Source organism: Microtus pennsylvanicus, chromosome 11, assembly GCF_037038515.1.
Source record: "Microtus pennsylvanicus isolate mMicPen1 chromosome 11, mMicPen1.hap1, whole genome shotgun sequence".
Lineage (NCBI taxonomy): Eukaryota > Metazoa > Chordata > Mammalia > Rodentia > Cricetidae > Microtus > Microtus pennsylvanicus.
The window spans coordinates 57,074,447-57,218,625 of NC_134589.1; the positions used below are offsets into that span (position 1 = coordinate 57,074,447).

The following is a 144,179-nucleotide window of genomic DNA, read 5'->3' on the forward strand; positions in this document are numbered from 1 at the left end:
CCATCCCATTTCCCGCTCCCAGGCCTGCGGAGAGCTGCAGTGCTTGCCTGAAGGCATGAAGGAGTGGGACCGGCTGCTGAGACTGGAGTAGGAGGCTAAAAGTCAGCACACTTCATAAATTCAAGCGCCTACAGGACCCGCTTGTTGGCAAATCCCTTCTCTGATCCTGAAGTCAAGGCTGAATACCACCCTTCTGCAGGGACTTTCCAAGAGAAAGCACAGCCCACTCTTGGACAGGAAGGTCCCTGAATGAGCCAGCTCCCCAACTCCCCTTCTCTATTGGAGGCAGCTGTGGGTTCATCCACGCCTTCCCTTGCTAGAATAGAAGCCAGAGACGCACACCGGCAAAAGGATCATCAGTGACCACCACCAGCTCCAGGTTAGGAAGGTATCAGAAAGCCAAGACCTATCCATGCATTGTGGCCACAGCTCAGCCCATAGCAACAGCATTTATTGCCAAATTACCAAATGTTTGAGGGAAAAAAAATCTATTCTTCTCAATTGCTCTTGGCCATAAGGGGGCAGAAAGAGCAGGAAGTTCTGCCTCCTCAGGAGCGGCTGGATCAAGCATTCCATCCCTGGTGTTAACTGGCAATCGGTGCCTGATTTATTGGTGCACATGGCTGTGATAAGGGGCACTGGTGGATGCAAGCTTCCCTGGTGGTGGAGAGCAGTGTACCCACTGGGGCAGCCCAGGGCTATGGAGCAGATGTGTTTCCTGCCCGGCTTATTTCACTCAAGTTCTGTAACCCAAGAGGTCCCTGGTGACACATTCCTCCAACACTTTCGAAACCACATTTCCCAAGAAGGTCTTTCTGAGGTGAAGTAAATGTTAACATGAAACACAGCGAGGGGCCAGGTCAGGCTGTGCTCCTAAGGATTGAAACAATTCACACAGTGCAGCGGACCCCCGCGCGCAAGTCCGCTGACCCCGCAAGGAAAGTGTCGGGCTAAATGAGTCTGCCAGTCCCTTCACACAGCGTGTCTGGAGCAGAGGCAGAGGGAAGCACGCTCCCCACAAGAAAGGCCACACCAGTGGTCAGAGATAGCTCTCAACCCTCTCCAGAAGGATGCTTCAACATCCGGGGTGGTTGATTAGGAGCATCACCAAGATGCTTCACAATTGTTGCACAGCTGATGTGCGATTTTCGTCTGTATGTTGTGAAGATATTTTATTACTATTGGTTAATAAAGAAGCTGCTTTGGCCTATAGCAGGGCAGAATAAAGCCAAGTGGGAAACCCAAACAGACATAGAAAGAGAGAGTAGATGGAGTGAGGGAGACGCCCAGAACATTTATGGGTAAGCCACAGCCTCATGGCAATACACAGATTAATAGAGATGGGCTAATTTAAAATGTAAGAGTTCATTAATAAGAAGCCTGAACCATTGGCCAAACAGTGTTGCAATTAATATAGTTTCTGTGTGATTATTTAGGTCTGGGTGGCTGGGAACAAATGAGCAGTCTTCATTTAAACACACCAGGCCTGATTGTAAGAGCCTTGCACAGGCCTTTCCTGAATCTTTTCAGTTATCTGAATACGATGCCCCCACTGTTTCCATTTCCATCCAATGAAGTCAGTCAGATGTAACACCATCTCCCTTTGAGCCTTTGGAGAATCCGGGTAGCATCTGAGTATCCATCTGTACATGACAGGTCCCAGAAACTGAAACGCAGTAAAGTTAAACCTGCATGGTGAAAGGCACTGCTCTTGTTTGGGATCTAGAAATCATGCCCATTTTCCTTTTCCATTCCCTCAGCCTATTTAATTCCTTTACAGTCTCTGACCTCTGGGTGGGAGTGGTGGGGAGATGACAAAGGTCCCATGGCTAGGCCAGCTTCAGGAGCCTCTAGAGCATGAGGCTGAGAGGATCCTGGGTGCGTGTGGGTATGGGTGTGTGTGTGTGTCTGTGTGTGCATGCAGGAGTGCGTGTATTTATGTGTGTGTGTATATGTGAATGTGTGCATGCAAAATGACACATTCTTCATTCCCTCATCTTCCAAGGGATAACAGAGGAGACACACAAACTCTAAAGGGATACCTGTTGCAGAATACTTGTCTAACTATACAACATGTGGTTAACCATGTTTAAACATTTGTCTAACTATGTAAAGATGTGCTGCATTTGTTTATGTGGTAGAACATTGGTTTAACTATGTAAATATGTATTGCATTTGCTTAATTATATAAATATGTGTTGCTGTTTTACCTTGTCTGTTTATGGCACGTGACTGATCTAATAAAAAACTGAATGGCCAACAGCAAGGGAGAAGGGATAGGTGAGACTTCTGGGCAGGGGGGAGTAAGTAGGGGAGGAATTTAGGCTAAGGGGAGAAAGAAACAATGACAGGGAGACGCCAGGGGCCAGTCAGCCAGACCTGGAGGAAGCAGGAAAGCAGGGCATACAGAATGGAAGAAAGGTAAAAATCCCTGAGGCAAAACATTGATGAAAAGAAACAGCTTAAATTAAGTTAAAAGAGATTGTGGGACAAGGCTAAGCTAAGGCCAAGCATTTATAATGAATAATTAGTCTCTGTATCTTTATTAGGGAGCCGATTGGTGGTCCAAAGAAAATTCCAACAACAGACACCATTGTCCCATACCTCTTATTGTTTACTGCAAAGGCCTCTGGGTAATTCATTCTCCTTAGTGTGAGCACAGTCTTTGTCTAGACAACAGACTACAGCAACAGTCACACCATGAAGCATCCACAAGAAGGCTGAACGTTGTATGACTCCATTTGCCTATCTGAACCTCTCTGGAGACATTCTTTCCTGACTTGGAACAAGCAAGTATATTGGGGAAGTCTGCTTATTAAGGGACTGAGCATGGTCTTTAGAAACTGCATGAAGCCTGTGGTTGCTAAGAAAAGTTTCTCACAGCTGAATTTGTCTCCAATTGACAGCAAGAACTGGGTCCTGAATGCTAAAATACTCAAGGAGAGGTATTCTGCATTTACCTGAATGACCTTAAGAACAGTTTCTGCCAAGGAGAAGACACCAGGAGAAGATACAGCCCAGCCTACTGCAGGTTGGTGAGACCCTATCAGAAGACCTAGGAAGGCTGCCCCTGGATTTACTGACCTGTAGAGACTGTGAGGTAATAAATCTGTGGGAATACTATCTACAGTAGTACATGAAATAAAGACAAACTTCAAACGACAGCAATAACCATTTCTGGACAGTCAGTAAATGCTCCATGCCCTCCAGTACTGTTGTGGGTTGAACTGTATCCCCTATAAGACAGGTCAGAATTCTAATTCCACACATGAAAGTGTGATTTTATTGTTCAATAGGGTCTCCGCAGATGAAATCAAGTTAAGATGATGTGCTGGCTAGTTTTATATCAGTTTGACAGAAGTTATGACCATCTGAAAGAAGGGAGCCTCAGTTGAGAAAATGCCTCCATAAGGTGGGGCTGTAGGGACTTTTCTTAATTGGTGACTGATCTCTGGGCTGGTGGTCTGAGTTCTTTCAGAAAGGATGCTGAGCTAGCCATGAAAAGCAAGCCAGTAAGCAGCACCCCTCCATGGCCTCTACATCAGTGTCTGCCTCCAGGTTCCCGCCTTGTTTGAGTTCCTGCCTGACTTCCTTCAATACTGAACACAGATATGAAAGTTGTAGCTGAATAACCTCCCCCGACCCATACACAAACAAAATTCCTTTGGCCATAGTATGTCATCACAGCAGTAGTAACCCTGACTAAGACAGATGAGGTTATTCTGGGTTAGAATAGTTCCTAAATTCAGTAATGGGAATTGCTAAAGATGGTGAGACTCAGAGGCCGGGGAAGCAGAGACCTTCAGAGGAAAGATGGTCATGTGAAGTCAGAAGCAGGAAAAGGAGTTCCACCGCCATAAGCCAAGGATTCAAGAGACCACAGGAGCCCCTAGGACTTCCTGACTAAAGTTCCCAAACTTGCTCACACTATCTCCTGAACTCCCAAGTTATGAAAGAATAAGTTTACAGTAACCCTATTTGTAGTGTTTTGTTAGAACAACCCTAAGAACTATAAAGTAAGCTTATTGGCCCAAATACTCAACATTCCAAAATCTATGTTCATTGATGTGATGATATTTCAGGGCAGGTTTGGATATGTATTGTGCAGGTGCAAATAAGAGAGCAATGGGGAAAAAAATTAAGAGTGTCTCTGTATATGCATGCCAATCTAAATTTCATCACATAAACAGGTGTTTTGCCAGATGCTAAATGGAAGAAAGAGTATTGCTTTTGTCACAACCCAGGAGCATGATGGTATTCCCTTTTCTCAGGATATTCCCTGCTACCACATAATAACAAATTCTGTCATAAAATGTAGACAATCCAAAGTAAGGAAAAATGGGAGTGACAATAATGAGTCAGATAGAAATCAAGTATCAAGATGAAAATCTTACCCTCAACTCTATCAATGATTGTATTAAATATAAATGATCTAAATATCACAATTCAGATGCAGAGATTTCCTAACCATTCCATATCTAATTACATGATGCCCAAAAAAAGTATTTTAACTCTAAGAGATAGGAGGGCAAAAGAAAGATTTCCCATGTTAACACTAACAAAAATAAGGCTTTCATGCTTATAATTAATAGCATATAATTAATAATCTGATGGAAAAAATATATTTCTGAACAAGTACTATATTGAACAAAGATTATTTTGTGTTAATAAAGAGATCAATTTGCCAAAGAAACACAGAAATCCTGGATGAACCCACTAGAATTTCAAAACACATAAAAATTGGTTAATTTAAAATAATAATGTTATAATATTAATATAATATGACTGTATCATTATGATATAATATATGTAGCATATAATATAACATATTATTTATTTCATATAAGAATAAATGTGAAACTTTTTGAAATATTGAATATGCTCATATCTTGATTACAGTGATAATTTGTTGGGTGTTTGGATGTCTAACAACGTATCAGACTATGCACTTCAAACTTGTTTGGCAGGTCCAATTATATGTTAATACAGCTATTGAACGTATGTTATAACTCAAGGCTAGCAGATGGCTCAGTTGGTAAGACATGCTATACAAACATGAGAAACTGAGTTCAGATCCCTAATACCCACATAAAAAGTCTGTAATTGCAGTGCTAGGGAAACGGAGATGAAGGATCCCTGGACCTGGATGGCCAAATCAGTAAGCTAAGGTTCAATCAGAGACTGTGTCTCAAAAAGGAAGATGGGAAGCAGCTAGAGAAGATACCTGACATTGACCTGTAGCCTTTACAGGTAAGAGCATGTACACACACACACACACACACACACACACACACGGGCGCACACACACACAGCATATTAGAAATCTGTAAGGATTAAAATAAGAAAACTGATTAATAAATTCAAATTGACTTTTACTTGATCCAAAAAAAATTCCTCTATGATTCTCGCAAACTGGAAGGCTGCTAGTTGTAACTGGTTTGCATAAAGACAGGGCCATGATAAGAGCAGAGGTTTGATGAGGCTTCTTGTAAAGACCACAAGGCTAAGGTCAGCACTGAACTGCTCACACCATCCGTACTGTCAGGATCTTCAGGCACCGTAATCTGCAAACAAGTGTCAGAGAGTTTATAGTCACCATCCTCATGTGGTCCAGAAGGCCTTTACCAAGTGAAACAGAAAACACAAGCAAATTGTATTTGTAAGTTTAAACAACACTGAAATGGAAATGTCCAACATAAAATATATTTGCAGACATGTTTCATATCCTTAAATTCTTTATCATAAAAACGTATACTTCAAATAACATAGAGAGAGAAAACATGGTGTAGTGATACAGTTTGAATACTTCATTTGAAATGGGAGTCTCCCACTTAAACTGGAATTATTAATTTGTTGTTTTCATCCATAATTTTTTTATTAGCTTTCTTATGGTGAAATCACATTTTATGCTTTCAGCAGTTTCTAGCTTAAATCTTTGGAGTGAGCAAAGCAACAGAATTGAGACCGTTCTTAGAGAACATGTCTTGAGTGACCCCTTCCCTCCCTGACTCCACCCCACACCTCACCCCTGCCATCAGCTTTCATAGGGAACACTGGAGAGAAGAAATCCTGTCTGCCCTGAGGAAACAGTCAAGGAGTTCTCCATGCATGGGACATTTGGAGAGACTCAAGACATCCACAGACTCAGAGTGCAGAAAAGATACGTTTTTGATAACTCAGACACGGAAAGGCTTTTTTTTCAGGCGCCTTGAAAGGATTTTTGTAAAATATGAATGATCATCAGACAGGACCAGAGACTTGGAGCTTCAGATAGAGAACCTCCTTCCTATAGCACACACCAAAATATTTCTCCTTCAGTAAATAAAAAACAAGTGGCGCCAAATGCACAACCACCACCACGTGTGGTCTCTCAGCTCCCTGTGCTCCTTCTCAGAGGAAAGTAAACTAAACTACACACTTGGATTGACTGAGCCAAACATTAAGGGAAACTGTTAATTTACTTATTTTTATGAATCTTGATGTTTACCAAAAGCCCCCAGGGATTTCAGATTTACATTTGGGAAGTAACAACTTATAACAACAAAAAGATTAAGAAACTAAAACTGCAGCCAAGTAGGGCTGATGTGTAAATTGTCAGTAGTCCAGTCTATAAAGATAGGGCTCATTTAAACCTTCACTCCACAGCATAGAAGCCTTATTTCAGAGCGAGTGTCTTCACCTTGTGGCAATGCCACTAAAGGTGTTCCCTGTAAGATGTGGCCACTGTTAGCATGACTTATTCCGCAGCTTCAGGCCATTCTCCTAAACAGCACCCCAGTTTGATTAACCTCGTTTTTGTAGTTGTTCAGATGAGCCAGCATGATGGAGGTGGGTCTTGTATCTTATCTGTTGCTTTCATTGGTTAACTAATAAAGAAAACTGCTTGGCCTGATAGGACAGAAAATTAGGAAGGCCAAGTAAACAGAACAGAATGCTGGGAGAAAGAAGCCGAGTCAGGCAGTCGCCATGATTCTCCCACTCCAGACAGACGCAGGTTAAGATCTTTCCTGGTAAGCCAGCTCGTGATGCTACATAGAATATTAGAAATGGGTTAGATCAATATATAAGAGCTAGCCAATAAGACGTTAAAACTAATGGGCCAAGCAGTGTTTAAAAGAATACATTTTCGGTGTAATTATTTCGGATCAAGCTAGCCATGCGGGCGGCCGGGTGCCAGAAAGCAGCCCACAGCTCCATCAACACCAGCATCCCAGCTAGCGCATGAATCAGCTCTCCCAGGGCTTCCATTTATTGTTCATTTTCGTTTTCATTGTTTACGTGTGCAGTGTTCATGGGTGTTTGCCTGTGTGCTCATGTATGTATAAACACTTGTGCACTGTGCTCTGTGGATGCATGGGAGCCCAAGACTGACTTTGAAAATCTTCTTCAAGCACTTCCCACCTTATTTTTGGGGTAGGGTCTTCCTGTTGAACCCAGAGCTCACAGAAAGGGCTGGTTTAAGTAGCCAGCTTGCCTAGGAATATTCCCTGTCTCTATCTCCCAGCACTGAAGTTACAGGCAGGCCACCATCCCCACTTAGCTGTGTTCATGTGGGCTCTGGGTATATAAATTCAGGGCTTCACACACTCGATGCTTCTGTGACAAGCACTTTACCACCAAGCCATAGTTTCAGTCTTCAAGAAGCCTTGCAGACATCTACCAGGTGACCATACCCATGCCAGCAACCTAAATTCTAAAACTGGCAGATAGCCGGGCGGTGGTGGCGCATGCCTTTAATCCCAGCACTCGGGAGGCAGAGGCAGGCCGATCTCTGTGAGTTCGAGACCAGCCTGGTCTACAGAGCTAGTTCCAGGACAGGCTCCAAAGCCACAGAGAAACCCTGTCTCGAAAAACCAAAAAAAAAAAAAAAAACAAAAACTACAACTGGCAGATATCATCACCAGGATTCTCCAGGGGATTTGACTGATAAGCATCATCACACCTGCTTACAGTCAGTATGGAAATTATTTCATGATTTCTGTACTATCACAAGACAGTGTCAATCATGAACTCCCCTTACCTGTAATGGATGCTGTAATGGGAACTCCCCCACAGCTTTGAAGTAGGGTGCCTGTACCCGCAGGTCACTCCACCAGGAAACCTTGGTTTGTATTGTCTATTGAACCACTTAACATGGGGATGCTTAGGTGAGCTCATGATTTGATTATGCAAAAGAGAAGAACATAAAACCATGACACACAGATTCTATCGATGTGTGTTACATGTAGAATTATGTATGTTATGCTCTGCCTTCTCCTACAATCCATACATTGAAATCCCACCATTGATGTGATATAGTCAGAGGCGGGCCTTTTTGATGTGCTTAGATAATGGATAAGAGATAAATGCCATTATTAATCAGACCTCTCAGTGCCAGCTAGTCTCCTTGCAATATGGACAAGGCGAGGACACACCTGCTTCTGAATCAAAACTTGTCCTCACTACATAACCAATCTCAGAGCTTTTTTGTAAGCCACATAGTCTCTACCAGCTTGTTATAGAACCACATAGATGAAGATGAGTTTTTAGCAAGCTTTAGCATTTGGGAACTGCCAGTATATATTTGAGCAGTCTGCTCATTTCAAGGTGAAATAATCTCAAGGGGTAATGCAGTTGTCCCAGATTGCATCTTCTCTGCAAAGAGGGCTGGAAGCTCATAAGAAAAACGGGACACACATGTACAGAGCTGAAGTACAGACATGAACACATCATGTACATTATTGCTTGTAGCAATCCTGTGTTGCGGGCACAGTCATCAACCCTTTGTGCACTAGAAACTGAGACACTTGAGGAGATTAAAAGTATCCCCAGACTCTTACAGTTGCAAAGAGATAAAGCCAAAATGAACTAAAATTCAAACTGAAAACCCGTGTTCTTCACTAATACTCTGCAAGGACCATCAGTAAGGAGATTTTATTTTAAATATGGAGATGGAAGGGCCTAAAAAGGATGCCATATTATTTGTGGGCTTTATTGGTGTTTCTAACTCCCTTGACCAGCAGGAGTTGAACACTGTATGGGTCGGCTTCATCTGGCATGGGCAGTTAATGAAATGAGTCATTACGATTCCTCTAGAATCTACAGGAATCTATCCATAGAGTAGGTGGAGGCTGGTGGTGTCTGTGCTGGGTAGTTTTAAGTCAACTTGACACAAGCTAAAGTTATCTGAGAGAAGGAGATCTCAATTAAGATAACTCTTCCAGAAGATCAGGCTGTAGGGCATTTTCTTAATTGCTGGTTGATGGGAGAGGGCCTGGCTCTTTGGGGTGATGTCATCCCTGGTCTGGGTTTTATAAGAAAGCAGGCTCAGCAAGCCATGGAGAGCAAGCCAGTAAGTAACACCCCTCCATGGCTTCTTCATCAGTTCCTGCCTTCACATCCCTGCCCTGTTTGAGCTCCTGTCCTGATTTCCTTTGATGATGAACTGTGATGTGGAAATATTAGTCTCTTACCAACTTGCTTTAGCCATGGTGTTTCATCTTAACAATAGTAATCCTAACTAAAACAGTGGCCCATCACAGTGACCCCTCATTAATTTCCACTAAAGACTCCCTCAACCTATCTTTATCATGTTCCAGTGACCAGCCAGGTGCAAAGAATAAGAATGAGGGAGAGGACCTGGGGTCATCTGATGACCAGGGAGGGTGGGATCAAGAAGGGAGTCAAGGGGGGTGGTAGTGTCTTGCTGGAGTGGAACTGCGTCTTCTTGGAGACAAATGGCAGTGGCTGAACATCTCCTAGAGTCTGACGCTTGGACAGTCCATCTGCATATTTTTGAGGCTGTGAGAGGGTGCAGCAGGTGAAAGAGAGAAACAACACCTCATGTTGTCCTTCAGTTCTTGCTTGGGCTCTGTGTCCTGCATGCATAAGTGTGCATGAACATGAACACGCAATAAATAAATAGATTCTTAAAGAGAGAAGAATCGGGTACAACGTAACTCAGGAATGGACTCTAAATGGGACTGCAGGTAGATGCTCTGGGCGGGGCCTGTGCTGTCTCAGTAATGAATCCTGAATCTTCCTAGACACACCCAAGGTAGAGGACCTGAGATAGACCAAGGGAGAAGACCTGGGAATGGACCATAGTAGAATGTTTCGTTTTTCTTTGAAGACAGTATATAACTTAGGACTTGTGAATTCATATTTCAGGAATTTTCTACTTCACACATTCAGACTATTGTCAGTGGGTACTTGAAACCTTAGCAAATATGAGAATAAAGGAGGGGAGAGGGGGGTGGCCTGGGAAGAGTTCTCTTTTAAACCCCTGTATGCTGTTTGTTCAAATCACAATAAAAATACATTTGTCCTAAACTGAGTCAAGGGAATTGACGCAACTTATGTATGGCTATGTTCTGCTTGTCGCTAGCTGAGCTAGAGAGCCAATCCCTAAGTCGTCAAGCCCTAGAGAGAGGGCTGCAGGGGTAGTCAACGGTGTGAGTGGGTTCAGATGCCAGACTACCATCCACCCTGCTATCCTGCCTTGGTGACTAGCAGGGAGGGACGTTTGGTGGTAGATACTGAGAATGCATTCAAAGAAAGGGGTCTGGACATACATCCCACCCCTAGCATAAAGAGAGAGGTACAGACTGAAACCCAGATATACAGGTGGCATCAGGAACACAGCAGGAGCTTCTTACAGAAAAGGAAAATAAGCCAGTTAGGCATCAACAGCCTCCTTTTGTCCAGAGTGTCCAGGCTGTTCCAGCTACCTGTGCACTCAGACAGCCATGGCCCTGGACGAGCACACCATTGCCACCATATCAGAATATGTGTGTACAAGTCTTTGTGCTCCTTAATGATAGCCTTGATGCAGTAGAGATGCTGGCAGCTGGGTGTGCCTGAGAGAAGCTGCAAAGTACATCCTTTAATTGAAAATCTATAGTGAGAGATTGTGAGACCCAAAGAGAAAAAGGAGAGAGAGATAACACAGTCATGTAACTTACTATAATATATTGCTACAGATGCTCCATTTTATTAAAGAATGCCTTACTGTGTCTAATTTATAAATTGAATTTAGTCACAGGTCTGATTGTATGTTCAAGAACATGTAGTGTTTAAGGAGACTTTTGTCCGGTGCCTTAGGTCCTTGGGGCTTGCACTCCTGAGCTGTGAGAGGTTCATAGATATGTGTAGAAGTCACACACCTTTTGCCCAAGTCACCTTACCCCATGCCAGTGTTGTTAAGCAAATGTCTTCTCGGGCATCAGATCATAATTGGTGCCAGATAGAGCTGGGTTCACGTCTCAGCTGGAGTATTTACTGGGAGACACTGGGTCAAGTTTTAGAACTCTTGAAACTAAATCCAAGTTCTTTGTTGTTTTTGTTTTCTTGTTTTGCTTGAAGCAGAATCTCTTATAGTCCAGGCTAGCCTCAAATTCGCCATGTAGCTGAGGATGACCTGGAACTCCTGATCCTTCTGTGTCTACCTCAAGTTGTTGGGATTATAGGTGTGTGTGTGTGTGTGTGTGTGTGTGTGTGTGTGACTATGCCCTGCAGTTGCAGGTGCTCACCTGGGCTCTGGGAGCACATCTCTCCTGCACAGAGGACCACTGTATAAGAATCTGTACAAACTATGGAAGACGGTAGGGCTTCTCTGGGTATAGCTGCCAAAAGGTTTGGGCCTTGACAGCCCATATACTCATGGGTGACATCTGCCATAAAAAAATGGGATGGGACATGGAGGAATTGGTCTTCAGAACTCATAGGGTTGTGGTTGAAAGACAAACTTCTGAATTGTTTATTGCAGCTTTGGAGTAGGTAGGAGGGTTCCTTGAAGAAATGAGGACCTGACAGGATCTCACATCAGGGTACCTCACATCAAGAAGAGACAAATGTGGTCTCTCGGGAAGGCTGGGCACAGGCGTAGGACTACGGTGTGGAGGTTATATGAGGAAGGTCAAGTGGGTCAGCTTTCCTGGCCATGAAAGATGGGCAAATCAGAACCCATTCTGGTCAAGCCACACAAGCCTCACCAATAGACGGTGAGGAGCATTTCAAGGCAGGGAAAGTGTGGAAGAAGACAAGGGAAACAAACAGCGGAGGGGAAGAGAGTAGCTTGTTTCTGCTATGGAAGCGAAGAGAGACAGAGACACTCACAGCAAAGATCTAGGAAAGCATGGGAGGCCAAGGGAAGGAGAAGCAGGTTCGGGTGCCACTATACAGGACCCAAGAGGGTTACCAAAAGGCCAGGAGAAGGCTGGGAAACAAAATAGCTCTCTCTCTTTATAATCTAGTAGAACTCCATTTGCAAAAGCGAAGCCAGGAAACAAACACTGGTGAGAATACATGAGTAGACCTTCCGCACGCTGCTGACAGGAACGCAAAAACACTGTTATCACCACAGGCAGATGCTTGGAAGGCCTTTAAAAAGTTAGAGTCGGCACATGACCCAGCAAATTCCGTTCATAGCGTGCGCTCAGAAAACCGAAGCCAGACTGTCCAGGAGGTAAAGGTGTGCCATGCTCACGGAAGTCTTTTCCACAGCAGTTAAAGAGTAGAAGCAGCCCTACTGGGTGCTGGTCGATGAATGAACAATGAGATGTGGCCTATATCTCCCTGTGTTTGTTTATGCTGTGAAATATTATTCTTCCTTAAAGAGGAGAGGAATCCCGAAACAAGTTACAGTGTGAATAAGCTTAAAATGGTTGCACTAGGGAAGTAAAGCAGTTACAAAGTGCCGCCTACTACAATACTCTACTTAGACAAGTGTCTGGAGTCGCCATTCATGGAGACGTAAAGTAAAATGGTGGTCACCAGGGACAGGAAGTGGAGAGAGTGGGAAGTTAATGTTTAATGAGTAGCGAGTTTCTGATAGGGGTAAGACTAGAAATGAATGGGAATGATGGTTCTAAGACAACCTTGTCAAAGCAGATAGCACACTGAATTATATACTCAGTGATTAAGACTGTAATTTATGTGTGTGTGTGTGTGTGTGTTAAAATGTTTTGATGGAGTCCAGAAGGGAATTGAGAAAATGCCCACAGAATCAGAGTGAATTTCCACATTTCCAGGCTGATCTAGTTTCTTGGTCAGGAAGTGGTTGTTCCTTCTCTCCCCACCACCTGCCAGGGAACCCTAGATTCAGAAGATACAGGGATTACTGATCTCAGGCAGCAAGCACAGTTCCCATTCCTAAATGACTGCAAATTCGTTGCAGAAAGACCTGCAAAGGTGGTTGTTTCTGGCCTCCTTTTTCTTTGAAAATGGGAAGGGCACAAGAGACAGAAGACTCACTAGGAGCTTGAGAAGTTACAGAAAACAGCAGGTCAAAGCAGCCTGTCTGGACCAGATCAAAGAGAGAAGCCACAGTTAACACAGGAAGGAAGGAGTTTTCTTATTGCTATATTTTACTATTCAAAGTTGGGGGCAGCCTGAAAATTAAAGGGGCAAAATGAATAGATCAGAAGAGCCTCCATTTAAAGTTGTTAGTAAGAACTTCCTTGCTGAGTCTTTCTTGCAAAACTATTTTAGAAACTGGGAAAGAAAGATATAAGATACGATCCCAGAGCTCAAGGCTGGGGTAATATCAGGACATCCCGGAGCAAGGGAAAGAGACACACAGAGGCACATTTCAAAGGCAGTGGCATTTTCTCTTACCCTGCCAAATGTGACTGCTTTGGAGAAAAAAAGAAGTATTTTGTGGCCATATGGCACAAAAAATTTGGTGGCTTTGTGGGTGAAAGGGTAGAGTTGTTGATTCTCCTGAGACAGGCTCTTATTCTCTAGCCTAGGCTGGATTTGAACTTGTGATTATTTCTGCTCTGGTCTCACAAGTTCCAAGATGATAGCTGTGCATTGCAATGCCTGGCATTGGTATCCATGAATAACTGCAAACTTTAGGTATAGTTTCTAGGCACAGACTGATAGACTGAAAAGTGATCCTTTTGTAAAATAGACTCAAAGTAGTCACTGCTGATGCTGACGGAACCATTCACAAATGTCTCCAGGGGCTGGAGTGGCGACTCAGCCATTAAGAGCACTAGCTGCTCTTGTCCAGGACCCTGGTTTGATTACTAACACCCACATGCCCTCTTCTGGCATCCTGGATAGACACATGATGTACATATATGTATGTAGGCAAAACACTCACCCATATAAGATGAAAAATATTCAAAAACAAAGAAACATATAATGTCTCCAGACATGTCTTGGGGATGGACAAGCCCCTGACAGTGGTATTTGGTCATTATTGTTGGTTTGACTCGTATATAAAACATGGAAATTCCACAATACTGATTCTAGTTGACTTCACCGTCGGTGGTGAAGTCAAATATAAATTGTTCATGAGGCACAGAGTTTCATCATTGGGGCAGAAGGGGCTGGAAGCCTGAGACGTCAATAAAAAGAAGACATGGGAGCAGCCATGGCATGCATGCTCAGAATCCTAGTTCTTGCAAGGCCCAGACAGGTGAATCGCTGAATTTTCTGGGCTATCGAGTGAAACTCTATCTCGGGGACAATTTCTCTACCCAAAGAGGTGGAATCAAAACATGATTCTCAGATAATCAGTGGCAGTAGTTACATTGTTCACAAACGTTCTCATCCCTACACCCAAACGGCACACGGGCAGCAATGTTTCTGAAGGAGGTGATGGACTGACAGGGACACACAGATCAGAGCCGGTCCAGCTTCCTAGAAAACACCTCAGAAGCAGCAGCATAGACAAGCGACTTAGTAGTATAACTGACAAAGCAGGTTGGGGGAGGGGGAGAAAATGGAACCAGAACAGAGCAATTAAAAGGGAGATCATAGTCATAATGGGAAGGAACAGGAGGAAAGCAGTTTGGTAAGACACCATATAGCACGAATAATAAAAATCCAGAGCTGGATATTGGGGTTCAACCTGAAGATCAGAATGGCAAAACAGTCAACCACTGGCTCTTACCTCTACCTCAGACTGAAAATCCTGCCTCCACTAATCTTCAGAAAGAGACTGAGCTGAAACCTCTCTCCTCCTGTCTTAGACTCCTCCCGCGTGCTGGGATTAAAGGAGTGTGTGCACCACCAATAGTGTGGCTGCTGGGATTAAAGGTGGAAGCCGCCACTGCCTGGCCTGTATGGCGGACTAGTGTGGCTGTTCTCTATTCTGTTCCTCAGGCAAACAATTCATTAAAATACAAATGAAATACCACTGCAACCCTGAGGGGTAAGCACTGGAGACATGGTGAGGGAACCCGACAGTGGGTACCGTGAGTGCGTGGTGATTTGTAACCTCAGCCGAAATAGATGAGATGAGGCCAGTGGATCATATCATTGTTTTTAATCTGTAATGAAAGGAAAAGACACTCAAACCTTAAGCTGTGTGTGACTGTGCTATCTTATTCTATAGGAAGGTCTAGTATCACCATTATAGAATATTTAGTTGGTCTGTTAGTAACGGAACAACTGATGCGGGATTTAGGGTAAGATCTTATAGCCAGGGATAAAAACGAGGTTTGGTTCTAGGGGTATCAATTGATGTCCTTGATAAAAGACCTTTATTTCTATTGAAAAATTACAGTGAACTTACTAGAAAGCTTCCCTAATTACTACCCTTCTCTGGCTGCTCACTGTTAGAGGCTTAAAATAAAGAACTCCAGGCACCAGTGCTTTATGGGAGGACAGGCAGGAGAGAAAATCCACCAGCAGCCTGGCGGGAGACAACCTTTCAGAGTAGAAAGCCACATTACTGGCTGGATTCCTCCTACTGGTGGTGAGAGGTGAGGTGAGGCACTGGAAGCCGAGTGTCTGTCCTTCTAATAAGAAGGACATTCCCATCTCCGACAGAGAGTGTGCCTCATACTTTGACATTGATTCAATGTCTTCATTTGGGACATTTTCTCATAGTGAAATCTCTTGGGGACAGAAGCACCGGTAGCTTCTAGGCGTTGGCATCAGGCATTCTCATTGCTCTCTGAGCGCTGATGCTGACAGCAGCTGCTCAGAGTGCACTACAAGACTCCCCCCGGGAGCCTGCAACAGACCGTGAACATCATTGAGTATGTGAATTTGGAAAGGCTAGGAAAGCCAGGGACAAATGATCAGTCATACCAACAACATACGGTTGGAGGAGGCACCAGACAACCAGAGGTGGGAGGCAATATGACCCGCCACACAATTCCCAACAAAAGCAAGATTCCAGGGGTGACAAACACTCTAGGCACACTACAAAGTGACCTGGAGAGAGACCTGGGGCACATGAGCCGGAGTGTGACAGTGTGGAGAGTAACAGATTAGCCCCAAACGAGAAATACAGCCTAGTCCTGTGCCACCAAGCAGAGCTAACCAAGGACCAAAACTTCTCATGCCTGATCCTCGAAAGTACTGAGACTATTACATCCAGCCGCGTAAGGAAGGAAAAGGCTCAACAGAATGTGTTCCTCCCCTGACTTCACGTTTTAGTTGACAGTAAAACTAGGGGAGAGTAAGTTGTTGAGTATATGACTATTAGAAGGACACCACCAACTAAGCTAAACTAAACTAAACTAAACTAAACTAAACTAGGAGTGTGGGTTATAACCCAAAACATACTAGTGTTGCTTAATACTTCACAATGGGTTCATATATTAGAAACAATTTCTGTATTTAGTTTTATTTTCTCCCAGCACAGTGAAACTCCACTATGTTATCACTTCACTCAGGATGCTACAAGGTCTCATTATTTCCCCAGATCCATCTTTTGTCAGGTCTTAAAGAGAAGGCCTGCCATCTCAGTGCTCCATTATCTAAGGAAGAAGTCCGTAATTTCCTGTTCAGATTCTCCTCGCACAGGACTAAGGCTGAATACAGATGTGTCTGCATGTTGATGGCATTGTTTCAAGGGCCAAGGATACTAATAGTATCGCTGATGTTTCCCAGAGGGCCTTGAGATGCAGGATGGTGAAGGCCTCTTTTTGTTGATGCTGCAGAATTTGAGTGAATTCTCACAGAGCAGCTTGCATGGGGCTGAGTATCATGACTCTCGCCCTATGTTTAGAGCCATGGCTGCTTTCCCCTGGTTCTACAAAAAGAAAACACAAGGATTTCTGTGCTTGGAGGCAATAGGAATTTCCTGTCTTTGCTGTTACTTAGTAGCCAGAGGACATTGATAACTGTAAGACATCAGTCTGAATTGAGCCATTTAGGTGAAATGGGCTATTTGCTTCTCTCTAGTCACTCTGTTTTTGTTATATAACAAGAAATACTGTCATGGTATTATGGACCCAAATTGAAACTACAGTGTTTGAACTTGAGAATGCCTGTTTCGTTAGGTCATTATTTCCCTCCTGAAGTTTACTGATCCCACTTCATGGAGATGTCCTTCTCTGTCTGTTAGGAGTTGCTCCTGAAACTGCAACAAGGGCCGATTTTGTTCTCTTTAGTATGTCTCTTGACATGTGGATGTCCTCACTACAAGTTCTGACAGAAATGCTGGACTGGTGTTGGAGAGGCTAGTAACCAAGCATCAGTACAAATGTAGCTTTTATTCATAGACACAGAACGGCCTTATGACTGACTGACTTCGTTTTAAGCTGGGAACCTCGGCATGATTGGCATCTTGATTGACACCATTCTTTGTCTTGAAGGTCCATCTGGGTAGTACAGGGTATTTGGTAGCAGTCGAGAGGACAGCCTTTGAGATATCAGTAGCTCTGACCTCTAGGGACACCAAAAAGGGCCGCTCGACATTTCTATGGATGAAAAGTTACCTTTTGTTAAGGACCACACTCTGGAATCTCAACTTCCTCATCTGTAAAGCAAATGCTAATGAGAGTTGAGAGCTGCTGTTTACAGTGTGTGTGTGTGTGTGTGTGTGTGTGTGTGTGTGTGTGTGTGTGCGCGCGCGCACGCGCGCGCACATAGGTGTACACTTGTGGTGCTTCCAGAGACTAGAAGAGGGCATCGGATCACCAGACTTGATTCACAGGTAATTGTGAGTGCCAGAAACTGAGTTCTGGTCCTCTGGCAGAGTGGTAATTGCTCTCAGCTGCTGAAGGGGTAGTCCACTCTCTGACTATAAGACATTGCTACTTCACAGATCCGTTTGTGGGTGACAGCTTTGGTATGGCTCAGCTGGCAGAACAGACGAGGATGCTAAGAGAAACTTGTTCCATTTGCAACTGTAAAATTGGGGGGGGGGAGGCATTTACTGATGCGTCTGTGTTTATAAACCCTCTATTGGAATGCAAGCTGAAGATTTGAGTCACATTGCCACTGAAGTTTATTTTAAAGTTGAAGATCTTACAAACATAAGAAAATTAGAGTGTGGTTAATCCTTGTAGGATAAAAGATATATATTTTCTAGGAGCCTGTTTCTGCCCAGATCTTGGAATAATATCAATGGATCTCAGCTGTTCAGTGATACTCTCATATGCTGCACCCATGGTCCAGAAGCTGAGGGTTCAGCCTGAAGCTGCTGTCCTGGACAATGTTCCAGCCCAAAGGGAAGCGTGGGATGGTGAGCAAGGCTTCACAGAAAACAGCTCAAGGAAGGAGGGCTCACGTTCCACCTGAGATCAAAGCCTATTGTTTGGTGTAGCTAAAGGGATGGCATAAATGGGAGGCCAATTCCATTCACAGCAGGAGTGCGCTCTCCAGGGAAGGCAGAAACCCTTCTGCCGCTCGTCCTCTGTGAAACTGAGAGAACCTCAGTCTTGTTCATTATCCCTTAAACCAAGATTCAAAACTTTAGACCCCTTTAAGGACACTTACAATCTCGAAAGTTTGCCTGGAGGACTCTTTTCATTCGTATCTCAAATCGTATGAACAAAAACATCCGCAAACTTTGACAAAGCAAAATTCAGATCCTTGGCACTCAATTTTGTTCTTTTATTATCTCTTCCATGGGAAAAGAGGAAGGTTACTGAGTGCAGCTGTTAGATACAATTCTGGCTTTGTGCAAGCCGCTTTTGCATAATGACAGGCAGAGAGAGAGAGAGAGGAGTACAAAAGATTCAGAAGCACAAACAGAACAAATTAAAAGGTGAGCAGAGCTTAAAGCGAGTTTCTTGTGGCCGCTGGTGATGACTCACGTTGTCTAAAAACAGACTGCAGTGCTGGATGTTGAGTGCGCCGAGGGGAAGGAGACAAAGTGAAAAAGGGACCTGAGTTTGGGGCTTAATTCCCATAAGTGGGACAGTAACAAATAAACCTGCAGATGACAAAATACACAGAAAGTTAAAAAGCAGTTTTCACTCCCTTTGAACCCGTATTAGTTTTCTTAAGAGACATGGACTTCCGTGACGGAGCACCTACGACAAGCTTAGAGTCATCCAGCACATTGTAAAACAATATTAACTTGATTGGCAGCAGAGGAAAAAAGAATATTATTTTAGTATACTAGAGTATCTGGCCCTTTAAATTTTAGTACATAAAGACAATATGTTGCTGACGGACTAATTAAGAATGCTATATATGTTCAGTGCCTATGTGCTCCTCGCTAAAGCAATTTAATTCCCATTAATGCTAATCTCGTTAATACCCACTCAGAGAGCAAGGCGCACTCTCAATAAACTGTTGATTCATTTGAGCCATTTAGACAGGGGACAGGCAAGAAGGGGTGGGATTCCACCCACAACTGTGCTTCTCTGAATGTTTTCCAATCGTTAATGAACTTTAGGTTATAACTCCTATGAGAAGGAAATGAGGAGGCAGGCAGAGTGACTGAGTGATAGGTCTCTCAGTCTGAAAACTGGGGGAGCCCGAAAGGCTTCCTAACTGGGGTCAGGAATGAGATACTACACAGAAAGGAAGATTTTGCTTTCAAGAACAAGGAAAGTAGCTCTCTGCTACACACGTGGTTGTTTCTGTCCATTTTCCCTCAATAGAAGAATTCAGGAATTTCTCTGCAACTCAGATGACCACCCATGGGTCAGATTTCCTAGGCTCAGCGCTCTTTGATCAGCCAAGAGGCAAGACAGGCTCCCCAGAGAGCTTGTGTCCCCATCTCAGGGACTTCCGTGAATAGAGCTATGTAATGAGGCTGTGTGCCATAGGCCAGCCTGGAACTCAGATTGCAGTAACAAGGCCCCTCTGCCCTGTGGGGTCACTCCAGAGCTTATAAAGCAACAGGTGTCTTAAGCAACCCCCTCTCCCTGTCATAAAATAAAGTCAAAGTGGCAGACAGGATTTTGCTCAGGATCCAGCACCAGGCTTTAGGACAAGTCATTCAACCTCCCTGAGACTCAGTTTCCCTTACCTCTAAAATAGAAAATGATGATCTCCGAAAATGCTCTACAAGCTTCCAGCAGTAGTGTGAGGGTCAAAACTACAATGGAAAACTGCCCTGTGCCCACGTAGAGTATCATTAACTGCGAAGTGACTTAGCAGAAAAAGTGGTACAGGAGAAAGATAGAAAAAGGGAAGGCCAGGTCTCAACTCTATCAGGTTTCTGTACTTCACAGAAGGGAGGTTTACTCTGAGAATTTTCTTAAACAGTTTAGCGGTGACTGGTGCTTATCCTTGCAAAAAAGTGCTCAGAACATAAACAAACTGAAGATGGGAGGGGCTTGGATAAATGAAATCTCTTTTCCTGCTGCGCACAGATTTGATGCTGGTTATTCATGGGAACAGGAGAAAAAAAGTAAACTACTGCAACACATACTTAATACACAAATATTAAAATGTCTTTTCTCTACCGACTGGTAAAAAAATATATTATATTTTGATATTTTTTTTCTTTTTAAATTATATCTGCTATCCATCCCAGCCGAAGTCGCGGCCGGTCATCTGGTAGAACTTGCGGTTGAAGGGCCTGTAAAAGTCACGCAGCTGCCGCAGCACCTCGCGCGCAATGGCGGGGTGCGCACGACCCTTGGTCTTGCCCAGGCAGTGCGGCTTGCCGCTGCCCTCCGCCTTCTTGAGGCACGGGAAACCCTTGGTCTGGTTGAAGTAGAAGTGCTTGTCGGTGATGATGCGCTTGAGGCCCAGGAAATCCTGCACGCGGCGCAGCTCCCCAGCCGGGTCGCTGACCAGCCGCTCCCCGCTCACGAAGAGCATCTGGCCCAGCGGGAAGTGGCGCAGCCAGGGCTCCAGGTGCTTGGCATACAGGCCGATCTGGATAGCGCTCCAGGACGTGTCGATGAGGCCCGCGCTGCGGTTGCGGAACGTCAGGCTCTCGAAGCTGGGGATGTCCGGCCGCTTGGACAGCGTCTGCGTGTAGTCCGAGATGGCCCTGGTCACGGGGTCACGCACCACCACGATGAGCTTGGTGTCCTTGGACATGGCCGAGATGCGCGCTGGTGCCTCCCTAGTCACGAAGTAGCTGGGGGTCTTCTCCATGGTGATCTGTCCCTCCAGGGTTCTGGGCATCAGGTCCCTGTGGGAAGCAGAAAGCATGTTAGAATCTGGAGAGAAAGTAAGCCAAGTCTCCTTCTGGACCCCAAGAACGGGAGAAGCATCCAATCTGAGTTCACATGTTCCGGGCTGGTTGTAGTTGCAGCTCCCGGACTTCCTAAATGCCAACTGGCCTTAACTGCTCTAGATTCCTTGAGCATGGGCCTCGGAACACGCATATTGCTCCTGTCAGACAATTCTTGTGGCAATATATGCACCTCAAGCGGTCAGAAATGTTCCCAACACAGAATAAAGACTCTGTTAGTTATCCATCTATGATACTCGGCACCAGCGCTTTCTGTAGGTGAATTACAACGTCATAATATCAAATGACATTAAAATACCCGATGCCATCCTGTCCATACCTGCCCCAAGTGTAGCTTTGTCCTTTATACACATGCCGATAATTTCTCTCAAAAAGGGTTTCCTCATTAACAAACGAATCCTTTTAAGGACTTATTTTATTTTTTAACTCTGTGTGGTTTTGTACAATTATGTGTGGGTTTGTGCAAATGACGACTGGTACTTCTGGTGACTGGAAGTGGCCCTTGGCTCTCCTGGGGCCGGAGTTAAAGACGACCGTGTGCCTCCTGAGGCTAAACTCTGGTCCTCTGAAAGTGCAGAAGGTGCTCTGAATCTCTTAGCCATCTCAGCCCCTCCTTTGAAGTCGAATATCAAAATGTACAACTGTCTCCCCTTTCAACGATTTACTCTACCCTACTTTTGGTTACTTGTCTCCAACAACAGCCCAAAATGATTGCACGGAAATTTCAGGCCTAAACAATCTGTAATTTTTAAATCGCATGCCGTTCTAAGCAGCACAGTGGAATCTCCCACAGTCCCCTTCTGTCTATCCAGGACACGAATCATTGCTTTGTCCAGCATATCCATTTTGTATATACTACCTGTCCGTTAGTCACTTAATCGAACTGGCTGTTACCTTATCAAAGTCCCTGTGCAACGGAGGCCCCAAAGGCCAAGGACAGTGACAAGAACACCCGTGTACTGCACACAGGAGCACACATAATGCTACAGCTGCATGCAAAGGAACAGGGCATGTGGGGAAAACAAATGGGGGGGCAGCGGTATTAGCCTGGATTTCAGACCCCCACTGGGGCTCTTTGTGGGGCTGGTAAGCCTCATGAGTCCCGAGAAAATGACTTTTATATAACACAAAATGCTTGTCTTCACAGCTCCTCGGGGTTCCTTCCATCTCATTTGTAATGGTTTGAAAAGTCCCGATTGTCCTGGTCTAAATATCTTTATTTCCTTTCTATTCCTTTGGTGTTTGATAGGAGTCCCTTCCATCCAGGACTGATAATGCCTGTGTTGGGGACAGGAAGGAGAACATGGGCACTGGGTGCCTTCCTCTTTCCTGTACGGACACTGACCTGCTCTGCTACTCTACCTTGTCTTGGGTGGATTTGAGACAATTATAATGCTTCTAAAAATCATCTAGTGAGCATTGTGTCTCCATTCTTGGCCACAGTTTGTGTATTCTGTCTTTCTGCATTCCTTCTTGGTCAAACCCCTGCGCCATTTTCTAATTCACTGATTTGCATTTTAGCTTTTTTTTTTAATGTTTTCTTTGTTTTTTTAAGCTGTGCTTTGTTGGTCCCTTCCAAGGGGTTTAACTATATGCTTTTTTTTTTTTAACTTCCAGTCTGTCTTCTTTATTTTTCAGTTGGGACTTGATCAACTTTCTTAAACATCATCATTTTTGTCAGTACCCATCAGTTACACTGAAGAGTTCTGATTTTCCTTTTGAGGCACGTATCACCCATGACTGTTTATTTTTTAATTCTCACGGTGGTTTTGCTTTCACAGTTCTGTAGTATCTATTTTGCGGTTGTACTAAAAAGGATCTGCTCTGTGTTGGGCCCTTCTCTTCGCTGCTGCATTGCTATCTTCCCCACCTACATTATCTGCTAAGTACATATAAAGTGGGAAATGTCAAACGTAAAAGATGAAAATTTGTCAAGTAAGCCTCACGCACGTCATAACTCCTTCAAGAACACATAACGATGGCCAATTTCATTTATGAGCTCCCCCCCACCCCATCTACTCCCTAACCATGCCAACTGGATTGTCTTAAAGCCAACTGGCAGACATGCGCTCAATTACTTCGCAAGTATTTGTGCTCCCATGTGGGTTATTTCTGGCGCACATTCCTTGGCCTTTGCAGTGTCTAGTGCTAACAATGCCTCGGCTCATACAATGGAGTGAGTCTTCCTCCTCTATTTGTTACTTTGGCAATTTTAATCACATGATTTTCCTCTTCTTTGAGGGAGAATGCTAGTTGGATGCTTGATTTATGGTGCTCAGCTCTTATTTTTAATATTTAAAGAATTTTGCAATTTATAAAAGGATATGCCACATTAACCATCTCTTAATCATACCTCAAGGGCTGGGTGTAGGTGAGCACAGAGTGCATGCCACATGACTGAGATGCCCATCACCCTTCCTCACCTGTGTGTGCCAGATTCTCTGAGGAGCCAGACCAACCTGCCTCTGAAACTTACGATGCCCTTGTACAAGCCTGTCTCAAGATGGTGGGATTTCCCAGTGAAAGGAATTTGGTCAAATTTATGAAAAAGTGTTGGGCTCTAAGTAAACACCAAATACTCTGGAGGGGTGAAGGGTGTGCGTTGTCTTAAAGACACAGAGGCAGATCTCTGCCTCTTTGTCTGGACTCTTTGAGTTATAAAGACTTGACTCCACATTTTGCCTTGGATCTTAAAGCGATAGCAGACTGCTCTCTGGAACTCCTGGCTGGCTTGTCTCTGGAAACCCCCAGGGAACCTTCCTCGGAGACTGAAGTTGCAGTCTGTGCTTGGCCAAAACAGACACTCCCAAACCTCAGAAAAAGGAGCCATATTTTAAAAAGCCTATCCCAAATCGGTGCTTGAAGGGAGATAGCCCAAACAGGACTTCCCAAGAGAGCTAGCCTCATCACCTCCTATAACTCATGGGATGGAGAAACCCAACTGGTTTGAGCGGGAGTAGAGATCTGCTGCATCACGGGTAGCAATTCAAGAGCAAGAGTTCTGGAGACTGATAGCACTGCACATGTGTGGTCAGCGCTCTCGACCCATTAGGACACAGAGACGGTAAACTTTCCGCTAAGCACAGTTTACAACGAGTCTTCAGTGTTAAGCACTCAAGAAGGAACAAAGGCTTTGAAAGCTGGATCTAACTATATTGCATCTTTCAACTTAAAGATAACTAAGTGCAGGGGGTGAGTACGCAAAGGGGCTGTGGTTTTGTTTTCATCTTGCTAGACCAAAGGGAATTAAAATAATTTTTGACAGTTTGTCAAGCTGATCTGAAATCAGAAAATTGCGTTTGTGGCTTATCCCTCGTAAAGGCTGCCAGGGCTCAGGGGAGACAACTTAAGCTCAACTTATTCATTTCAACAGAAAAGCCAAGTCTAATGCCTCAGGAATCCGGCCTCTAAAGGACTGTCCACATGATTGCTGCAGAGCTCATAGAAAGCATTCTTCTGAAGGGGGTGATGACCTGTGCCCTGATTCCCAAATGGCAGGAGGGCCCCTCGGTCCAAATAATAGGGCTCCAGATAAAATCGCAAATACCTTGTTTGTCATGACCCCGGAGTATCTAGCATCAGCACAGACATTGAAGGTCATGAGCCGGTCACTGTCTTTGGAGAGACATAAGTTGGCTGGTTGTGCTGTGAGAGATGAGCACATTCTGTAAGCGGATTGGTTATCTCCCACAAGGGGCCATCACGCCAGAAAGAGTTTCGGACATCACGGCACCTTCACTTAGGAGCTGATCCATTACTGGGTGATCTCTATGGGACAATAGTTTATGGCAGAAGAGTTCTAACGACCGGGTGGGTGCTCCCTCTCCACAATGAGCAGGGGACGCACCTGTCTTTGTGGTGGGGCCTCACAGATAGTCTGAGGATGAGGATGCCCCTTGGATTAGGCAACTAACGCTTCACCATTGTCTGCATACAGATACCTCAGTTACCATGAGAACCATCTAGAAAGAGCTGTCCAGGCTGCTCGGCAACTACATTCAGTATGCATCTAATATACACAAGAAGATACAAAAAGGACCTATGTGTTCAGTCATTCCTACCAATTTGGGCCCTTTCTACTGGATTCCTACTACCCTCACACTGTCTTCTTGATCCCTACCTTCCCTATATAATTGCTGACAGCCATCTCTGGAAGTAGCTTCAAATGAATAAATGGATGGATGAATAAATGAACAGATGGATGGATAAACATTCCTTTCCTACTTGTTGTTAATAAGTTGCATTTAATCAATCAACCTCTTGTTATACATAAAAGTCAATTCCATATTGCTTATAGACATAAGCAGGAGGGAAATTTCCAAGAGCAGCTTCGTGATTCAGATGGAGGGAAAATGTATAGACTATGTTGAAGAAATAGATGTAATAGGATGATAAGTTGGAGTAAATGAAAAATAAGGCTTTTTTTTTTCATCAGACAATACTACCAAGTGGGTAAAGAGGCAAGCTCCAGAGTGAGAGAAAATGTTTACAAAATATCTCTCAAGAGCCGTATCTGTAATATAGAAAGGACTCCAAGTCAATAAGTTAAAGAAAAAATAAACCGGTTGAAATAAAATGAGGTTTCCAAGTGTGTGTGAGGATGAGCGATAACTGGCATCTTGCTGGTGGAGAGCAAGCTGACATGATGATTCCAGAGCTGGTTGGCACCATTTACCAGAGTGAGCATGTGTCTCCAGCAACTTCGCACCTCGTGATTTTGTACAGCCGTTCATCCATGTTCACATATTAATGATGGTCCCAAATTCAAGATCCCCAAATGCTCACCAAAACCCAGAAACATCCAACACAGGGCAGTCAGAATGGGTACCTTCACATCTGCCAGTCACACCTGCTTGTGGATGAATCCCACAAACAACACTAATAAACACGGCTGGTCCTGGCAATGCATCTGCTGTATGACTGTTGCAATGGTTTAAATGACACCTCCCTCAGAGTCTTTGGCACTGGATACTTAGTCCTCAGTTGGTGTTCCTGCTTGGGAGTGGGGATGAGATTGGAGGTGTAGCCTTGGTGGAGGAAGTATGTCACTGGGGTGGGGTTTGAGAGTTTAAAAGACCTGCTCCATTTCAAATTTGCTGTCTCTGTTTCCTGATGGTTTGAGATGTGAGCTCTCAGCTGTTTCTGCCACCATGCATAGTACTTGCAGTTATGCTTCCTTTCTGAGAGGGTGGGGCTGGACTCTTATCTATCCCTATGGATCTGTCAGCCACAAATAAACACTTTTTTAATGGCCTTGGGCATGGTGTTTTAGCATAGCAGCAGAAAAGGAGGTAATACAGCTTCCTCCATGAAAAGTTGAGGTCAGAGCTGGGAAGAAGGCTCAGTTGAAGAAGCGCTTTCTGTAGAAGCCTAACAACCTGAGCTCAGATGCCTAGAATATATGTAAAAAGCCAGAGACAGCATGGTGTGTCTGTAATCCTGGCACTGGGGAGGCAGAGACCAGTGGACTCTTGGGGCTTGATGGCCAGCCTATTCAGCCAAATCAGTGGACTCCAAGTTCCGCCAAGTTCAGTGAGAGACCCTGGCTCAAAAGAATGAGGTGGAGAAGCAATTGGAGAAAACAGAGGACACCTAACATCAGCCGATGACTTCCACGGGCATGTGTGTGCCTCCTCCATGACTGTACACATTCTTGCATGCAAATGCGTGCACACACACACACACACACACACATCTGTGAAACACAAAGCAAAATAAAAAACCATTGTATCTGACTAGATGTCCAAAGGGTTGTTGCCCACGGGGAATCAGTGTGGAGAAGGAAGAACAAAAGCTTTTAACGTGATGGAGCACACCTGTCTGGATGTCCCTCACACAGCGCATCCACTTTGTGCAAACTTACAGTGGAGCTGTATCCTCCAATTTGTGTGGTGTTATGTATTTAAGTTAGAATTGAATAAATATTTTACTATGTTTATATAAAATAAATGGCCAGTTTCCCACAAGGCTCCAAGAAAAGCACGTACTTTGTAAAGCCCAAAATAGAACAAAAATCACATTTGCCAAAACAGGCTTATCTCCGATTTGTAGAAATGTAGATGACAGAGGAAAAGGAGTGGGCTTTGGCCACCTAGGCCACCCATGACCACTTTGACTACACTTGAGAAAAGCAAGTTGGCGACAGAGGAGACCAGTATCTACCCTTGCTTCCTGAAAATACGATGCCATGGCTACAAGACGAAGTTCAGAGACCAGGCTTCATTAAAAAGACCAGATCCGGGGAAGTCAGGAGTTCAAGCCCAGACCTTGGGAAGACCCTGGTCAGAAAGTAGACAATAGACACTTAGGAAGTATTCACCACAGACTGAGGCAGATGAATAATTCCTCTGGTCTCACCAGAGCAGCTAAGAATTTAAATTTTAGTTTCAAAAGACAGGGAGGTAATACGGTTTGTCCCAGTGACAGTTGTGATGAATAGGAACAGAATAAAATTCTAGGTCTTTCTCGTGCTAGAGTGCAAGTTCTTTCAGCCCTTCCAAATACCCAGGAGGCAGCAGTGTGACTCCTTCTGTCCGCATCACTGGCCAGCTTGGACACTGTGCCTAAATGTCTCATTATTAAAAGCATCCCATGCCCCCATTCATCTTGGCATGCAAATTGTTTGCCCCTGTGTCTTGAAACAGGAAACAGCCTGTTATCTTGTTTCCTAAAGGCCCTCTTCTACAAGGGAAGCACCGCTAGCTGCAAGGGGAAATCCTCGGTTGCAACACAAGGACGATTTACCTTAAGGGATCGATAAATCTTGCCAATCTGCGTGTGCATACTCTCTGTCTGGGTCTGCAAGCTGAGCCTCCGGCAAAGCGTACACCAGGAAGGACTTTCTTTCTGGATGGCCAATGTCTACAGGGAGTCCCTGGAGATCCCTAACCGTGCGTGTCTGAGAAGGGAGGAAACCACACTGAGTCGGGAGCTGTCAGCTCGCTGTCCCTGGGGCCAAGGCTCACTCGTGCTAATATTTCTTTTCCTGCTGTTGGGATGTGAGACCTCACTCGAAACGTGACTTGTGAAGTTGGAAGGAAAACTCCCTTCTGCTGATGTTTGAGTTGGCCTCTGAGGAGGAAGGAGACTGCTGCTACGAACCAGCTCCCACTCGGAGAAAACGTGTATGGGCCGTTCTAATAATCATACCATCAGCGAGAGAAGTTAAATGATAGACTGAGCGACTGGAATACGATCCGGTGCTGTGGACAGTCAATGCCTTCCCAGACTCTAAATGATCAAAGGACAGGAGGGAAGCGAAATGATTCTGACAGTCCTAGCATTCAGGATTCAACCCGTACCAGGGTTTATTTAAAGAATGTAACTCCAGAGGAGTACAGAAAATCGAGGATTCTTGCTGGGCGATGGTGGCGCAGGCCTTTAATCCCAGCACTCGGGAGGCAGAGGCAGGCAGGATCTCTGTGAGTTCGAGACCAGCCTGGTCTACAGAGCTAGTTCCAGGACAGGCTCCAAAGCCACAGAGAAACCCTATCTCGAAAAACCAAAAAAAAAAAAAAAAAAAAAAAAAAATCGAGGATTCTTTGAGAAGCTTGGGAAAGGCAGAAAATACATCTGTTGTCATAAAATACCAAGGAACCACCCTTAACGGAGAGGACAAGATGTATCTTGGATCCCAAGTATAAAGAGTGACCACGCCTGTAGATGCTGAGAGTCTCCCAGCCAACCCCCTTGATCACGTCTTTGTCAGATGAGCTAAAGCAGCGGTTCTCAACCTGTGGGTCGCACCCTCACAGGGGTCCCATATCAGACGATTACAGTACAATTCATAACAGTAGTAAAATTACAGTTATGGAGTAGCAACAAAATAATTTTCTGGTCAGGGTCACCACAACACGAGGAACTATATCTAAGGGCCGCAGCCTTAGGAAGGTTGAGAACCACTGTTCTACAATTAGACCAGGGACCCACAAGTGTCACTGACCCCCTCTGAACTAAAGTCTCCTTCACCAGGGAACTGGTGTTGTCCTAAGTTTAAGGTGACATTTCCACCTCTGTTTTATGTTGTCCCAAAGCTTGCTCCAAGATGGTGATAGATTCATAAGGACCAAGCACTCCTTTTGGAAACCACGCTGAGGGGTGGAACTATGCGTAGGTCCCTCCACAGAGGGCGGAGGCTGGCTCTGGGTCAAAGCAGTTCCTTACAGGACTCTCTGCCACCTGCAGCTCTTGCTCCTTGCTGTTGCCCTTGGCCCCAGGAAGGATCCACATGGGCAAACTCTAGTGGGTGTGATGGGGTTTGGGAACACGGAGTCTCCCAGGTAAGTGCATAGAAAGAGAAACAGAATAACACAGTTGGGCTTTCTTCCACAGGGGAGGAGAGTGGAGAATGTAGCTTTCAACTTTATTTAGTGGAAGTGCCCAGTGGCAGTAAAAGTTTTAATGGAAAAAAAAGGCGCTTTTATACTCAGCTAAGCTTTATTTCACCTGCAGTAGTATTAAAGTGATGTAATGTTCAGAAGTGCAAAGATTCAGGAAAATTCACACCCGCCTCTGCCTTTGGAAAAAAACTTGCAGGTTCATTTTCGCCAAAGAACTGAACAAGCCAAGTTAAAATGTCTTGAATGAGTCTGTGAATTTCTTGAATCAAGTGTATGTATTAAAAAATAAAGTTAGTAACTTCTAAAATCAGAACAGAATAAAAGTCTTACACAAGCACATTTAATGACGTTAGAAAGGCCACAAGTAGCAGAAATAAAACAGGACATTACATGTTCTCTGGAAGCAATGCTGGAAACTCTCAAGCCCTGAGGGGTATGCATGTTTATGAGCAATAGACAGTCAACAGATAGAGAGACAAACTAAGAGATTACAAATAGACATTGGACATCAGAGATACAGATATAGTAAGGGGGGGAGACGTACATCTTTCAAAGATGGGAAAACTCCCCATGTGCTCTCTTGAGAAGTTCAATGGAATCATAGATCTGGGGTTGGGAGATGTCCCCTGAGCCCTCCAGTGCCTTCCTGTCGCACTCCGTTCCTCAGTTTTTCTGACCCAGCGCTGGCTGAGATCCCAGGTATTTTTATCCTTAGTTCACAGTTCTATCTTACTTTATTTTGCCCTAATTCTAAAACATACCACTCTCATGCTGGTTCCTGAAGAGTAGAATTTGCCATCATGTGCAACAAACATACGCTAACACAAGATAACTCTAAATAAAACACAGTCCAGCCACAGAGGGGGAAATTCCCTAAAGGACTTGGAACCAGGAAGACTCTGTTAAACGTGGGTCCTCCTTAAAGGAAGAAAACACTTTCTTCAGCTTCAGGTGCTTTGACTGTGTCTTAGGTCCACTACTTAGGAAAGGGAAGGAAAGTTTTAATGAAAGCATGGAAACCATGGGCCCAGGGCAGATGAGCTCTTGGGTCCTCTGTGATTGCCTCATCAGGTCGCCATCTGAGCTCACCCTGGCTCCTGACAGGAGTTCCATAAAATATGAGCTTGAGAACTACCATTGGAGCTGTGTCACTGTGGGCAGGGGCTTCAGCCAGGCTCTGTCTCAGTCTGGAGTTATTCAGGCCTGTGCATGTGTGCAGCTGGAGATAAGGCCGACCCTGCTTCCCTGACTTGGCAAGCAATGTGCAAAGCTTGTGGGGAGAAGAACCTATGAGGACACAAGCAGGGAAAATCTGAAATGGCAGGGAATCCCTTTGCTGCATTTTGGCAATGGTGGGCTTTGGTTCCTTCATTCCAGCCCCTTCTGCTCCCTCCGCTTTTTCTTCTTCTTCCTGTGTCTTGGTCCTAGACACAGAGTAGGAACAAAATCAAAGGTCTTCTTAAGTTTGAGACAGAAAAAGAGCTGGAAGCTACAATGGTAGCAGTAGCTGGAGGCCTGGACACCCTGGATGCTCCTTTTACATTTATCTTCAGCATCCTGGGTGTCTCTCTATTCTCCTGATTTTCAAGCAATAGAAAACAATACTAATGTAATATTGAAACATACCAAAAATAATTGCAGACATCACAAGCCTCACTCTACAGCATGACATGGCACAATTAGCAAATAACAATAGCACAATTAGCAAAATAACATCCTGAAATGAAGCTGCATACATGTGTGTATCCTGTTTGTGTGTGGTGTGCATGTGTTCTTTGCCTCTCCTGATCCAGCTCCTGATGGAAGGAGGAGCTCCCACTCACTGTGAACTCACAGCATTTACACTTGAAGACAAGCACACACCTCACAAGGAGACCAGCAGTACTGCTCTGAACCAGTCTCTAGCTCAGGCAAGGGGGCGCTCATGACACAGACTCTACAAACAACTAGGAGGTGTCCGAAGTGGGTTCTGCAAGCTCGCTCATTAAACAAAAAAGGGCTTGCTAAAACTAAACTGCACAGGTTTTTACTATTTAACGAGTCAATTTTAAAGAAGTTGAATTTTCAACAGTTTCCAGAGATTGATGCAATGGTCTGACACAAGCCCATTTGGGCTCTTTTGCTGGCTTTCATTTTCTGGCAGACAATTTTTTTTTCATATTTTTAATTCATTTAATAGACAATGTCCCATGAATTGACTAAAAATTACAAATGATGTTTAAATACATCCTTTAACCAGCCTGGTTGTGACATCATTGAAGGTATATTAAGTTGTCCGTATGCAATCCACACTTGTGACTTTTCTCCGCCATTCATGAATTATGCAGTCTTGCCCAACTCATGGAAATGAAAGTGCACTCACTGCCCACTGCCACGCATTGCCTCTTTCTATGTCCTTGTGCACACATTTCCACAGTCCATTATTCATTGAGGCATCTATGTAAGTGTAAATACACACCTATAATGTGGAAATAGTCACATATGAGCAAACAGCAATGAGACTTTTATTTGCAGACATATAGCCTTCATTCCAAGTAAGCAAAACTGTTAAGGGGTACCTCTAGTTCTTCTTATGAGTCACAGGTGGTAAACAACGCAGACATAATAAATGTCAACAATGGAGGAATTTCTTCATGTGGGCTCTACAATACAGAAATTGTGCCCTTCATCTTTGACAGTCTTTAGATTTTTTATTGTGCTATACACATTTCTCCACTCCTCTTTCTTCTTCCCCCTCTCCTCTGCTACCCTCTGCCATGATCCCCATACTCCCAATTTACTCGGAAGATCTTGGGTTTATCTCCTTCTGGCAGACAACTTTTAAAGACACACAAGAATAACTTGATCTCTTAAGCTTTACATTTTTTGCATTTTACATTTTTGATCACAGTATATTATGACCTCCATACTTCAAAAATTCCATATATATATCTGATCGCCAAACTCAGTTTCATACTCCAAACCTGTCTATTTTCTTTAACTTTCTGATTCTACCTGCATGTAACACTAATAACCAGCATCCCACAGTGCCAGGGAATGCGAGTGGGGAGAGCTGTGAGTGACAGCTTAACCAGTGCGTGTTTCCTCATGAGGTCACAGAATCGAGTAATGCTGATAATTAGCTTTTTTTTTTAATCCACAAACTTTTGTCAAAAGATCCATACCTATTTGCCTGCACACTGTCTATTCAGCTTTAGAACTGAGAGCACACAGACAGAGGGGCGGAAGACATATGGCATGCACGTCTAAACTGTTTACTCTCGGGATCTTTTCAGAAAACATTTCTCTGTCAGTGATTGAGACCATTACTGTCAATAGAATAAAATTAATATGAGGAATATTGATTGCAGCATAATTAGTATTTACTGAAAGTTGGGTTGAAAAATAAATCTTGCTGTGTGAGTGTCATAGGTCATGATTTGTGTATATCTTTATTTTATGGCTCATCCAAACATGGCTGGCCCATCCACAGAAAATCCCAAATGAGCAATAATAATTAAATTGAGTCATCTTTGGTGTTTTGCCAACTTTCAGACATATGAAAACAATAGATTTGAGCTTGTTTTTTTGTTTTATTGTTACCAAGGAATATCTGTCAAAGTAAAGGAGAGAGCACGTTTCATCTAACAGTGTATTAGCTTGATTTATAACTTTTAAAATGTTTAGACACATGGTATGTGAGCCTTCATTGGTACCCTTGTCCAGAGACCTGGAGATGTGAAGGGTAGGCCTGGAGAACATGCAGAAGACCCGGGGAAGTCATTAGGAAGAAAAATGAGGCAGCCAAACAGGGCCCTTGCTGCCAAAGAAACCCGAGGGCTGTCAGGAGCAGCCCCTGCAGACGAAGCGGTTCGCATGTGCTGGTGCCTCACTGCAGCAGAGATGTCGCAGATGCCTTGTATCTGTGCACGGGACCTGGACCCTTCCTTCTGCACCTCCTGTCCACACCACCTTCAACTTCCATGGCTTAATTTTTTCTTTTAAAACTTTTACATATAAGACTGTTTTGTTGCATGCATGTGTATCTATGTACATGCCAACTGCCTGCAAAGTCCAGGAGAGGGTGTCCAATACTCCTGGGACTGTAGTGGTAAATGGTTGTGAGCTACCATGCAAGTGCTGGGAACCAAACCTGCAGCTTCCTTATGAGAAGCTAGTGATCTCAAAAGCTGAGCCATCTCTCCAGCTCCCCCTGACACCTGTCTCTCTGCCTCTCTCTCTCTTTCTGTGTGTGTGTGTGTGTGTGTGTGTGTGTGTGTGTGCAGGTAGCCACAGATGGTATGTGTTCTTTTTTATTTTTATTTTTTTGGTTTTTCGAGACAGGGTTTCTCTGTGGCTTTGAAGCCTGTCCTGGAACTAGCTCTTGTAGACCAGGCTGGTCTCGAACTCACAGAGATCCGCCTGCCTCTGCCTCCCGAGTGCTGGGATTAAAGGCATGCGCCACCACCGCCCGGCGTGGTATGTGTTCTTGATTACATGGGCCACGTCATGTCTAAAAGAGTATCACAGTTCTCCAGATCTCTTACAATCTTCCTGCCCAAGTTTCCATGGCTGAGTTAGGATTCGAAGTCCTATTTCACTTTTCCCTAGTCCCTATGTGCCACCAAAATTTTATACTGAATTTCTCTCTAACCCTTTTTGGTCCTTCGGGTTTCCTCATTTTATGTTTGCTCTGCTTCCTGCAGAGTGTTGCTACTCTTTCCATGGTCTCAAACCTTACATGAATTTTCCTACCTACTTTACTCTTGTATATACTCTATTGAGTGTTGTCTCCTCAAGAATTAGAAAAATATCTATATAAAGTCCCTTTCCCCTCCTCCTGTACACCGAGAGTGGGATTTCATAAAATGCAAGGATGAATTCAGAAAGCAATGCCATTCTCTCCACCCTAAGCCCATCAACCTGGGGGAATAAAGCAACTTCCAACTATACAAATTTCCTTTTATGTTCCCAAGCAAATTTTTGGTTTATATTAAACTAATATATAAGAAAATAGACTTGGGGTGGGGTTCAGCTCTGTATGAGTACTATGCTAGAGGTTTGCATAACTAGCCATGATCAGACCACAAAACTCTCCTCATTCCACTATCACAGATTGCTTTAGAGTCTTATTCTCTCTCACCCTGCAACTGTCTATCTAGATCTGGTCTCTGTTGCTGCTTGATGTGAGATGTCCTTCTGTGTATTTGTTATTTTTATTGCTCAATGGATAAAGCTGTTCCAGCCAATGGCAAGCAGAGATTATTCTTTTGTTTTCTGGCCACCCAGACACAAATAATCACACAGAAACTATATTAATGTCAACGCTGTTTGGCTGATGGCTCAGACATATTTCTAGCTAGCTCTTCTATCTTAATTTAACCCATTTGTATTAAGCTATGTATTGCCATGAGGCTGTGGCTTACCAGTAAGGTTCTAGCATCTTTCTCCTTTGGAAGCTACATGGCGTCTCCTTGACTCCGCCTACGCTATCTCTGTTCGGATTTCCCAATTGGCTTTACTCTGCAAAGCCATTGGTCAAAACAGCTTTATTCATCAACCAATAAAAGCAACATGTATACAGAAGGACACCCCATATCAGTTGCTATTCAACTGGGATCATATGGCCTCTGGTTTCCAAGGATTGGCTCACTTCATTCACATTGCCTCCATGTGTTGGAGATCCAGTTCAAGCTGCCATGTGCACCAAGAGTTCATAGCTGAGGAGTGGTCTGTTGTATAAACGCACTGCAGTATGTTTTTATATGCTATATAGCATGTTTTAGGTGTTGTATAGACACACTGCAGTATGTTTTTATGGCCGAGGAGTGTTCTGTTGTATAGATGCACTGAAGTATGTTTTTAGATGTTGTACAGTCTGTTTTTAGGTGTTGTATAGACATACCACAGTATGTTTTTATGGCTTGGTATAGATGCACTGCAGTATGACTCTAGTCACCTATGAGAGAATATTGATTTGGTTCTGGTTTTCAGCAACCATAGACACAGCAGCCACAAACTTTTGTTTAAGGGTTATTGTAAACACAAACATTCTTTCTCTGCTAAGTAGCAAGGAGGGAGGCTGCTGCTGGTTCCCTGAAGAACCCTGTGTTTAACTTTCTGAAATTACTGGAGTTCTGTGACGGGGGTTGCTTTCTTGCTTCCCCAGTGCAGTGTGTGTTTTATTTGTCCCTCATTTCAGCACTCATCCTTACCAGAGGCTTTCCAGCTTTGTGGATGGCTGGAAGCTATGGCTCAGAGCTCACGCCCAACATCACTGGAGAGCTTTATGAACAACTCTAGACCAGGAAAAAATACCAAAACTCCAAATGCAAAATATGGTTTTTTACTGAAAAGGTATTTCTTTCCAATCACCATAAAGTCAAAAACTCTGAAGTAGAAGCATTGCACGTTGGGGAGTGTATTACATAATTTGCTGCTCATGTCTCACAGATAAATAATGATTGACTAAGTAGGTCAATGTGTGTTGAATTATTACTGTATGCACAATGGCAAAAGTTATTCTCAACCAAGATTTTAACTTAGCAAACACACATAGAGAGTCTGCTTCTGCCAAATATCCTATTAGCAAATAGAACTACTTGGATTACACCATTCCTGCCTTCAAAGAGTTTGCCACCTTGAATGGGTAGGCATTGCAATAAATGCATTTCCATAGCAGAACCACCATACTGAGGAGGTTTTTACATTCGAAGAATGTTGACTCTGCCTAAGGGAGTTAGAGGGGGCTGACCAAACAAAGATATGAGAGCAGAGAGTGAGATGTTGATGAACAAAGGCACCATGTTGTATCATATTTGGCTTATGTTATGACAAATAAAGTTTGCCTGGTGATCAGAGGGCCGAGCTAGCCACTAGTGAACCATAGAAGCCAAGCAGTGATTGTTAAAATAGGAGCGGCGGGGCTGCGTCCCCAGCACCCCAACCGCCTGGCTAGCTTATGCCCCGAAATAACAACACACAAACTGTATTCATTTAAACACTGCTTGGCCCATTAGTTTCAGTTTTTTATTGGCTAGCTCTTACATATCGATCTAACCCATTTCTAATAATCTGTGTAGCTCCACGAGCTGGCTTACCAGAGAAGATCTTAACCTGCATCTGTCTGGAGTGGGAGAATCATGGCGACTCCTTGACTCAGCTTCTTTCTCCCAGCATTCTGTTCTGTTTACTCCTCCCACCTATGTTTTAACATATGAGAGCCAGCCAAGCAGTTTCTTTATTTTTTAACCAATGACCTTCCTCCATCAAGTGATGACACAGACCTTTGATCCCAGTGGAGGTGGGGACAGGAAGTGATAAGGTGGGTTGAGATGCAGAAACAAGCAGCTGGTGGCTGCTCCTCTGGTTCTCTGATCTTCCAGATCCCCCATCCCATATTTAACTCCCAATTCTTTATTGATTAAGATTAATTAGATTGACACTTTAGCACTACAAATGGCCTTCAGACAATCTCCTTGAACTTCAAAATGGTGGGGCTGCAGACACAAGCAAGGGGCCATCTCCAGCTACTTTATATACAAATAAATTTTATAACAGTGGTTCATTGGAGTCAACTGAGAAATGGAGGATTTTGAAGAAAGTGTTTGAAAACACAGAAGTATAAGAAAGCAAAGCATTTCCTGCTGGAAGATGAATAATTTAAAGAAATACAAGTTCAAATACACTCATCTTCCTCATTTAGAAGATCATCAAAAGTAGCATTAGTCCTACATTCCTTAACACAGGAAAGATGCTAATCATTATTAATTAAGACTACAGTTAGGAAATTGATTTGAAAATATTGACACGTTGTGGTAAATGCAAATAAAAGAGCATTTCTGATGATAAAAAGACTGTGCTTCTTCTCTTAGCAGTTACTTAGACAGACCTACAAATAATACCAGGTTACTTTTTGGGTGTTTAATTTGTGTAGATCTTTGTAGATTCTGGATGTTAGCTTCCTGTCTAGAGTATAGCTGGCAGGGATTTCCCCTCATTCCGTGATCTATCTGTTTGCTCTGCTGATATTTTCTTTACTGTGAAAAAAAGCTTTGTATTTTGATGTAGTTCAATTGGAGTCTTGTTTAGACTTTCTAAACAAGTTCTTGGAGTTAGATCTTAGTGTGTATCCCCTTAGCTTGGCTCTAGAAGTTTCTGTGCTTTAGGGTCTAAGTTAATCCACTTTGAGTAATTTGTGTGCGTGGTGAGGGATAGGGATCTAATGTCATCTTTCTGTGGTTGGTAACTAGGTTTGCCAGAACCATTTGTTGAGTACATGTCTTTTGTTCAGTGAATGTTTCTTGACACCTTCCCCAGAAATTAGGTGGTAATGGCTGTGTGTATTTATTCCATTTCTATGACTTCTATTCACTTCTACTGGTCTGTAAGTCTGTTGTTGTTATTGTTTGTTTGTTTGTTTTTTTGTTGTTGTTTGTACCAGACTGTCTTTGTCACTATAGTTCTGTAGTATAATTTGAGATCAGCTACTGCATAATCTCCAAGTACTGTTCTTTCTCCTTAGGATTACTGAGGCCATTCATGATCTATTGTTTCCTGTTGGAATTCTTGGTGTTTTTTCTAGTTTTGTGAAGAATATTATGCTGGCTTATCAACTTGACACTAATTAGAATCACCAAGGGAGAGAGACCCTCAGTTGAGGAATTGCTACCACAAGATTGCCCCATTGGGTATATCTGTAGGTATTTTCTTTATTAATGATTGATGTGGGAGAGACCAGTCCCCTGTGGGCAGTTCCATCTCTGGGCAGGTAGTTCTGGGTTGTATTAAAAGCAGGCTGAGTAAGCCAGTAAGCAAAGTTTTCTCTGTATGACCTCTGCTTTATGACATTTGCTTGAGCTCCTGTCCTGGCTTCGCCAGATGGTGAACCATAACCCCTGCTTTAGTCCTTGTCTTGAGCTCCTATCCTGGCTTCCCCAGATGGTGAACCATAGCTTATAAGCTAAATAAACCTTCTCTTCCCAAGTTGTTTTTTGGTCATAGTGTCTACTGTAGCAACAGAAAATGAAACGAATACAAATGTATTTGGAGTTTTTCTATGGACTTTCTTGAATTTGTAGGTTACTTCTGGTAGCACAGACATTTCCACAATGAACAGAACTGTCCATCGACACATGGGCTGACGAAATGAAGAGCTACAAATGACTAAAAACAATTTTCAAAAGTTTTTGACACCCCTGGTCATCAGTGAAATGCAAATTAAAATCAGAGATAGCACCTTACCCCAGTCATAAAGGCTATCATCGAGGAATATGACAACAAATATTGCAGAGGATGTGGAGATAGAGGAGCGCCTGCTAGTGGGGGTAAAAAGTAATACAACAATTATTGAAAGCATTTTGAATGTTCTTCAAAATATTTTTTTAGAAATAGCATTACCATATGACCCAGCTATACCACTCCTGGGAGTACACTCCAAGAGTAAGGCTCTGCATTCTACTCCAGACATCATTGTAGAGCCATGTTTATCACTATTCTACTCACAATAGTAACATAAAAAGAAGAACATAGTACTTCCCAGCTCTATCCCATTTCCCTGAAAATTCCTGTGCTCTACCATCATTGTTAGAACATGCCTAGACCAGTTTCTAAAGGATGAAAGATGAAGTGATGTTGTGTCAACTCTGCTACACCAGCTAAAGCCTCTTAAGATCAGCCTTCAGAAACTGACTCCCCAGACGTGGAAGATAGTGCAGCCAATCTCATCAGCCATCTGGTTGACCCATTGGTGACCACATGAGCCAAACTAGCTAAGATTCCAAAGTAGCACGCACCAGCTAAATGCCACAGATCTGCTTAACGAATAGCTGTTGTACATCTGAGGGTTTTGATGATGTTAGGAAGCATTGTTTTAGCCATCGGTAATGGTATTCTAAGTTTCCATTAATATAAATTTAATAAAATATGGCGCATTACTAACACTGGGTGCCTCTAGAGAATGCAACTGCAGGGCCAATGTTCTACCTCCAAAGAATATAAGCACCGAGAGACAGAATTGCTACTCCCTCTGGCTTGATCCATTCTTTTTCCTTAACTGTGTTTAAAATGCCAAGAATAGATAAGATAAGATAAGATAAGATAAGATAAGATAAGATAAGATAAGATAAGATAATAAGTTCTAATCCTGGTGGCTGCCTGAGCTCTAAAATAGTCTGAAGGAACATAGTACTGGCATTGTTTGCCAAAAGCTTTAGAGTAGCCAACTTTTACTCTTGTCTCAACGCCGATGGCCTAACTATTCATCAACAAGCCATTTCACCACGGTTTTATTTCCATTTTCCTTTGTGGCGATATAAGTGGCTCCAGCTGGGGGTGGAGTCATTTAGTTCATGACTATGCCTACTACAAATGGAAAAAGGCTTGGTAAGAAACTGTTGCAATACCCAGCATATCCAAACATAAGTTAAAAGGCTTTCAGATGGTGGGGATGATGGTGGTGGCGGCACTGGTAGCGGTGTTGAAGGTGAAGACAGTGAGTTTTGGTGACAAGATCTATAAACTCCTCGACATTGGCCTTTCAGAGGACTGAGACGGTTGAGCTAGGCCACAACAAAGTGCCAACATGTAGAGTTATTCCACCCACACACCAACTGTCTGAGAGAAGATGTGGCTAGTGTTTAACTCTTGCAAGAACGGAAGTATAATGAAAATTATTGGTTGACTTGATTTGGTTGGTTGCCCTACATTAAATTTCAACAAATACGTTTAACCATCTGGAAGCCATTTAAAACGGTGGCACACCTACAAAGTATCTGAGGGCCACATCCTGGTGTGCAGCACAGGATGCTACAGGGAAAGTAGGATGGGGCACACCATGAAAACAGGTCAAGGTCAGATGAGCTTCACTGTGGACAGCCCCAGCATTCCCAATCCTCTTCAGTCTGTAATGTTCTTAGGGGAAAACAAATCTAGGAATTCTCTTACCCTGACCACACATTGACAATATTAGAAAATCAGAGCCAGGTAATGCAAAGGAACTGGTCTGCTGGGATGGGCAGTTTGCTGCCAACTAGAAATAAGCTAAAACCATCAGAGGAGGAAACAAACTTCAGTTAAGAAAATGCCTCCAGGTGGATGGCAGGCCTGTAAGGCATTCTCTTCATTAGTGATTGATAGGGAAGGCCCAGCCCATTGTGGGATGGTGGTCCTGAGTTCTATAAAAAAAATAAATAAATAAAAAACAAGCTGAGCAAGCCATGGGGAGCAAGACAGTAAGTAGCACCCCTCCATGGCTTCTGCATCCAGCTCCTGTCTCCGGGTGCCTGCCCTGCTTAAGTTTCTGTCCTGACTTCCTTTGATGATGAACTGTGATGTGGAAGTATAAGCTGAATAAACCCTTTCCTCCCCAACTTACTGTTTGCCATGGAGTCTCTTTAAAGGAGTAGAAACCCTAACTAAGACACCTGCCATTAAGCCAAACAAACAGGATCACGAGGCTATGGTCTAGACTGCTCTAGACTACTACAGACTGTGCATGTCTGGAGAACCAGCCTATAGTGACTACTGCCAGCATCATGGAAAAATCCACACATGTGTCCACCTAGCTTAATAAGAGCTGTCTTGCTCATAAAACCAGACCGTCCTTTCTACATGCCGTTGCCATGATCTCAAACCTTGCATGCCAAAGGAGATCTACCCATTGCAAGCTCTTTATCATTTAGGAGAGTTAGCAAGTTTTCTATGATCCACTCTTGGCCTTTCTTTCCACATGGCAGCAGCTGTCTACCATGGCATGCCCCCAACTCCTGCCTCCGCATTTCACTCAGAACCTACCTCTTGGCTGGGCTGACCTACAGATGGCATTGTGTGCTGCTTTCGGGTTCTTTCTAATAGCTGACTCCTTTTGAGGCATACAAAAGCAGCCTGCACTTCTCTGCCCCAGTGAGCAGGATGTTCTGTGCTTTCTGATGCCCCAGCCGTTCCCAATATAGACTTCATCTTGGGAAAAGAAGTAATTAGCCTGATGGGAATGAAACAGCCATTTCAGCAGTTTCCTCACTGCTGGGTTTGGACGGAACAGAGGCCCAGGCAGGTCAGGAAGAACTTGAGCGCGCTCGAGTCTCAATGCCCCACTAAGCTCAAATACCAGCCACTGGCACCCGCAGCTCATTAGTACTGACCAACACAGCTAATCACCCGAGTGATGAATCAGCTTTCCTGAGCGCTCAGGGAAGCAGTCACTAATGTTTTAACCTCAGAGTACTCTGGATGGCCTGGAAGACCCAAGTCTCACGCACGGCTATAAACCTGAAAAAACAGTATATCGAGTGCTGTGATGTGGAAAAGCAGGTTCACTTGGTAAGGTCCTTATAAAGACTAACACCACTCTTGGAAGAACCTGGGCATGCGTTATAGGCAAGGTGCGTGCTTCTTGGGAATCTGGAGAGGTGCTTTATGATTTGTGCACACCATCGTTCATATCTGCGTCTCTGCTTCAACACAGCTGGCATCGCACCATGGATGGCTTCTTGTTGTATGGCTGTTCTTAGATCTATATAAGATACAAGGGGCTTGAGCAGGTTCTTACATCTATATAAGCTATAAGGGGCTTGAGCAGGTCCTTACATCTATATAAGATACAAGGGGCTTGAGCAGGTCCTTACATCTATGCTATGGGTGTTAGCAGCACTCTCCCTTTGCTAGTCTTCCTCTAATGTGTGACAAGCACCAGAAATGTCTCTAGACATGGCCAAAACTCCTAAGAAATCAAAGTTGCCTCTTGGTTGAGAATAGCTGCTTGAAAACATTGCAACCCACCATTTCACAAAAGACTAGACATTCTGGGCATGGTGGTGACTACTTCCCATCCCTGTATGCATAAGGCAGAAGCAAGGTGGCTCTCTGTGACTAAAACCCCGTCACAAAAAGAAAAATAAAAGTTATAATAAAATAGAACCGTATATAAAATAGACACTGTATTCAAGACAAGAGAAAACATTATTCATAACCATTTGTTTATATGTATTAGTTCTTTTGTAAATTTTCATGTAAACAGTATTGATAAGAGCATCTAATTTCTATAAGTCTGCTGGTTTATTTGTATTAATGCTAAGGGGTTGATTTTGTTACCCACTTAGAAATTTCTCTCTGTCCTCTGTTAGTGTATTGTCTGCTATTCTGGATTGGTTTTAATTTAATTTAGTTTTCCTTCAAAAATGCTGGGCAAGCAGATTATTTATTTATTTTGCCTCATTGAGGCAAGTCTGACATTGAACTACTTCTACCTTTGAGATTATAAGGTTGTAAAAACAGAGCGCCATGGGTCATCCGGGAGATCAATGGGTCTTTATTACACACCGAATGAAAGAATACAACAAAACTCTGTATTCGGTCCTGGTGCCTATTTCAAGATACATTCATGGAACAGTGTCTATTTCAGTTTTCCTTTAGGGACAGATGATGCAAGGTTAGTTGATGGATACCAGGTGTCCTTGGTTAGCTTTTACTGTCAACTTGACAAAACCTAGAGTCACCTGGAAAGGGGACACCTTTATGGAATTGTCTTAATTAAAATTTTTCTGTGTCTGTATATGTGAGATATTTTCTTCATTATTAATGTAGGATGGTTTAGCCCACTGTGGGCAGCAGCAACCCTAGGCAGGTAGGCCTGGACTGTGTAAGAAAGCTAGCTGAAGGAGCCAGAGAGGGATCTAGTCAGTAGTGTTCTTCCTTGAGCTCCAGTCCTGACTTCCCCGGGTGATGGATTATGTGTGACCTGCAAAGGAAGCTATATAAACACGGTTTCTCCCCTATGATGCTTGTGATTTAAACACATTGAAAATTTGAGCAAGAGTGTAATGGTTAGTTAGTTGTTAGTTAGTTAGTTAGTTAGTTAGTTAGTTAGTTAGTTAGTTAGTTTTCCAGCAATGTGATAAAAAAAATACCTGGGGCAATGAACGTATAAGAAAGAAAGCTTTATGTTTGAGAAGTTTCTTGGTCAGTTGACCCACTGTTTGGAAGTTTGTGAGACAACCCATCAAGTGGGCAGTGCCTGGTGGAAAGCCAAGAGCTTCATCATATCCGAGAAGCAAACAAAGTGAAAAATCAAAGAGAAATAGCCACAATAATAACCAGAGACAGACTCCAGGCAGAAAGGCTGTCACCAAGAAAAGGGACAGCAATAAATGCTGGTGAGGATGTGGGGAGAGGCAAGCCCTTATTCATTCCTAGTGGTACTGTGAACTGACCGTTGTTATGGAAACTAGTGTGAAGGTTCCTGAAAAAATGACAAATAGAATTCACATACCACCCAGCTACACTGCTCCCCAGCATACACCCAAAGGACTCTCTTGTCTTCCACAAAGAAACCTCCTCCACCCATAGTCACTGCCGCTCTGTTCACAGCAGCCAGGAAATGGAACCAGCAACAGAAGGATGGATAACGAAAATGTGGCATATATACCCAAGGGAATTTTGCACAGCTGTAGAAGTATGAAGTGTACAGAAAACTGATGGAGGAAGGTCATTGGTTAAATAAAAAGAAACTGCTTGGTCCTCATTGGTTAGAAGATAGGTGGGAGGAGTAAACAGAACAGAATGCTGGGAGGAAGAGGAAGTGAGGTCAGACTCCACAGCTCTCCTCTCGGGAGCAGACGCCTCAGAGAGAGATGCCATGCCCCGCTCCTGGGCAGACACACGTGATGAAGCTCCGACCTAGAATCTTCCCGGTAAGACCGGTGCTCACAGATTGTTAGAGATGGGTTGATTGGGATATCAGAATTAGCCAGTAAGGGCTAGAGCTAAAGGGCCAAGCAGTGATTAAAAGAATACAGTGTCTGTGTAATTATTTCGGGGCAAAAGCTAGCTGAGCAGGCGGCTGGGGTGTTGGGGACCCAGCCCCGCCGCTCCTACTACTACAGAAAACAATAGATATATTTATAAAATATTGTCTTAGGTGAAGGTGACCCAGAAAGACAAGAATGGCATATTCTCTCTCCTGTACACAACTCAGCATCGTGTCTAACTGTATGTATAGAAGCAGGGGTGAGGACGAGTCAAAGCTATGGGATTAGGAAGGAGATGAGAGAAGGGAAAGAGAAGCGCTGAGAGGTGGGGGTATGGGGCAAACACAACAGGAAGCTGAGAAAAGAGGATGGGAGGGTGAAGTGGGAGAGTGGGTGGGGGTGATCTTGAGAATAGAGGGATGGACAAGGAAAAGCAACAAAAATATACTTTGTTTGACAGGCATCTTAATAAAACCTAATGTCGTATGTGTTTAATTTAAAACGGTTTTAGATAAAAGCGAAAGAACCAAAAGCAGGAGGAACCGCCCAAGAGGAGCAGTCACACCAAGTAGGACAGTCACAAGAGGCAGATGGAACCAGAGTCCGACCCCTAAAACACAGGAGTCTTTTAAAAGAACAGATGGAGCCATATGCATTTTCTTCTTATGTTATTTCCTTTCTATAATGTGACCCAGTCTGTGGGCCACAGTGAAATAATAAGGAAAACACAAAATGATAAGGTCCATGTGCTTTATTTCTCAAGAAGGGGGCAGGAGGCAGGATCTGTTAACTAAGACAGAACAAAGGCTGGCCCACACATGTGGGTTGGGCTTAAGAACAAAGAACGTGAAGAATGAGAAAGGAACCCACAGGCAACAAACCAAACAGACACAGGGACTAACGGGAAGAGCGGTCCACAAAGGGCGGTGTCCAATACCTAAGTCCACCAAGACACAAGTGAAGATGCTGAGCCATCAGAAAACATGGTCACTGGTGTACAAAGAACACGTTCCCAGATCAGTGTGCCCCAAAGACAAGGGTTCCTTTTGATTGGGGATTTCAACTTCCTTCACCATGATCATGTGAGATACTTGATGTGTGCACACGTGTGTGGAAACCAGAGGTCCATATCGGGTGTCTTCCTCTATCACTTCCTACTCTACGTTTGGAGACAGAGTCTCGCTGAACCTGGAGCTCCTAGATTTGTCTAGACTGCCTGACAGCAAGCACGGAACTGCATGCTTCTTCCTCCCCATCGCACTGTGTTGGGTTGGTTATAGGGGTACACCAGCATCCCTGGCTTTCACATGACTGAGGAGATCAGCACACAGGTACTCAAGTAATCAAGAAGTGCTAGCCCAGCAAGCACTTCGCCCACTAAGCTGGCTTCCCAACACTGGTGATGATGGTTAAAAATCCCCAAATCATAAACATGTTTTCCTTGAGGCTATTCTCTGAGGCCACTGCTTTCTCAAGTATTACTTGGGGGAAGACATGTAATGCCAACTTCCTGTTTCTCCTTTGAGGCACCCCATTTGCCCTGTAGACCGCTGCGGGGGTTGGTTCTGTTTTGGTTTGGTTTTCAGCTTATTTATTTCCTCTATGTCTTTTGATTAAATATTTCCTTTTAGAACCAGGAGACTTGTGGGTCATTTTCATCATTTCTTCCCTATATTCAGTAAGCCTTTTAAATTGCTGGATGAAGTCTAGAGAAAACCAATTGGTTATTTTCTCACTCATTTTATGCTTTAATTGTGCATCACGGAAGGACGGAAGAGGAGGACATTCTCTCTCCGTCTCCTCCGATTGAGCCTGCCCTTTTAATGACACAGCCTTATGTCTGATCAGGTTTCTCCCCGCTGACCTCCAAGGCCATCAGAGGTAAATCTATATTTGCCAGTAGTTAGGGCTAAACAGGTTCTTTGTTTTCCCTTTGAGTTCTTGTGGAAATCTGTCCAGGCAAGAAGAAAAGAGAAATATCACTTTCTTCTCTGTGATTTCCTTTGTCAAGTTAAAAGTCAAATAACTATCCCTCGGGGAGGAAGCCGTGTGTGGGTGCCGAAACAGCATGCCAAGGAGGATGTTCAAGCTGAGCAGGCTGTGCTGAGCTTGGCTGTCCCCAGTGTGACCTCCATCAAGGGTCTGAGGTTAGCACTGTGGACTCTGACCTTGCCATCTGCAGGCCTGAATGCCGCTGACTTGCCCTGGTCTTCTGTCTCCAAGGAGTAGTCTCAGATCTGGCCTGGTCCCTGCACTGTGACCTGCTGTCCCTTGGGCCCTGGATGTGAGTTCCTGATGGCTCCTCACCTCCTTCCTACGCCAGGCTTTGCATTCTTGGCTCTTGGTGTGATTGTGATTCCTCAGCACAGCCTTCCCTGAAGGCTGACCTAGTGAGGTCTTTGACATGTGGCCAGAGGATGACAGCCCTTGCTTCATCAGTATGTTTTTCTGTATTGCTAACCATTGGATAAGCCTTTACCCTGGCATCTTAGAGAAGACCAGACACACAGACTATAAAATTCAAATTACTACACTGAACTGGGAGGCATCACCAATTCTCCTATTTCTCATGTCTGGGGTTGGATCATGCTATGGATTGGAAGTGTTTATACCCAAGTGTTCACACACTGACTGGCAGTTTGATCCCCAGTGTGATGGCTTCTTTAAGAGGTGGGACCTAATGAGTGGTTAAGAGGGTTCAAACCTTAGGATTGTATCTGTGTTGGTTCCATGGAGTCTTATAAAAGGGAGAGTTCTTTCTAGATGAGTTGTTGTAAAGCCAGGACACCCATGTGGTTGACTCCTTCTGCACACGGCAGTTTCTCTTCCACGTTGTAAAACAGCCTGCATAGTCTCCACCAAGAGGCCAGGCTTGCTGATTGCATCTGAAGCCCTCAGAACCACACGAATAAAACTTTTTGTTTATAACCTCAGCCTCTGGTATTCTGTGAGATCCACAGAATGCAGGCCAAGACAGCCCACAAATAATTTTCATTTCTTTCAGATTAGAAATTTAAAAAAACAAACAAACAGATTCTCTCCAGCAGAAGGGACAGATAAGTTCCAGGAAGTAGGTGGGAGGGGCTCACACATCTTTGACATCTTTGTTTTGTGATCGTCCTTCAGGAAGTCACACATTGTATCGGGCACCATCCCAGGGACAGAGCTACACCAGAGACCCCCAGACCCACTTTGGGTGCCAACCTCTATAGACACTTCCCATGTCCCCTTTTGTAGTCCATGAACAGAGGTTGTTTGTCTGTGTGGCAGAAACCGTGCATCAAGGACAGAAGGCAGATGGTCTGGGTCTGTTCTTATCTTCCATTCCCCACCTTCATGCTTGTCAATGGACCTTTCCCCTGTCCCCACGGGGTTTAAAGATTCAGAACAGAGGCCTGCTTGATCCCCAAAATGATGCTTTAAAGAAAGGCGAGGGAGGGCCTGAAACATGATGGAGAAGGAGAGAGACACTCTGGGGACGGAGAGTTGATTCTGCCTAATTATACTTTTTAAATTGCCCTAATTGTTCTGTTTAATTATTGATGTGGAAAGTGTTTCCTTGTAGAGAGGGGAGCGGAGTAATCAAGAGCCCTGAGGACCGGCAGCCAGACATCACCTGCGCTGGGCTTGGCAATTAAGGCCTTATCAGTCACCACTCAAGTGGGCCAAGCCCCTGTGGGGCAGCTTCCTCCCCCATGAGCAAGAAGATGGCTCCAGCAAGGGGCACACACAGGGCCTATAGAAATGCCCCGAAGTTTCTTCTCTGAGAGCAGAGAGGGAGACAAAGGTTTTGGTTTTCTTCCGTTCCTGCTCACTGATCTTTCTTTTGCTAAAACATCTTCCCAGAACACCACCTACTTGCTGCTGATGAGTTGGATTGTGGGTCCCAGTTCCCTTTCAGTATCTATAACTGTGTGGGGATTTCAAGGGACAAAAGCCAAATATTTCATGTCACTAAATACTGTTTACATATCTAATAGAACCTCAACGACTAAGTACAGGTTTTAATGGTTTTTCTCATGTTCTTACCCAGTGTCTATGCCCTGTGGTCACCCTGGAGGAGGCAGTGCCTCTGGGGTGGTTAGAAAAGTGGGCACTGATACATGCTATTGATAACAGAGTGGAGGCAGAGATGGTTGGGTCGGGTGTTAGATTCTGATTTGAGCTTCAGTGTAGGGTGGATCAGATCCCACAAAGCCAAAGCAAGGAGCTTGTGTCCCAGCATGAAGCCTGCTACCACATAGGCAAAACAAGGAGCCATCAGACAGCAGGGCAGCTAAATCCCTTCTTCATCTAACATTCTGAACCCAGGCTCCACAAAATGAATGAGAAAGATCTAGGGAAGCCCACATTCCGTTTGTCCTCTGAAAAAGGACTTGCTGCATTCCTGGGTGAAATGTGTGGTCACGTGACAGGCCCCATGGGGTCATCTCAGCAAATGCTGGACTCCAGGTGAGTGTTGATCAGTGACAGAACAAGACAGCGGTATCCAGGGTTAGCACAATGCTGACCTACGATGAGGGTCTTTACTGCATTGCACATGGGGCTGGCAGGAAGTGATTGGCAAGGGGTCAGACCTGTCAGTCTCGGCTTTCTCCTTTACAGGTGCCTCCCTCCGAGGAACATTTCCTTCTTGCTCTATCACAAGATTTGGTTCTCAGAGAAACCAAATAGTAAAAGAATGAGTTAAAGGGCAGGGATGAAGCCAACCACCGGGGAAACAGGAATCAAGATCGTGAATGTAGGGCTGTTTGGAGTTGAACTCTGAAGGATGGATGAGGGCTTGAGAGTAGGAAACAAGAAAATAGACGTTTCAAGCCCAAAGACATGCACAAAAAACTGGTGATGGAAAGAAACAGGATACGGGTCATGATAGAGGGGGACACTAGACTTCACTGTGGGGCTGGCCTGGGGAGGAAAGTTGCAAAGTATGGGATCAAGTATAAACAGCCCCAGCCATTGTAGATGCCCCCCCATACACTCCTATTGGCTTGTACACTCCAATAAAGACAAATGGTAATCCTGAGAGAATAATGAGCTCCCCAGTGCAATAAAGTATATGGAATTCCGTAACAGAGTACTTCTGACAGCCCCTCGAAAAGATATTTTACTTCTATGTAGGTGGTTTCCTTGAGCAAGTAGCACCTGCTATTTGTTAGGCAGAGAATGGACTGCTTGTCCCATGGCGCGGCAAAATCAATCATATCATAACGTCAATCTATCATGGAAAATTCTAGGCTTGCCTTTACAGCAGAGAAATTGGCAGCCTGCTCATTCAGGACAGAAAAGGGCTTTCTCATGGGGCCCTAAAATAATTTCCTTAAGACCTAATTCTAACAATAAGGACCACCCATCCTAAAGAAGACCTCGTTTCATAGACAGGAATTTACATTAATTAAACAAACAACAATAGCAAAAAAAATCTATCTTCACCCAGATTTCAAGCCTGTGGACACTGTCCTGTGACTTCTCTTGATAAATGCTCTCTTCACTGCAGTGTGGGAAGTGCCATGAGTCACAAAGCTGCTCAGTTTTTCACAATGATCCCTAGAAACACAACCCTTAAAGGACCACTGCAAAATTCCATTTACATTTGTTGAATTCATTTCCCATTTGTGTTTGATCACTACCCCCCTGCTTTCCCACCATTGTGAACACTGTGTTAAAAACACTCCAGGGGCATATTTTGTGGGCCAATTCGTAGGAGGTCAGGAGCATTTCTCACCAAACTTGGATCATAAGAAAGGAAAGAATTGCCTCCTAGCTTCATCTCTCACTCTTGAACGTGATGGGTCTATCCTTGGCCACAAGGTTAATGATGGAGCTTGGTCCCAATCCAGCAAATTGACTATGGGATAGAGATTCCTGGTAACAGTGAGAGCTGAGAATATTCAATCTCCTATTTGGGAAGAAAAGCTCAAGCTGGAAACACACTTTTGAGTACATAAATAGGAAGTTCAAGATCTACAGTTTGCCAGATTACTGAACATTCACACACGGAAGAGGAACGTTGGGGGAATCTGGTACAGAATATTCTTACCAGGTGTGGCCACAATACAATATTCTATTTTTTTTTGAGACAAGGTTTATCTGTATAGCACTGGCTATCCTAGAACTTGCTCTGTAGACCAGGCTAGCCTCCAACCTGTAAAAATGCTCCTGCCTCTGCCTCCCAAGTGCTGGGATTAAAGCTGCGCGCCACCACTGTTCTGCTACAATATTCAAATCTTAACCACTTCTGACCTTAATGCTATATACTTTTTTGAAGTTTCCTGAAGGACACTAAAGTTGTTCATAAGAAAACAGTTACTCAAACCCATCCAACACAGCTGGAAAGAAAGCAATCCAGTGGCATCTGCTTTCAAAGGAGGCTGAACTAAATTCTGGTGGTTCCGTGGAACTGTTTGAGAGTTACTCTGGGAGGTAAGAGGGTGGTTGGAGCCAACCTCATCTTGTCTGCAAGGATTGCCTCCTGTATCAACAGCAGCTCCGTTTTTGAGAAGGAGCTGTAGTGGTCCAGGTATTTGAATCCAACCCGCTCACCCACCTCTTCATCAGTCATCTCTACACATGCACTGAGGGCAGAAAACCAGCCATCAGGACAGGAGGTAAGACCAGGATCTTGTTTTCCATGAAGACACACCTACCTTCACGTCACTCTGGATAGATGTAACACAAAGCCCCGTAAGGACTCTCATGCTCAGACCTATACAGTCCCTGCTGAAACCTAAATTCCGACTTTTAGGTTTGAATAAAGTTGAGAAGAAACCACAGGGCTCCCTGTTTCCTGCCATGTCTTTGGGTAAAGGGTGTCTACAGATATTAAGTCCAAAGCTGATGGCTTCATGAAGTCATAGGTTGAGGACAAAAATCCTCATATACCAACTTAAATGGGACAAACATCAGACAAGAAGGGCAGTGTCATCTCAACTTTGCAGACAACAAAACAGAGGCGTCTGTCCAGCGTTAACTCAGCAGTTAGAAAGAATGGCAAAACTTGAACCCAAGACAGATTTCTGAGACACTACTACTAGAAAGACCATGGATTTTTACAGTCCTGGTCAGTCTGCCAGGTTGTGGGCAAAACAGGCTGTTCTCAATGCTTCTGGTGGCACCTTCTATTGCAGAAATCAGAGGGGACTTGCCATTACACACGATTTAGATTAAATTATGCTCCTAAATCATGGACTTTCTCTGTATAATCCCCCTACCCCAGCCAGAGTCAGTAAACTGTGCAGTCAGAACAAGTGTGAGACACTCAATCGTTCCATTTGTTTGCACGGCTCTTGCTTTGTGAGAGACAAGCAGCACAAGGCAGGCATTTTCCCTGACCAGTCAGTGGTTTCATAGCATCAGCTCAACTCCCCCATCACCCCAGCCCTGAGACCTCATTTGGGTAGGCAAGGGAGAGTCCTAAATGTTCTGCTATTTCTGGGAATAAACCCAATGGATTTTATATGCTGAGTAGCAGAACTGAGCTGCTCCCAGGTTCCCAACTGGCCAGTTGCAATGACCTTCCTCGGGGTCATCTTACCATCATCCAGAATTTAAGGGAACATGTCTTGCATGCGAGCCTACCTTCTTAATGAACTCAAGCCAATGCTTGGAGAATAAAGCACAAGGTGAGTTCGATGTCAGCCATGACCTGAGTTTGTTCCAAGAGTCCTGATTCTTTAGACAAACGCATGGCTGAAGATCTCATTCTTCAACATCCAGAACTTGGGGCGAGACTGAGCACTTCTTCCTGGGGGACCAGCTGTCCTGGCATATCATATCCCCGAGCCTCAGAGCAGAGTTTGTAAATGGCTGTTTTACTTGGGGGGGGGGGGGGGCTTGAGGGGCGCGGAGTCCAGCTCCATCTCAGGATCTGGGAAAATGCAGCCGAGTCGGGTTTACCCCCTTTAAAAGTGTTGCAGTCAGGAAAGACCTCCTGAATGTTAGGAACTTGAATAGAGAAAAATGTCCATTCCTCTTCCCCTGCCCCCACTCGCCGTTCCCAGCATCTTTGTTTGAACCGACTCTCAAAAAACATGTAAATCTTGGGCCAGACTAAGCAAATCACCTTAAAAAGGAAGGTTAGAGAACTGTTTATTATTTGAAATGTCTCTCCCCAGACCTTGTTTTTGATGAATTGGCTTCAGCTTCATTACTTCATGATATATCTCCCTTGACATTTAATTATACTTACTCCAAACACATTAAGCGAATCAGTCTGAACAGCTTCTTATTAATATGCAAATTTCTCCTTTGAAAACCCATGAATCTGTGAAAAATCTCTTTAGGCTTCCATTAAACCCACTCAGGAAGTTGTATACCTCACACAGACACTTACCCCATTCACTGACTCAATGATTCAGCATTTACTAATTGTCCAAGTTAACTCTTCTGGCCACATCAAGGGGAGGAGGTAAGGATGCGAGGGAGGACAGGGAACCAAATGGGATTCAGAAGCAGAGCGCTTAAAAGATGAATGATCAGAAGACCAGCCTTGAATTAGAGGCTGGTAATTAGAGTCGAAAAACCAAGCTGCATTGGAAGCTCTGTGGGCCAGATGAGCTGAGGCAGCCTGCTTAGCAGGGAGAGAGGCCCGATGCCCCTCATCTCTGACTTCTCTGGCAGTTGGTGTTAAAGCTGCAGAGGGGGCTGTAAAGGAGGACGAGGGGTCCCCCTGCACACAGACAGATTGCCTGTGCCCTCCGGAGTGCTGGATGCACACACGCTTATTTCTGCCTGCATTTACAAATGGTTTGATTGCTATCTGCAGCACGTGGGGATGTAGATAGAGGCATTCTAGTTAGCATGGGCCCAGGGAGATAACTGGGAAAGAGCTTGGGGCTCAGACTGTGAAGAGCATCCCGAGGCTGACAAGGGTCAGAAGCCCATTATAAAGAAGAAAGGGGAGGTCCAGTCACTGGGAAATGGAGCTCAGCACTTCAGGGACAAGCTGAGTGCATGGCAACAAGGAGATCAAGGCAAAGGGGTGAGAAAAGCTGATTGTTTTCAAGAGAATTCAAGGGCTGAGAGAAAGGGGAACACAGTGCATACCAACACAGAAAAGGAGTCTGGTATATGAGTCTGTGAGAAAAGCTGTTCTTCAGTCTCTTTGACAGGACACTGAAGATGGAATTTGGGGACAACCATTCCCCCCAGACCAGCAAAAGGAAGTTTGAGACTGAACTTCAGGGCAGTAGAAGAGAGAGACACACATCTAAGGGCAGCACACAGTAGTTAGAACCTTCTGAGGTTTCAGTATGTCCATTGGATAGTTCCAGTAGACATGAAACCAGTAATCAGTATAGGACTTTGTAACTACTTCCAAGCATATAGAAGCATATACACTGTAGTATAAACTATATATGTCACCGAAAATAATCCAATATATTTCTCCTATTTTAGTGAATCAAAGCACACATGCATTCTTTATATACAGCATGTATATAATCTTTATGTTTCATATTATATCATAAACACGTTTTTTCATATAGCATGCTACTTCATATTTCATCATATCTGTATAAACACGCACACACCAAGGATTCAAGAGAATCCATCCAGTGCATGTAATAACCTTGTATGCAGTTCTGCAGCTCAAATTCAGGATCTTACACATGCTAGGCAAGCCTTCCACTGAGCTTCTTCCTGGTCCCAAAGTGCAGCCCAAGCTGACATGAGATTCACAATCCTCCTGCTTTGTCCCCGTCATTTCCACCATAGCCTACTTGACTTCCTGATTCCTTAGAAATTAATCACAGCTTCTCTGGACCCCAATCTCATCACTTCCCTTTTAGGAGTTGATAGTGTGTGCTCAGGAGGGGTAAAGCTGAATATGACAGGTGAAGTTAAGGAAGGGACCCTGCAAACGACAAGGAATTCCACACATGACTGTAACACTTGAGCAAGCTTTCTTGTTCAGGCTACAAGTTTATAAATGCCCTCCTGGAGATTAAGATCCTAAGTCATGCTCACATTTATGACTTGCTCTAACCCAGATGTTGCATAAGGTGATTTTGTTATCTCATTTCTGCCCTCACAGCTTCCCGAAGGGACAGAGGGACAAAAGATCATTGTGCTGAGTCCCGTCTGGGAGAAAAGGGTCTGAGACACAGGTCCTGCTCTAGAAGAATGCCCAGATCTCTAAAAGAAAGATGAGATTAACACACACACAAGTTGTCACAGTATGGTGATGTTTAAATTAAGCTGTTGGTATCTGTCATTTAAGAGAGGCAACGTCCTTGGCAAAAAGTTTGATCAGAATAGTGAAAACTAAGAGAAATCTAAATGGATCAGGACAGAAGATGTTAATTCCAGGGCTATAATTGTGGCTACCACCTCCTCAAACTCTGGGCAAGGTCTACAGGTTAGTCAAATGGGGTAGCAATAGCCAACATGGCATTTACTGCAGTTCAGGTTTTCAATCTCCAGTTCTTTTTAGCTCCACCTCTTCTGCTCCACAGACTTTGAAGCAAGCACAGTCATTTCTTTTGTGATGGTGTAACTGATTTAAGTTTCCCCTGTGCCACTGTAGATGGGAGAGCATGAGAGGAGGATGGTGATGGAGAATCCAGGGATCAAGTTCAAAATCTGACTGTACCATTCAGCAGCTCTGTGGACCTCATATCTCTGTACAGAATCATGGGGTCAAACACATAAGGGGAGAAGTTCTTTGGATTAAGACTCAAATTCTGTAAGCTCAACTCCAACTTTACCATAACATTGCTGTCTGGACCCGCTCACACCTTTAGGGTGAGGTGGACACCCAGGTTGCTAGCTTTAACACAGGGGAGAGGTCTTGTCATACAGCCATGAAGCCAGGATGGGCTAAAAGGACCTTTGTGGTCCCATGAAGCCCACATAAACAAATATCCATGCCAGAATGGCTCTGCCCTGGCTGGAATGTTGTAGTCTTGAGTCTCCCATTTACTGTATGCACGTGGCTGTGTGTGTTCCAGGTATGAGCTTTGGTGTGTGCCTATGAAAACCAGGGAACAGCCTTAGGTCTCACCCCTCTGGCATCATTCACCTTCTTTTTATCAATCTGAAACAGAGTCATTCCCAGGCTTGGAACTCACCAAGCAGGCTAGGCTGGTGGGCCAGCTTTCCCCAGGCTGCTTCCTGATGCCCACTGGTGGGAGGACAAGCATGGACCGCCATGACTGACTTTCTTAGGTGAGTTCTAGGGATCAAACCCAGTTCTTCCTGCCTGCAAGGCAAGCAGCTTATCAACTGAGTCATTTTACATAACCGTATGTATCTCCCCTGCCTTCCCAATCATTTTAATCAGGACTCCTATGCGTCCTCTTGTACTGGCCTCACAGCAGGCTTTCTAACTGCATGAGGGTGACTACACAGATTTCTGCTCCAGAGTTTTTCAGCCTGTCGCTCGCTGATCTGACTGTAAATTTTCAAGGGACATGAGCTCCCCTGGATCTGTGACAGCTCATACACACGGACTTCTGTGTGACAACCTGCCTCCACACCCAGCTGTCTGCCCATGTGGTTCATGAGCCAATCTCTCTCTCTCCTTCCCAGAACCTAACACAAAGGTTCTTCACTCACCCCGGCTGTCTCACGTCACATTTTTTAACACACGTGCATCTTTATGCAGCAACTAGAGACCAGAAGCATCTTATATCATCTAAGGCCAACAGTCTGACTCGGAGTCTGGCAGGCCCTGCAATCCATCCTTCCACAGCTCCTTCATCTCCCTCCACCCCAACTCCTGGGGCAGCCTTCCGCCTGCCCCCATTACATAGCACAAAGGTGAATAAATCAACGTGAATCTCTTATTATCTTATTTTCTCTGTGGTCCCTCCTACCTTGCCCTCCCAATCCTGAATGGACGGAGGGAAATTAATGCCCGTGTCTCCAGCAAATGTATTGCACCTATAATTCAGTTTTAAAACAAGCTGACTAGCAGTGGCTAAACCTTGGGCAGAAGGTTCATTTTTCACACGTGTAATTGAATCCTTCCCTTCGGTTTTCCTCTATGTATTAAAGACAACTAGTGCCTCACTGAGAACTCTTAGAAAATATCTACCAGGCACTCGTCAGTGGAGGGCAGGGCGGGGGATGAGAGGGCTGTGGCCAAGTGTTTCCCTGTAGTTTACAGGTCGAAAGTCACTGTGAAGTTCTGAAAGAATTGCAAGAATTTTGTATTTCCTCAGTGCCTATTTGGTGACATCAACATTTATGCAAAGCTTAGGTATCACTATCAGGGAATTTAACTGACTTCTTGCACTAAATAAGTAGTCTAGCTGACTGCTTTGCCCTGTTGAAATTTGAAAATGTGTTCTCTATAAACAAAAAGTCTAAAATCTTTCTGTTCTCTTCCACACTTGGAATGACGCATCTTTTACACACTGTTTCAAGCCAACAGAAGTGGGTTTAATCCAGCAACTACCCAGGGATGAGGTTCACAGTGGCCCTGGGTGGATAAGATTCTTCTGGAGTTTACACATGATTATTTATTTTTCTGGATAAAACTATTTTGTATTTGACTTACATCAATCTATTACTAACTGACTTTCCAGCTACTTGAACCTGCTGCAGGTCCTCATGAGCTACTGAAATCACTTTCTGCTGGTTTTGTCTGGCAGCATTTTCTATCCCAAAGTCCATTCCATTAGCCCCGTTTGCCTTATCATATTCTCATCCCTGATTTCTGGTCCTTATCCTTACTTCTCCTGTGCTTATTTTTAAAAATAATTATCTATTTATATGTTGTATATAGGTGTGTGTGTGTGTGTGTGTGTGTGTGTGTGTGTGTGTGTGTGTATGATGGCACATGGGTGGAGGTCAGAGGAGAACTTCCAGAAACCAGTTGGGTCCTTTGACCACACAGGACCCAGGGATTGAGGTTGTCAAGGTTAGCGGGATTTGCTCTACCCACTCAGCCATCTCTTCGACTACTGAAATGCTGTAGATAGCAATTCTGTGACAGCCATTCCTTTATAACAGGATTTGAAAACCAAGTTCCACCATAACAATTTGGAATGTGAACCAGGGATGGTGGTGCATGCCTTTAATACCAGCCACTGGTGAATTAAAGTAGGCCCTTTAATTCAATGAGTTTGAGGCCAGCCTGGGCTATATAGGGAATTCCAGGCCAGTCAGGGCTATATAGTGAAGGTGTAAATCAATCTCACACCAGTTTGGAATTATGATTAATAGAATTTGTTATTTATTTAAGGGGGAAAAAACTTATAGTTCACCGTCCCAGACAACAGCCCTCTGCACAATCAGGAAGGGAGCCTAGTCCCTGGAAGCGGAGCCCAAAGCCAGAGAGAGAGCGGAGGGCAGTTGCTGCTTTTTTTAAAGAGAGAGAGACCATGCCCCAATGGGCTGGTATCTCAGCAGCTATTGGCTGAAGGAGCAGAAGGAGCTCCTGCAACAACATAGTAAGACCCCATCTCAAAGAGTGTGTGTATGCATGTGAGTGTGTGTGTGTGTGTGTGTGTGTGTGTGCATGCTTGTCTGTCTGTCTGTTTGTGTCTTTGTCTGTGTCCATGTCTGTTTAAAATATCTGACTCTATGGTTTGCACTGGTAACCATGGCTACAAAGCCAAGGGCCACATAAGGGACTCTGGGCCACACTTTTAGCCCCAATGTCCATTTAAGCAGCACAGAAAAGTATACAGGGTCCGCACCTCAGGAAGTCCCTGATGTTTTATTTGGGGGTTTGATTTATTTTTACCAAGTATCTACATAACATCAGTGTCTACCCAAACAGAGGAGCCTCCATGTAGGAAGGAGAAGGGGCCCAGGGAGAGTGCACAGAACAAACCCAGCTTTTCTTGCTGGATGTCAGCTATATCTCGCTATACAAGAAAGCAGCACAGAAAGTGGGGCTTAAAAGAACCATGAAGCAGTTATTTGCTCCGACTCTGAAATGTAAGGAGAATGTGGCTGGACCTCTGAAACCTGTCAATCATTCACTCTCACTTGGCTGAGACCGAGCAGGCCTGGCAGGTCTGGACTCCACACCTGGGCCCTCGGCTGTAACAGCTGAAGAGCTGAGGACAGGCGAGGCCTCTCTCTATGGCAGGACTGTGGCTTCCTTATTTGGTGGTTTGCAGCTCCAAGTGAGCCAGAGAGGAAACCTCCTGGGCTCTGCACAGTATTATTTCCACCAAATGGCAATGCGATCATAAGGCAATTGAACACAAGATGAAATAGTTAGCTTCCAGATCCTGACGGGAGAGCTGGAATGCACACAGCTGGCGGAGAGGAACGATTGGTAGATCTTGGAGACAGTCCACTGAACTAGCCATTGGGGTTCTTCTACACTCATATTCTAGCAAGGATAAGGGCTTAAAATTCACTTGGAGGGGTTAACATCCCCTCCAAGACTTTTACTTCACAGATTGGGGCACTGCAGAGAACCCCCCTTTTCTTTTAATGTCACCTAAGAGTTGTCCTTTCATCCTCCTTTCAAGTTTGTTGGAGTCTGAAGCCCACATTAATTTACCTGTGGTTAAAATGGCAAACTTGCATAGGAATTTGATAGCATACAACTTCTTAACAAAGTAAATCACTTAAACTCAGCTTAGAGAATCTCCCTTTATTTACGCCGCTTCCTCGATTCAGAAGAGACCTTGGCTACTAATATCACAGAAGAACAAATATGTCAGTCAAATTTTCATTTATAGACAATGGAAAGTTTTTCATTGAGCGTCTAGAAGTCTGAAGGACTCTTAGGGAATTCTAATGTTGTACAAGCTTAACTGTCCGTTTGATTTTATCACCACCAACTATGTAGAATTGGATTGCCTTACAGGGTTACAAATTTGACATTGTGGGACTATAAGGAGATCATGACCATTGTGTCCCAGTTTGAACTTAGTAAATGAATCTAAATCTTCTCCATTCAACAATTTGAGGCTTAAAGTTACAGACTGAGAGTCATAGCCTTTGTGCCAAGAAAAGCTGGTTCATCGGGATCTACCCTAGGTATAGTTAAATGTGTCTTGGCCTAAGAAAAAGTAAGGTATTTCTTTTCCTTTTTATTGACTTTACTGTCAGAACTTATCACAATGTCCTTGGGTGACAATCTTTAATGTTCTAGTTCTTTGTGTCCCTAAGTACTTAACACTGAGCGGGAGAACTTCCATTTTCTGAGTTCCCCTTCGGGATTCAAGGTTGAATAGGAATGAAGAATTAAATAGAGTCTCGTTGGCAGTAGAAGTTGAGTATCATGACTAAAAGTTGTTATCCTTGCAAAATGTTTGCCATCAAATAACATAACTGTCTCCTTTGGGTTCAATTCCCCAAAACTTGCATGTTTTGTCATCATCATAGGGTTTGGAAGATCTTTAAAAATAAAAAGCATGCTCAATTGATAAAATATATTTATTTCTTCAGTAAATCTCTTAAAACAGTCATAGTTTTTTCAGAATTTCCTGCAGTGAGGGAAACCCACCTCCTTCCACCTCTGTCTTTATTCATGCTCACAATCTTTTCCAAATTTAAGAAGAGATGTGACTTCCTGCTCCCCAGTCAGTTTCATTCACGCATTTCCATGGCTCACTGACAGAGTTTCATGGTAGAAGGCCACAGCCCACAGACGAAGTCTTCAATCTGTCCTCTAGGACAACCTCAAAGCTCATCCCCCAAGGACTGTTCGGAAGAGATAAACTGGAAGAAAGGGGTCCCAGGCTCCACATTCTCAATTAAACAGAGAAACTCACTTTTATCGGTTTTTTTCATTTTCCCTTCGGTATGAAATTTCACTTGAACTGAGAGTTCTCAGGTCATCAAGCATTTGAAAGCAACTGAGCAAGGGAACCCATGTGGGTTTGTAAATCCTGCTAAACTCATTTCTACATTGTGATAGAATTCTTCTTACTGGTGCTATGAAAGACTTTTTTCAAGCTGAAAGCTGTGATGTAAGGCTTCAGACTGACCCGTCTATCCCCAAAGGCCTCCTCGAAGGTCCTGCCCTGTGGCTTGTATGAGTTTTGAGTGGATGCCAAAGATTTCCAATCTTCTCAGTTCACAGGGCTAAGAAGCCAGGCCGAGGGGGAAATCCCAGCTGTAAAGTTTGAAAAAATTCTCAGATGTTAATTCTGACCCGTGCGCCGGCATGCCTGCCTGGTGGGTGATGCCAAGTAATCTTGCTTTAGACTTCTTAATCCACATCCTGCTAATGGATTTTATCCCTAGATCCAAAGGTTACAAATTAAAGACCCCATTTCCACCTCTTTTCATTAAATTATTCTAACCTCACCCCGGGTAATTCATCACTGTCTCTCCAGCTCTTGGTAGAACATGTTGGGACTGGAAGGACCAGTTTGCATAGTCAACATCTCCACCTTCCACACACATTCTAAGAACACAGGTCTTGAGTCCAGCCTCTCGGATGTGAATGGGGTTTGTCCGGGTGTCACATCCTGTGCTGTGACAGTCAGTTCCAAGAGCCCTGTGAACCATAAAAACTCCCTTTTTAAATGGTATCGTACCCCTTGTTATTTTTTCTTGACAGTTTTCCCTTGTCATTTGAGGTTGCACCTTTGGATGTCTTGACCAGAGGATCATTTGCCGGCTGTTTACATAGCATTCTTTCTGTGCACACAAATCCTGCCTGGCCACTCAGAGGAAGGAAATGGGGGTCAGAAAGTTCACGTGGCCCTAGACTCTCTGCACCTGTGAATGGTGCTGACTTCTCCAGTTTCTGTGCATTTAATAAACTCTGCTGATGAAATGGAGGCCTTGGCTTCACCTAATACTTGCCGTGAACCCAGTTTTGTCCCTAAAACATGAAAGCATTTAAACCCTAACTCCCAGTGTGACTATATTTGATATAGAACGTTAATGCAGAGTTAGTAGAAGAAATGAAACTGTAGGAATGAGACCCAATCTAATAGGATCCCTGTCTTTATTCAGGAAGGGATGATGTGGGTTATTAAAGAAGCTGTTTTGGCCAATGGCTTAGTAGAGTAAAGCCAAGCAGGAAATCCAAACAGAGATATAGCGAGAAAGTAGGCGGAGTCAAGGAGACACCATGTAGCTGCTGAAGGAGAAAGATGCCAGCTGCCAGCTAGAACCTTACCAGCAGGCCATAGCCTCGTGGTGAGTCACAGATTAATAGAAATATACATAAGCTATTGGCCAAACAGTGTTGTAATTAATATAGTTTCTGTGTGATTATTCACATCTGGGTGGCCGGGAAGCAAACGAGCAGTCTCATACTTCAAAGGGTCACCAGAAGCTTGCTTGTATAGGGGAAAGGAATTAAAAGCCATGTGCACATATCAAATGAAGGACCCAGGAGAGATCGACCTGCCAATACCTTGATCTAGACTTCCTGCCCTGAGAATTATATCAGAATAAATTTCTATTGTGTGGACAAAGAAGGAGGCTCAACAGTAAAGTTATTTGTTATAAAAGCCCAACGACACGAGTTCCTTTGGCTCCCATAACTTGTAGTAGGAGAAAACAGAGTACCAAGAGTTGTCCTATAATCTCCACATGCACATCATGGCAACACACATACACACACCACCACCATCGCCAACACAACAGCAACAACAATGTTAATAATAATTACAATAATACCAGCTGCCAAGCCTACAGTACTTTGCTATTGAAAGACATATTTTGCCTTCTTTTTGAAACACACAAGATGACTGATGGCTGGTGTTCCATGGCAGATAGGAACTGGCTACCAGGGCAGCACTCATATGATCCCAGCATAAGGATTTTCATCCTCCGTTGGGCACTTGATCCACCAGGAAGGTAAGATGGGACAAAGATCCAATGACTCACTAATGGGTAATAATGGAATCAATCACACTTATATATAAAGAAGTATCCATGAGCCTCCAAAAAAAATCAATGCGGAGAGTTCCTAGAGAACTGAGCACAGAGAGATGCCCAAGCATGCTGCTGGAGACAGTATCTTTCCTCATGCCTTGAGCTGTGCGTCATGCCCCCCCTCTCTTATCTTACGTCTTTAGTAACGACCTCCCCAGCAATGAGTAAATATAAGCAAAGATTTGCCTATGTTCCATGAGCAAAAACTTGGATCCCAGTGAGAAACTGCTATAGCTTTTTGACAGGGGTGACAGGAGTGTAGGTGACAGCCTCCTACTTAAGTCTAACATCTGAGGTAAATGACCATCCAGAAGGACTGAGCCTGTAACCTGTGGGATCTCTCACTATCTCTAGGCCCATAGTGTGCAAATTGAAGCTCCCAATCAGCTGGTATCTGTTGGAGAAGCCATTGCCAGAAGCTCTGTGCTCAGTGCTGCATAAAAATGGAAAGAGAAAAGTGTGTTTTCCCCTCTGCCGTAGCCAGAGAAGATTATTGAAGGGCCATGTGGCTTAGATACCTGAGATCAGTCTGGATGGTCACTTTCCTCTGACATGGCTATTCTTATCTGGAGATGAGGCTTCGGTGTAGAAGACAATCACAAAGAAATCTAGGAATGTTGAGAAATTATAAAAACAAAAGCTGGGGAGCTGGAGAGATGACTCAGTGGTTAAGAGTGTGCAATTCTCTTGAAGAAGATCTGCATTTGCTTCTTAGCACCTACATCAGGCAACTTATAACTCTGGGGAATCTGATGCACTTTTCAGGACTAGGTGGGCATATGCATTCATGTGTAGAAATCCACAGACACACACACTCATACATATAATTAAAATAAAATAAATCATCATCATTAACTTCATCAGTATCACCATCATCATCACCAACATCTCTGCCATCACCTTCATAATCATCACCAGCTCTGTTATCAACACCATCATCATGGACCTTTGTGACATCAAATGAAGATAGTTTAAAGAGGAAACATATGTATATTCATCTTTAAAATATGATGCATTCCAGCTATATAATGAAAATACATGAATAATATTTTCTATACTCATACTTAAGAAACATAAATGCAAATGTGTGTCCAGTAAAAAGGCAACTAAATAGAGCCATTTACAAACCCCAATGCCAGAAGCATGTGTTACATCAAAAAAAAAAAAAACACAGCAACAAAAAACTAACATGAAGATGGACAGAGGGTTCTCCATTCTAAAACAGATAAAACACACCAGGACAATTTATAAACTTATAAGAATAGAGAAACACAAACTAAACTAGTCTTCAATTGTTGGAGTCTAAGATGGTTCTTCTAAACTAAAACAAAACTGCCAGTTCTGTGTGTCACCAGTGGAAGACCCTCCATTAGGAACAACGACCAAAGTCCCCTATTCTGTCAATCATCACCAGAACCATCTGGGGCAGCCCAGCCCTTTTGTGTGTTCAGTTGACTCACATTGCTATGGTGAAGTGATGTCTGGAGGCTGTGACTCAGGTGAGCAATAAGAACCAGATGGCGACAACACAAACTCAGCAACTCCCACACTGTGGTCCTTGCAGCAAGCATAATTATTATAAATGGGAGGATGATGGCATGAGCAGGGATCCAGGGTTTCCAGGGGGACCCGCAAAGCAGCATCCTCTACACGGGGATGCAGCCAAGCCTCAGATAACACAAAAGCAGCCAGATTGGTTCATGTTTATGAACACGGCACTCACTCGATGGGTCATTGTCCTAATCTGATTAATGAAATGATGATGCTAACAGGGGTGTTCAGTTTGCTCCGTCCTGTGACTGACCCACGTCGTGCCAAGTACCCTCAGACCATCAATTCTCAGTGCCCTTGTCAGATAATTGTTTATGAGAAGACAAATGCATGTGGCAATCTTGGCTGAAGGGGGCTGATGTATGTGTTGCTAAGGACGGAAATAATCAGCCTGGCAATAAATGGCCTGTGTGTTTGTCAAATGACAAACCAGGATGCATTAGCATTCCTCGGGCACTTTCTCTCTAGGCTGGTGTCTGATGACTACCAAAGATCACCCATGAGTAAGTACCAGGATTTAACCAGACATAATTACTTGGCCAGTGCAGACATACTCCAAACAAAATTGATATCTTAATGATACCAGTTAGTGTCGAGTCATAAAAGCCTGGTGAGAAAGACATGGAGAGCCAATGAAGCCATCTACACTGTTCTGAGAGGAAGAACTTCCTAACAACGTGCAGCAGCATTGGCTTATGAGCATGGGATGGATTTCTGACCTTTTGTCTTCTGTTGGATTCTTCATTCCACCTGGAAGCTCCCTCCTCACCACACTCTCGATAGACCCGGCAGCTAAACATCTTTATACAGAGAAGAGGCTTTAGGGTTTGTTTGTTTTTTCTCACACTCTACAAACTCGTTATAGCTATGTGACCTCTGAAGGAAAGCAGCTAAGATCGGATCTGGATGCTGGTTCACCCTGGAAACTGAGATAGAATCATCTCTTGTCAAGCAGCCATGGTAGAAACCTGTTGCTCGTGCCCACATCACCCAGAGCATCCTGCACAGTGCTCAAAAACTCCCATGTAAATCTCCATCCTAACCACTTGCTATCTGTAGGCATTGCTTGAATATGGGAGATGTATGTACATTGTCTGCTTCCTTGCCAACAGACATCTGGTTCCAGCATCCTAAAATTCTAGGCAGCCTCTCTGCTCATCACTAGGATACAAGCATTTCAAACTGTCCTTTGTAGATCACCTCCAAGAGAAAAATAGCGCCATCTCACCGACCCTTTTACTACCAGCTTCAGCTCCCTCCTCTAGTTTCATCATCTTCCAGTGGCTTTAAGCCCTAACCGCCTGACTGAACTCACACACCCCCCCTTTTGAGTCTCTTTTCAACCTCCTTCCTTTACTAAAGCCCAGTGATTTATAACCTTAATCGCCTCACCTAGAAAAGGAAGAGGGGTGACATCATTTTCAAAACGTGTCCTCTACAACACCAACCTTCCCTCCCACAGCTCTATAGATTAGGTATCCAATAAATATTTGTTGAATGAATGAAATATGTGGAGCATGAAAGATGGATTCTGAAGACAGATAAGTTTGGGGAGAGTCGAGATTAAGTGTGTTTAGTCTTTAGTCTAAGATCCTTCAGATCTCTTAATGCGCTAAGAAGCTGGGTGAAGCTCCAAGATTATATGGAATGTGACATTGAGCAGACTTATTTTACATGGAATTCATGGTTTTCAGGTTGCCTAGGAACCTCTCACGGAATTACATTAGACTTAATGATTACCAAATTTCCTTCTAGTTATTCAGTTCTATGCCAAGTCTCTCTCACAGAGACCCGTCCCTCACCCCCATCCATCTTAGGGGGAAGGGGGAGTCTTCAGCTTTATCTCCTGCCTAAGCATTCAACACTACATCTTACCTTCAAAATTCCAGTCATCACCCACACACGCACACACATGTACACACACTTGGTCTCTGTTTCTCTGTCTGCCATCCCCTTAGAATCCCTGGAGAGAGAGATTATTAACTTTTGTAGGATAATGAAATGACCAGTAGCTGGGGATCCTGCAGCTTCAGAATGTGGACTCTTGCCAGAAAGTCCAAGACAGGCTTTGAGGGCTGAAACCTACGGTTCCAATCCTTCAACTCCTGAGGAGGGCGAATCAGCTAGAGATTAAGTTAAACATTAAAGACCAGTGGTTTACTGAATCTCACTTAAACAACAAGTGTTCATAGGAACGCAAGCCAGAGTCAGGGAGATTCTGAGCTGGTGAGCACGGAAGATCCTGGGAACGTGATGTAGCCCAAGGATAAACAGATACTCCCATCTTCATCCCTCATGGCTCTTCCTAAACATCTCATCTTGCCCTGTCCCAGTAAGTCAAGTGTCTACCAGACTCTCCAAATTATTTTTGCCTATTACCTACTTTGAGAAGATGTTTACATAAGCCCTAATTTATATTCCAGGAGACTAGGAGGCTAGGGTTTTGGGGGAAGTGTCTGAAATAAGAATGTTCTTATGAAAAAAGGCTCCCAACCTAATACTAACCTTGAGCAAAACTCAGAGCTTTGGAGACTCAGTTTTGGTGAGTAAATAAAGCACATTTGTGTCAGATGTGATGCTGGGAGGTATAAAATGCTAAGTCTCCATATTTCAAAGACAGAGTCCAAATCCGCACTGCCCTACCCACCTCCATGCATTGCAAAGGCCACACCATTAACTTTGGTGACTTTGTGGCAACATACTTTTTCTATAGTTTAGTATCATACAGTTGTTTGAGTATAAGATTACTACAGCAAGATACCGTAGGTACCATGACTTAAAAAAAATTGTGATTCTCGTAGTTTTGGGGGGTTCAGAAATCCCAAGGTCAACACATGGCCAAATGCGTTATCACTTCTTGATTTTCAAATGCCCATGAGATTGTGGGGCAGAGGTAGGGGCCTCTGGTCTTCTTCTGGGTTAATACAAACACAAATCTCATCACAAGAACTCAAGCCTGATGCTCTCATATAATCCTCATGTCTTCCCAAAGACTGTACCTCTGCTCATGATCACCATGGAGACTAAGGTGTCAACAAAGAAATTTTGGACCAACAGAGGTATATTCCATAATATACATCCAGTATCTTTTTTCCTCTCTCCCTCCTCCCTTCCTTTTCCTCTTCTGCCTACATTTCCTCCTCTTCCTCTTCTACTTTCCTTCCCTCTTCTTTCTCAGAAATGGGTGTTCATGTAGCCTAGGCTAGCCCTAAATTTGCTATGAAGCCAAGGATGATCTTCAACTCCTGATGTTCCTGTCTTCTAACAACTGGAATTACAGCTGTGAAAATCAATGCTAAGCTCCACTAAATTTCTTTAAAATTTAGATAATATTCAGATTAACAAACCACTTACAATTTGGTTCCATGTCTATGATAGTCCTTGATTTCACTGACAGTCTGTGACCAAGTTATTTCGTTGAACTCTTCATGTTACTCCCAAGGCTGTTTGTTCATTTCTTATTGATGATCATAAAACTTCTTGTTCTTCTGGATCTACCCTCCCCGCAAATGCCCACATATACTGATGGATGTTCGAGAAAAAGAAAATTCATGGTGATAAAGTTAAACTCAAGTAAACACTTAGCCTGTCCTCAGAGGGCTAACTCGCTCATATGTATTTCGAATCAGCTGGAGATATAGGTCATGTGTAGCCCTTACAATTTTATTTTAGTTCATAACTGGCTCTAAACCTCTAGATCACATTAGCCAAACTGAATAATAAAATGTTCTCTTTAGCAGTGTTGGTGAAACAGTTTGTTGCTTCTATACTGCTGTTCCCATCGCCACCCCTATACACACTTATTTGTGTTTTCTCTGGAGAAAACAGCTATATGCCATCTGCCAACCTCCTTCCCAGTGTGGCTGAGTCTCAGCAAGAAGAACACACATCACTTTCTTGCCTGGGCTTTGGAAATGGTCCCTCTATGCTGGCACAGAGTCGCCCAGAGCAACCTTGTCATACACACTTAGTAATAGTAACCGCCCCGGTTTAAAAAACCATTCTTCTGAGGTGCCCCTAGGCCCCAGAACTGACTCCTTCCCTGCTGCTCCTAGAATTTCTTCTCCATACATGGAACAACACTAATTGTCAGCTATTATATATTTATATATAGAACGGTTTCTCCAGCTCTTGATCTTTTTCTTTTGCTAGCTCCTCCCCACATATGTTCACTTCTATTTACTTATCTATTCACATGCTAAGAAAGCAAGCAACTCCAGGGCTCTTGACTCTTAACCCCTTCTCTACGCTCCTTCCCCTCTCAGGTACTTCCTTCCAAAACTGGAAGTGAGTTCTTGACAGAAATATGCATGTTTTCACTAAATTTCCCAACAGGTTATCCAGAAGAAACACTGTTCTTTGAATGACCTTCAGCTCAATGACTGACCTAGGGATGTTCCTATCACATCTAAGGAGGAATCTGCAAAGCAAGTCTGTGTGAGCAGAGCCACACATGGCATCCCCAGGGTGCACAGAAAGCCAACATTACACCACAGAGTCAAAGGGAAGAAGGAACCCCAGGCTGGTTCATCAACATATCCCCATAGCCATTCATCCCTAAAGCTGAGTGGCCAGGCTGTGCTGCAGATCGGGAACCCACTAAGGCCAGCTGGCCTGGGTCTGGAAAAGCATGGGATAAAACCGGACTTGTTGAACATAGTGGACAACGAGGACTGCTGAGAACTCAAGAACAATGGCAATGGGTTTTTGATCCTACTGCACATACTGGCTTTGGGGGAGTCTAGGCAGTTTGGATGCTCACCTTACTAGACCTGGATGGAGGTGGGTGGTTCTTGGACTTCCCACAGGTCAGGGAACCCTGATTGCTCTTCGAGCTGATGAGGGAGGGGGACTTGATTGGGGGAGGGGGGGGAAATGGGAGGCGGTGGCAGGGAGGAGGCAGAAATCTTTAATAAATAAAGAAATTAAAAAAATAAAATTAAAAAAATAAGAAAAAAAAAGAAAGGGAAGGGAATCTGCAGTTCTACCAGGCTTGCTGCAGAGGTCAAGGTCAGAGTCTAGTTGCTCAAGCTGTTCAGAACCTTCCACACATTCCAGCGAGCAGCTGGGAAATTCCCAGCACTTAGAAAGTAATTGCTAGTTACTGCTCTACTAGTCCCAATTTTAGTAGCAAATGAGCAATGTATAATGCATGGAGCTTATTAAAAATAAAAAACCAAAATGCCCATGAGAGGAGTGAAAAAGTCACAGAGTTTACCAAGATACCATCATCATCAAAGCTGACCTGTGAGGGTCCCAAGCCCTACACAGTGTCGGGGAATGCTGGCATCTCTGTGATGCTCTGTGCTCTGTGTCACCCCCAACAGTGACACTGAGCAGATGACCCCGTCCTTCCCCAGGGAGGAAGCCCAGTCCCTGACCTGCCAGGGCAACCAGAGGCTCAAACTTTCTTCCTGAAAGAGACATAAGGCAAAGGTTTGATTTTTTTTTTTTTTTTTTTTTTTTTGCCAAACACCAAAGTTCTCCAATCCTGCTTGGCAGGGATAAACACTATCCCTGAGCTTCTAAAGAGAACATCTCTGTCACCTCTCCCACCTCTAGCATCCCCTCCACCTGCAGCCCTCTGTGCCTCATCATCTTAAACTAGAGACAGCCTCACACACCATCCCCCAACGGAGTCTATCCTGCATCCCAAGGTGCCCAGGCCTAACCCAGACATCCCAGTATGGCACTGCTGAAAATCATTCAGAGGCACCCAGCTGACTGGCAAAGAATTAAGCAGCATTTACAATTTATACTGAGTTTTCCCCCATTCATCCACACAGCCTCCCTCTGCCCTTTGCTCTAGACTTTTCTGGGGCATCACATCCCAGCTCATGACCTACATTTCTGCTGGTACAAAGCACATGTGTCCCCCTGCCCACAAACTGACCCACAACTCTCAGCTAGGCAACTGCCTACCTGGGTCCAGCCTCCACCTCATTCCAGAAAGCCTTTCCAAAGTGATGGCTGTACTAACCCACTTCAGGGTTCACAGAGCTGAGACATGACAGGTGGAAGGGAACCTGTAGCTACCCTTGTTGGAAGGGGTTGTGCCAACATTACCCTTTTCATTCACACAGATTCTGGTTGGCAACTGAGAGAAACGGCTCGGTGGGAAAAGCGTGGACTAACTAAGCAGAAGAATTTTAATCTCCCAGGGTTCCGTGGGGTTTTAAAATAAGAACAATTTTGAGAACTCAGAAAACTCAAGTTGCAACCATGTGGGCGATCACCATAGACTACTCTGAACAGGAAAATGTCTTCCCGATTTGGCAGGTCAAAGCGCAGTGTGCAAAGCAGAAAAAAAAGTTAAACCCCCAAAAGAGAAAGGATAGCTTGTCCAAAAGGAAGCAAACACGAACAGAAAGCTCCCATGAGACGGGAGCCATCTACCTGCAGCTGTGAACAGAGGTCCTGGGATGCCACCCAGGCTCCCTCTCCTGTGGGTGGATGTGCTGAGAGCCTCTTGGCAGCTCCGGAATTACTTAATTAGAATAGGTTTTTCATTAGCTGGACCTCCTGTTGTGTGAGGCAAATTGTGTACCCTTCCTTCTCCTTCAGAAGGACTAAAGAGCCAGAGTGTATCCTTGAGCAGAGGTCAACACATAACACCTCACAACAGCTAGAGAAAGTGGCCACAAGGCTGAGGCAAGGGGACAGACCCTAAGTTAGAAGGGAAAATGTAGCAGACAGAACCCAAGGAGAGACTTCAGTGATGCTGCCCAGGCTTTCACAAAACCGAACCAGCTCCTTCAAGAAGCAGAGAGACAAACAGAGCTGTACAAGATGGGTTAGAAGGTAGCATTTTGAGAGCAAGGAAAAATGAAATGGGGAAGGGTGCCTCGGGAGGAGGAATGGAAACCAAAAAGCTAACAACAACAACAGAAACCAACAAACCATCTAAATCTTAAATACCCCAGAGAAAGCTTTGAAGACAGGAGACAGAAGGAAGAGAGGCAGAGCAGAGGAGAGGACTCCGCAGGCAGCACCACAGGGAGGACTCTGCAGGCAGCCCCACAGGGAGGACTCTGCAGGCAGCCCCACAGGGAGGACTCTGCAGGAAGCCCCACAGGGAGGACTCTGCAGGCAGCCCCACAGGGAGGACTCTGCAGGCAGCCCCACAGGGAGGACTCTTCTGCAGGCAGCCCCAGGAGGTGAGTAGCTGTTGTTGGGAGAGCTCAAGACTTTGGGGTCACAGACTGAAAATATCCACCAAGCACAGAGTTAACTGAGAAGAGACAAACACAGACTGGTAGACATTTGGTATTTTAGAAAGAGGGAGAGACTCTTACAAATTTTCCAACCCCCTTCAGAAAAAAAGAAAGAAAGAAATTGCAATGATTAAGGCTGTCACTTCATACCATGAAATGCCTTAAGTGCATGTATGAGGGGAAATGCCTGCCTCATTAACGGTACGTTTTATAGGTAATTTATTTGAAAAAAAAATTTCAACAATTGGTCATACAAAAAAAATTTAATTAAATGATTAAAAATATGCCTTACTGTTTAAATAGTTCAACGCAGAGTCAGGTCAGTGGTGACGGCGAAGAGCCTCCCTGTGACTAGACTAGATTATTCCTCTAAAAACTGTGTGCAGCTGTCTGAACCAATAAATCCCACTTCTAGTAATGAGAAGTTGTGTATAAAGTTAGTATATTTCATACATTAAATTTTTTAAGAAGTGGAGAATAAGGAAATCAGAGAATAAAGTTTGACCATTCAAAACCAAAATAATTAGCATAAAACGTTTAGAAAAAGTCAGTGTCAAAAAATAGCCTTTGAGGGAAAACAACGCCTATTATTGGAAAGCATTAATAAAGTGTCCAGTGGTATAATATGATAGCTAAGGTTTGAACTTGCTGTCATGGTTTGAGTGAAAATGACCCCCACAGGCTCATAAGGAGTGGCACTATTAGGAGGTGTGGCCATGTTGGAGTAGGTGTGTCCTTGTTGAAGGATGTGTGTCACTGGGGGTGGGATCTGAGGTTTCAGATGCTCAAGCCAGACCCAGTATCTCTCTTTCTCTCTTCCTGCTTCCCGATGGTCTGATGTAGAACTCTTGGCTCCTTCTCCAGCACTGTGTCTTCATGTGTGCCACTATGCTTACAACCATGGATCCGTAAACCAGATCTGAATCTGTAAACCAGCCCCAGTTAAATGTTTTCCTTTATAAGAGTTGCTGTGGTCACAGTGTCTCTTTACAGCAATAGACACCCTAACTAAGACACTTGGTAACAGCACTGTTGTGGTGGTCCAGGTTCCCACTGTAGAGATGAGGAGCTGTTTGGCCATGGAAGGAGTTACAGTGTCTTCATTCTACTCTGTCTGTACAAGGGCTCATAGTGACCCTTATCTCCCGGGGTGATGATAACAACTAAGTAAATTAATGAATAAAAAATTCATGCCTAGGGCCTAGCACATGTGGGTATCTAATTAATATTAAATGTGAGTGCTAATTTTGCAATAAAAACAAGAAATTGAATGAAGTGTCATGAATATCAAAAGCTCGACAACTGGCTTATTTTACAGTCTGTGAATAGACGCTTTCTCTCCATACCATAAACATGAAAGATTATATTTTTAACTTGAAAAACTAATGATAAAATTAGAGAAGCAAAGATTACAGAAAAAAAAACATTATTCAGTATTAATGAAAACCAAAGTCCATGTAGAAAAGGAAAAGGGAACAGTAAATAGTAAGAAGAGCAGAGTCAGGAAATGCAGGCTGGGTAGCCATGCTCCTTGATGACAGGGCACAGATGACGGTGGCAGGAGCCCAGCAGATCACATGTGCACTTCAAGCAACCAGCAGCGCTGTCCTGGAGAGACAGCGTACAGTAGGGTTTGGTTGTTAAAGGTGAAACGGCAGCGAAGATGTCAGGCAATCAAATGCTAACAGAGCAGAACTCAAGAGCAGCACCTGCCAATTGCCGACCAAGTGAACTCAGAGCAAACCTGTACCAACCTCTCTTAGTCCTGCTGAAACTATGGCTTCCCCGGTAGAGCATCTGCTCAAAGTGCAGAAGGGTTCCATCCCAGCATCAGATGCTCAGTCTGCTTTAGTTCCTTGTCTGGATGCAGGCACTCGGGGTCAATTTGAGACAGGGCACTTCATATTACGTATGATATTTCCCTTAAGTCACTGAGAAAGTCACACATGTAAGTGTCAAAACATCACACTTCGTATGAATACAAACTCTGTGTGTGTGTATATATATGAGCATATATGTGTTTATATATATATTTGTAACTACAAGTTATATTCAAAAAAATTACAATTAGTTCATTACATAGTTATGCATCTGTGTATTATATGTAAAATGTATAATCTATAAGTTTTATAAGTTATAAACATGTAACTGTTTTTGTTGTATATATATTTTAAAATCCCAGTTCTTCAGTCACATTATTGTCTTTAAATGACTCTTCAGTTTGTAAAACTGAGCAGTGAACACCCTGTGATAGGGTTCAGCGCCTCTGCTAGCAGCACACACTGAAGACATGCGCAGTTAAAGTAACCAAAGGGGCTGAGAGGCAGCATGCAAGCAAACATTTATGAGATTTCTTGTTTTGGTTTAAGCAGCAAAATTACCAATAGCAGTTTTATTTTCCAAGCAATTTGTTTAATTTAGGTTCTTTGTTTATGCTGTTTTTTAGATTTGTTTTTATTTTTAATTTTGTATATGTGTGTCTGTCTATCGGTATGCACACGTGAATGTGCCAGGCCTGAAGAGTCCAGAAGAGGACATTAGCTCCCCTGAAGGAGTTAGAGGCAGTCGCGAGCTACCTGGCTGGGTTCTGGGAACAGAACCTGGGTCCCCTGGAAGAGCATCACGGGCTCATGACTGCATAGCTGCTTCCCCAACCTCCTGTTGCTTGGTTTTCATAAGTGCTCCACCAACATTTTTGCCAATAAATTCTTTTCAAGCATGTATATTTTTTGAAATTTCCAAATTTTTGAAAAGTCATGTTAGAGGCACATCCTCCACTAGCCACACGGCCAGTGTATGAGAATGAACACGTCCTTCTGCTGTCCCACACCTAAGAGGGCGTTGTTCAGCGCTAACCCCTAAACATTTCCTCATGTGTTTCCAAGAACAACATTCCCTTAAGTGTCATGATGCCAGCTCACTCTTGGGAACATCAACATGGACACCGAGTGTGTCTATCAAAGTACATGTCCTGTATTTAGGTTGCAAGGCAGGGCTCTCCTCTGTCCAGACAGCTTACAGGTTATGCCCTGATGAAGTGAGTGGGTTTCCTTCCAGAGAGCCATGTCAGGAAACATCGTGGATAAGAGCCATCCCTAATTGCTGCATATTATAATGTTATTTGACTTGACATACACGTCAGATGAGTGCCTGACACAGAAGCTGGCTTTAAGGTAAAAAGTGCGTAGCCCTTTGGGGAAACCTTCTGAAATACTTTCTTTTAAAGAGAAACCAGAATGCGGGAAACTGAAGTGAAGAAGTCCTCAAGTTTGCACACATGAAGGTTGGTGAAATTCAACCTTCAGAAAGAGAGAGAATTTAAACTTCAGCTGCAGGTCAGCAAAGTATAGGTAAAGCTTTAAAGCCTCTAATTCCTGGGGAGTGTGAGTGTGAAAATCACTGACCGAGTGACCGGAGAGGAAATGTTCCTTCTCCCACGCTGCTCACCAGGCACTGCAGGCAGGAGGTCTCAGTCTTCCAAATACCACAGCATCACCTCCAGAGCCTTTAAATCTACATCAGGGTCTGCCTCGGACCAATAAGAAACAAATCTCTGGGGATGGAACTGAGTCCGCTGTGTTTATAAGCTTCCAGGTGATTCTAATAAACAGCCAGCCCTGGGCCCCACTGTCCTAGGACAAGGGATGCTCGTGCTGATGTGGCCATGTACTTCTGCCCATCACCCTCAAATCTCTCATCTTGGGAAGGAAAGCTAGACTGTATTTTCTAACCCTTTGCTACTGATTTCCTTAAAAATCCTTCCCTCTGAGAGAGAGCAACGCCTGGACCGTTCCTAAAGGCTTTGGCTATCTGGCACCAGACATCCCGCAAGGCTGGAAACACAGGGGAATTCCAGTGGGAGACAAAAAGCAAGCAAGCCAACAACAAAATAAGCCCATCCTTAATGCAGGCTGGTCACTGCCACAGTATCACAAAGTGAGGGTTGTGCACTTCGCCAGTGCGAGCATCCCAGACATGGGGTCTGGAGAGGATGTGAGCACGGCAGTGTGAGGGTATGGTTCGTCTGGACTGGGTGGCACTGAAGACAGACAGGCCTAATAGGCCAAAGAGCTTAGCCCCTAGCTGGGGACAGGGGGAGGCTGCAAATCTCTTTCCCAGACAACAAAACCCCAAGCAAAGACCAATATTCAGATCCTTTCCAGTCCTTCAACTGAAGAAACAGTAGACTGGATTCCACCCTTTTTTTTTTTCTTTTCTCCCGTCCCATCACGATTACCACCCTGTGTTGGGAGAAATGTTTGGGCAGTTGCTTCAGCTCTGTCTCTAGTCAAAAGCAGCTTGGGCAGTCTGGGGGATTTTATTAAACTCTCACCTCATGCCAGAAGATGAGTCAGACACAGCCGTAGCCAGGACAAGCCGTGAGGGGCAAGGACAAACGTGTCTCCTGCAGACAGACACCCCAGTCCATTCTGCAAACATTTCACATCCTGTCACCAACCTGGCTGCCGGGGCACACACAGGAGGGACAGAGAGCAGAGGAGATGTAACCCTATCCAGTTCCTGACACTGCGGCCCCCTCCCTCCTGGCTCTGATCACCATTACATCCTGGGATTGAATGGCCCTATAAAAATGTCCAGCGTGAAAGACAGATTCAAAAACCGAGGAAACATTATCCTGATGGCCAGCCTTTAACATCCTCTACGCTCTGTCTTCGGCCCTTCCCCCCAGACCGTACTGCCCCCACCTCATTCCCTTGTCTGGCCAAGCATAGAATTTATGGGCTGTAAGTTCTGTTTTTCTACATTGATGGAAATCACTGGCAGGCATTTCCACCGGGCCAACCCCATCCAAAGAGTCAAATATCTAGGCACCCAGCTGAGCTCCAGAGGTCTGCATTTATGAAGCTGATCGATGTGCCCTCTGACCATAAACCATCCTATATTTACCTATGACAGCACAGTATTAGAGTTCATAAAAGGATGATCTTTTTTCCTAGCTTCCTATGCCTAGAAGACCCCAGCTTCTTTTACAAGAGGCTCCATGTATCAGGTGCACACGATGCTTAAATAAACAAAGCCTCTCACTCTTGGGGTGAAGGAATCGAAGAAGACCTAAAGAGAGCCTAACCGAGATTCCAGAGATTCCCAGGGGTGTCATGTGAAGTGGGAAAATATATGTACCTAGTGTCCTATATAGAACAGAAGGCAGAGGTCTAGAGAAGGCACCAGAAACCCCCATATGGATTCTTCATGGATTCACAGACGACCCCTGAAAGGGAAGGAAGTGACCGTTTCCAGTGTCACCAAAACCCAAGGAAAAGGTGGAACACATCTTTCAGTCTGACTGTGCTACTGAAGGATGCTGAGGTTTGCGTGCAAGAGAAGTGGGGGAATTAGAACCTGCAGAGGGAGGGTGTCTTTGCTACTTCTGGAAGGATCCCAGTGTACTGAGTTGGTACTGAGTTTATCTCACTGAAAGCCTTACACACAGATCCTCATTCGCTGAGATTAGGGGAAGCAGAGCTAAGTATCCGTAGAAACAGGAGTAGAAGGTACTGGCAGCATCCAGGAACGGCACTGCTGTGGACTGCTGACCAGGGCATGCGTCAGGAGGACGGCATCTAATTGCTTTCCTCACCACAGCAGATCAATGGGTTGGAAATCTGGCAAGTTCTTTCATTCTGACACTCACTGATTCTAGGAACCACTAAATGGATGGAATCCATAGGACAGAAAAAAACAGCAAAGTACTAAGGCCTGCCCTCGGGTCTGTTGACTGAGGTTTCTGTCCCACCAGGTCCCACATCCATTTAGTCCCAAATAAACACACAGAGGCTTACATTAATTGTAAACTGATTTGCCTATTAGCTCAGGTTTCTTATTAACTTTTTTTTTTTTTGGTTTTTCGAGACAGGGTTTCTCTGTGGCTTTGGAGCCTGTCCTGGAACTAGCTCTGTAGACCAGGCTGGTCTCGAACGCACAGAGATCCACCTGCCTCTTATTAACTCTTATGAGTTATATTAGCCCATAATTCTTGTCTGTGTTTGCCATGTGGCTTGGTACCTTTTTCAGCAAGGCAGTTACATCTTGCTTCCTCTGTGTCTGGATGCCACCTGCAGACTGCATCTTTCCTCTTCCCAGAATTCTCCCTCACTGCCCCACCTTTACTTCCTGCCTGGTTGCCCTGCCTATACTTCCTGCTTGGCTACTGGTCAATCCTCTCTCTCTCTCTCTCTCTCTCTCTCTCTCTCTCTCTCTCTCTCTCTCTCTCTTGTCAGTGTGTTACTGTATTGGCATTTTGAGATCCTCCTGGCTCAGTCTCCTGCAATGCACATTTTTAAGGCATGATCAACCAGCAGTAAGAATGTGTCTTAAATATCACAGAACTGTATCTGTGTGTATCGGTGCCAAGTACCTTGTTTTTTTTATTATTAATTATAGTTCATTGCATGGACCAACCTACTATTACACAGTAAACCACTTGGATTCAGGCCCTGCACCAGGAATCTAAAGTGCCTAGAGAAAAGCCTACGCTCCTTTTAGCACACTTTCATTCCCACATTTAATCAGCCCTCAGGAAGGCCTCATGCTGCAAGCCACTGACATCTTTATATATGCTGCTTCCTTACACCTCCTTATAGTAACACACTCTCACTAGCAGTGTGAGACCAAGCACCTTATACTGCAGGTCCCAGCCCCACAGGGGATATCATAAGTGAATATGGTGGGTCACAAAACCTTCACAGAAGAAAAGGTTTGTGGACCAGCAAAGGTCAAGCATGAATTTATAAACAGCGAATTCAAGCTGATGGAGGCAGCAGTGGCCTGGCCTGTGGCACATGACTTCACAGCAGCCTAGGTTTAGTGCACACGACACAATCACACACTGTATATGCCCCGCCATGCTACACCAGCAAAGGCCTCCGAAAACACCAGGACTCAGATTCAAGACTAGTGTTCATTTTGAAATTGCATGCTTTTTCTGCACCTAAAAGTTTCTGTTCTTACAGAAACATAACAAGTTAATTACAGAAAGCAGGCTTTTAATAATTTCGTACCATTAAGCCTCAGCATGCAGGTGTGAAATTAGTGTAGCTTTGGGATGCACCATGTCAGAGTATTTGTTTTTTAAAACTGTGGTCTTAGAGGCTGACTTGATCTTCATAAAAAACTGATAAATAAATTTTGGCTTAGAAGTAGGAAGAGAATTTCTAATACTTTATGAAATAGCACTACGTGCAATTCTGGTGTTTTGTATTATGCATCCATGTAAAACCATTTTCTCAGCCCTGACTATCATGAGGTAGAAGCACTGATCAGATATGAAGAACAGTGAAGATGCTGCACATCTTATGCAGCATCAGACATTCAGACAGAATGCACATCTTATGCAGCATCAGACATTCAGACAGAATGCACATCCTGCAGCATCAGACATTCAGACAGAATGCACATCCTGCAGCATCAGACATTCAGAAAGAATACACATCCTGCAGCATCAGACATTCAGACAGAATGCACATCCTACAGCATCAGACATTCAGACAGAATGCACATCTTATGCAGCATCAGACATTCAGACAGAATGCACATCCTGCAGCATCAGACATTCAGACAGAATGCACATCTTATGCAGCATCAGACATTCAGACAGAATGCACATCCTGCAGCATCAGACATTCAGACATTATGCTCTTTGCATTTTATTTTCCCAGTGGTGCGAAGCAGGCATGAGCATGTCTGTCTTCTGGGTTTTCTATGGGTTTCTGACGTCTGCCCAGACATGCTGGACCCACTGGTTTCCCTCATGAGGGGTTTCTTTCCACACGTGATTGGGGTTTCTCATTGTGTGGTAATCTTCATCCTAGATTGTGGTGATTGTCTCCTGAGAATCGAGTTGTGAAAACCACCCAGAACAGTTTGGGTTTTTCTTCAACTGAAGACACCAAGAGTATCAGTGGTTCTGAGCTAAGTTCTTAGATTTGTGTGCTGACTTCTGGCTTTCACACTTCACAAGTATCATAATCCCAAGCTGCCCAGAAACACGTGGCTCTGACTTTCAGGATTTTTAACTCCTTTGACTCAATTTGTTTCGTTTTGTCTGAAAGCTTAGAGAATAAGTAAACTCCCTTGAAACTTTTTTCTCAACTCAGGAAATGCAGTGTTTTCTAATCTATAAAGTTAGGCATGGATTTTGTCAAGGCAGCTGACTTGCTTTTATAGGGGTCACGGTTTTCTCTCTCAGGTCAAATGCAGACTCCTGTCCATCTGAGAACCCCAACCCTAGCCCTGAAGCCCTTCTGCGATTCCCTCCCTCAGCTCTTCATGAAAACCATACCTATTATCCTGGCAGAATTCCCTTTTTGAACTTTGGCTTCAGGAATTGGTTTTTGTTGGGGCAGCTGTGGTGTTTTGCTCAGCATGTTTTCATGTTTAGTGTTAGTGGGAGAAAAAAAAGATTGCATCTTTCCTCCGCTTAGTCCATCTCATGCTGGAAGCATTGTCAAGGTAAATCAAGTACCACGAAAGTAAATGGCCAAGGCTATGTCAGCACCACATCTCATGGAGAAAGGCGATGTTCAGTATCCACATGTCTTTCTGCGACAAGGCAGGCACACATGGCACATGGTACGGGCACATTATGCCAGATGGTGCCTCAGGCCTGGGTAAATCAGCTGATTCACCTACTGATACTCTAATGTCATTCTCTGCCAGCCCTTCTGTTTCAATCTTTCCATACAACCAGGACTGATCTTCAGAGGTTGGTGTGTCATAATCGTCAATAGCTGAGACTTTGATGAAGGAAGGCAAGCCTGGGAGGAAAAGGCTGATGGGAACTTGGTCCATTCGGACAGGAGTGGATAATAATAGAGTAAGACGACGCCAAGTAGCACAGCTGGAGAATCTCAAGGCTGTGTCCTCTTTGGCACTGTCCCCTTTCTGTTGCCACATTCTCCATTCATCTCCATCTCAAATGTGTCTCTGGCCATTCCTGCCTCTGCCCACCTTCCTGCTCCCAGGAGCTGTGTCCTACATGTGTAGGCTGGAAGCTTTATTCTAGGAGACACTCTTAATCCCTTCTGGAGACCGGCACCACACGGAAGACAGAAGTCAGCAAACCAGTGACTGGTCCTTTCAACCTCCTAAGATCCCTTGTGGCTCTAAGGTGACAGTATCGTCCCACCACTGACATTCAGATGTTCTCATGACCCCTGAGAAACTCCAACCGAAGCCAGGGATGCAGAGTCACGGAACAAGGGTGGGATCTAGAGGGTGTACCACCAGCACTGCCTGAGTTACTTAAAGCCTCCCTGCTGAGGAATTTCAGTGACTCTCCTGAGTGTCTGGTTGTGTCCTGCACAGGCCAATAACTCAGAAACTCAGTTCTTGCTTTTTGTGCTAAAATGATTAGAACATCAGACCATTGTTTCTGACACATCTTTGATACTGAAGACAATGTTGCCTTATAATTGACTCTGGAAACAAGACCTTATGACCTTTCCCTGAACATAATTGAAATGATGAGACTATGTATTTTCTCACATGCTTACAGAGACTTTAGGTATCCAAACACCTTGTTTTTAAAAGTCAAAGCAGTTCTAGTTAAATCAAAGGAAAAGCATAATCATATTTTTGAGAAGAAACTGAGGCACGGACATGGACAGTGAGTCCCAGGGGCAGGAGATATGTACAGCACAAGCTTCTCAGCCACACAAGCTAAAGGTTTACCACAGTTCATCCAAGCTCATACCAGTGGTGACTAGTGACCACAGAAAGGAGTAAAGGCAGGAAATCTGGGAGGGAAGGTAGCCGTGAGAACCAGAGACTGTGAGATCATCAGGGTGCTGCTTGTTCAGAAGCAATGGGGCTCATTCTCGGGTGGGGCACAGTTCTGAGGGGAACCCTAGAAGAAGACTATCAACTCCTCCGTGACAATAGAATGAGCATGGTCCCTGCTGGAGTTTATTGCACCAATATTGCCTATCTAAAACGACAATTTCTTTTTCCTCTTTAGCTCCACCTGTCTAACTCAAAGGCTGTGAATCATTTAGCTGACGATTCAGCTGTTTGTGAGCCGGTGGGAAGAACTTGCTCAGAGCGCATCCAAGGTTCAGTGAGCTACCAATTTGCTCCTTATGCCCTATGTCCATGGCTAACTCAACTCCACTTAACTTTCCCGGAGACCTGTGGTGTCTGAAAGGAAAGACAGTGCCCAGACTTGGAGGAAAACAAAGGCTGTGCACCAGATGGAAAACAGAGCTGGAAAGGCGTGTGACACGGTGACCAGGGTAAAAACTGCCAACAGAATCCAGGCAAGAGGTAGGTGGGTTTTCAATAAAGAATTCCTTAAGCTTTGCTGTATATTGAAGATTTTCATAATAAAATTATGTTTGTACTTCACCCTTACTACACATCCTAGCTTCTGTGTATCACTTAGAGACATTTCTTTTAAGATGCTCAAGTATTTTCAGAAAGTTTTAAGCCAAGTCCCTTTTGGAGGGGTCTAAACAAAGTCCTATGAAGAAAGCTGACTTGTTCCAATCAAGTCACCAAATGCAGAAGTCCTCAATACCACATCAGTCTGGCTTCTGTCCACAGAAGCAGGCTCCCTGGAGGAAGGACCTTGGATGTGACCAGTTTTCTAAGGTCATTTTTCCTGCCCTATCTTCAGACCCAAGTTCTTATCATTCAGGATTAAAGAGATGGACATTCAACAACTGACTTCTAGGTTTCTCATGCAAGTGTGCTCTGCCAAAACCACATAAAATAAAATAAATGAGCAAAACCCAGATTCAAGGAGTAGGCATCCTGTTTGGGATAAGGGACGTGTGAAAAGAGTGAGTTCACAGTCCCCTGTGAAGAGAGAAGAGACGAACTGTGTGCGCTATGTGATTGTGTGATGAACAGCCTAACCCCAAAGGACAGAAAGGAATTGTTCTCTTTTCCATAGACTTGGAGTTTAAGAGGATGTGGAAAAACATTACAGCAGACTCTACTAAAGTTTGACTCTCAAATATTGACCATCCATGAAATTGTTTACCCTATCGTCCCAGCTGCCAAGCCCACTCTATCTTTAGTGTTCTCGGTCCTCGGCAGCCTCTTCCCACAGTCCACAGTCCGTATCCCTGGCATCATTGTGGCCCAGTGTCTCATTCATTTTAAAGCATCTTTCCATAGCCCCACAATACCCCTGAGGTCTATCTCAAGGCCTCTTGCTCCCCCTTTTGAAACTTGCTCCAACCATGGCTTCCCTTTTCCCTAAGCAGCACACTCCAAGACTACAGTTGTAGTCTAGGCCTGTGTCAGGAAGGCTCCAAGCAGAACTCAACACCTCCCATCTGTTGTAGGAGCTGAGGGTTGCGTTCTGCCACCCAGCTCCCGCCACTGGCTAGCTTTACCCAAAATAACAACACACAAACTGTATTCTTTTAAACACTGCTTGGCCCACTAGCTCTAGCCTCTTATGGGCTAATTCTCATATTTTGCCTAACCCATTTTTAGTAATCTATGTAGCACCAGTCTTACCGGGAAAGATTCAGCATGTCTGACCTGGCAGTTTGCTTCATCGCGTCTGCCCGGGAGAGGGGAGCATGGCTTCGGAGCTCACTTCCTCTTCCTCCCAGCATTCTGTTCTGTTTACTCCTCCCACCTATGTTTTAACCTATGAGGCCAAGCAGTTTCTTTATTACTTAACCAATGACCTTCCTCCATCATTTCCCCTTTTTCTGTTTAAATAAAAAGGAAAGGCCTTAACTTTAACATAGCAAAATTATATATAACAAAACAGTTATAAAGCAAGAATTACAGTTACAATATTTACATCTACTTTATCTTTTATCATAACTAAGGAAAACAACTATAACTATCTATTCTTCAACTCCATCAAAGACTCAAGAAGGATACAATATTACCTAAGCAAACAAAAAATAAGCAACTTCCAAACTCTAGAAATAACAGAGACATCTGGCTGCCTGGACAGTCACCCAAAGTTCCTTTGTACCATTGGGGCATCCATCTTCGGCCTACAGGCCTATAGTTTCCAGTAGACATTTCAATGAAGCAGTAAATTTCAAAGGCAGTTCAGTCACTATCTGCTGTGTCCTGCAGAATGTCTTGCAGACTCTTTCATGAATGAGGAACCCTGAAAGATCATCTCACCTTTAGGCAAGTTCAGTAGTCCTCTCTCTGCGGGTTCTCTGTGTCCAGTTTATGCAATACTCCAGGCTAGAGCAGTTTCTTGCCCAAATGGCTATCAAACTCCATAAGGATCCTCTTCAATGCCCATCTTCTTCTTGAAGTAGATTGGTGTTTCCAGGAGCAGACATGTCTCATTGTCATGAAAAACCCTAAGTTATTAAAACATTTAAAATGCCATATTCTATAATCTTTGAAAGATATGAAAAATGCCTATCTAAAATATATCTATGTACATCTAGAAAATCTTAACTAACATGACTACAAGCTTAATTATTATTAATGATTATCCATTAACAACCTATATACATTACATTTTTAAATGAACTACACAATCACAATACCTTAATCAAGATAAAAAATACATATACATATAACAAAATTGACCTTAAGTCTCTATCAATAAAGCAAAATATATACTAATACAAATTACTCATACCTATATCATATCCCCCTTTAAATGTAAAAGAACATTTATACACAATATTTGGGAATATGGACGTAGTTATTTCTCTCCAAACTGCTTCCTGCTGTATGGAGGCACTGTTAATCAGATATTTCAGGGTATAACCTGTGTGCTAGGTTCACCTCAGTCAGCAGTTGAGCGAAGCAATTTTTTGAAGGTGTTCACAGCAACCTTTCAGGGGGCGTGGTCTATCATACCATAATGGGATAGAAGTAATCCACAGGGTGTCATCGTCTGTGAAAACAAAAGAAGAATCTCTTTTCCAAAGTATCATATCCTTAGATCCAAATTCTGAAGTCAAGGCATTTTCAAAATATCTATTTTGGATTAGTTCAGCAGCATTTATAAACGAATATCTTTTAGCAACTGTTGCTCCTTCCTCAGCATTCAAACAATTCAAACAGAGCATAATAGCATACAGTATCAAAATTCTCTGTGTATTTTCTATCTTTCTGCACTTTATTTTAACCTCTATTTTGTTTATTTTTACTTTTATTTTTTGTTTTTTGAGACAGGTTCTCTGTATCTTTGACCTGGAATAACTCTGTAGATCAGGCTGTCCTTGAACTCTCAGAGATCCGCCTGTCTCTGCCTCCCAGGCATTGGGATTAAAGGCGTGTGCTACCACACCTAGAAGTCACAGAGGTCAATCTCCCTCTGCCTCCCAAGTGTTGGGATTAAAGGTGTGTACCACCACACCCAACAACTCTCTTCCTTTTTTTTGTTTTTTACTTTAAGAACTTCAACTTTTAGCCTGCACATACTTTTAACACACTGTAAATCATTTAAAAGTTTTCTTTGTTTGTGACGCTCTCTTTACTGTATCTCTCTCTGTTTTTATGACCACATGAACCTTTAAATTACTGAGCGATATGGGTAGGACTAAAGCCGTGGCCTTGATAGCTGGATCCAGCCCATTCCTTAGCTTTCCAGCCTCGTGGCTAAGGTACCTGCTGTAGCCATGTTTATCGCCACAACTCTATGGCGTTTCAAGGTCCCTACCAGCAAGTGAGCTGCAACAGACAACACTCAAGTCCGCTCTCTGTAGTCGGCCCTCCTGCCTCAAACAGTCAGAGTTTGCCCTGGCAGGACAACCCAGAAAGCCGGCATTTTTAAATGGTGAAGCTTTTTTCCTGCTACGGCTAAAAACAAACAAGCATTCACTCAGCTTTTATCAACACCATTTAAGTGTTTCGTGGCAGGACCTCTTAAGAGCTGCAGGGTTTTGCAGCTAAAGCTGAGTCAGGAAGCCTCTCTTAGATGAGAGCACTTGCTTGCCTCTAGCAAGCAGAGTAGACCCGAGAAATTGCGGCTACCAAGAAACCAGGCGCAATGCTTTCATTTTGTTCTAGAATTACTTCCCAAGCTGTCTAAGGCTTTATGTGGATACAGTTGTCCACACGTTGGGCAGCCATTCTGTTGTAGGAACTGAGGGTTGCGTTCCTGCCGCCCCAGCTCCTGGTCGCCTGGCTAGCTTATACCCCAAAATAACAACACACAAACTGTATTCTTTTAAACACTGCTTGGCCCACTAGCTCTAGCCTCTTATGGGCTAATTCTCATATTTTGCCTAACCCATTTTAAGTAATCTGTGTAGCACCAGTCTTACCAGGAAAGATTCAGCATGTCTGACCTGGCGGCTTGCTTCATCTCATCTGCCCGGGAGAGGGGAGCATGGCTTCTGAGCTCACTTCCTCTTCCTCCCAGCATTCTGTTCTGTTTACTCCTGTTCTGTTTACTCCTCCCACCTATGTTTTAACCTATGAGGCCAAGCAGTTTCTTTATTACTTAACCAATGACCTTCCTCCCCGCAGCCATCCAGACCCACTACCCATTTTCCCTCACCTTCCCCATACCACACTGACATCTTTCTCCCACATTATGCAGACACCAGAAGAGGATAACTCTTCCTTTTCCATCTCACCCAGACTTCATTGAGTTTAGCTGAAAGAGTTGCAGTCCTCTGCTTGGAGGAGTATGTACCTCCCATACTTCTGTCCAACATGGACCCATGAGCTGTGGGTTTAATGTTTGAATTCCTCTAAAGTTCCCGAGTGAAAGCTCTAATTCCAAGTGTGATGGGGTTGGAACTGGGTTTCTGCAAGTGTTGGATGGAGATGAGGTCACGGGACACAATGAGTCAACACCCTCTAAAGGATATCAGAGTGCTTGTTTCATTTCCTCTGTCCACTCTACTTTGGGAAATTCGTTAAGAACATAACAGTGTACAAACAAAGAAAGTTTCTCTTTTAGATATCACATCTAGTGGTGTATTGACCTAGGACTTTCTGGCATCAAGAATAAGAAGAAGCAACTGTTTGTCATTTAAGTAACCCAGATTATAGTAATTTTTTTCTATCAACTCAAACAGACGAACAGAATTCTTGGTGGAGGATCCCCATTCATGGTTCATGAGACTCACATTCAGACACTTCTCGATTGATTTAGCCTACACCTGCCACAACATCTACTTTCCAAGATATTTAAATGCTGACGCCATGACCCTGCTCAAAAATGTTGCCACTTCTGTAGAAAAATCACATGGGGGGGGGCTTGAACCAGGTTTACTCTGAGTAACAGCCCTGGCTGTCCTAGAATTAGCTCTGTAGATCAGGTTGGCCTCAAACTCACAGAGATCCACCTACCTCTGCCTCCTGAGCGATGGGATTAAAGTCAAACACCACCACTGCCTGGCTACAATCCTCTCTGTAGCTCCTCCTCCACGTGCAGTTATATTAAAGGGAGTTTCTTTGTGATGTTTCACTGTTGATGTAATTCTTACCCATTCTTAAAAGTGCCATTGCATTACAGAACCTTTCCCCAAAATACTATCTCATTCAGGTGGCTTTTCCATAGCACTGTCTCACTCAGGAGGTTCACCTCTCTTTCTGAAATTCACTGATGCAGATCTATACACTTTTTTTAAAGTTGCATAAGGATGTTTGAGGTAAAAGAGCAGTGAGGTTCTAAGCCTCTATTTTGATTTTATAATTTTCCAAATTGCTAGGGCTTTGTTGGTGAGCTGTACCAGCCAGATAAGAGCAGGGTCATTTTCGGAGGGAGGAGAGAAAGGGTCCCTGGGCTCCTGAGTCTGCATCTTCTCATTCCTCATCCCAACTAAGATCTTGTTCTTCACATCTCTACAACTGTGACCCAAAACAACCTTTAAAATCATGTAGACTCTGGGACATTTCATTTTAATTTATACCCCTCCCATAGATGATGCACGAGACAATCTTAAGATTTAGTTCATTATTCCAAAAGTGAGCAACCTTCTCTTAAAAATTGTGTTATTTTGTTTTGTTTTAATTTGCCAGTAAATTGAATGGTATAATTAGTCATAATTTGCAGGTTTGGTGCTGATGGCAAAGCGGGTATTTGCTTGGTAAGAGGACCTACCTAAGGTGCAGTTGATGAATTGAGTTCAAGTTTCCACCAATACCGATTCTGCCTGATCTGGCTACACTCCCAGTCCTCCAAGGTGCTGTCACTTCCCAATCCCCAGTCATACCCGTGCAATTTCTTGAGGGCTACCTTCCAGGATGCTTCTGAGCTACACAGACTTTAGATCTAGAAGAAAAAAATAGAAAAGCTACAGACCCTGGTCTGAGTTTTCCTCTCTCTCTCATTATAATAAGACACTGACGAAAACCAATGAGGGAAGAGTTTATTTGGCTTACGGATCACAGTCCATTCCAATGAAAAGCAAGATAGGAACTCAAGGCAGGAACCTGAAAGTGGGAACTGAAACAGAGGCCCTGAAAGAGAGCTGCTTACTAGCTTGCTCCTCATGGCTTGCTCAACCTTCTTTATACAACCCCGGACCTCCTTGCCAGGGTCGGCACCTTCCACACTGGTCTGTCTCTTCCTTCATAAAACATTAATCAATGAAATGTCCTAAAGACTTGCCTATAGACCAATATAATGGAGGCATTTTCTCCATTGAGATGACCCTGGCTTGTTTCAAGTTGACAGACTTAACCAGGACAGTTCTTCTGGGAAGAGCAAGAGTGAGAGGCAGAGCTTACTCAGATCTATACTGATGCCACATTTTCTAAGTCATGGTCACTCGGCACAGAACACACTTACAGAAGGGGATGACTCCAGGCTTGGAGGGAATTCTTATGAAAAATTTTAAAGACTACTCCATGCAATCTCACTAACTTATTTACTGGATCTTCCTGTAAAGGCCTTTACAATGGAATTGACTGACACTTGCGCAGCAGTGCTCAGGCATGCTTCTTTTATGTCTCAGTCCAAGGAAGCCGAGCACTGAAAACAGATTTTTTTTTTGACATATCAGAAAGCATGCTTACATGCATGTTTAAAAAATAGTTAAATAAGAAGGAGAACCCAAAGAATAACATATAGGCATCCTCCTGAATATTAACCTTCATCAGGCGATGAAAGGAGACAGAGACAGAGACCCACATTGGAGCACCGGACAGAAATCTCAAGGTCCAAATCAAGAGCAGGAGAGAGAGCACGAGCAAGGAACTCAGGACCGTGAGGGGTGCACCCACATACTGAGACAATGGGGATGTTCTATCGGGAACTCACCAAGGCCAGCTGGCCTGGGTCTGAAAAAGCCTGGGACATAGCGGACAATGAGGACTACTGAGAACTCAAGAACAATGGCAATGGGTTTTTGATCCTACTGCACGTACTGGCTTTGTGAGAGCCTAGGCAGTTTGGATGCTCACCTTACTAGACCTGGATGGAGGTAGGTGGTCCTTGGACTTCCCACAGGGCAGGGAACCCTGATTGCTCTTTGGGCTGATGAGGGAGGGGGACTTGGTTGGGGGAGGGGGAGGGAAATGGGAGGCGGTGACGGGGAAGAGACAGAAATCTTAAATAAATAAATAGCACACATATGTTCTGAGAGGCCATTCATAAGATGAAGATAGAAACTTAAAGTGGTTTTTAATGCAGCTCACCCACTGGGCATTCTCAGCTTGGCCTAAAAACAAGATGCCTATGCCAGCCTTAGCTGAATCGATCATCTAACACCAAGGCCATTTAGTAATAAGACTGCTAAATAACTAACAGGCACTTTGATGGGCATTTTTTGTCCTCAGGACAAGTTATGAAAACACAAAACAAACACCCAAACCACAACAGAGTCTTGCTTGCTGCTCCACATGATAGCAGGAGATGAGGTGCTATGGCTCGTTACCAACAACCAGCATTGGTTAAAACAAACAAACAAAACCACAACAACAATGACAAGAAAACGGTTGTCCTGTGTGCCCGCAGCCTGAGAGCAGATGCAAATGCACAATTCAAAGTGTTATTTCTCCCAAGTGGGCACTGCTTTTGGACTATGGTACAGTCAGACCAGATGTCTGGGATCGCCTGTACATACAGGCATTCTGAGAACCCTTACTTCAGGCACACACGAGGATACATAGAGAAAGGTGTTGTAGACAGACTCTCAATCTAGAGCCCTAACATTATGCATCCTCTCACAGGACTGGCAAGATTCTGCTGCAGCTTTTACAAAGGACAGCTTTGCAGCCTCTGAGAAAGGCTTGAAAACAGCTTCACCCTGTTTACTCTGTTGTTTCTCCTGAGACGTTATCCTGCAAAAGTCACTGTGAGTGAGCAGCAGTGATTGGTCCAGACAGTCCAAGACAGTTACGTGTGTGGAAGCGAGATACTGAAATTATGTTAAACACTGAACAACAACAGGGTGGCTGGCTCAGGTGACTTACCGTAACCCAGAGAGCAGAATCTATGAAATGTTTAAATTCATTTTAATAAGCCTTTAAAGTCTGATTACAAGCCAGACCTTCCTCAGTGGACTCTGATTTATTTCTTCAACGCTTTCCAGAGCCTGGGCCCCTTGGCCTCTGTTCCCATCTGTACGTAACACAGGGCTTAGTTCAGGCAAGGGACTCAGTCATAGCTGATGAGCGGAAGTGAAAAAAGTTACTCACACTCCTAGTGTGACTCTGGATGGGCCCTCACTTTTGATATTTTTATTTCATGTATGCAGCTGTTTTGCCTGCTTGTATGCCTGTGTACCACAAGCATGTAGTGCTAGAGAAAGGCGAAATTCCCTGCAACTGGAGTTACTAGTTATTAGCTTCCATATAGGTGCTGGGAATCAAACCTGGATCCTCTAGAAGACTAGCCAATGCTCTTAACTGTCATCTCTCCAGTCCTGGATGGACCCTCTTACCTAAGTAAGAGCAAAAGTAAAAGACCACAGAATAGAAACAAGAATAGTAGTTGCTTGAATTTGATTTTTTCCCCCTGAATCAGAAATAGATGCTGATTGTCCACTATCAGCGGTAACCACCCAACCTGTGACACTCATTGTCTACACACCAAGGGAAATATCACACGGGTAGACAATCAGGACACTTTTGAGCCTACCACACACTTACTACATTCTCAGCTATCCAAATGTCTAGCACTGCATTATTTTTTGCAAAGAAATCAATCATTCCATTAATATGAAATTCTGTATCTTTTTTGCTCAACCACATTTCCACCTGCAAGAGCCTGCTCAGAGTGTGAATTCTCACAGCCCACTGGAAACCTATTTCATCCTATATTTTGAATGTGCTTAGTCTTTGGCCTTGTGGATCTCTCCCTGGAAAATATATCCTCACCAATTCCTATTGGCCATCACAGACAGCTGGCAAATGAGGATCCCATCGAGTGGACTATTTATAAGAAACTCAAGCTTGAAAGTGCCCCCGGAGACAATGCCAGTAAATCATGGTAGACTTCAATGTCACTGCAAAGCTTATGAAATACTTAACATTATAGTTAGAGAATGTGAATCTATGCTCCCAAATGATAATGGCAGTGTAGGAAATATGTGCACACAAGAGACACATAGGGAATGCCTGACAAGTTATGTATCAATCTGGTGACTAGGGCTGTCCTTTGGAATTCTGTTTGCTATTTTGTTTCCTGGTTTTCTGTAATGGATTTGCAAAAGCAATCACCTCTGCAGTCGTATGAGAATATCAGTCCATGCCACATAAAATTGTGCCAAGTAAGAAGACTGGCAATGGTGGTAACAATGTTTTACAAATGATAAATTGTCAATCCTTCTGTAATACTACAACCAACACATTACTTCATTGCTGGAAAGTCTCTAAGACAGTGGTTCCCAACCTTCCTAATGCCGCCATTCTTTAATACAGCTCCTCATGATGTGATGACCCCCCCCCCCAAGTAAAAAATTATTTCATTGCTACTTCATTTCTGTAATTTTGCTACCGTTGTGAATCATCATGCAGAAATCTGTGTTTTCTAACGGTCTTTCACCTCGTTGAAAGGGTCAGTCAATCCCCAAAGGCATCACACCACACAGGTTGAGAACCACCACTCCAGTGTTTTCTCCAGGAAGCAGGCTTTGGAAGGTTTGCAGCCTGTGTGTTTCTGTGAAGTGTTGCCTGGCGGTGCTCTAAAGGCGGCTCAGCCAAGCAGCAGATTTGAACGGCTATAATGTGGGATGTCCTTCTGTATATGTGTTGCTTTTATTGGTTGATAAATACAGCTTTTGGGGCCAATAGTTTAGCAGAGTAAATCCAGGTGGGATATCAGAACAGAGATAGAGAGAAAGAATAGGCAGAGTCAAGGAGACACCACATAGCTGCCAAAGGAGACAGATGCTGGAACCTTACCTGTAGGTCACCCCCTTATGGCAATACACAGATTAAAAGAAATGGGTTTATTAAAGATGGAATAGTTCGTTAAAGGAAGTCTGAGCTACTAGGTCAAACAGTCATGTAATGAATATAGTTTCTGTGTGATTCTTCGGGTCTGGGCAGCCAGGAATGAAAGAGCAGTCTCATCTCACAAAGTGACTTACAAAGTGTCACCCATACATTTGGGGCTAACCCGCATGGCCAGTCACATACTTCTGGTCTGGATGCTTGTATGCCTGCTCGGGGTTAGGAGGAAACTAGCTGAGAGCACCCCAATCTGGGAAAGCAGCTGGATGGGGTCTGCTAAGTTTGCACAGGCAGGAAAGCATGGTGGATTCTCGCATCCATATAGAGAAACATTTCTAGTCTGCACAGCATGCTGCATGGCATATTTAACTTTTACTCAGACAAAAAGGGTTTATGTGCTGCCCAGTGCTTCTAAGAGTTGACATGTGAAGCTCCCACCCAGCAGTCCCAGAGCTGGTGGTAAACGTACCGCGGCCATATTGAAAGGCCAAGAGAGGCAGAACCAGCATCCAGGGCTGCTTGAGACAACACTGCTTATCATTTTAAAATGCTCCTTAAAGAAAAGGATTTCATATACACATTAGGATAGATTCAGACATAAAAGACCTCTAAATAAGAGACAGTGTGTTTTAAAAACTGTATGTAGTCTTGGGAGAGAGAAGAAAAGGAGTATAGATAGGAGTACAGAAAGACATAGATTAAAGGAGTAAAGATAATAAATATTAGAAAGTAATAGAGTAAAAAAATAAGCTGTGTAGAGATGAAAAATACACAGAGGGCTTGGATTATATGCATTATTGTGTTTTCTTTAAATTTTTTGACTGTTAATGAGATGACTGCAGAGAGACATTTGATTCTAGGGGCTGTAAGTTAAACCAACATAAAAGTATCTTGACTTCAATTTTGGGTCTAAGGATATGTTACTTTGGAAAAGAGGTTCTGCTTTTGTTTCCACAGAAACTGAAAACCTGTGGATTCCTTCCAGTCTAATGTGGTTTGATGGAACAAGGCTTCTGAAAGGTCTCCATGAACCCTAAAAATACTTTGCTCAACAAACAGCAGGATGCAGTTTAGAGAAAACAGCCCTCAAATTTCCAAAATTATTATTTATAAATGTTTGTTTTTATTTAAAAGGGGATATGATATAGAAATGAATACTTTGTATTGGTATGGATCTTGGTTTATTGATACAAAATTAAGGTAAATTTTGTTATATGTATATTTCTACTCTTGTTTAAGGTATTGTGTTCATGTAGTTCATTTAAAAATGTAATGTATAGTTAAGAAATATAGATCAATAGATAGTCATCTATAATAATCAAATTTTTAATTACAGAGATATATTTCAGCTATCTAGATAATCTCCAACACTTCAAAGATTTACAGAATATGGCATTTTAAAGGTTTTACGAACTTAGACTTTTCTTGTCAGTGAGACATGTCTGTTTCTGGCAGCACCAACTACTTCAGAGAGATTGACGGGCATTGCAAAAACTCATTATGGAATTTGCTTTGAATGTTACAAAGCTAGTCATTTGGGCAAGAAACTGCTCTTGCCTGAACTGCTTAATGGTATGCTGCATGAACTGAACATGCAGGAGCCATAGGAAAATGACTGCTGAACTTGCCTAAAGAAGGTGAAGCAGTCCTTCAGGGTTCCTGCTTCACAGAAAAAACTGCCAGACATTCTGCAGGACACAGAAGAAAGCAACTGATAAACTTTGCCTGTACAAGGCAGAACAGATCTTCAACTTTCCTGCTTCATGGAAAGTCTGCCAGATACTATAGGCCTGCAGGCTGAAGATGAATGCTCCAATGTTATAGAAGAACTTTGGGTGACTGTCCAGGCAATGAGATGTCTCTGTCATTTCTAGAACTTTGGAAGTTGTTTGCAATGCACTTCCTGTTTATTTAGGTAAAATTATATCTTTCTGGGGTCTTTGAAGGAGTTAAAGACAGTTATAGTTATAGTTCTCCTTTTTATGATAAAAATAAATTAGATATAAAACTTTAGACTTACAAAGATAGGATAGATGATTGAGTATTTTCCTTAATTTGCCAAATAGTAAATGTACTAAATATTGTAACTCTAATTCTTGCTTGATAACTGTTTTGCATATTTAATTTTACTATGTTAAAGTTAAAAAAACTTTCTTTTTATTTAGACAGAAAAGGGGATATGATGTGGGATGTTCTTATGTATATGTGTTGTTTTTATTGGTTGATGAATAAAGTTGTTTGGATCAATGGCTTAGCAGAGTAAAGCCAGGTAAAAAAATTATAACAGGGATAGAGAGAGAATAGGCAGATTCAAGGAGACACTGGGTAGCTGCTGAAGGAGAAAGACACCCAGAACCATAACTGGTAGGCCACAGCTTCTTGGCGATACAAGATTAATAGAAATGGGTTAATTCAAGATGTAAGAGCTAGCTATAAATAAGCCTGAGTCATTGATTGACCAAGCTGTGTTGTAATTAATATATTTTTTGTGTGATTATTCAGTCTGGGCTGCCAGGAAGAGAAAGAGCAGTCTCTGCCTACACAGCAGTGTTTGTAACACAGTCACTGCTGCAGTGTTGCCCCTATCTGGCTGCATTCAGTGGAATACAGTTTTCTGCATTCTTCCAGTGTGTGTGTGTGTGTGTGTGTGTGTGTGTGTGCGTGTGTGTATGAATTCATACATAAGAAAATGTAAAATTCACATTATGCTCCAAAGGTTTCAAAAATATTAATCTCACTGAGGGAAAAAAAGTCAAATGCTATGAATGACACTGTTTTCCTAATAAATAATCAAACTTGAATATGAGCTAACAACAAAAATAAAACACTCCCGAAGTTGTCCATACTAACCATACTGTATCAAAACCACCAGTCCCAGGGACAACAATGCTGTAATGAAGGAGTTTCCTTCCCAAACAAGTTCTGCTATGCCAGTATGCAAGGGTTATCTTAGCATATTATCTGGAAGAATCTGCAGCTAAGAGTACTTAATCTTTTTCAGAGAACCTGGCTTCAGTTCCCAGCACCCACATGGCAGCTCACAACTCCAATCCCAGGGGATCCAATGCCATCTTCTGGCCTCTGTGGACCCTGCACAATGTGGTGCACAGATATACTGGCATACAAAACACTCACACACATGGAATAAATAATAACAATTTAAAGCATGTTGTCTGATGACTGTAATCACTCCAGAAATGTTTTTTAAAATGGTGATCAGATAAGAACTAGGTTAAATGACCCTGAGGTCATTTCTAATCACAATAATGGAATTTAATAATAGTCTACTTTGTTTCTTAATATTTTTAAGGTATGAATTAACACGCTCCATTCCCGGAGGGCTGAGCTTTAGGGCAAACTCCATCATTTTTCAATAGGGATCAAGTATTAAAAAAATACAGCCAGTCACACATTCCGAGTGGATGTGTTTCTCATTTATATTAAAATTTTAATGCACTTTATGTTTAGTCATAGTTGTATCTCAAAATGTGCAAGGGCATGAAATGCTTCTCCTTTCTGCTATTCTCTTTTGCAACTGTATGCTGTAATCGTTTAAATTATTTGCTTCTGGTTACAGAGACACCTATTTTCTTGAATTGCCATCTTGGCATTTCTCTGCCAATAAAATACAGCCCACAGACTCATCCATTTTCTCTAAGTGTTACCTGAGAACAGCGTGAAGCCTTCCTTTCGCTTGAAAACTCCTTTGACTTAAACAAATATAAAAGGGCTTCCCCGGGAAAAGGTTTATCCAGTGAATCACTTCTTTTTCTCCCTCATGGATAGCAGAGAAGAGAAACTACCCTAGAAAAGCATGGGACATCATCACTCAAATACAAGTTCAACTGTTCAAACTTCCGGAGGCCTTAGGGAGAAGAAAATGGGGCTTCCTGTGGACTGGGAAAATGACTTTACCTGGGCTTCCAGAGCAGAGCCAGTCTGTCCCCCAAATTCTGAGAGCAGTTCTATGTAAAAAGTCAGGTGTTTACGTCACCACTACACTCGAGTTGCTTAGATACCCAGCTGCTAATTTATGTTTTTGAATTTCCTACTTTGAAGGGAAAGTAGGGAATTTGGTCCACAGCTTTGACACCAGGCTTGTGTATCATGTTAGTAAGCGCATAGCAGTAGGTGTCTAAGTCAAGAAGCTTGCAAAAGTGCGTCCATGGGCTCTTGTTTCTCTGGTTTAAAAAGTTTTAAATTGGCATTTAGTGTGTGAGTCTGTGTGTGTGTGTCTTGTGTGTGTGTGTGTGTCTGTACAGGTGTGTCTGTCTGTGTGTTTGTCTATGTGTCTCTGTGTGTACACCATGGCACACATATGGAAGTCAGATAACAATTTCTGGTACTCAGTCCTCCCCTTCCACTACCTGGGACCTGAGGCTTGGCAGTGAGAGCTTTCATATCCAACCAACCGCCTTTGATGTTTTACAAGATGCAGAGGAACTGTGCTTACAAAATCAGAGCCAAAACACAACCTGTCCACCGATGCAGTGTGATAAACAGTTAAACACACACATATACATAGAAAAAGCATTTCTCATCCAGGGGTGTCTAAGCATGTCTAAGTGTTGCCTCTGCATGGCTGCAGGGCACTATTCTCTCCTTCATCACAGCATTTTATTAATGATTTCCATGGTATTGAATGGATTAGTAATGGAGAAAGTACATCTGTCGCATTTTCCAATACTGTCATAGAGAGGGGTCCTCAATGTGCACACACTAGAGATTGAGATTGACTGTAGAGGATACTCAATGTGCACACACTCAGGATTGTGATTGACTGTACAGGATACTCAATGTGCACACACTCAGGATTGTGATTGACTGTACAGGATACTCAATGTGCACACACTAGAGGTTGAGATTGACTGTACAGGATACTCAATGTGCACACACTCAGGATTGTGATTGACTGTAGAGGATACTCAATGTGCACACACGTGAGATTGAGATTTGCTGTACATAGTATGTAAGGAGTTGCACAGGTCAGGAAGTCCAGCTGGTTGCTTGCTGTGGTAGATAGCTCAAATTTCTGGTAAGACTGCACTGCTATCCACCCACCAAGATGTTTCTTCATGAAGGAAGGTCAAGGGAACAAAAGTATGTACATACTGGAAAGGTGGTCAATAGAGGGTATGAGGACTCACTAAAACTCTCAGTCACAGAAACAAGGCTAGGGAGAACAGGTACATGCTTTCTCCATCTGTGATCTTAGGGCTTGTCCAACTCTGGGGGAAGACCCAGGAAATACCAATCTTAACAATCTACAGAATCTGAAACTACTTTCATGTGTGTGTGTGGTGTATGTGCATGCATGTTCTGACATGTATGGATGCACATGTTGCTAGGGTGTACATGCATGTGTGCATGTTGCTAGGGTGTACATGCATGTGTGTGCATGTTGCTAGGGTGTACATGCATGTGTGCATGTTGCTAGGGTGTACATGCATGTGTGCATGTTGCTAGGGTGTACATGCATGTGTGTGCATGTTGCCTAGCAGTTCACATCAGGAGTCTTCCTTGGTTTCTCTCTCCCTTATTCACTGAGGCAGAGTCTCTCAGTTCAGTGCTAAGCTTGCAGTACTGCTGGTCTACCCAGCCAGCTTGCTCTGGGATCCTCTGTCTCGGCCTCCAAAGGCTGCAGTTGGAGGTGGACCACCCTGCTCTTTGATTATTATGTAGGTTCTGTGGAACCAGCTCTACTTCTCACACTTGCTGCCCCCACAGCAAGCGCCTTAAAGGCTAAGCTGTGTCTCTAGCCTCAGACACAGTTTTTAAACCTTACTTCCCTTCCTGCAGGCCACTTTGTTCTGCCAGAGCAGATGCAATGCTGGCCCTCACCTGTGATGCCCGCTCCTATCTGCTGTCTGCCTTCTCCTTGCTGTGGAGTTTCTGCTCCCACAGTGAACCAACTGCAATGCCCTCGCTCCTCTGCAGACGGCCACCCAAAGGGCGACTTTATTCCTGCCAGGGCTTTAGAGAAGTGAAGACTTAGGAACCCCTGCCAGTTTGAGCCAAGAGGGTTCTGCTTCTTCCTTTGGCTTCCTCTTCCAGCTCTGCCCTTCAGCCCACCTCCCTCCCGCTCTCTGAAAATAGCCCCTTATGAGTCACTCGGTACACTGCCCCAGTGGATCTGTGAATAGACCAGAAGGACAGTCATGGTAAAATAAGTTGTTTGTAATAGTCTAAGTTTAAACTTAAATAGACATCCCGGGAATAATTGCTGAACTACCTACAACTCCACTTGTTTTAATTTAAGCTCATCTGGAAATTTCCAGGTTATTTCTCTGTGAAAATCTATGAGTTGGAGAAATAAAACCACTCTCACTTAAATGGGCACTCAAACACCGTAGTCAGGTATTTTAGAGTCACAAGCAGCAAATTTGTGATTCAGGTGATTAGGAATGAGCTGTCTTGGTTTTCTCACGTTGGAATATTTTTTTAATTTTTAGAGCTTTCTCATCGATACCAAATGTCCAGAGATGAGAAGAAAGATCCAGGATCATGTTGGAGAGTGTGAAAGTGTGTGGATGTTGACTGTGAAGAATTGGGAACCCATAAGAATACATATATAACCAGTCCAGTGGCAGCCGTGGGGGTAAGATTAAATTTCTTTGTTGGCACATGGGACTTTCAGGCAGGTGTACGAAGTCAGTTTGGCTTCTCACGTGTGGAATTTAGAACAGGCTGATGAGTTGCCACTTTCGGGATCAGCCACCACTCTGTGGCCAAAATGTTCAAGAAACAGAACAAGCATAATGAACGCCATGCATGTTCTACAATTAACAGTGCGATCCACTCACATCCATGCACAGACACACTACCTGATGAGTCAGAAGTTCAGGGCATGCATTTACTTATTGCTGGTCCAGAGAACCCAAGTTGGGTTCCTAGTACCCAACGCCAGATGGCCTGTAACTCTAGTTCTAGGAGATTCAATACCTTCTTATGGTTTCCACGGGCACACATGCGCATGTACACACCCCCCCTCCCACATACACATGCTTGAAACTTGAATTGGAATGGCCTGAGAACAAAGAAATTATTAGTGAAATCACCATAAGTAATAAGTAATTACATCAATGTGAAAAACAGGATTTAAACACACACACACACACATACACACACACACTTGAAACCCCTCGTCAGCTCAAGAAAATTTGTTTCTGTGAATGACAAGCCAGAGTGACCACAGAGCAGTCATGAAGACTCTGGTCAACTCACGTCCAAGACAGAGGGGAGGTGGAGAAGGCTGGATGCACACTTGGTACCATCCCTGGAACCCCTCCCCCTTCTCTGATGGTTCTCCTTCACCCAGCATCTCATTGCTACCCTCAAGGTTAGACTCACGGAGCCCAGAGGTCTCTCAAGACTTCCTAACTGACAATGCAAACAGTCTCAGTCTTCTAGAAAAGCTTTCCATGGCATTGAGCTTGGGACCACACTTCACCCCACACTGGCATTTTATGACTTTTTAAAAAGATAGCTGTTTCGAGAGAATTTTACAGTAAACACCCATCTGCCCGTGGACTCAATTCTAAATATGCATTCTAATATTTTATTGGTTATTCATAACTATTCTTCTATTCAGTTTCTAAAGAGATGATTCTATCAACTCAACTTTTTAAATGTTACTCAAAATTAAGTCATAGACACTGTGCAGTTCCTCCTGAATGTGTTTTCGTGCTCAACATGAATTGCAGAATCTACTCCCAGGAGTGAGCTCTTTCCACCCCTTTTTAGTTCTGCCCCACACTCAACGGACTCATAATTGGCATGCCATGCCCTACTAAAGCAGCAGTTTCTCAATCTGTGGGTCGCAACCCCTTGTGCCCGACCGACCTTATTAAAGGGGTCACATACCAGACATCCTGCATATCAGATATTTACATGAATGATTCATAACAGTAGCAAATGAAGTATCAACAAAATAATTTTATGAAATGGGGTCACCAAAACATGAGGGAACTGTATTAAAGGGCTGCAGCGTTAGGAAAGTTGAGAACCACTGTCCAAGAGCCACGGGCGCTTGCTGGTCTCTGACATATTCATGCACCCTGGCAAGCGACAGCACTTCCATTTCCCATGTCTAGACACAATTTGTTCTTTTGAAGAGGTGTTCTTTCTCCTTCCGCATTCACTGTTAACACCATCAATACAATATACTCATGAGAAAATGCTCAAATGTTCTGCAGTTTCTGTCCATTCCGTCATTACGGGTAGCCTTCCTCATAGGTTTATAATCTCTACAGATGAAACATTGAGCAAATCTCTCCCCACCAGCCTTACCCATCCTCAGCCCTGCACCATCCTCAGGATCCCTCAACAGCCACCTAAGTGGCTACGAATCCACATGCCACCAATGAGGACTGGATTTCCAAAGTCAAATCAGAGACGAGGAGCAAAGCCAGACTTCCGCCAGCCTATCGGTTCCTTTACACGGGATTCTATCCCGAGAGCTGTGTGGAACCATGATGGCAGCCTGTTTCCTGGACTTATGGACCTTTTAAAGGGCAGCCGAGAAGAACTGAGCTGTGTGTCAGTGTGAAATGCATGCAGACTAGCTTATTAGCCAGTTTTGTTGTGATTGCACACCGCGTTTTACTGTACACGTATTGTTTTTAATTATGGTATTGTTAAAATTCTTCTCACCTCCTTATCCATGCCATTTAAATATGTGCGCTGGATAGAATGTTTGACGTGCAGGGATAGTTTCCATTACATTGCTTTAAAAATTATTTTAATGATGCAGCAATCGTGCCTATTTATAAAATATAATGTGATAATCCAATACATTATAAAACTTGGGCTAACCAAATAGTATAATTAGCATTTCCATCTCCCTAAGGGTTCCCATTCCTTTGTGTTAGGGATGTTTGGATTACGTGTCTGCTTTCCTGTTAGTTAGAACGGGCCTAAAATAAAGACCAAACGCTTTAAAAAATGTCACCTGCTGATCCTCGAAAAATCTTTGCCCAGCCTTCATTCCCGATTTGGCACCTCTTCACCCACACAGGCAGGATGGCAAACTCATCCACACTGGGAAGTTGTTGCTCAGATTGTAGGTCTGGTGGTAATGAGCCAGACTTCCTTCACCATGTCCCCAATTACTGGTACACAAATGCCCAACATGCAAAAGGAAGAAGGGGGTGTGACCAGAGAAGCGCCATAAACCAAACACACTCAAGTTCAAAGTCTAGGAAACATCAAAATGGATGCTCAAGCTTTAAAAAATAAAGAAATAAGCGACGCCTACTTTGGTGTTTGTGTGTCCAAAAACAGAATGTTTGTAGCTGGGCCAATAATTGCATTTCCACAAAACGGCCTCATCTGGAGCCGCTCTGCACGTTTCAAGTTCCAATGGGCTACAGCCATGCTGTGCCAAGGCAGGATGCTAGGGCATCAGGTATCACAGCAGGGGTGCCGCGGCTTCAGATTGGGATCAGGACGGAGCTGAACAACCTGCACTGTGCACCCATCCCGTGTCTCCCAAATGTCTCTGGTCGGTGATTTGCTGAGAGTAGCAAGAGGTAAGGGACATATTTCACATCCAAAACTTTTGCATGCACTGCCTTAAATAGCAAATGACAAAGATGAAATTTGTCCAAGGGATAGGGTTCTTCCTGAAATGTGGGATCCACTCGAACTTCCTCCGCTACACTCCATTATATTTATATCAGCGTTGGCTTTAAAGGTTGGTTTTATTACACACTCGTGAGAGTCCCATGCCATGTCACACACCACCTTTCCTTTATTCTCTCTCTGGCCCTCAGTGCCCATCAGTCTGTGGGGTAACCTCAGCCTCCTCAGGTCGGGTGGCTCCACCCACGCTGATTCGCTTCCGTTCGCCCATGGATTTCCAGCAGGTATGCTCCCTCCCAGAACACTCAGGCGTGAGTATCCCTGTGTTCTTCTGACGTGTCTAAAGACATGGAAATAACGAGCCTGCTTCTCTTCATGCCAATATCAGCAGGAGCAGAGAAATAATTTCTTCAACACTTGCTTTCTTTCTGCCACTCATGGCCACGGGGCAAACACACCTGAAAATCCCAAGAATTTTCATCGCAAGCATTAGGTCCCTATGACCTCCCCTCATACAAATATAAAACAGATCCAATTTGTTTTCTTTCCATCGTTAAACCCTCCCAGGGCATTCTAAAGGAACCTCTGGCTTCAGGAAAAGCCTTTTAAACAGATACTGTTGCAATCCCAAGGCCTCCTACACCAAGAAGAAAGAGCAAGGCCCCATTAGGAAGAAAAACAAACCAACTTTATTTCTTAAAGAAAAAAAAGAAGCAAACCCACATTTGACGATGAAAGAAACTACAAGAATAATGAGAGTTCATCAGAAAATTTTTTGAAAAGAAAGAAAAAATAATCATGAGTTTTTGTTTACCTAAGATCAGAGTTTGTGACATGAAATCACAGCACTATGGGACTATTTCCCTCCCTTTCCCAGAACTTTTCAAAGCCTAAGGTAGGCCAAACATGGCTTCAGTTAAGCAAGGAAATGCTGGGATCTCTCTCTCTCTCTCTCTCTCTCTCTCTCTCTCTCTCTCTCTCTCTCTCTCTCTCTCTCTCTGTGTGTGTGTGTGTGTGTGTGTGTGTATTAGGTTTAATCCATACTGAGATTCTTCAAGGACTTATGACAATAAGACACATTATTTTTGAGTTTGCCATTCAACTCACTCTGGTCACTTTGATACTTCCTAGTGAGAAAAGAAATCTAACCCAAGAAAGAATGCTAAAAACGGCAAAGGAATTTTATTCCCACAATTTGATTGATTGCTTCCTATTCTGAATACTCAAGAGATTAAAAAACAAAACAAAATGAAGGCCTTCCCTGGCTGGACTTGGGTTTCTCCAGCTAGTCTTTCACAAGCAGGCAACACCAGAAAACACAAAAGAATGACAAGGATTGACCAGAGGGGGCCCAGACCAGCTTTTGTCCAAAATGGCTGAGGAAAGCGTCTAAAATCAGGTAGATGAAGAGTAAGCAGATTCAATCTGAGCTAAGGCTTTAATGAATCAGTTCTTGCATAACAGAAGGTTATACTTCACCTGGTCCCAGACCAGTAAGATTTCTGTCCTGTTCCATGTACGCCCCAAACTAAATATTGGTAACCTAGAGGGGGTATAGTTGTCAAAAGCCAGGGCATATGTGGCTATGGCCTGGGCACTGGGGACAGGTTCTCTGCTCATGATGGCCAGGAGGCTACAATCATGATAACCGAAGAATGCCAGGTTATAGTGGACTATGCTCTGACTTGGGATACTAACTAAGGCATCTTAAGACTAAAGAGGAAAAAATGTCAATCCAAAGGTTAGTGAGACAAACACTTTAGCAGAGAGAGACTTGGCAGCATACAGGGAGAAGGCCTCTCCTCACACTGCAAAGGAGACCTCAGGACTGGTGACTCCAGACACTGAGCACAGTAACCGCCCCACCTGGGCCCTAGTGTAGGAATGCAAGAATCTTTCCCACCATAGTCCTGGCAGGGCTTTGGCTTCTGTGTGCAGCCACCCAGAAGCCATGCGCTTGGCTCACTCAAGAGGCTATTTGGTGATTATTGTTATATTTTCGTGGATATGGAAAGAGCCCATAGCTGGTTCAATCTTATCAATATACTCAATCGGATCAGTTGTCCAATTTTATAACTAATGGTCCCTAATCAGAATCAAATAGTGCAGACCAGTTTTATAACGAATAGGTCCTTGATCAAATCGAACCAAAACTACATGGCTGCTTTCTGTAGCCAGGATCTCTGGGACCCTGATGGCTGAAGAGTTAGGCAGGGGCTACATGTGGCTGTTTCTGTCAGAGAGCATCCCAGAATGCCAAGGAGGTGGAGCACACTGAAGTCCTAGATGTGGGACAACCTGGGGTCACATAAGTCTATCATTTTGGGGTAAGTTACTTCCCTTTTCCAAACCTGGGTGTTTTTAAATATAGGCTGCAGGAAATATCAAGACAGACTTTAAATATTGGTCCTACTAAGATCAAACAGACTACCATTCACCTCATTCAGCATACAGCAAGAGCTCAACACAACCGGTTTCGGCCACTTTACACCTAGAGTGATGGGTTTTGGCAAATACGCGTTACAAGGTTTCCATGTTTTGTTTGCTGTTTATTTAAAAAAAAAGAATAGTTTTAAAGAACACATTTTACCTCCACTACAATGGGGAGAACGCCAAAAGTAGAGAATGCATTAAATCACCAAAATTAATTTTATCTGCACAAGCATCCATGTCCATCTCTTGCACAAGAGATGCCTAAAGCAGATGCACTAAAGACAGTACCATCAACCCAATCAAACGAAACACTGCTGACTTCCTGGGAGCTCTGAAAGAGCAGGTGTAGCTTTGTTTTTATTAAGAAAAAAAGTGATGTGGATTTTTTATAGTCCATTATAAATAGTTTTAGAATTATTAAATATATGTTATTTTTACATTTGTTATAAATATCACAGGGGAAATGTTTGGAGGGAGATTTTCATCACTCTGTTAAATGAGAGGCCCAGCTCTGCAACTGTGTGGTTAAAAACAGCACCCAAATGACAGCCTGCCACCTAGACAGGGACTTCAAGTCTGATGATGCTGTCAGAGAAGAGGGCGCCAGCAAAGTAAGCCACTCCGCTATAAGACGCTTCATTCTATTGGTTCTCCTGCACTCTGCCATGGGGCCTTCTCTCCACCTCTTCCATGTTGTCACCACAGCCCACATCTGTACCCCATACCCAGCATCCCCAGCTCTGAAGGCCTACTCTTCCTATGTTTGTAATTGAAAATGAAAACATTAGGGATCTGTTGAGATGGCTCAACCGTGAAGAGCACTTGTTGCTCTTGCAGAGAAATTGGGTTTGGTTCCCAGCATCCACATGGTGATTAACAACTCTCTGTAACTCCAGTTCCAGGTGATCCAGCACCCTCTTCTGGGCTCTGCAGGCACCAGGCACACACATGGTACACAGATGTATGCACAGGCAAAACACCCATACACCATACACTTAATACACATACAAAACACCATAACCATAACTAAACCTTTTTTAAAAATAGTTTTTAAAAAGCCCTGTGTTTCATTTGTCTGATTCCCACTTTGGCTTTTCCCGTTTTTCAAGCCCAGTCACTTGTGCAAAGGTTCTCTGTCCATAGAGGGAGTTTCAGGGTGGGGGGTTTCATCCCTGCTTCACTTTGCTTCTGCCATCTAGAAGCGAAAGACAGGACAGACACTGTCTCTGTGGATGAGCCAGAGGGAGTGTTGTTCTGGAACAAGCCTAGGGGGCAGGGTGTCATCCTGTCTGGAAGCAACAGGTGCTGCGAGGAGGGGAAGCAGCCAGCCCACACAGGCCCTCCAAAGTAAGGAACAGGGACACACAGAATGTCTGTAGTGTGCTTAAGAACAAGCGGCCTTCGCTGTCCCCTAAGCTCTTCTTGACTTCTCTGTTGGCTTCGTGTGGAGCTTGGGGATAATTTTAGATATTTGAACCACACAAAATAGCACAAAGATAAACTTTGCCCTCTGGGAGATGGGTATCATTTACAGATACAGGCCAAGTATAACACACTGTTAAAAACCAAGACGCTCATCTCGGTCACCTAGACTGGGTATGGCAACACAAGCCTATAATCCTAGCATGTGGGAGGCTGAGGCAGTCAGCCTGGGCTACACGCAGAGATGTCATCTCCAAACAAAGCACACTAACTAACATCAGAAAGTACCCTTCCTTCTATTCACTCTAGAATTCTTCCAAGAACCCCAGAGTGCCAGAAAACCATAGCCCTCGACGCAAGCAATTTATATGTGCGCACATACAAAGGTAATGGCCTTTACCTCTCTGCTAAGCACGTATGCGCTACGGCTGCAGCTTCTACAGTTTGGAGCATGCCAGTAAAACTTGTACAGCTTTCTCTTTCCTTCAAAATCCTGCAGGCAGAAGACTCATTTTTGTCACAGACCTCAGTAAGTCAGCATTCAATAGAACTTCTCTTTCTTGACTGAGATTTGGACTTTTCACTTAAGGGAAGCACTTCGTGCCTTTTCTTCCTCAAGTTCAAGCTGCCAGCATCTCTACTCCTGCACTTGTCTCACTGTTAAGTGAAATAAAGATTAGTTGCGTTGGAAGCATAGGGGTACTTGGAGCGTGGAGCTGAGATGGCTGCCAAGTGGGTAACAGATAGGTGCTCTATACAGTGCAAATGCACAGGACGCAGGGGTGACTCCCACACTAAGTGGAACAGCATAAGCTCTCATCCTGCTATCCAGAAAGGCACCAAATTGAAGATGCCCGAAATCTTTGTTTCTGGAATTCTCCACTAAGATTTTCAGCCTGTGATTGGCCACTGGAAAGAGAAACCCAAGCTACTATCTAATGCCTTTTGCTCAATGAACCACATCATGCACTCACCTTGTTTATTTTCAATTCACTTGTTTTTCTGTTCTAGCCTGAACCAATGTCTTGTAGAGGGCTGCTCAATTTGGGTTTTCTTGGGACTGTCATATTTACATGAGTTCTGGACCCAGAGGAAAATATCCCACAGATGAAAGTTATGTTCAATGAATAACATCAGAGCAATAAACGAGACCTCAGCAGAAGGCAGTGCTGCCCTCAGCCACCGCGTTACTTGATTGAGGTCACTTCTTCCAGTTTCCCAGTTATAATGTCCCTATCCCTCCCCTTCCCGCTGTTTTACCCTGACTCCGTCTGTCCTCTTTGACTTCTGTCCCAGGAGTTACCCTGCATCTGGAGCGCACACAGCAGGAACTCCAAGGGTTAAGCCAGCTTCTGTATGCCTCCTGTTTCCTTAAGAACCGCAGGACCCTCCTCCAGAGCCTGCGCCACACAAAGTCATCTGGAAGCATTTCCATCTGAAGCCAGCTCTCAGACACAGAGGCAAAAGGCACTAACAAAAGTAATCTGGGGCATATGGCATTCCTTCCCCTACACATTTCTAATATAAATCCTCTAATCATTTGTATCTTGCTTTTCGGGTTTATTGTCAAGTCGAGTCTCTTTTATTTCTCTCCAAAGAATAAACTGCCTGACTCAAAGAAGGGAACTGCCCCTACCTAAAAGAGGCAAAACGCAACAGCTGGGCTAGGCGGATGGTACCTGTTATGTAAGTGTTACATACTTCGTTATTCTCTGTCCCTCTCTCCCTCTCTCCCAGGCCCTTTCTCCCTCTCCTCCCTTGCCCTCTCTTCCCCTCTCTGTCTCTCTCCCTCCTCTCTCCTTCCCCCCTCATCCTTTCCTACTCTTCCCTTCTCCCACTTTCCTCCTCTCCCACTCTCCCTCCCAATCCACTGCTCAATTTTCTCTTCTAGAAGGCTACAAACACAACCTGAGCAAGCACCTCTGAGCTCTGGCAAGGTTTACTGACTGCTCATTTCACCACTAGATGGCGCTACACCACACATTCAAAGGAGACTGTTCTCAAGCCAGAAGGAATTTTGTTTATATCCGTTCAAAGAATCTCTCTTGCATTCCTAACGGCAAGTACTTAACTGCATTATTAATAAACACTCCCCCTTTCCTGCCACACATCTGCCGTCATCTGACAACTCCCGAGACTGCTTAAAACTCTACTCTGTGGTACAGAACTCAAGTGACCCGAGGACTTGCGTTCCGGTACCTGAGAAATGCCAACCAGACAAGGATGGTATCATTGGAAGCAGGAATTAGGAGAGAACCGAGCCCTGGCTCAGTTCCTACAGCTTGGCTTCCCATATGTTTTCTTACTAGTTGTAGTCATATACCCCACAGAGATTTTTAAAGTGTATCGAATTAGCACGCATCCTGAAGTGTTGAGCATCTGATCAAGGTGAAGGGCAGAGGGCAAGTGTTGTTTCCCTGCCGTTTCCTCCCTTTGTGCATATAAGAGAGCCACGTATCTGGTGAGAAACTTTACTTCCACAGTTTTAACTCAATTACTTAAGGATAACAGAATTCTCCGACTTCAGGGTTTAATTCTGTTGGGAAAAACAGACCAAGAGACTACCCTAGATTATCGAGTTTTGGAATCTGGTTTTTGGATGGCGTGCCTCAGAGGGAGCTAGGCTACTTTCAAACTTGTGATCTTTCCAAGTCAGCCTCCAGAGTCCTGGGGTTACAAGGTGGGGCACTGTGCCTGGCAAAGCCAGTTCTCTTTATAGACCCATACCTCTATTAGGTGGGGGTGGAAGGTATTTCCTCCTCGGGAAAAGAGCTACCTATCCAGGGTTCCTGCCTGGACCCCGCAATAGCATTGCTGGTGACTACAGTTTGCAGTTGTTCAATGTGTCCATGGGAGAGATGACCGGTTCTTACGGCTGTTTACATCAAGGAGGTTTGTTTGCTCTGTGACCAGCATTCTTCATGATGTGAACATCTGGCCTATGTAAGGTTAGCCTCTGCTGTCATTAATTGCACAGGCCCACTTTCTTCCCATGACCCGTCTGAAATACAGACTTGGCACTTATTCATCCCGAGCCAATCAACCGGTTTATTTATATGAGACAAATATTTGGACCAGAGTGTTTTCTTTTAAGGGAAGGTGGGGCAGGAGATCACAACACTGTGGGGGACTTCCATCCAGAGATTATGTTTGCTTTCTCACATGAAGTAAAGCAGCACACGGTACCCTCAGATTACAAGGAGGAAGTGCAGACCCAAGGTATTTCAGCTCCAGGATAATCGGAGCTTCTTCTGTACCTGGCATATCTAAGTCATTCCCTAAATATTTATTGAATAATTTAATTAATCATACAGATTTTATCCCTTCCCCATCTATTACATATATCCTTCTAGGCACATATACATGCACACCACACACATACACACACACACACATGCATGCATGCACACATACATACTCACACGCACACGCACACACGGCTGATTCAATTATCAGTGACATCTCCAGGAAAAGAACCCAGAATTCGGACAAAGACAGCAGGTGGAAAGTATATTCATGGAAGAAACAGCTCCATTTTTCTCCACAGATATGAACCCCCTGGACTCAGAGTTCTCCCCAGCCCGTGTTCTTTGCTTACTCAAGGACACAGTCTCTGGACTTCAGTCCTTATGACCTTGCATGGGTGGCCAGGATCTGCACCTCCTTTGGCTTAAATTTCAGACTCTTTGTGCAGAAGGGGATGGTGGTGCAGGGGGTGGGAATGGTTCCTGGAGGTCCTCTGCAGCTGCTCCCAGCTGCCACAAAATGCAGAGTTCTCCCGGAAGCCGGAAGTTGCTCTGCTAAGTTGACTCTCTAGTGGCCTTGAAAAATAAAGCCATGATCATGAAAGGTTAAAACTTTCACATTTTGATGAAGTCAGGAGAAGGCTAACTCCAAAACTCCAAGCTGAGTAATCGTCTATCTTTACTGTATGCTATAGTGTGATAGTCTTTTCTGCTTAAATGGTCTCGACTTGCTAATGAAGGGAATTAAAACGTGGGACGTGCTAGCACCAAAGACAGCATAAAGAATGCTTCCTATTGTGGCCCAAATAAAGATATAGGGTGTTAGAGGAGCCACATATAAACATGTGTGTTTTTGTGAATGTGTGGATGGATAAATAGATACAGAGCAGACAGATGCATAGCAGGCCCTCTGTATCTACAGGTTGTACTTCCAGAGACTCAGCCAACTGTGTATGAAAACATACAGAAAACATTACATCTGTGTTGAACATGTCCTGACTTTTTTTCCGTTATTGTTCCCTAGACATTACTGTAGCGGCTCTGTACATAAAACTTACATTGTATCACGCATTATAAATAATGTACAAATGATTTAAAGTGCAGAGGAGGATGTTTTAAGTTATGTGCAAATACGGTACCATTCATAGGAAGAACTTGAGCGTCTGAAAAGTTTGACGCTTACCAGGGGATGGGACCAATGCCCCACAGACACCAAAGGAGGAGTGTATATACGCATGAATATGTACATGTATGGTTTATTTAAATAATTTACAGATATACGTCCTTTGTCCCCGTGGGGAAAATGGAATACACTTTCTCTGCAGATGTAATAAAGAAGCAGGGACAAGGCTCCTCTCATTCAGTTCAAAGTTCACCTGCCCTTGAACTGCAATAGCGGCCACTGGTTTTGACTCCCAGTAAAGATCTCTGCATTTTGGAGAGTGGAGTTATTTCCACTCGCCTTTATGATCATACCACTCGCGCAATGGAAACAGATACAGTTCGCTTTGAACGACCGCTGTCACGTGGCGTGCAAGCCGCAGACATTTGTTGCACTGATAGCATGTCTGCTAAATTAAGTCGTGAGGAATGCTTTTCAAACCCAACAGGGTGGAGTTTCATACCCAGAATCCTCCACTGGAGTGTCCTGCGTTGTTAGGAACAAGCCTCCACACACAAAAAAACATTGCCAGGAGACTTGTTGAGACAGCAAAGGCTTTAAATCAATAAGAAGAACCTCCTGTTTAGATGTTGAATAACACATTCATTTGCATTTTACTATATTTTTTTCAAAGATGGACTTATACTCTATGCTGGAAACACAGCTTATGTTTTATATTCTTCTCAGTGATGAAAATATATAGAAACATCTCATCAACAAGAGTTTCTAAGTCTCAAACTCCTTTTCCGAGAGATTTCTTCAAACTTCCTAAGAGCAAGTTTTCTCCCTTCATGAGGACAGTAGGGGGCACTGCCACAGCAAACTGTTAACAAATATTTGAGAGAGAGAGAGAGAGAGAGAGAGAGAGAGAGAGAGAGAGAGAGAGGATAAAAAGAAAGAAGAAACAAAAAGAGAAAGGAAAGGAAGGATAGAAGGAAGAGAGAAAGAAAGGATGAAAGAAATAGAAATAAAGGATGAAAGGAAAAGAAAGAAAGAAAGAAAGAAAGAAGGAAAGAAAGAAAGAGAGAGAGAGAGAAGGAAAGAAAGCGAGGGAAGAAAGAAAGAAGCAGAAACTAGACATCTTTTTTATTTTCCCCATGACAATAAGCATCTAAAAATAAATATATATTACCCATATTTTTCTCTTCTCTTTAATTTTTTAATAGAAAGTTTGTTTTTGTTTTGTTTTTTTCCTCTGCATGTGTACATGTGTCTGTTTGTATAGTGTGTCCATGTCTGTGTGTCTGTGTACCTGTGTGCCTATGTGTGTGTGTGTGTGTGGTCTTAAATATGTGGTAGAAATTCTCTATTGCAGGTTTGAGGCAATTTAGAAAGGTCTACTCAGATCCTTGTTCTATATATTAGGTAGATATAAGTAGCCAAAATGCACAGTCACTTCAAGTTATTCTGTGTGGGATTTTCTCATATAGAGAGTTAAGTCTTCAGTCTTTCTCATGAACATCAAACTCCAAGTTCAGAGTCAAGAAGAAAAAGAACTGGGGGGGGGGGGAATTTCATTAAATAATCCCATAATCCAGGCTCCACAGGTTGTTGCTTTTTTTTAAATGAGTTTTTCATATTACTCGGTGAACTTAAATTTATGCATTCAATAAAAAAAAAAAAACACTCACCGTGAATGTTAAAACAAAGACATTGTTCCGACACTTGGAAAATTAAATTCACCAAACCATGAAGTCTACTGTGCAGTTATTTTTGTAACCGCCATAAATTGCTTTTTAGAACTCCTCTGCCGGGGGTAAACAACCCGAGGAGATCTCCTTCATAGCTTACCACCAGTTTCCAAAGGCCAGGGCAGCCTCAAAGTTTATGACTTTTGCTTTTCATTCTTTCCCTACTCTTTTTTTTTAAAAGTAGTTGTGTTTTTAGTTACCTTGAAACCTTCCTGCTTTTACACGATTTCAGAAAGTTCCACAGAAAATCAGATCCAGGTCTGTGGATATACTGTGCCCTCAAATATACGGTGCTGGAATAAGAAGAAACAATCCTACCTTGTGGAAATAAAGTTTATAGAGCAAAACGAAAATAAAGGAGGTCAGTACTAAATATTTCACCGTATTTAATAGGACCTCAGAGCCTGCGGCTGGCCTAGAAATCTCAGACTGATGGCTTGAAACGTGTCCCCCCCTCCCAGCACTGTACGAGGCCCAATTCAATTCGAGAGGCTATAGATAAGAGCTTTAGGGTGTTTAGCCATTCCTTTCCCGTGTCCTTGAGGAATAGCACAGAACGGCCTTTGTGTTCAGAAGAAGGACCTGTTGTCCAGATTCAACAGGTCAGTTTTTAAGAACTTCCAGAGGGTACAAGGTAAATGACGGAAGCGTGGGCAGGGGGAGGTTTTTAAGTGGCTGATGGTTTTAAATGATATATATTCGCTATCAGGGAAGGCTGATTGTTTTTCTTTCCAGTGAATGGAAAGCTGCTGTTTTTAGAAGTGTTTAATGTTTGAATCTGATTTTTTTTTAGGACTAAACTATAAATTCAGCTCCTGAAATCGATCTGAACGTGTTCTTGACCCTACACGCAAATACACTCGTCACATCATGCCCGTCTCTGTTTTATGAATGGTTCCTTCGCTGTATCTCAATTGTGTCATAACTTTTCTAATATTGTTTCAGTTATAATGAGAATGAATGTTTTATGAACAGGCTGAACTTTATAAAATGGGAAAATTCTAACCATATGATTTTTCCTTGAACTTGGAGGGCGGGGGTGGGGATGATGAGTATTTTTTTTTCACCGCAAACTCAATCCAGGCCACACTAGAGTTTATTAGAGTTTGGCTAACTCTTATAGGTGATCTGGATTTGACACTGGCGAATAAGCTTACCTTGCTTTTTCCACGATTCTTTTTATATTTATATATAAACTTCTTTTCCCTTTTAAATTAGCTATCTTATTTGTAAAGATAATTGTTCAGAGCTCTTTGGAAAAGTTTCTGTCAGGACAATGGTATTACCGAGGAAATGTTCTTTAAAAACTCAACGACTGGTTGCTGGCACTTGCTGGGACATAGATTATCGGAACTACATGGACTCCCGGCACTTGACACTTTTACTAAGTCTCTATATGACTTACCACTTTGGACAACTATCTGGCAAAGGGTCAAGGCAAATAAATAACGGGGCAAATACCGTGTTAACCACAGGGAATTACCCTCAAAGATAAAGGAACAGAAAGAGGCTTCCTTTAGTGGGATAACCCAGTAATGACGAACAGGTTTCTGACTTTAAAGCAAACTCTCTCGAGTCTTTCTTTTTCTTTTCCTTCATCTGAATACAAGGGCTACTTCAAGGGGCAGGCTGTTTGCGGGGAAAGGGATTTCTGAGGATTAAAATGAAGACAACCCCCTTTCCTCTCTCAATCTGCCCTTCTCAAAGGAGAAGGGAGGAATGAGAGCCCTGTAGGGGACAGCTACTTCTTCCCCTTTGCCGCCCCTCCCAAGCCTCCCCCTCTGCCCTTCTGCTCAGCCTGCTCTCAGAAATACCCATGGGGGTTCCCCGCGCTCACCGGTACCAGGCGAGGCCCTTGTGGTAGCTGCGGTCGAAGAAGTGAGGCTCGGCGCCCACGGCGCGCACGTCGGGGTGCACGCGCAGAAACTCCAGCAGCGCCCTCGTGCCGCCCTTCTTCACGCCGATGATGATGGCCTGTGGCAGCTGCTTGCTACCCTCGTCCAGGAGTAGGGCCAGGGTCCCGGACTGGGCCTCCGCCACGCTGCTTCCCGCCCCGGAGCCTCCTGGAGCCGCGGTCAGCCCAGGGCTCTGCTCATCCTGGTCGCCGCTGTCTCCTGGCCCGGGCCGCCCGCGTCTCCGCCTTTGCCGCAGCTGCAGGAGGCGCTTCCTTTGCGCCCCCGCCGGCCACGCCGCCAGCTCCCTCGGTCCTGCAGAGACGCCGCTCCCCGGGACCCCCGCGACGGGGCCTGACCCGGGCTGGCAGCGTTCGGCCAGGCAGTAGAAGACGTAGAGGGAAGTGAGTAGCGAGCAGAGCATCAGCAAGAACTTCCTGAAGATGCTGCGCGACAGTGGCTCAGCCGGGCCTGGCTGGGCACCGGCGGGGCCCGAGGGGGCCATCCTAGCCGCAGGCGACTGACGACGGGCGGGCCATGCTAGGCCGGGACTGCACCAGGAGCCCTGCCATCCCGCTCGCTGCCCTGAGGCCACATCGCCCGAGCGCCCCTGCCTGCGGGAGAGGTGCCCCGCGGAGCGGCGGCCAGAGCTGGAGCGGGGACCAGAAGCCGCCTGCGAGCCCTTCTCGGGGTCCCGGGCTCCGGACGAAGGGGCAGGAAGGGGTTCGGGGCCGTGCTTAAGAAACCATCGTCTCGGGTCTGAAATGTGCTCGTGTCCTGAGCCTAGTTGGGCAGAGCTCGGCGCCCCGGGTCTCCGAGAGTCGCCGGACAACGCAGTCTCTGCGGCGGGCGGCGGTGGCGAAGGCGCTGGGCTCAGCAGGGTTCCTGAGCGGCCACTCGGTGCGGATCTCGGCTCAGCGACCCTGCATTCTTGGCTCGGTCCCTGTGGAGGGGACGCGGGGCTCCCGGTCTGCAGAGCTGTGTGCGCTCCGGACAAAGCGAGTGACCCTTTTCCCAGCCGCTGGCTGCTCGCTTTCCTGGCCCTCCCAGGAGCGCGCTCAGAGTCCTGGCTCAGATGGTCTCAGCACGGAGCCAGGTCCCCCTTAGCCCTTGGGTCTGAGTAGAACTCGAACCTTCTGGCCTCTTGGGGCTCTCCGGAAGTCTACCCACTCCTCTGGGACTCCAGCTGGGAGCCTCCTGGAGTGGACCCTCTGCTCGGGACCTGTCAGTGGTCGCTGCCACTGTGCTCCTAGACGCTCCCTGCAGCCTCCTTGGCCGCTACCGCCACACGTGGGACGCGAAGGACAGCAAACTTGGTGGTGACGTCAATGGCCCAGGCCAGACCAACCCAGGGATCCGCGCCAGGGTGCCCAGCAGAGGCTCACGGCTCCGCTAGAGGGGCCAGAGGGGTGGGACCGAATTAAAAAATGAAAAAAGGCGGTGGCGAGGCACCGCCCAGTACACTGGGGAGGGCGGGGGCGACAGAGGCAACGCCCCTTCCCCTCAGTCCCCCCCCCCAGGTCTCTGGGCTGCTGTCAACGACAGTTAGGGCCTCTGCTTGCCTGCATCTGATGCCCACCCTGTCAGCCCCTCGCCGGATTAGGGATTCCCAAGTCTTTCCAGCTCAATTTAGCCCTTAGCAGCCTTGACGCTCCCCAGATCCCAGTTCCTGTTTCCTCTTGTCCAAACTTTGGCATCCCTATTCCTTTCCAGCTCACCCATTCCCATCCCCTCCTTCTCATCCCAGAGATTTGAGAAATTTTGCTTTCAGAAGTTCTTGGCGGCTCCGGCAGGCCACGCCCCCCGATTTGTCTGGGCCAGGAGAATTCTTCAGGGTAGATTTGACTTCTACTTCACTGTCCACCAAGAGCCCTTGACAAACCCCTAGAAAGGAACCCTTTAGGAAAGAGATCAATAAATAAATCAAAAGTAGAAATTAAGATTTTTTTAAAAATGTGAATCTGATTCCAAATCCATATGCCCAGTTATTGGTAAAGTTCACTACTTTGCGTGTGTGCACCATTGCGGTATGTGAGGCTGTGTTTGCACTCTTCGAGGGTTAAGAATTCTTTTGTAAACAGTGATTTCCTCTTCCTGTTATTTCCCCTGACCCTGGATACCCTTCCTGTGGCCCCAGAGCAGGTCACACAGGGGTAAAATCTGCCCCTTGCTGGCTCCTGGGGAGGTGGTCAATAGAATCTGCAGACGTTGGGTGCTTCATTGTTTTCTTTGGGATCACTCTGTGGGGATTTTGTTTTTCAATGTTATTCATTTATTTTTATTTTATGTGTATGCTTGTTCCGCCTGAATGTGTGTCTATGTACCACTTGGGTGTCTGGTGCCAACTGGAGGGTGCTGGATCTCTTTGAACTGGAGTTACAGACGTTTGTGAGCCTAAATGTGGGTGCTGGGAATTTCACCCAGGTCCTCTAGAAGAGCAGCCAGGGCTCTTAACTGTCGAGCCATCTCTTCAGTTCCCAGATATTTCGCTTGTGTTCCCGTCTTAATGTTTCCTTATGTCTGGCTGTCTCCTCAAAGGCCCTGGTCACTTTATTCCTACCCATGTGTTTGTAGACATTTTTCTGCTCCAACCCTCTCCCCCAGTTACCATGAAGATACCGCACTAGGAATTCTGGCTGCCCAGCCTTGACATTCAGATTTTCTCCACTCTTCCTGCCTGTACCCCATTTGACCATAGAAGTGGAAGTTAGGGGGTTGCCTCTCAGTCTCCCCAGGAGTGCTACTGACTCTAAGTTTGCTTGGTTAGAAGTGGATCGTGTGTGGCCTGCTGGCTAAAAAGTCACAGGTGGGTATAGTCTTGTGTTCATAAACTACCAAACACAGTTGATTCTACAGCCAATGAAGAACTGGGTAGATTTTAGGGCCAGAAAATGCTGGCCTTTGCCCATGATGAGCAACAAACCCTGCCAACTTTCCATGTCCTATTATGGCTGAAAATTGGGTATTGACAAACCACTTTGAAGTTTAATACTGACTGAAAATTTAATTTATTTCGAAACTTTCCTCAGTGTTTTCAGTCTGGCTTGTAGAAGGAAGGCAACAAAAACAGTGGCCATCTAAAAGTTGTTCTGAAAGCAAGTAGTTTCACCGTCACCAGAACATCTGTTTTCTCATCTGGAATGCATTGGGCTCCGAGTTCACCTGTAGCTCATCATGAAGCGATATTCTACCTGTATATTCCTCTGTGAGCATTCATGGTGTGGTCCCAAGCCCCCAGACTTCCCAGCATCCAGACACATAAACTGAACAAATGTCTATTGTGCGAATTGGCCCAGTCTGTGGTACTGTTCAACAGTGGGAAAGGACTACCAGCCCTTCTTTCTTCTTCTTTTCTTAATCCAAGTCTTTGGAGGTAGTGTGTGTTCTCTTCTTACATGCCTTAACTGAAGCCATATTTCAGATGCTTTCATGTGTAGCATGTGGCTACTGAAGTAGTGGCTTAGATGCCAGTGCTGTTTCAGGGGAGGAAGGCCCCTATAGGTTTCAACTGCCGCTGGGCACCCGCAGTCTAATACAGACAACTCCTAGAAGCTTTATCAACAAAAACATCTGCTTATAGAGAAGCAACAGCAACAGTACCCATATATATCACAGGACTCCTGGGTTAGCGGCCTTATAGTGACTAAGTTTACATCTACAGAAGTGAGACAGATCAGCATAGAGAAGGGATTGTAGTTGGCAGGAATAGCTACATAGAAAAGCACCACACCTTGGTGTTTGGGCAAAGCTGGCCCAAGTTGACCTCCTAGGGAAGGAACCAGAGAAAGAAGTGTGTAGTGGTGGTGGTGGTGGTGGTGATGGTGATGGTGGTGTGGTGTGTGTGTGTGCGTATGTAGAAATAAACAAATGATAGATAACACAGAAAGCATTACTGCAGACTTTTTTTTTTACCTGCCCCTTCCTTGTCCCTATCTGTATCCCTGACTTCATCTGTAACATCTGGAATCAGCACACCCTACCAGACTAGTCAACACAGAAGTCAGAGAGCTCAGGAGCTGGCCGGTATCATGTATCCAGGTCAGGCCCTGAAGCAGGAACAAGAGATAATGCAAAAAGACTGTGTCCCATCTGTGGGGGGAAACATGTGTTCTATGAGCTTTAAAAAAATCCTTTAAAAAAAGATTATTTATTATGCACACAGGTTTCTGCCTGCATGTATGCTTGCAGGCCAGAAGAGGGTACCAGATCTCATTACAGATGGTTGTGAGCCACCATGTGGTTGCTGGGAATTGAACTCAGGACCCCTGGAAGAGCAGTCTCTTAACCACTGAGCCATCTCTCCAGTCCTAAGCCTACACTCTTAATGAAACAAAATCTTTGCCCATGCTCATCAGAATATAACATTATTTTCGACAAATACCAGATTATATGTTCCACATTCGGTCCCGGATGGCCCTTCTTATTCTCTCAAGGCATGCAGTGCTCGTTTCTAATATCCTGCAGATTCCAGTTCAAAAGTCATCTTTAAGATTACTTCTTTGGTTTGATGAAAGCTTCTGGTTCAGAACCTGCAGTGATATTTTGTTTATGGTTTAACAAATAAAACTTGCCTGAAGATCAGAGTACAGAGCTAAGACACTAGAGGTCAGGGAGTAGTGGCATACATCTTTAATTCCAGAACTCAGGAGACAGAGGCAGAGGGATCTATGTTAGTTCAAGGCCACCCTGGGCTGCACACGATTGAATCTGTCTAAAAGAGAACCAGAGCTCACACAAGGTGATTCCAACACTTAGGATCCCATGCCTTTAACCCCAACACTAGGGAGGTGGAGACAGGAGTGATATGGCTAGGTGGAGAGGAATATAAGGAAGAAGCAAACAGGAGCTCAGGAAAGTCTGAGATTTGGTGGAGACGATGGAGTCTGGAGATGCAGTCTGAGGACAGGAATGCCCCATTGGTCTGAGCAATGGTAGAGGTAAAAGAACTCTCTAGTGGCTGGCCACTCTGCTTCTCCGATCTTCAGCATTAACCCCTTTATCTGACCCTGGGTTTTATTACTAAGCCCAACTAGAATTCATGGTACAAGAACCTCAGAAGGGACCATAGTTACACAGAGGTCTGACCACCTACGCTTTCCGGCTTCCTACTCTAAATACCTCTAGTAAATCCTGATTGCTGCTCACTGGTGCACCTAGAAGATCAACATATTTCCCACACAAGGATGTGCCCTGGAGAGATGCGCTGCATGAGTCAATGAATCAAGAGAGGAGCTGGAAGATGGGGTTGGGGAGTTTCGGTGAGAGAGAAAAAATACCCGAGGGACCAGAAAGGCAGCACTGTTTGGTAAAGAGTCCATGTTTCGGTTGGAATAAACTATGTAATTGGCCTGGGGAAGGTGTTGATGAGAGCTAGCGGTCACAAGAAATGAGGGGAGACAGAAAGCAGATTTTGAATACCTTGTGTGATTTTTACAAGAGATCCATCATGATAGGACATCTGTGAACATGTTCACACTGCTTTTGCCTTTGTAGTGGGCTCTTTCTTTTACCAAGTCAAGACAGTGAAGTACGCCAGTGGAGTGAGCATCTTTATCACAGACATCCCGTGATTTACTGGAAATGAAAGGAGGGTGGAGGAGGTCATAGATTTCATAACAAATGCTGGAGGAATTTGGGTGGGGGGACAGGGCTGTATTTTGAGTGACAGCAGTAAGCATAGTGACCCAAAGGCAGTCAATAAATATCTGCTAGCTGACTATCCATAATCAAAATATCTTGTAGTTTTTGTTTGCTTATTTTTTCTTTTTGCTTTAAGAAAGCATTTCTATTACCTCTTAACTTTAGAAAGTTCCCCAGAAGCAGACATTTCACTTTTTCATCTTCCTGCTTTGTCCTACCATCTCCTTTCTCTCCCTCTGGTTTATACCTCACTCCTAAGCACAGAGTGACGGAGCTAAATTCTTTTTTTCTGGGTACTTTCATCCAATAGTTCTGTCTCCGTCGTTTCTGCCTTCAGAGACCTGCATTAGTACTTGATTTCCAGAAGCCATCTTTTAGAGCAACCAAAGATTATGGGCAAGAAATTACTAAAAACCTTACAAGGTTTCCCTCCTCCCATGTGGTATGAGAAGCAAGGGAAATCCCAACTTTAGGCATCACTGGTCTGTGTGAGTCGGGAACAAATATACACTTATCCATTCACGTGGGTGCTCTATTCTGCTGCTATAAATGAATACCTGAGTCTATAAGGGAAGTTTTTCTCCCCTACAGTCCCAGAGGCTAAGAGGTCCAAGGGAGGGACCCTCTCATGAAAGCCTGATTTACTGGTGAATCCCTGGGCTAGGCTGGACAAGGCTGGACACACCAAGTGTGGTGAGGGGTTCATGAAAAAAGGCCACACTGTCTTTGATAGCATGCTCGCTCTTGTGATAACCCACCCACTCTCTTGATAACCATGCATTCAGTCAGTGTCCTTGTGACTTAGTCACCTACCAGAGGTTCTGCATTGAAGTGTCATTAGTACATGACTTGGGGGTGGCTCTTCTTCTAACCCACAAATTCTAAGGTCGATAAAATTTCAAACCATTGTAGAACTCCATGAATAGTCTGTCAGATGAAGAAACACGCTCTGAGTGGCAAAGCACTGATCTAGTGCAGTGAGATCTAGCCAGCTCACACGGGTTCTAGGAATTTCCCAGACTAGTTTCTCCTTGGCCCATGTGAGCCCCATGGGAAGGTGTTTCCTGCTGTTTACATGGATTGAGTACTCCGAGGCTACTGGCAAGCATCTGCCTTCCCTTCTTACAGAAGCACCTAGACTTTCTCCTGGGCAAATCCTTCTTCCAAACCCCAGATGAAGCTGGCCCCCACCTGGGCTGTAGGCACGTTAGTCCATTTACCTGTCCAGGATGAGGGTAAGATGCAGGTGTAAACGTTATAAGTATATCAAGAAAGAGCTTCCTGAAATTTCTGGGGAAAAAAAAAAAGACCTGCTATTTCTCAAATCTTCCAAGTTAAGAGGATAAAGCCTGAGCTGCTAAGGCCCAACTTTCCTATATGATAAAAGCAGGGGTGAGCAAGAGACCAGAGAACTTGGTCTGAGGCACTGGTTTCCTCCGTGCCTGGGAGCACACAACTGCACAGGCTGATGTACTTCGTAGCAGATGACGGTATTGTTTTCAACAGCCACAGGGCTGGAAGAGCATCGTGTCTCCCTTAATCGCCCCAGACAGCCCTGCAGTGGTCTGATCAATGACTCCAGCTGGAACTGCTTATGTTCACCAGTTGAGGCCAATCAGGATACACCGCCTCTCACCTGTCTGTCTGTCTAGACCTGCTCTCGTACCCCTAGGCTGGTGCCCTAACTCACATAGTAGCCATGCCATGTCACCTAACTCTAGAGAGCCTAGGACACACACAAAGAAAAGTCACCACTAAGCTACCGGATTATTTACTCTGTGAAGGGTTGAACAAACTAGTCTTTGTTTGCTTGCTTTTGCTATAAAACAGATCCTTTGCTTTTGAAATTCAGTTGATTATTCTCATGCAATAAATCCACTGGCTTTGGCTATATACACATCATCCCCAGGACAGGTTCCGAAAAGTCTGTTATTTGTGGATAGAAACTCTTTCTCTCTGAACTTATTTCAGTCCCAACATTATTAGGAGATTGGAAGTCCGATCCAGCCCTTCTCTGAACCCAAGTTACTTGGTCTCAAAACATCAGATATATGTATGGCTAAAAACCTGAAAAGAAGGAGACAGAAAGTTCAGGTTCACGATCTTCAGACCTCAAATTCAGTTGCCTCATTTTCTGTCCTCAGACTCAGAGCTAACAAAGAAAAATCATAAAAGCAATTACTCTGAGAGGTGGGTGATGGGTAAACTGGACAAGTTAAAAGTCAGCTGCCTATTATGAAGCTTTCCTTTGGGGCCAGCTATGAAGCGCTGTAATGAAAGCTTTAGCAAAGGGTAAAACAGAAGGAGAAAAGTCTAACGTGGTTTACAAAGAAAAAGTACAGTTTTGTGATAGAAGAGACACACTGGTGAGGAAAAAGACGTCCAAGCCTCACCCGTGCACTGCAGCTGAATTGAGCTTTTCCCAGTTAGCCTGGCGTATTTGCTAGTCTGTTTTAACATCTGTGTTTGCAGACAGGCCTGCATGTCCCCTGACTTGGGGACATGCTAAGAGGACAGGCAGGTGGAATAAATGGGCAGTAGACAATGGCCCAGGAAGTGTCCCGGTCAAGTCACTCTCAGACTCTAGCCCACGTCCGGGATCACAGCTATTTCCCACTCAGGGCACAGGAACCTAAAATGACATTTCACTGTCTCCTCTGCTGTCTAAATCATACACAGTTCTTCCCAGTCTCACGGAAAAGGCAAGATTATTTTCAATCTCAAAATGAGGTGATGACTAACAATAGCTTGGATGTTAACCTTTGAGATATGGAAAGTAGGCCCCGGTGAAATGCTACTCGGGGAATTTAGAGAGGACTTCGTAGAGTCTGCAGTGGAGGTGAGAGGGTAGCTGCTCCAGAGTGGAAACCATAACAAATAAAAAGTTTACTTAGAGTACAGCTGTCAGAAGTGATCTTATTCCTGTGACAGAGCGGAAAGGAAGGAACGCGAGAGACAGAGCGTTGGTGGTCAGGGAGGGCTGGCCACTGTGCTGAGTGCCGGAGCTTGCTCCTAGCAAGTGTCTCTTTTTGGATAATCAGTTCTTTCCCTGCTCTTTGCAATATTAGAAGAGGCCAGTGTGTCCCAAATGTGACCATGATCCTGGGAATTCCTCCATAAGACAATACATCAATCTCTGATAGAAGTCCATATGGGAAATGGCATCCCTTCTGGAATATTCGTGATACACATTAGCATATCGTCATCTCTAAGATGACTTTGCAGAACGGACCCCACAAGATATTATTTACTGCCTCTGTATTCCAAGCCTTTCGGGCCTCAGACTTCCCGTTACGTATCCCTTACCCAATAGTATCCATTATTCTAAGAACATGCATCAAGAAATCTAAGCCAATACTTTACAGGACTAGCTGCCATCGGGAACCCGGAAGGATGGATGCTTTCTGACCATACGGGGCCTCAGCTGCATGGAGTCAGGGCTTGGTTTAGCTTGAGACCAGGTGGAGGGTATTTCACCAAGTCTATGGGATTCTCTTTGTTCCATCATTTCTCCTGGGGACCGCATTCCTCAAGGGATGGGTTTTAACTAAGGTCTTGACAAATGGTAATTTTCATGAATTATTGATTTGGCCAAAAATAATTGGAAAGGTTGATAATTACCCAGAGAGCGCACACTCCTTGCTTTTGTTCCCACTCTATTCTTTCTTGCGCTGTGACACATGAAAGAAATGGTGCAGGTTTTGAAAGACACCTTATCAAGCACACATTAGACTGCTAGAGCATCAGAGAGATTTTTGGAGCAGACACTTCCAGGCTTTCAAAGTTGGCTGAAATATAAATCAAGCATCAAGAGAAACAGAATTCTCAGTTGAAAAACAGACATTTAAATGTGCCACACAGTGCTGCAAGGCAGTTTGATGATGTGATTTTATGCGTTCTCCGTTTACTTTCCCAAAAACAAACGACACAGGCCGTGGTTGACTTTATTTTAGTATTAATATTTGAGCTTTTCTTTTTAAAGACATCATATACTTTTATAGTAAAATTAATTTTAAATGAATTTTTCTATTAAATAAATTTTTAAAAAAATTTTATTTAAGAAATGAAACTCATCTTTTTGATGAATGTGTAAAGGATGTGGGACAGAAATAGCAGATCTGGGTAGTAAGAGGGTCTGTGGGCAAGTGTCATGGTCTCCCACCTCTTCGGGAGGGCTGGAAACAAATCGTGTCCTGTAGGCAAGGACGGCAAGTGAGGGATAGGAGATGGCAGTTCTGAGGAGCTGAGTGCCGGGCTGTTCCTAAGTCACAAGCCTAGCAGGAGCTGGGGCAGAGACATGGATCCATCTGTAGGTAAGTCCAAGGGATGCTCTTGGCACACTGGCTGCAGGCTGAGCTTCTGTGTTTGCAGCCCTCGCCGAAGGATGTTAGTTCTTCTGTGTGCTATAGGGAGAATGGACACAGGTGGCAGGAGCGAAAACACCTGCCTACCTCACTCCTTAACAAAAGTATATAAATATACATATATATATATATATATACACATATATAAATAACTGAAAAGACTTTAAACCTTTTGCGTATTCACACACTTATGTATGTATGTATGTACATATGTATGCCTGTACAGTACGTGGCAATGCAGATCTTTCCAGTAATCATACTAAACATGAAAAGTAAAGAAAGAAGTCCTGAGGGCTGGATGTTTACACATACTGCCTTGGATACAATGACGTAACGTTAGGATGGTTTAATCTCCTTTGATCTAAATGGCGCTTATTTGATTACCGTCTTAGATGGCAGCGGGCTTTTAGGAACTGAGGGACTGGGGCTGGAGAGATGGCTCTGAGGTTAAGTGTGGATCCTGTAGAGGGCTCAAGGTTGGTTCCAAACACACACCCCGCTCCAGGGCTATCTCTGACACCTCTTTTAGCCTCCGAGGGCACCTAAACTTGTGTGAACAAACATGTACACATGATTTTTAAAATGAGAACAAATTTTTAAAATCTTAAGATACTTTCACGGAAACAAACTGTCTCACGTTTGCTGCAAGAGGATTCCCATTGATTGTCCCCTTAGGACTCGTCTTATTTTCCCTCCTTGTAATTGATTTTTAAAAAACAAATGTAGCTGAGTAAGAAAAGTAACTGGAAGTAGAGGACTCGGTGCCTATGGCCCTCAATTATCTGGTAACTCACCTAAGTGACTTTCCCTTGGGTGAGTCAACTTTCCATTCCTGCGACACACTTGAGAGGAACTGACTTAAGAGGGGGGAAGGTTTATTTCAGTATATGGTTCCGGTCCATAGCCACTTGGTCTTTTTGCTTTGGGCCTGTAGTGGCAGGAACCTGTGGTGGAAGACACCTGTTCACCTCACGACACAAGGATGCAGGTGGGAGAGGAACTGGGGTACAATGTCCCCTTCCGGGGCGTGCCGGTGATGACTGAACCTCCGCCTATTGGGCTGCCCTTCTTCAAGTTTCCATTGCCTTCCAACAGCATCTGATATCTAGTAGCCACGCCTTGAAAACATGAGCCTGTGTGGGACATTCAAGACATACACTGTATCTATACAAACAGGTGTAAATACAGATATAATATAAAATTTCCAAAGGAAACTGAGCAAGGTTAGCGTGAGGTGATGAGGAAGGATAATATATAGGCAGCAGGATACATGAGTCATGAAAGGAGACAGCAAACTAATTTTTTCCTAATTATGAAAAACGGAAATGACCGTGTGTAATTTTACGTAGTTATTGGATGTTTGTACATTCCTTTGAGGAAGGTGTATTCAAATCCACTTTGACTAGGTTGTCTGTTCCTATTTAGTTCTCTATTCTTTGTGAATTTTGAACATTGATCTCCTACCAGATGTGACTTACAAGTATGCCCTCCTGCTCTGTGAATTGGAGAATTGTTTCTCTGTGTGAGTTATTTAATTTATCCCCAAAAATGTACCAGAACTTTCTGTATGGATGGAGTACTGGTTCCAGGCTCCTTGACCTAATGTGAAATATTTTAAAGTCATGAGACATGACATTCTTTATTATCACCTAAAGTAAAATGCAGGTGATTTTTTTAAAAAAAATATATAAAGTATAACATATCTTCAGCAAGTTTTCAAAGCATGCCAAACAAATGGCAATGAAGGCAGTTTTCACAGAGCGAAATTATAAAAACCTTTTCTGTGTACTCAGGCAGCTAGGGAGGAAGCAAATGCTGGCCAGAGGAGAGGGGTCCTGCTTTCCCTCCCTCCCAGTGTTGCTGATCCTGCCAGGGCCAGGGCTGTGCACCACACTCCCTCCTCCTCCCTGTCCCCCCACTGCGTGTTTGCCAGCAGAGCCGAGGATCCACAAGCATCCGCCTTTTCCCTTGTCAATTTGTGGGTGAGTTATGCAGGATCTTGTGGGTCGAATGTTCATATCGATTTATTTATTTTTAAAAATTAGGACATAGAGTATAATAGTGTGGTAAATGCACACGTTTAGTCGTAAGTATTGATCCTTAGGCCACGACAAAGCTTTGAAGGCGTGTTATGAACCAATTAAAGTACACACTGTGCTCATCCCCCCAGGACTGCCGTGATGGATTGCCACAAACTAGGTGACTTCAGGCAGCATTCATTTATATCCTCATAGTTCTCAAGGCCTGAAGTTCAAATTCAAGCTGCGACAGGAGTCCACTTCCCTGGAAGGCTTTACAAAGGATATGTCCTGTCTTCATCACTCTTCTAATGGTTGCTGACATTCCCTGATGCCCCGTGAGGCCTCATGGCCATCTTTCCTCTGTGTGTCTGCATCTATGTCTTTCCATGTAAGGGTACCAGGGATCGAACTTAGTGTTTATCCCATCCAATAGGACCTCGTTTTCAGTGACATCTCAATTTGCAAAGACACCATGCTGGTGTCTGAGTCTGGAATGTACTACACAGCCTCAGGTTTTGGCACATGGTCCCAAGCTGTGGCTCTGTTTTGTAGGCGGTAGAGCCTTCAGGAGGTGATGTCTATTTGATAGAAGTGGGTTAGTCATTAATGGTGTATTTTCTAAATGTCTTTGCTGCCTGGTCTGCCACCACAGGCTCCTGCTGTTATGAACTCTGCCCTATCTTCCCAGGCATGAGACACTGAGTTCTCCTGAGACCGAACCAAAGAACATCTTAGCTACTTTAGGTTGTTGCTATCCGGCATTTTATTAGAGCAAAACCAAAAGTAACTAAGGCACAGCATTGCAATAGAGGATTGCATCTGGAGACACTAAGGGCTAGCCAGCTGTTGAACGTGCCTTTGGAGAATACATAACAACTAGCAAGTGTTAGCTTTTACTGTCTGTGGACATCATGACCAGCGCTTAGCATTCTTTGTGTCAGTTCTCGTGTGGCCCACTGAGAGGGCACCCCATATAACAGATGGAGAAATTGGGGTTCAAACAAAGTAAGTAAGCACAGGCCTGGGTTGACTAGGTAGTGGTAGGGCCAGGCTGACAGGCAGCACTTTCTGCCTCCAAAGGAGGTGACCTCCACTAGGAGGCTGGGTGTCTCCCGAACAAACCGTTGCCTCTCTAAGGTGCTCACAGCATCTAGGACTACAGTATATACTCCCTAGTCCAGTCTCAGCTCCTGCTGATCGTGTTCATATTTGCAAGAATAAGGAGATCACCCAATTTTAAAGCCCCAGAGGTTCCCTCTCTGAGGGATTTCATCATCTGTAATTTTGTCAGTTCTTAGGAAAGACCACAGATGATTTTTTAAAATAGATCCTTCATTCTTAGGTTCTTTTTAAAGTTCCAGAGGAGAATGGTAGAGAAGAGGGACAGGAGGGAAAAGAGAGATTGAGGGGGATGGAAGGAGAGGAAGAGAGAGATTTTATCGGGGAGCTTGTTCTTTTGGAAAGGCCAGGCTATATTAAAATATTCTTTTTCTTTTTTTTTTATTTTTTGTCTGTTTGGTTTTGGGTTTTTCGAGACAGGATTTCTCTGTGTTTCTCCAGCTGTCCTACAACTTACTCTGTAGACCAGGTTGGCCTCAAACTCAGAGATCTGCCTGTCTCTGGTTCCCTGAGTGCTGAAATTAAAGGTGTGCACCACCATCACCTGGCTTTTTTTTAAGATTATAATATATATTATAAAATATCACATTGTTTCCAGCCTTTTGTCAGATTCAAGTTTAGGTTTTGACAATGATATGAAGAAAAGCTTCCCTTTTTTTGCCATTTTCATTATGGTTCATATTTTTTACGACGTAAAGTCATTAAAATGGTTTCCATTTTCATTATATTCAGATCGTCTAGATTTTTTGGTTCTATGTATTCATCCAACCACTCACAAGAAGCACGAACAATGTGGTCAAGTGAACATATTCACGCAGATTCTGGTCCACTCAAAATTAATCAATGAAATTACGGGCAGAAAGGAAAATAGGAGCGCTTAAACAAGGCATGTTGCATAATGCATGGATGCGAAATGGGGCAGTGGCTAGGGAGATGGTATCAACCTGGAGCTGACAGACATCCGAACTCGTTCAGCTTCTCTGCCTTGGAGTGCTGCCCAGGAAGGCTGTCTGTTTCACTACTTAACACGTCTCTGTTGATGGATATTTAGGAACGCACCAGTTTTGCTATTACAAGGACATGGAAATCAGATGTAGCTGAGCGTATGGTTTTGGCACAAGTGCAAGTTTTCCTTCAGCCTTGAGGACGCTGGAGAAAAGCATTTGGGAGACACTTGGGTGATTCCGAGGCCAGAGGCAGCAGGTGGGTTGTGGTGAACAGACAGGACAGGAAGAGGGCTCTTTGGCTCTTTCCTCCCCTCCCACCTCACTCCTTGTTTCATGGCACAGTGGTTGAAAGTTCTCAGAGGTCACTGTCCACATAGCTCTACCAGACACAGTTCCTGCCTTGACCACAATGACCAAACTCTACAGAAAAGCCAAGGCAAGAGTGTGAGGACACTTGACAGCCTGGCCAAATCATAGGCAAAGTCGAAGATGAAGCTGCTGTTTTGTTGTTTACAAAACAAACACCAGCCGTGACATTCGTTTACACCAGGTTTGAAGCACTGGGAAAGGACAGAAACTAAGTGGAAAGAATGCTGGGAGGTAAGACGGCTGTCACACAAACAACAGCAGAAGCTCTCTCCATAAGCAAAATTAGAATCAGTGCGCATCAAAGTGCGTATGGAGAAAAAAAACAAAGATTAAATCAAGCCCTCTCAGCAAACAAACGTGGTTGTCTCCACCAAGCCTGAACTTCCATGTTTCATCCCCAGGACCCTCATTATAGAAGGCAAACTTCTACATGTTGTTCTCTGACTTCCACATAGAGACACATACTTATGTGCACACACACACACACACACACACACACACACACACAGAGACACACACACAGAGACACACACACACACAAAGGTAATACAAAAATTTAAAGAAAAAAAATATAAGTACCCTTCTGTCATATGACTGCAATTTCTTCATAGAAAATATCTTTCCCAGTATGGCAAAATGGGGAAAATTAGAAAACAATTTATTTCATTCCCCTTGTGAAACCTACCAGCGTATTACGATAAGTGAAAGCTAATTCAATTCAAGGCAGAGGAGAGGAATGAGACTGAATCCTGGGTCAATACCTTCATTTACTCGCCAAAAGCTATTCTGTGAATTTATACGAATTGGATTAAGATCTCTGCATCTGGAGAGAAGAAAACTGAGGAGGGGTCTTTATTTTTGCTCTTGTGGCCAATGAGTCGTAGGATTTCCTGCTGGGCAGCCTTGAAATGTGTGAGTCCATTCCCAGGAGGCCCCCAAAACTGCAGCCTAAGAACACTGGAGGCAGGAAATGTTTCCAAGAACAAGGAGAGAATGGAAAATCTAAGAGTTATGGGGAAAATATTGACTTGCAGGAAGGCAAAGCTCCACCCCCAATTGATAGAGAGATGATGGCTCCTCTGGGGATGTAGGCCGAAGGAATGCTTGCAGGAGTGTCCGAGACTGGATTGACTGACATGCTGCATTGGTGACGTCTGTGGGTAAAGTAGCGACACAGTTAAAAGACAGCCTTCCTGCGAAATGCACTGGGATGCTAAAATTGGGTGAGAAGGACACTTAGGCCACTACTAGGCTTATCATCAACTCCTTTGTCGCGCGATAAAGCAAGTCTCGAAGCAATGTGGACATGCTACGTGAGAAGATACAGATAAGTAGCCCTGTAAACGCACTGGCCGAGTCAGGACTTTACGCTATTGATGTGGGATATTTGTTTAACCGGGCAAAGATGTTACCTCTCTTTCCAGTGCGGAATATGACTTTAACCGTGCAAAGGTGTGTTACTTTTGTGTATGATGCATTTGCTTAACAATGTAAGGATGTGTGTTTAGTTATGAAAAGATGTGCTGTATTTGTTTCACCTTGCCTGTCTAAGGCTCCTGACCGGTCTAATAAAGAGCTGGACGGAGCAGAGCCAGGCAGAGAAAGGAGATAAGTGAGGCAGGCAGGCAGAGAGAATAAATAGGAGGAGAAATCTAGGCCTGAGAAGAAAGAATGAGAGAAGAAGAGGAGATAATGAGGAACACGCCCAGGACAAGAAGCCAGGCAGATACCAGCCATTCATGGAGAAACAGTGAAAGTAAGATATACATACAAAAGTAAGGAAGGCAATAAACACAAGGCAAAAGGAAGATGAAGAGAAGCAGGGTTAATTTATGTTAAAAGAACTAGACAGAAATGTACCTAAGCTAGTCCGAGCATTCAAGACTAAAAAATCCCTGTGTCATGATTTGGAAGCTTTTTGGTGGCCCAAAAGAAAAAGCCTGCTACATACTATGACCACTGCAACTCATTTGTTTGTTTGTTTGATTGATTTTTTTTTTAAGACAGTTTCTCTGTGTAATAGCCCTGGCTGTCCTGGAACTTCCTTTGTAGACCAGGATGGTCTTGAACTCTCAAAGATCCGCTTGCCTCTGTGTCCCATGTGCTGGGATTAAAGGCATATGCAACCACCATCTGGCTACCAAGGTGACTTTTATAAGGAAAACAATTCATTGGAGCTGGTTTAGTCTATCATCACGGTGAAAACTTGGAAGCATGCGGGCAGCCATGGTGCTGGAGAAGGAGCTAAGAGTTCTACATCTTGATCCACATGCAGCAGGAAGAGACTGTGACACTCAGCACATCGTGAGGATATATAAGATCTCACGGCCTACCTCCACAATGACACACTTCCTCCATCAAGGCCCCACCTACTAATAGTGTCCCTCCCTATGTGCCAAACATTTAAACACATGAGTCCATAAGGGGCATTCCTATTCAATCTACCTCATGCACCAGCAGGAAACAAAGGAATAGACATCCCTCTTTCTTTGTAGTTGCTGGAATTGAACCAAGGGCTTTGTGCTTACAAGGCTAATCATTTTGCCATTGACCTATGTCCCTATTCAAACACCCATCTCTTAGCAGGCACATGGGAGGGATGTGCAAATGGGAATAATTGTCATGTGCACATTAGCTCTTTGACATCCTTCTAGGATAATACCCTTACTGAAGTACAAAAACATTACGGGCATGCATAAACCACTGTAGCCATCAAGTCTCGTGTGTGGTGTGGGGTGCCGAGCCTGTCAGACTTGTGCTGTTTCTTTAAAACTCAGAAATAGAACTAACATCCTTATGTTCCCATTTATTGATTTCTTCTTTTGCTTGTAACATTATTTCCTTTGCTCTTCCTTCAGTTGTGTGTGTTGCACAACTCTGGACTCTTGAGCAAGAACAGATAATGTGTTTTGTTTACTTTTATTTTTTTCTTACTCACCACTAGATGTGTTTAGGGTTAGAGGTTTTATCTGAATAGAACATCACCCATCTCCAGGCATTTAGTTTCATGTTTTTCGTGTTCTACCCGGTTAACATTAAAAGGTGACTTGCTTGTGCCAGGACCGAGCTATGTGCGCTGTGCCTATAAGCCTTCCTACTAATCCTGAGTGCTAATAGTCTCTTGGGGGGGGGGGGCTGTGTTCAGTCCTTGGAAGCTGGGGGTCCAAAGGAACTAGAGCAGTGAGTAACCAGATAAGCTTGGAGTAGTCATGCCTTAGCCACAGTGCTTAGCCTAAGACCAAGCCAGTGACCCACGCTCAGGTGACAGGTGGACGTTGTCTGAGATTGAAGAAAAACACACGGGGACTTGATTCTTCGGGAAACAGGTTCTTTCTCTACCTCACTGTCCTTGGCTCACTTTCCATCTACCAACTATTTCTTGTATTTTTCTTTCTTTTCCAGCCCCTTTCCATTGTTTCAATGCCCCACTTCAAAGCCAGTGTGAGCTATTAGGAGGTAATGAGGCCATGAAAGCTCCTTCCTCACAAGTGGGATTAAGGTCCTTAAAAGAGAGACTTTATCCAGTGTTTCTCCCCTCTCCCCCTCTGTCAGATGAGGAGACAGTGTTCTTGTGCCCCTAAAGCATTCAGCAAGCAAGACAACAGCTTAGAAAATGAACCAGTCAGCCACCTTGGGACCCATGCTTTCACCTTTAATTTTCTTTCAGGTCCAAGTTGACCCCCAAAATGACAATACCACTGGTAACATCATAAATTCCATCTGGGCTCAGTTCAGGATGGACTCTGTCAGAAGCCCCCAGTAAGGTTTCTGTCTGTCAGGAAGGGCCATGACTTTCCCTATTTCCCCCTACAGCTGACTACCTCTGGCAAAGGGGTCATCTAGTTCACTATTAACACATAACCTGAAACACACATCAAAGTCCCCATGCTAGCCCCTAGGCTCTTCTGGCCTGTCAACCTCCTGCAATGCCGCTCTAACATCCAGGCTGTTCCTCACTTCCTCCTGCTTTCTCAAGCCAGAGGGAAGGCCTTGGTGGAGGCGGCTCCAGATGGGCAGCAAAGGTATAAAATTTGGATCTTTAATACTGGGAGGGTGGATTTGTCAGGAGATAGGGTGTAGCTAGCTCACTCAGATTAAAAAAAGAAACAACTTTTAAATCAACATTGAGACATTTCCTGTATCCTGCCTAGAGTTCCAGGGTGACACAGTATATGAAAGCTCATGGAGAAGCTGGGAGAAGAAAGAAAAGATTTCAACAAGAATGAGATAGTGACCAGATGTGATGATTATAGGACTCTGGAAACGACATAGTTATGGCCATAAGAAAATCTAATGTGACATCCTAAAGAGTGATTGATCTTAGCCTATAGTTTAAAGCTTATTAAAGTCCAGCACAGATACTCCCATACATAGTTGATAAACTTCACAGGCTTCTAATAATATTGGTCCTTAAGACTCAGATACATTCAGATGATGCCAGGAATACTATGTCCTTTCTGGCTAGTTGTGTCATGAAGTGTGAACCATGATCTTCTCTATTCAGCTCACAACATGTTAATGAATCATGGTGTGGTTTGTAAAGATTTGGGCTGGGTATGACTGCAGAAGTTGGTAGCAGAGAAGGCATGAAGGGGAAAGCTGGAAATGTGGATGACGGTGTTAAACCAAAATTTAGAATGCATCGTAACTGTGGATTCTAAAGTCACCACAATACCTGGTGAATCAGTCTGGTTTTAGACAGCAGCCACATCTGTGTAAAGCAAAATGAAAACTTTAAAATTTACTGTTTTTATTTTTATTATGCATAGATGTGTGCACATATATCCACTCACATATATCCAGCTGCATGTATGTTGGCACCCCGAGAGGCCAGAGGAGGGTGTCAGATCACCTAGAGGTGGCGCCACTTAACGTTGAAACTGGAAATCAAACTCAGGTCCTCTGCAAGAAAAGCAATTGCCCTTAACTGCTGAGTCATATTAAACTGTACTTGGAATACACACATTTAAAATGGACCTGTTTATAGCTTTTGACACATAATACGCCCAGAATCACAATCAAGATAAAAAACTCTCTATGACCCCTTTCTGCATCTTCCTGCTCCATCTCTGCCATAGCCCTTTCCCTGGCTCTCTGCTGTTTCCGCATTCCACGTAACTAGGACTATGCCATATGTGACCCGTGCAGTGTGACTTCTTTAAGCCCGCTCACTTGATGGTTCATCTGGGTTCTTATGACTACCTCCAGTCAGTCATACAGTAGTGTCTTGTTATATGGCTATATTACAGTTTGCTTATCTGTTTACATGTTATGGACATAAAGGTGCTTTTTTCCAGTTTGGAGCTGTCTGTGTAAGTTGCTATGCATTTTCACACCTATAGGCATGTGCTTGTATGTCCATTGGTAAATACCCAAGAGTGTTTGCTATGAATTCTGTTTAGCTTATATATTTTTTAATTTGAACAGAAATTGACATGCCCTGTCCTTCAAGGAAGAATCAACATACAGATAAGCCTGGGCTGTGTAAGCCAACTGTGGAGACTTTGTAATCACACTTTTTTTGGCAGTTTCTATCCATAAATGAAAATTTGTAATGTTCCCACTTTCCAGTAGTGTTGATAAATATTTGCCGAAGACCTACAATTTAAATCCTGTCCATTCTCATCTCGATATTACAGGAATTCTACTTAAACTCCCAATTGCTTGTCACGAAGGTGACGGCCACTCTCTTTTCTATGATGCTCTAGCTCTTAGTGTGACAAAGAGATGAGCTCAGTGATGAGTAAGGCTGATCCAGGCACAGGCATTTACCCGAGAGGGTAGCATAAAAATTCACATATTAATCGATCATTAGCAAGATTACATTGTAATGAAAGCCACCTGCAGCAGAGGACAATCTAGCAGGAGGATGTAAGTGTCACTGCCCTAGTTTGCTTTCTATAGTTGTAATAAACACCATGATCAAAGGCAACCAAAAGGAAAGGGTTTATTTTGCTTATTGGTCTAGTCCTTCAGGGAGGGAAGTCAAGGCAGGAGCCTGGGGGCAGGATCCTGGAGGAAGGAGTTAAAGCACAGAGGAATGTATAAGGTCGTGGAGGAATACTGCTTACTGACTTGCTCCCTGTGGCTTTCTTGGTCAGCTTTCTTGTACAGCCGAGGACCACATGCCCAGGGCTGGCACTGCCCAAGTGGCCCAGGCCCTCCATCATTAACCATTAATCAAGAAAATGTCCCTCAGACCTTCTTATAGGCCAATGTGATGGAGGCATTTTTTCAGCTGAGATCCTTCTTCTCAGACAATCCTAGCTGTGTTATGTTGACAGAAAACAAACGAGCACAGACACTCTGCTTTGTGGAGCTCATAAACTAGGGACCACCAGCCCCACCCACAGGATTTCTTACAGGCCTAGATTAAGGTGCAGCAGTTTGCATTTCTGACTAGAGTTTACTAGGGTTGTTGCTTGAGGGCCAGTTCAAGGACCCCTGTGAGAGCAGGTACACCTATGGGCTCAGCTGAGTTCAAGTCATGGTCTAATTATTCAGCAGCTGTGGGACCATGGCCTTGCTACTCTAATCCTCATCTTATTTTTCTTTAAGATTTATTTATTTTTCTTTGATGCACATAGGTGTTTTGCTTCGTGTATGTCTGTGCACCATGTGTGTGTCTGGTGCCCATAGAGGCCAGGAAAGCATACTGGATCCCTTGAGACTGGAGTTGCAGGTGGTTGTGAGGCATCATGTGGGTGCTGGGAATCAAACCCAGGTCTTCTAGATAGGCGATCCGTGTCATTGGCATTGGTTGTCCACTGAATGCTTTCTTTACACTAATTTTTTTTTTTTTGGTTTTTTGAGACAGGGTTTCTCTGTGGTTTTGGAGCCTGTCCTGGAACTAGCTCTGTAGACCAGGCTGGTCTCGAACTCACAGAGATCCGCCTGCCTCTGCCTCCCAAGTTCTGGGATTAAAGGCGTGCGCCACCACCGCCCGGCTTCTTTATATTAATTTTAAATCTTACATGGTTCCAATGGTATTCTGAAATAAGTGACCAGGCACAGAATACTTAAAAAGGTATCAGTTATGTGAACATGGACCTGTCTGACTGTCTTTTTCCATTCTTCTGTACTTGAGGTTGCTTGATGCCTAAAGGTACGCACTTAAGAAGGCTGAAGTGTGGAGGTATGTGCCTCTCGATCTAGCTCTCAGAAGGCGGGGACAACAGTATTGAGAGTTCAAGGCCAGTATGACCACATAGGGAGACCTCATCTGAAAAATACAACCACAACAAAAATAAGCAAACCAAAAGGACTCTAGTAAATGGCCTTTGACAATTTGGCCAGCATGAATGACTTCACGGGGCAATAAGCATTTCTCGGTAGCCCATAGTTTCCACTGAGTAGCTAACTTTGCCAGGTGCCCCATCAGAATGCTTAGACCAGTATCAATCACAGCTGAAGTACAATGCCATTACTCATGGAATTTTGAGCCGCTGAAGTTTAATGGCATTCAATTTCTATCATGAAACTGACATAATGAAAGATCACCAGCAGAAGGAAAATAGGCATAAATTATAATGTCAAGTGCGCTTGAATCATGGCTGAGTCATAATCAAATTTTTAATCACTAAGTGATGACTCTCTCAATTCAATAAAATTATTATTTAATACTTGTTTGGAAACTTAGGCACAGATAAAATTCTGAGCAGAAACGCAGCTGCGCCGAGTTAGCATCCGCATAAGCCCATCGTAAACTGCACATATTCTGAGTTGAGACTGATGTAATAAACCTAGCCACTGGACACCCGAGCTGGGCAACACAGCACACCCCGCACGGGCTGTTCCCTGGATGACTGCATGGCTGCTGAGAACTACCACGCCTGATGCCCATCGCTGTCTGTTCCCAAGAAAAGATCAAAATTCAGATTCCTGAGTAGAGTGAATCACCTATGTACTGTTGTAAAATGAAACATAAAACAAGCCCACAGACTCGGAGAGTGGATCGAGCATGACATCTAATATGTGGTGACATTTTATGCACAAGGAACTGGTGGCCAAGACAGAGTGACAGATACGTGTTTCTTTTTTTAAAAAAAATATTTATTTATTTATTATGTATACAACATTCTGTCTGTGTGTATGCCTGCAGGCCAGAGAGGGCATCAGACCTCATTACAGATGGTTGTGAGCCACCATGTGGTTGTTGGGAATTGAACTCAGGACCTTTGGAAGAGCAGGCAATGCTCTTAACCTCTGAGCCATCTCTCCAGCCCCAGATACGTGTTTCTTGACACACTTTTTACACTTTTTTTTGCCTCTCATTAACAGCCCTACAAAGTAATTCTCATCCCCATTTGAAGACTGGGAAACTGAGGCAAGAAGATAGAATGCAGTGAGAGAATTTGAACTGCACAGTAAGGTTCACAGCCCCCACAACAAGAAGATGCTTCTTTTTCTCCAAGTATCTTACATGCTGAGTTCAGCCACATTAGGATGATGTGAGACGAACATCCCGAGGCTCCTCTTCGGAGGGTTCGAATTTCTATAACCACTGCTCTCATGCTTGGAGTCTGTGGCGGTTTGAATGAAAACCATCCCCCGTAGGCTCATGCACTTCCGTGGTCTCCCAGAGGTGACACCATTTGCAAGAGAGGTTATGGAACTTTTAGGAAGTGCAGCCTTGCTGGAGGAAGTGCATCACAGGGGTTGATAGACTTATCCCATTTCTTGTTTTCTTTCTCTGCTTCCTGTGCATGGATTAAAATGTGATCATCTGCTTCCTGCTCCTGCCACCATGGCATGGCTTCCCCATCATGATGGACTCTCTCTCTCTGGAACATTAAGCCAAAACAAATCCGTTCTTCCTTTGGGAAGTTGGTAACAGAAAAGTAACTAACACAAAACCAATGGCAGTCAGCTAATAACCAAGAAGGCTCCGATGTGACTCCTAATGGGAGGGTAGGGTGCGGAGAGGGAGCCCACTGAGCAATGCATGAGTCATGGCCTGGATGAAGCTCAAACACGCTGCCTTGAATGTCTCCTATTAAGACTTAGGCGTCGTTTATTCCTGGGATTTGCCTTTTAGTATTTGTAGACTGTGGTTGACTATTGGTAATTGAAACCTTGGGAAATGAAACCATGGATAAAGATGACTGCTACAGTCTTTTCTAAATAAAATGGTCTCAGCGTGGAATAAAATACAATTATACAAATTCCTGGGTACAGATGAGGGCAATCAATAGTATCCGGTGCTATGGACTTACAAAGATGGAGGTGGGGAGGACCTCTCCTTTCTTTATGTGAATGGACAACTTGCTTGGGATCACAGATCCTAACACAGGCGGAACCAGCATATGCCCTGCCCTCTCCAGGAGCTTCCAGAAGCATTGCCACTTAAAGGAACCTAAGGGGTTATTTGAAGGGAGGCAATAGTGGTTCAGTTGTTCAGACTTGCTTTGAAATGAAAATTAAAAATGAAGGACTCACCACAACTTTACAATGACATGGTAAGATGTGGGGCTCTAACATAAACATTTGTTTTGATACCCAAAGTCTGGCTATCACCCATGTAACAGCCGGGGACTACTCGACCCCACTCAGTTCTATAAGGAGAAACACACTCACTATTCCCAAACAATTCAGCCCATTTGACCTTCTGACGTCTCTTGTAGCCCAAGGGTCAGCAAGCCCTTTAACTACTTAAAAAGATGGAGGTTGAAATTAATTCATGTGCCTTGTTTTTCTTTATGCGACAGACTCTGTTTCACATTTCCCATGCCCTTGTTTGTGAGTTCACTGGGGTTACAATACAAAACACAGACGAGTTCAAAGACATGTGGAAAGAACCAAGTCAAATCAAACGCAGTTCCTAGACAGACGCTTATACACGGTTGGATAACGGGAAATGGAAGAACATCAGACCTCAGGAAAACTAGAAGTTTCTGGTTACACTCACAGGTAGACTCTTGAGTGCATTTGCTTGACTCTCAGTGAGATAAAGCAAAGGATGCGCTGCACACGGAAGCAAGAAATAAGAATGAGAAGCCAAGACAGACGAGAGGGAACCTGGAGAGCACAGGACAAAATAGAAGAGGAGATTGATGGAATGAGCAGGACACATTGAAATTCATCAGAAATAAAATCAAAATCAGCAGTCAAGAAGATGGGAAATGGAATAACTTGTGGACATTTTCCTTGAATGGAGGAAAAGTTTTCATTTCCAGACTTTCCCATTTAATATACGTAGTCTATGGATGGCTCTTGGTAAATGAAACCTTGGAAACTGAAACCATGGAGGGAAACAGTAAACATGAGAAAGGAGATAACAGAAATGGAGAACAAAGAAATAAAATTAAGTGTATAAATCTCTAGTGTTCCTGAGATACAGCCTAGAACAAATGGAGCTGATTTCAAATGCAGGAGAATTGTCTTGAGGAAGGCAAGCACAGAAAGTCTTTGTCCTGTGAGGGGAAACTAATAAAGACAAGACAGCCAGGAAACTCAGAAATCAAGGCTAGACAAGCAGGGCAAGCTATTAGCCTCGGCCCTTGCTATAACTTCAAATGCTCAGAACAGTAGAGTGTTGCATATACAACCTTAAGGAACAACTGTCACAAATAAAGTGCTATAAACCCACTGAAACTACCTCTCAGAAAAGCAAAGATTATATTGAGAAGTAGAGAAAGTAATGTCTATTTTTATACTTATGAGGAAAATCTTGAACTACTAGTACTTCAGAAAAGCCAAACAACAATAAAAATTTAAACTGATAATATTAATTTTTTTTTGGAGTCAGGGTTTCTCTGTGGCTTTGGAGCCTGTCCTGTAACTAGCTTTTGTAGATCAGACTAGCCTCGAACTCACAGAGATCCTGCCTGTGTCTCCCAAGTGCTGGGACTAAAGGCATGCGCCACCACCACCTGGCTGATAATATTCATTGTTTTAAAGATAGCACACTTTACAGGTAGTTTGGAAATTTAAGTAAGAAAAATAAAATCTGAAAAATGTAATAATTTTAAAATAGAAGTGAACTAAGCATGATGGTACACCGTTAATCCTAGTGCTTAGGAAGCAGAGGCTGGTGGATGTCTGTGAGCTCAAGGCCAGCCTGGTCATTATGGTGAATTCCAGGGCAGCCAAGACTATGTAGAGAGACCCTGTCTCAAAATATCCCCTCAAAAAATCTTAAAAGTACAAAGGAGATTGCAACATCATATAATGACAATTCTAGAAACAGGGTCCCTGGGCTGAGGAGTCTAAAACTGGGAGGTGAGCTCCCTGGGTTGGAACCTGACTCTCCCATCTTGAAGCTGCCTCCTCTAGGTGAGCTATTTAGCTCTCCTTGTTCCAGTCATCAGAGGCACAGTAACGGTTCCTCAAGAGACTATCAGGGTTGAGTTGTATACAGGGATGGTGTTTGTATTACACAATGGCCCAGTAAGTGTCTAGCCAGAAGACGTGCTCAGTTAATGGCAAATACTGTCAGTACTGCCTTTGGCTGATTTCAGAGGGGCAGTGGGAGTAGCGTGAAGCTGGGCTCACAAAGGGAGCTCTGTGCTGCAACCTGAAGGCATCTCCGCAATGGAAATAAAAGACATTAGCCTGTGTGATTGTCTTTCAGGAAATACATGTGGTTTCTGTTTGGAGGCAACTGCATGTCCTAGCCTCGTTGGTGACAGCTAGTCTGGTTTGCTAAGGACGGTCTTCAGCACAGGAGAGGCATCCAGACAGCCTTTTCTAGCTGACCCACTAATTTAGGAACATGAAGTAGACAGTGAAAAGCATATTAGCTGTGAAAGAAAGTAAAGATCCGTCACAGACATAAAATGTGGTCAATGGAACGCCAAACAGAGAGCTAATGGCGCATCTGAATGATGCTTAACGACACAGACAACAGCACTAAATGCAAAACTGGGTTGCAAGCAGTAGACACTACTAGAAAAGCAGAAGGCCCAGGGGAGTCAGAAGGTTGCATGGAAGGTGCTTTCTTTAGAGGGAAAGGGAAGAGATCATCCAAGCAAGAGGGCTGTAATGAATGGGATGTACAGGCAGGAAAAGGGCCAGCAGGTGGCTTGAATGTGACTAGGGGAAGGGAAAACCTTTCTGCAGGGTGTAAACAGGGCTACCTCTGCTGAGTTGTATACAGGGTTGTGATGGTGGTCGACGCCATTCTGTGAGAGCTCTCTTAGATTCAGGAGGCAGAGAAGTTTGTACATGGATACTTAGGGGCATCTGAACAGTAGCTCATTTCAGCTTTGATTCAGAAGAGCGGATATACACCTGAAAAGACGTGTGGACCTGGCTCCTAGGTAGAGGTAGACATTTGAAAACATGGGTGAGGATTTGAAAAGGTATAAGTGAGTGTGTATGTATGCATATTCATCTTTCTCTTCTTGCACTCTCGCTGAGAGAGAGAGAGAGAGGAAAGAGAGAGAGAGAGAGGACAGAGGAGAGAGGGGGGGGAGAGGAGAGAGGAGAGAGGAGAGAGAGAGAGAGAGAGAGAGAGAGAGAGAGAGAGAGAGAGAGAGAGAGAGAGAGAGGAGAGGAGAGGAGAGGAGAGGAGAGGAGAGGAGAGGAGAGGAGAGGAGAGGAGAGAGAGAGAGAGAGAGAGAGAGAGAGAGAGAGAGAGAGAGAGCCTGTGTATCAGGCTTACAGTGTAGAGGAGAAGACCACCGAGAGAAACTACCATGCAAGAAAGACACACATGTGCCCATCTCAGGACAGACCATCCCGGAGTGGTGATCTTGAGGGCAGAGGCTCCTTGTGCTTTAGGCCCCTGCCCTCCTAACTGGGACTCTATAAGCGCTGAAGTTAAAAATGATGCTTTGACCAGAATCTCAAGCCACTGTTTGGGGAACACTTTCCTCTAGGGAACTGGAAGGCAAAGCCTGGAGAACTCCATCCCTCCTCTAGACTTAGAAAAATGATGAGAAAGTCTTTCAGGATGGTGAGGATGAGGTGTCTGCAGAAAAATGGCTAGAAATGCCACAGATGCTAGTGAAGGCAGAGTAAGCAGCTGAGGTGTTTACAGTCAGAAATAGTCCTAGCACCTGACCTCTAAAGGAAACAAGACAGCATTGTGACAGAAGAAGAGAGGCCAAGCAAGACAGAGAGTGCTTTGCTTGGATTACATGATAGGCCTCATTCATCCTATGAACAGATCCATCTTTTAGCTATGTGCCCCAGAGGTTTCTGTTGTTCATGCTCACCTGGTATTATAATGGTCCTACTGTAGCTATGGAACTCTCTGAGGGAGCTGATGGGAAGATGCCATCTGGCCATTCTTGTGACTAGGGACATCTTAATTACTGACTGAAGAGAGCTGAGGGGTAGGAGAGAGATACATTCCCACCTAGCATGCAGAGGTTCTGGGTGCAGCAGACCTGTTAAGGTGAGTCATGTGAGCTAGTGGGTGCAGCAGACATTCGGGTGGAAGGTGTAAACAAGCCTGAGCCAGCATGCCTTGCAGATGACAGCCTCTGTCTGTGGCATGCATTAAACAGCCCACAAATCCTGGGCAAGAGGGACAGGCTGCCATCAGCAAATGCATCATAAGTCTGTCTCCCTGTGAATTTTCTTGATGACAGTGTGGAAAACAAATCTAGATATTTGAGTGAATCAATGTTGTCATTAACAGAATTACCATTTCATCAATAATATAGGCACTTGGGTCAAACGAGCCTCAGAAGAGCAACGGTATCAGATGCCTGACAGCCTCTGAAGTTATTTATCTGTTTCCCTCTCTCGCCGTCAATAAGAAAGGAGCTATGGACTGAAACAGAGGTAGATCCTTTGGACAATTAGCAGCTTCCAATTAAGCTAGCCTCAATTCAAATAATGTTCTGAATATAAAGTAATTAAAACATGACATGTGTTTCTCAAGCAAATCTTTGGAGGCCAAGATACAAATTTCTTTCCTCCAAGGATGATGTTTTTACACCGGGCAGAGAGGAAGACATCACAGGACCCCGCTTAGAAGAGCCTCCTATGTCTTTCTGCCTTTATATTTTGTAAACGTTGTCTGCATCATAAGCTGGGCGTATCTCCCTAGCAATAATATTCACTTACATTTCTTGGATCACATTGGTTTGACTGAAATTCCCATAACCTGCAGCACTCACAGGCCCCACCAAATGGAAAGTCATGGAAGGAAGCTTCCATTCCTCTCTGGAATGCACTCCAGGCCCCTCCTTGCCCTCCCCCTTCACCTTCGCCCCTCTCCCAGCCCAACTCTGCCCTTCCCTTTTAAAAAAGTTGCATTAGTTCTTTACAAGTGAGCAAGAACAGAGCCAAACGTTTCACATCTGCTCGGGGAGTTCACGGATTAGCATGAGAATGAGTAACCAGTGTTTCAATGATGCACAGTCCAGTGGATGAGAAAGGGGGCTCCAGCCTGGTATCAGAGGGCTCCCCGCTCCTGCCAGATGTCCTAGGCTAGGGACACAAAGGCATGAACCCAGGGTTTTAACAAATCACCTTTCTCTGGGGCTAATCACTCAAGAAAAGGTTTTGTTGAGGGCTGGAGAGGGTCAGGTTGGTATTTCCCCAGTGATCTGTAGCCTTGCCCAGCCCCTCGCGCCTTGGCCCTTCCAGACTTTCTAAAGAGACCTCTTATTTCTTTCCTCTAAATGCAGGGCTTAGAGGGCAAAAGCTGCATGCCAGTGAGTCCCGAAGGCACAAGGGCAGCAGGGGGCTCATTAATCAATGGTGGCCATGTTACTGGTCTATCACTCACCCTTCTTCTCTGAACAATTGAGACTTTAGAAGAATAAACTAGCTCAATGGGCATGTACAAGGTCAGGCTTAGTGGCAAGAAGGTTCCGGGGTCATCACAGTTGGGGGAATCTGGCACTTTGTGCAGGAAGCACCATCGGAGGTGGAGCGCACATCTCTGAATGTAGACCTGTGTAAGCAACACACTGTCATCTGACTGTCTTTCAGGAGCTCACCCTCTCTGGGCAGCTCTGATGTAAAGAATCAGAACCCGGATGGGCTCTACCATCTGTGTTTCTCATACACCTTCCACAAGGCCCTGAGCTGCATACAGGCAGTCTCCTTGTTTCAAGGTAAAGGAAGTCTGGGCAGGGAGCTCCTGGTGTTCTACTGATTCATTATCTTGGCCTCAACCATTTTTTTTTCTAGTTTCATCTCATTAAGATGGTGTGACTCCAGTCCAGAGCTCTGCTGTAGGTCTCTGCCTCTGCTTCTATCAGTTGCTGGATGAAGGTTCTACTGTAATATTTAAGATATTCTTCAGTCTGACTACAGGGCAAGTCATGATCAGGCCCCCTTTTTTCTATTGCCTAGGGTCTTAGCTGGGGTCATCCTTGTGGATTCCTGGGAATTTCTCTAGAGCCAGGTTTCTTGCTAACCCTATAATGGCTCCCTCAATCAAGATATCTCTTTCCTTGCTCTCATCTCTGTCCTTCCTCCTTCTTGACTATCCCATTCCCTCAAGTTCTCCTCACCCCACTCCTCCTCTTCCCCTTCTACCCTCCCTTCTCCACTCACCTCCATGCTCCCAATTTTGTCAGGTGATCTTGTCTGTTTCCACTTTCTGGGTGGATCTATAATATATGATTTTTAGGGTTCACCTTATTACTTAGCTTCTCTACGATCATGAACTATAAGCTCAATATTTTTTTGTTTATAACTAGTATCTACTTATGAGTGAGTATATACCATATTCATCTTCTTGGGTCTGGGTTACCCCACTCAGGATAGTGTTTTCTAATTCCATCCATTTGCATGCAAAATACAAGATGTCGGGTTTTTTTTTTAACCACTGAGTCATATTCCAATGTGTAAATGTGCCACATTTTCTTTATCCATTCTTCGATTGGGATGCATCTGAGCTCCCAAAGTCCATTTGAAGAGTGGGAGGAATGAGAATATGAACAAAGAGGTCAAGACCATGATGGGTACACCCATATAAAATAGTCTAGCTAAACTAATGGGAGCTCACCAACTCCAGCCAGACTGGGAAGGAACAAGAATAGGACCAAACTAGTCCCTCTAGATATGATTGACAGTTTCATGGCTGGGACAGACTGGGGGCCACTGGCAGTGGCACCAGGATTTATCCCTACTGCATGTACTGGCTTTTCAGGAACCTATTCTCTTTGGATGATATCTTGCGCAGCCTAGATATAATAGGGAGGGCCTTACCCTTTCTGAGGATTGAATAGGAATGGGGTGGAAAGGTATGTGGAAGGAATGGGAGAAGGGGAGGGAGTGGGAACTTGGATTGGTATATATAATGAAAAAAGATAGTATGTTTTCTTTTAAAAATGAAATAGAAAATCAGAGATGGTGTGATCCATCATCCAGTGTGTTCAAGACTTAGGGGTACCTCAGGGTGCTAGGTTTAAGTTCTCATTTGAGAATATTCAGGACAGTCAGAGGCAAGTTGGTCACATTAGCTGAGACTCAAAGCCAGTTTGCATATCCCTGAGCTCAGGTGTAGACCTACTTACCTAGCCCTCGAGACCCTACTGTTCCATCATGGACTGAGATCAGAGAAGACCAAAAAGAGACTGACTACAAAGAGCCCCCAGCTAAGCATGGTCCGGTGCTGCAGATACAGAAACTGGTATTTAAATGAGACAGGATAAAAGCCCAGGATCTATAAGCTCACAGGACCCAGGACACACATGAGGGAAGGCCTAGTCCCACAGTGAGTCTGGAGTAGTGTTCATAGAAAAGGTCTGCAGATGTCCCAGCAAAGCCTCTAGCCTTGTCCCTGACATCTTTTGTCACAGAACGTGCTGCCTCTTGACCACACTAAATGAGGGGGGCTGGGGAAGGCAAGTGGTTTGGTTTGGTTTTGCTTTTTCCTAAAATAAACAAAGAAGATTTGGTAGTGATTATGAAAAATGTGCTAATAATTGCATAGCATACAATGTGTTTGAGAATGCTTGTTAAAATATAAGAAGTAAGGGAGATTATTTATTTTAAGATTATTTTAAAATTATGAGTGGGGGCGTGTGCACATCTGAGCCAGGTTCTAGGAAGTCTAGAAGACAGGGTTGGTCCCCAGGAGCTGGA

At 44.1% G+C, this 144,179-nt stretch overlaps 1 protein-coding gene across 3 annotated transcripts; it reads right to left on the bottom strand.

Annotated features, from left to right (window-relative positions):
• Positions 1–20,598: 20,598 nt before the first annotated feature.
• On the bottom strand, positions 20,599–114,232 carry LOC142860648 (heparan sulfate glucosamine 3-O-sulfotransferase 3A1). Of its 3 annotated transcripts, none has more exons than XM_075992158.1 (2): positions 112,667–114,232; positions 20,599–21,274 (listed from the first exon to the last, which is right to left on the bottom strand). In XM_075992158.1, the coding sequence occupies exons 1-2, from the start codon at positions 113,224–113,226 to the stop codon at positions 20,653–20,655; spliced, it is 1,182 nt and encodes a 393-aa protein (XP_075848273.1). In that variant the 5' UTR covers positions 113,227–114,232; the 3' UTR covers positions 20,599–20,652. The 3 variants fall into 3 exon arrangements, with proteins under 3 accessions (XP_075848273.1, XP_075848274.1, XP_075848275.1); XM_075992159.1 differs by lacking the exon at positions 112,667–114,232 and adding an exon at positions 64,481–64,556; XM_075992160.1 differs by lacking the exon at positions 112,667–114,232 and adding an exon at positions 38,899–38,970.
• Between the last annotated feature and the right edge of the window lie 29,947 nt (positions 114,233–144,179).

What these genes read in the sequence shown, in the direction of transcription:
- LOC142860648 (XM_075992158.1), bottom strand. Translation starts at nt 113,226, where the DNA reads ATGGCCCCCTCGGGCCCCGCCGGTGCCCAGCCAGGCCCGGCTGAGCCA. An exon ending in AAGGGCCTCGCCTGGTACCG is followed by an intron (nt 21,275 to 112,666) that starts GTGAGCGCGGGG and finishes TGCTTCCCACAG; the next exon opens with GGACCTGATGCCCAGAACCC.